The sequence below is a fragment of the Bidens hawaiensis genome, unplaced genomic scaffold, assembly GCF_021521415.1.
Source record: "Bidens hawaiensis isolate Kalapana, Puna unplaced genomic scaffold, B.hawaiensis_p1.1 tig00039897_1, whole genome shotgun sequence".
Taxonomy (NCBI): domain Eukaryota; kingdom Viridiplantae; phylum Streptophyta; class Magnoliopsida; order Asterales; family Asteraceae; genus Bidens; species Bidens hawaiensis.
Window position 1 is genome coordinate 49,288 of NW_027497016.1, and position 136,744 is coordinate 186,031.

The 136,744-nt window shown below is 33.5% G+C and overlaps 13 protein-coding genes, 1 long non-coding RNA gene and 1 pseudogene across 20 annotated transcripts; 6 read left to right on the forward strand and 9 right to left on the reverse strand.

The window, feature by feature from the left end:
- Positions 1-5,244: 5,244 nt before the first annotated feature.
- On the forward strand, positions 5,245-6,881 carry LOC143591540 (cationic peroxidase SPC4-like). Its single transcript, XM_077071720.1, has 4 exons — positions 5,245-5,429; positions 5,839-5,890; positions 6,205-6,402; positions 6,804-6,881. Exons 1-4 carry the CDS (start codon positions 5,245-5,247, stop codon positions 6,879-6,881), a joined length of 513 nt encoding a protein of 170 aa, XP_076927835.1.
- Positions 6,882-13,754: 6,873 nt separating this feature from the next.
- Positions 13,755-17,375, forward strand: LOC143591542 (peroxidase 12-like). Its single transcript, XM_077071721.1, has 3 exons — positions 13,755-14,021; positions 15,992-16,188; positions 16,645-17,375. The coding sequence occupies exons 1-3, from the start codon at positions 13,770-13,772 to the stop codon at positions 17,255-17,257; spliced, it is 1,062 nt and encodes a 353-aa protein (XP_076927836.1). The 5' UTR covers positions 13,755-13,769; the 3' UTR covers positions 17,258-17,375.
- Positions 17,376-18,625: 1,250 nt separating this feature from the next.
- Positions 18,626-22,104, forward strand: LOC143591549 (phosphopantothenate--cysteine ligase 2-like). Of its 3 annotated transcripts, none has more exons than XM_077071732.1 (10): positions 18,626-18,714; positions 19,543-19,680; positions 19,769-19,892; positions 20,748-20,792; positions 20,912-20,997; positions 21,077-21,129; positions 21,229-21,288; positions 21,379-21,480; positions 21,582-21,701; positions 21,782-22,104. In XM_077071732.1, exons 2-10 carry the CDS (start codon positions 19,554-19,556, stop codon positions 22,013-22,015), a joined length of 951 nt encoding a protein of 316 aa, XP_076927847.1. In that variant the 5' UTR covers positions 18,626-18,714; positions 19,543-19,553; the 3' UTR covers positions 22,016-22,104. The 3 variants fall into 3 exon arrangements, with proteins under 3 accessions (XP_076927847.1, XP_076927849.1, XP_076927848.1); XM_077071734.1 differs by having other exon boundaries at positions 20,912-20,988; XM_077071733.1 differs by lacking the exon at positions 18,626-18,714 and adding an exon at positions 19,094-19,311.
- Positions 22,105-22,440: 336 nt separating this feature from the next.
- On the reverse strand, positions 22,441-25,594 carry LOC143591544 (uncharacterized). Its single transcript, XM_077071723.1, has 5 exons — positions 25,195-25,594; positions 23,525-23,599; positions 23,278-23,417; positions 23,052-23,189; positions 22,441-22,749 (listed from the first exon to the last, which is right to left on the reverse strand). Exons 1-5 carry the CDS (start codon positions 25,466-25,468, stop codon positions 22,534-22,536), a joined length of 843 nt encoding a protein of 280 aa, XP_076927838.1. The 5' UTR covers positions 25,469-25,594; the 3' UTR covers positions 22,441-22,533.
- A 571-nt stretch (positions 25,595-26,165) lies between these two features.
- LOC143591548 (transcription factor TGA7-like) lies at positions 26,166-29,996 on the reverse strand. Its single transcript, XM_077071731.1, has 9 exons — positions 29,976-29,996; positions 28,638-28,739; positions 28,484-28,549; positions 28,326-28,385; positions 28,171-28,248; positions 27,586-27,631; positions 27,227-27,498; positions 26,905-27,132; positions 26,166-26,544 (listed from the first exon to the last, which is right to left on the reverse strand). Exons 1-9 carry the CDS (start codon positions 29,994-29,996, stop codon positions 26,431-26,433), a joined length of 987 nt encoding a protein of 328 aa, XP_076927846.1. The 3' UTR covers positions 26,166-26,430.
- Positions 29,997-32,282: 2,286 nt separating this feature from the next.
- LOC143591543 (uncharacterized) lies at positions 32,283-38,150 on the reverse strand. Its single transcript, XM_077071722.1, has 13 exons — positions 38,022-38,150; positions 36,751-36,838; positions 36,448-36,547; positions 36,277-36,350; positions 36,124-36,195; positions 35,928-36,005; positions 35,628-35,752; positions 34,998-35,070; positions 34,640-34,701; positions 34,186-34,566; positions 33,544-33,646; positions 33,134-33,327; positions 32,283-32,436 (listed from the first exon to the last, which is right to left on the reverse strand). The coding sequence occupies exons 1-13, from the start codon at positions 38,105-38,107 to the stop codon at positions 32,433-32,435; spliced, it is 1,440 nt and encodes a 479-aa protein (XP_076927837.1). The 5' UTR covers positions 38,108-38,150; the 3' UTR covers positions 32,283-32,432.
- Positions 38,151-47,190: 9,040 nt separating this feature from the next.
- On the reverse strand, positions 47,191-49,241 carry LOC143591545 (membrane-anchored ubiquitin-fold protein 6-like). The gene is made up of 3 exons (XM_077071725.1): positions 48,965-49,241; positions 47,567-47,737; positions 47,191-47,428 (listed from the first exon to the last, which is right to left on the reverse strand). Exons 1-3 carry the CDS (start codon positions 49,092-49,094, stop codon positions 47,373-47,375), a joined length of 357 nt encoding a protein of 118 aa, XP_076927840.1. The 5' UTR covers positions 49,095-49,241; the 3' UTR covers positions 47,191-47,372.
- Positions 49,242-59,916: 10,675 nt separating this feature from the next.
- LOC143591546 (eukaryotic peptide chain release factor subunit 1-3) lies at positions 59,917-63,998 on the reverse strand. 3 transcript variants are annotated; one of them, XM_077071727.1, is made up of 3 exons: positions 63,870-63,998; positions 60,333-61,766; positions 59,917-60,165 (listed from the first exon to the last, which is right to left on the reverse strand). In XM_077071727.1, the coding sequence occupies exon 2, from the start codon at positions 61,751-61,753 to the stop codon at positions 60,443-60,445; it is 1,311 nt and encodes a 436-aa protein (XP_076927842.1). In that variant the 5' UTR covers positions 61,754-61,766; positions 63,870-63,998; the 3' UTR covers positions 59,917-60,165; positions 60,333-60,442. The 3 variants fall into 3 exon arrangements, with proteins under 3 accessions (XP_076927842.1, XP_076927841.1, XP_076927843.1); XM_077071726.1 differs by having other exon boundaries at positions 59,917-60,178; XM_077071728.1 differs by lacking the exon at positions 63,870-63,998 and having other exon boundaries at positions 59,917-60,178; positions 60,333-61,842.
- Positions 63,999-70,910: 6,912 nt separating this feature from the next.
- On the reverse strand, positions 70,911-72,472 carry LOC143591551 (FCS-Like Zinc finger 6-like). Its single transcript, XM_077071735.1, has 2 exons — positions 72,103-72,472; positions 70,911-71,138 (listed from the first exon to the last, which is right to left on the reverse strand). The coding sequence occupies exons 1-2, from the start codon at positions 72,399-72,401 to the stop codon at positions 70,997-70,999; spliced, it is 441 nt and encodes a 146-aa protein (XP_076927850.1). The 5' UTR covers positions 72,402-72,472; the 3' UTR covers positions 70,911-70,996.
- Positions 72,473-73,517: 1,045 nt separating this feature from the next.
- LOC143591552 (2,3-bisphosphoglycerate-dependent phosphoglycerate mutase 1-like) lies at positions 73,518-80,496 on the forward strand. 2 transcript variants are annotated; one of them, XM_077071738.1, is made up of 8 exons: positions 73,518-73,566; positions 77,884-77,976; positions 78,689-78,912; positions 79,106-79,224; positions 79,384-79,540; positions 79,931-80,032; positions 80,112-80,231; positions 80,301-80,485. In XM_077071738.1, the coding sequence occupies exons 3-8, from the start codon at positions 78,838-78,840 to the stop codon at positions 80,343-80,345; spliced, it is 618 nt and encodes a 205-aa protein (XP_076927853.1). In that variant the 5' UTR covers positions 73,518-73,566; positions 77,884-77,976; positions 78,689-78,837; the 3' UTR covers positions 80,346-80,485. The 2 variants fall into 2 exon arrangements, with proteins under 2 accessions (XP_076927853.1, XP_076927852.1); XM_077071737.1 differs by lacking the exon at positions 73,518-73,566 and adding an exon at positions 76,605-76,750 and having other exon boundaries at positions 77,720-77,976; positions 80,301-80,496.
- Positions 80,497-80,987: 491 nt separating this feature from the next.
- On the reverse strand, positions 80,988-85,837 carry LOC143591547 (putative helicase MAGATAMA 3). Of its 2 annotated transcripts, XM_077071730.1 has the most exons (7): positions 84,809-85,837; positions 84,528-84,716; positions 84,354-84,449; positions 84,131-84,275; positions 83,900-84,032; positions 82,043-83,809; positions 80,988-81,970 (listed from the first exon to the last, which is right to left on the reverse strand). In XM_077071730.1, exons 1-7 carry the CDS (start codon positions 85,785-85,787, stop codon positions 81,353-81,355), a joined length of 3,927 nt encoding a protein of 1,308 aa, XP_076927845.1. In that variant the 5' UTR covers positions 85,788-85,837; the 3' UTR covers positions 80,988-81,352. The 2 variants fall into 2 exon arrangements, with proteins under 2 accessions (XP_076927845.1, XP_076927844.1); XM_077071729.1 differs by having other exon boundaries at positions 82,043-84,032.
- A 4,434-nt stretch (positions 85,838-90,271) lies between these two features.
- On the reverse strand, positions 90,272-91,048 carry LOC143591555 (uncharacterized). Its single transcript, XM_077071739.1, has one exon. The coding sequence runs from the start codon at positions 91,046-91,048 to the stop codon at positions 90,272-90,274; it is 777 nt and encodes a 258-aa protein (XP_076927854.1).
- Positions 91,049-91,151: 103 nt separating this feature from the next.
- LOC143591556 (uncharacterized) lies at positions 91,152-94,813 on the reverse strand. The gene is made up of 4 exons (XM_077071740.1): positions 93,806-94,813; positions 93,481-93,721; positions 92,082-93,388; positions 91,152-91,997 (listed from the first exon to the last, which is right to left on the reverse strand). Exons 1-4 carry the CDS (start codon positions 94,811-94,813, stop codon positions 91,152-91,154), a joined length of 3,402 nt encoding a protein of 1,133 aa, XP_076927855.1.
- A 5,658-nt stretch (positions 94,814-100,471) lies between these two features.
- On the forward strand, positions 100,472-105,628 carry LOC143591553 (uncharacterized). Its single transcript, XR_013145703.1, has 3 exons — positions 100,472-100,560; positions 101,247-101,427; positions 105,024-105,628. It is a non-coding gene; the product is annotated as an uncharacterized LOC143591553 (long non-coding RNA).
- Positions 105,629-124,698: 19,070 nt separating this feature from the next.
- Positions 124,699-126,499, forward strand: LOC143591554 (ethylene-responsive transcription factor RAP2-4 pseudogene; annotated as a pseudogene).
- The last annotated feature ends 10,245 nt before the right edge of the window (positions 126,500-136,744 follow it).

Consider the following 136,744-nt stretch of genomic DNA (forward strand, 5'->3'; position numbering starts at 1 on the left):
ACAAATATATATTATTGTTTTAATTAGAAAGATTATGAGTTTAAAAGTGAAACAATAATGGTGTCACTTGGCACAAAAGTAGACCGATTAGGTGTCGTGTGACACAACTATTGTTTTTGTTTATTATGCGGGTTTGAAAAACGTAAATTTCATTTGCGTCCATCTTCGTTTACCTGATAATTATATATAACATTTTTTTTAATGACAATTTCTTTTGATCGTGGTGGTCTATTAGATTTGTACCATAACACTTATTTAAATGAGAGCGGCATTTTCAATATACTATATTTATATATTTATAAAGTATTGTTTAAGAAAGACTAGATCAGAGCCGCCATAAAGCAAACAAAAAAAAAACCTCTTTTAATATCTACAAAGTTACTAAAAAAAAGACCTCAAGAGTAAAGGAGATGGGGTTCATTAAACACATATGTTATGTAAATTAACATGGTATTATAATATAACAATACAGGCGAACTTGGGCATCATTGTGTTGTACTTTAAACCGTTTTATTTGTAACTTTTCCTTGTAATGTTGGCTTCTTTTTTTGCTGGCATATTAGGGAGGACAAGGCACTCACAGAAACTATCTATACATCGTTCAATCTTGTATTGTTACCTTATTTCTATCCTCAATTACCCACAATGCACAAAATCATTGACAACATATACCCACAAGTATCCTAGAACTTTTATTTGTTTTTTAGTTTGCCAAGTACAATAAATGTCAAACATGAATCAATTTTATGTGGCAAACATTTGCCATGGAATGGAGTCATGCATCCTACCTACATAAAGTGGTGGTGGTGTTGTAATGTGGTTTGAAAGCCATACACCCTATCTATGTTGGTGTCCCGTCCTCTCTGTGCTACCCACATTTAGGGCATCTCTAATGGGTGATTTGTAAGGAGTTTGAAACCTATACGAAGGAGAGAGTGTGGCACATGGAGGGGAGATACATGACAAGTTTATATTTACAAACCCTGTTTTGTGAGACAAAAGTAAGAGAGATAATTAAGAAAAATAAGAAAGAGGAGAGAGAGAGAGAGGAGAAAAGTGATGAGATGGTGATGATGTTGAGATGTATTTAATTAAACACTCTTACCAATAGAAATATTTTAAAACCAAGTGTCGTTCCCCGTTAACGAAGGTCCTCATTATCCTCAGCAGTTTGACTTTGTGCTAAATTAAACGGGGCTTTTATTTTTATCCTCAATAGTTTTGCATTACTCATCAACATTCGTGTTGACTAGATATCTACTTTAACCATACTACATGTTTAAACGTGTGAAGATCGAAACATGAAATGGGACGGCGGGTAGACTTTAGGTTATTAGAAAATAAATGTTTATTTATCAGGTAATTGTTATCTTTGTTTGTAACCTTGTATTTGAGTTTTTATTTTTTTTTTTTTTTTTTTTTTTTTAATAATAATACCTTTTATTTCTACTGATGAAACATAGATATTACATCAATATAGCAGGTAGGCGGGCAACAAGCTGCGCCGCCACCCCTTTCTGAATTGCAAACCCTAACCTGCTAAAGACATACCCCTGCCCCTTTGGAGTCGACACATTGCTATGCACAACCTTTTGGACCCTGGTTAGAAAACGGATAGCTTCCGGTGCCAAGGAGCCAAATGTATCAAAAGCCAGAGGGACAAAAACATGTTGGTTCTCTTCGCAGGCTTTAGCATGTTTCTCCACCTTCTTCGTTTCAGCCCTTTTTATTGCTTGCCCAGCTACAAACCCATTATCCCTCAAACCAGCTAAGGGAGATACCCCTGTGAGGTCAACACAAGCGTGTTTTCCCCCGGCCCAACCAAAGACGAGCAAATCTGCCGGTCGTAGAGTGGATCTCCCTTCCGTGGGGTCTGTAAGGAAGTTTACGGGGGCTTCCTTTTTAGCTGATATCCCAGCTCGCCTTAAGATGTCCCAAAGAACGTCCCGCACCCAATCATGTCGGTATTTGAACCCAGGCATCTCCTTGCAATGAACCGCATGCTCTCCGAATTTATCCAGGCAGGCCTTACGGCAGATCGGACATGTTTCGTCTTCGGGGTACATTGGGACCATCAAACGGTACTTAAGAATGGCCCTATACTCGACCGCAGACATGCTTTGGCCCAAGCCATCAATCGGGATAACGGTCAGAAAATCTTGGGCATGAGGACCTTGTAAGCATTCAAAAACCGCCTTCTGTCGGGGGGACAATCCAAAAACTTCTCCCAGGCTCTGAGCGATTTTTCCAAAAAGGGCATTCGCCAAAGTTTTTTGAGGCTTTGGTGGGGCGGTGTCCATATTAGAGAAACCGCCAATGTCAAAGTCTGGGAGAGCGCCATTTAGGCGTTCCAGGGCCTGCACATAGTCTGGGTCCAGGTCGACAACTCCGCTGTTCCTTAAGATGTGATTCTGTAGCTTCCAAGACTGAGCCCTCGACGCTACAAAAGCGTAAACCCCGACATCATGAGCCGAAAGAAGGCCTAAACCCCCTAAGCGCATCGGTAAAGATGCAAGTCGCCACTGAAGATCACCAAAGAACGGGCCTCCACATACAACTATGTCTTCAATGGCTTCTCGTAGCCCCTTATCAAAACAGGATACCGCATCATCCATCATATGGGGGTGGCAGGTTCGTAACCCAAAATAATCACGTTGTGCCACGACATTAATCCGTCGCCGTTCAGGTATATATGACATATTATGCTAGTTAAAGTACCTTTGTGCACTTGGTTTTACAGGTTCAAAGACGAATCCTTCGCTTGTTATATATTCATATGCATACATTGATACTATCAACAAGGTAGTAACACATGCAACTAGGCACTACATTGGCACTTAATATATCATCGACCTCCTTAATTACTTTTTGGGTGTTAAGGTTGTTAACTTGTTTCCCATGGCTCTAATTAACATCGTACTATCTCAAGTGAAATACATTTTGGAGCTTCTACAACGAGTTGTCTTTTCAGATTAATCCAAGCCCATATCACCACACTTCTAAGTTCAAACAACTATGCAAACGTGTATGCTATATATTCTAGCAATTATTTACTTATAATTAGTATTGTATTGGATACCCTTCGTAAAGTATCGTATTTCCTCATCTGCATCTATATAATCGCCACAAAATGAACTTTTGGTCAACCCGTGTATCTTTTTCGGCTACAACCCTATTTATCACAACCTTGATTTATTAAAAGACCGACTATGCATTGCTCGTCATGTTTTTTTCGATGAAATTAACACAATGCATGTCTCTTTGCTATAACCTCTACATCTCTTTCGCACAACCTAATGTGGTAAAATCAAAATACCAAGCATCTGATTACATAATCATTAGATCACATATCATGATTCGTGAGAGAACAAGAACGATGAATCTGTTAAAATGTGAAATAATCTCCAAAGTCCAAACTAAACAAGTAATATAATAACTTTATTATAAACACCATAAACCCTAACTAAATCAAATATTCTAAAATCTAAGCTTCAATTATATATATATATAAGTTATACCTGTTGAAACTGTTGTTCAAGCAATGAGACATATATACACACTTAAACGGGACCTGAGCCAAGATGCAAAAGCGCATAAATTTACGTATGCGAATAAACTTATACATGTTTGAATATAAAAATAAACTATTATACAACGTTTTTATAGGCAAAATATAATGTATACAAGCATATATATATTAAGTACCTCAGTGTTAGTTTTAGTTGTTTCAGTTCAATTATCTAAAGATATCTTTACTTTGTTGAAACAAAATTATGGTAAAAGTACTATAAATGAGAAAATAAGATTAAATCAATAACAGTGTATAGTAAACTAATTAAACAATTAAAATTAAACAGAAATTTATACAGTGTATAATAAACTATTCCCATTAAACTATTAAACAAAAAAAAAAGTAAAATACAGGAAATAAATTGAATAGTAAGTTTGGATGACACATGCACCACTCTTTTATAACTCAATAATGCCGCTACCTAAAAGATATATAATTAAATATTAGACCATACGTAATGGCTGCGTAACTACGTTGTGAGCCAAACGCCGGAACCTCCTCCCCTTCCAGGCATTTTCAGTTGAGTTTTGGGATGAACGTTGTGTACACTGTACACAACGTTGGATGGGAGAAGGTTCGGTCAATCAAGTTTTTAATTAATGTTAAAGAACTAAAAAGACAATAATTGGGTAATAATTGATGAGTTTTGGGTAGAGTTTTGAATATATATATATAGGGTAAGGATCCTAAGAGAACCCTTTGCAAATTGAGAACTTTGAGAACCATTTTGGACTGCTAAAAACACATTTAAAAAAATATTTAAAAAAAATCATAAAACAAAAAATAACAAAAATTTTAAAAAAGTAAAAAAACCAAAATTCTTATATTTCTGTCCGGTTTCAATAAAAAAATAAAAAATAAAATTAAAAAAAACAAAAAAAACGTTGTATTATACACATATATGTATAATTCTATTTAATCTTTAGTTACGTAATATACACATATGTACAATATCATTTATCTTAAATTATACACATGTGTATAAAAAAATCATGTAAATGTACATATATGTATATATTATACATATGTGTATATAATTTGCTAAACCGAATTTTTTTTAATGAAACCAAGATGTTAAAATAAGAATTTTGGTTTTTTTACTTTTTTTCATTTTTGTGTTTTTTTTATTTTATGACTTTTTTTATTTTGGGGGTTTTTTGTGGTCCAAAATGGTTTTCATAGTTCTCAATTTCAAAAAAGTTCTCTCATGATCCTGATCATATATATATATTATATATATATATATATATATTACAAAACTCTAAAAAACTGATTGGACGACACATGACGCAAAACAATCATTTGTGTAGAGTTTTGAGTACGCGTGGTATTAGAATTATGTTATCTTCATCATCTCCTCTTCTTTTAATGTTGTCGAAGATGAATTAGTTTTCTTTCTTCTTTCTTTAGTATTTTACAGGGGTCGGTATAGATAAAGATTTTAACACATATATACAGCTAATTTTTTTTCTTTTATAGAGCACGGACGACCCGTGCGCATGAACCAGGTTTGTCCATGCATGGACCACACCTTTGTAAACTTTAGGGGACCAAAAAAACCAATCTTAAAAACATGAGAGGCTTTGTAGTAACACCTCACTACCTATAAATAATCCATGCTTTTGTACATAAGACACAAATAAAAGCTAGTAATGGCTTGTAAAGTTACAAAAATGGCCTTTCCCACAGTTGAAATGAGTGTGGGTGTGTTGGTAGTAATGATAATGCATTTGCATGGTTTAGAGGCACAACAGCAGCCAATAGTGGAAGGGCTTTCTTGGAATTTTTATGAAAGCAGTTGTCCAAATTTGGAATCAGTAATTAGAACAGAAATGGAGAGAGTGATCACTGAGGATGTGACTCTTGCTCACGGCCGGCTCCGAGAAGGCAAAAATTTTTTTGGACCAAACGCGAAATTTTTTTCGGACCTTAAGTAAAATAAACATTTTGTTGGGTGTAAACAATTTAATTTTAAGTGGGCTTACTTGATTATGATTTGAGTTGTGTAAAAAAATTTGTATAAAAATAAGTTTAAAATTGTTTAAAATAAGATTAGAATCCACAAACTTTTGGTTAGATGTCAAACTCATTTACCACTAAACCAAACTAGTGGTTATATAATTGTGTTGAAATATTGATTATACATATATGTATACTTTTTTTTGATAAAAATACATATAATTATTTTTAAAAAAAGTATATTTCGGGCCTAGCGGAATGTCGGGCCTATGGCCGTCGACTACCCCGCCATGCCTCAAAGACGGCCCTGCTCTTGCTGCTGCTTTGTTAAGAGTCCATTTCCATGATTGTTTTGTTCAGGTATAAATACATATCTCCAATCAACCATAAATTCATTTGTAACATTGTTTTTATAAGCTCGAAACAAATTAAGCTTAAACGAGATCAAACACAATTAAAGTTGAGTGCCTATTGTTTAGATATATATATATATATATATATATATATATATATATATATATCTAATAAACGAATGAAAAGCGACGCAAGTTTGATGTTTAAATATCTTCTTCTTAGAAGTGTATATATAATATATATGCATATCTTGCTTTGCAACTAAAGTTTACTGTATATTATTTCCATATATTTGATGATAGTTTTATTAATTGTTATAGGGATGTGATGGTTCGGTTTTGTTGGATGGTTCAGCAAGCGGGCCGGTTGATAGCGGGCAAACTGCACCGCCAAACCTAAGTTTAAGGGGGTTCAATGTCATTGAGAGTATTCGTAGTAGGGTTCACGATGAATGCGGTGCGGGAAGTGTCTCTTGTGCTGATATCACTGCATTGCTTGCACGCGACGCTGTTGCCTTGGTAAAATTTTCACATACGTCTTTCCATAATGTTTTTATGATCGGGCCAGTGGCGAACCGGTCCACTGGCCTCACCATTTAACATATAATTAATGAGGTTATAAATAATTTAAAACTTAATATATATATATATACACACACTAATCCACTTTGTATTTTGTTGTGATTTAAAATGTTAACAAAAGTGTTTAAAATAAATATAATATGAAGTCTGAAATAGTAAATGAAACGATGATAAATGAGATTCTTTAATTTTTTTTATTTTTTATTTTTTGAAATTTGGTATATTTCCTCATTTCAACCTATTCAAATAGACTCAACCAAATCAGTTATGTGGTCCGTCCATCTTCAATCTAGTTGCATGGGTTTATGTATATAGTTGTGTTTTTGTACATGTTTTAGACTGGCGGTCCAGAATATTGCGTTCCTTTGGGTCGAAGAGATGGACTCACATTCGCCACAATAAACGAAACACTCTAATTCGCCACAATCTGTTGTTTTCAAATGAGTTTTAGTAAAATTCCAGTTTGTCCCACAACTCCATAGATCGAAACCAACTGGTTTAACAAAATGATTTGTTAGAAAATTAAAGAAAGAGTCAAGGATAGGTAACGGGTTTGGGGTGAACACCTCGAACCCTTTTATTTTAAAACACCCTATTTAGAATTTAGACCCTGAAGTAATAAAAGGGTCACAATATGGCACATTTACTTGTTTTATATAAAAAAAATAGTTTCGATAATTGTAAAACAACCCTTGACCATAATGGAAAGACAAATATGGCTCAAACTTTTAATGGAAAACAAAATAAATCATGGATTTTCGATACCGACACCATGACTTATGAACTATCAGATCTTATCTCACCATCCAAACCCGCAAAATATTATATACAAACGACGGGATAATCGATGTTGAAAAGGGGTGTATAATTGACATTTCATCAACCATAAAACTCTCAAAATTGTCTTATGTTCCACATCGCCACTGTAACATCCTACTTTCGGTTATATTAATAAAATAAAGTTCGTTTATTTTATAGCGGGTCGTTATCGGTTTAGTTGAATAGAATACGAGATGGACTTGTGTTGGGTAAATGGATATGGGTTATGGACTTGGGTTATGGAGGAATGAAGGAAAGACCATGGGCTTAAGCCCATGATCAAAAATATATATACCCTTAATCCTCCATTTAATTCATTTACACATATCCTTTATACCATCCAAAACACACACTTAAGATTCTCTCTCTAGTTTCTCTCTCACTCTAGCCGAAATATAGAAGAAGAAACGGATCCCGACCCAAGGTATGATAGTATTTTGTTGTAGGAGCTTAAATCCGTTAGATATAATCATGAAACGACGAGCCGACACCGTTAAACCGTTTAAGTCACGAGATCCGGGTGGAATCGGGTATAAACCGAACCTATGATGAGCTTAAGGGTCACCCTAGCTCAGATCCGGATCGAACGGGACGAAAAACGGTGAAAAACGAGCTAAAACTCGTTTTTCCGACGTGTTCGCGGTTTTCCGGCGGCTTTCCGGCAAAGGCGGCGCCGGAATAGTAGTACGAGAATAAGGAATGTCAGGGAATGTTCCGACATTCCCTGACCTAACCCTAGTTCGCTATGGGGACTTAACGAACTGAGGGTGATTCGCTAGTTGATTCGCATAAGGAGGCACAGCGAACTAGCTCTAGTTCGCCTATGATTCGCCTCTGATTCGTTAAGGGAAAAGGGTAACGAATTACCCTTGATTCGTTATGATTAGTTCGTTAAAGAAATAACGAATTAGAAGGTCTAATTCGTTATATGGACTAATTCGTTATGTGGACTGATTCGCTAAGAGTTCAATTCATCCTAGGGTACGATTCGCTAAACAGACCAAACGAATAAGGCCCGATTCGTTATAAGGTAACGAATGGGTTCATTCGTTATGAACCCCATTCGCTAAAGGGCTGGGACGAATTAGAAGTTTAACAGAATGACAGAATGGTCCCTGGACTTAGAAAATAATGATTTAATTACAAATAAGCCCTTGAACTTTTAAGTAGCATATTATTAAATGATTCAAAATGCTAATGGAAAATGTGTTAAGACAGTTAATGAAAATAAAATTTTTCCAAGCTGACCTGGCAGCTTAACCCCAGCCAGGGGCTCTGCCCCTTGGACCCCGCTAGGGGCTGCCGCCCCTAGAACCCCGCTGCCAGGGGCGCTGCCCCCGGACCCCCGTTCGTTGAGGGTAATAATTAAACTAGAAAGACGATATGTGTAGTGATAATTATTGATACGTATAATTATTATACAGTTAGTCGCGCACAGCTAAAGAAGGGGATAACCGTAAACGGTGAACGCAACCGCCTTGAGGTGAGTTTCTAGCCCCACTTCCTTGTTATGTTTTCGGGGCTGTGTGCATACTCGATGTGATAGTGAATACACTTATCTTAAGTGATAAGTGTATGCCTTGTATGATTTACGTATGATGATTGCTTGACGGTGCGTGAACGATCTTCGGATATTGCATGAACCGTCAGGTGGTAGTTAAGACATGATTGATAAGTATGATGAGAGATATGATGTATGTATGAATATATGATGTATGCATAATGTATGTATGTATGTTATGATGATGGTACGTGAACGCTCTTCGGAGATTACACGTATTGTCAAGGAAAGCATGTATGAACAGGTATGGTGCAGTTACACAAAACAAAGGGACCAGACCCTTATAATATCTGTGATGTTAGGGACCAGACCCTTATAATATCTGTGATGTTAGGGACCAGACCCTTATAATATCTGTGAGGTTATAGGGCGAAAGGCTCTTTAAAACATATGATTATGTATGTATAGAAAGTATGAAAGTAAGAATGAAAGTATATGCACTTATGTGTGTATGAAAGAAAGTTAAGAGGTTAAGTATGAAATGTAAGAAGGTATTGTATGATTATGTGATTAACTAGAACTTACTCAGCGTAGCTGACTTTTAGTATGCACGCATGTGAGTAGAATGAGGCAGGTAGCTTGAGGAGGACACATGGCAGAGTTGGACGAAGCTGGCATCTGAAGATTTTGCTATGATGTTTTATTTTAAAAGACTATGTTTTGTTTTTAAATGACTATGAATGCTCGATAAGACCAGAATTATGGTTATGGAATGTAATGGTTTGAATGTTTTTAATGTTCCGCGAATGTTTTAATTAACTCTGATATTTAGAACTGCGTTTATGAGTAAATCCAACATGAAAGTAGGGCTACCGATAACGGGGCCTTACAATCACGTAAATTATTATCAATCAGCCATGTAACAAAAGAATTAAATTGTACAATTCTAATGCACCATACCTTTTGTATCTTACAAGACATCATGACGAGAGTTATTATTGGTCATGGCACCAAGCGCCAAGTATTGTACTATGTGAACGAAATGACTTAAGGAGGTATTGTGATGCTTGCTCACGAGACTACTATTAGGGAAACTTGGTTGTGACATAGATGTTAGGGACATCTATCACACCCCACCTTAGGGTCTAGGCATGTGACCAACAGTTGGTACCGTTTTTGTAAATATACCAGAGTTTATTTTAGCGGAATACTTTTTATTATATAAGATAAAATACTTATATATTTTGAAACCATTATAAATAAAATATAAATTCTTTTGTTTGAAAAGCTTTTCGGGTAATAAATACCAAAGTATTTTGTTTCATAAATCTTTGTTTAATTTAGGTTGTTATTTTAATAATTTAAACAATGAGCCATCTATACCTTGCGAACATCCACTTCATGAATGACTCTAATTCTTGATACTGTATTTTTCCTGAAATGTTAGAAAAATACGTCAGCGATATGCTGGTGAAAATGAGCATAAGTTAAGCATGGTTAGTATGTATCAACAAGTTATATAAGTGTGTGTGTGTATATATATATATATCTAGAACACGAAGTTCTCCATGAAGCCTTGCCTTACGAGGTCCGAAACCTCACCGACCAGAGCCGGAGAAGCAACTACCAAAGGTAACAAGGGGTATAATATTATATATATGTTGTGCCACCATAAACAAGTATTATTAAGACTATATATGTTAATTAGAATGAAAGATTAAACTCAGTTTGACTTTTAGAAGTCAAACATTTAAGAACACATAAAAAAACAACCTTGAATCTATGGAGTTTTGAGAGAGAATTGAGAGATGTAGCAGGGGAAAATGAAGTGAAATGAGGGTGTATATATAGGGTAATGTTGGTGGTCAAATATGGGTATTAAACACAAAAGTTTGCATGAAAAATGGATCAAACAAAACACAAAACAACAAAAATCCTGTAGCCTGCAGACCCTGAGGTCGCGCTACGCGATGGTGTAAGGGTCTCCCCCATCGCGTATCGCGATGGGGTGGTGACTGATAATTTCCAAGTTTCAAAAATGAAAGTTTTGGTCCCTGTAGTTCGTTTTAGATGATTTTAACGCGTTTTAAAGACCGAAATGAATGTTTTCAAGACCCAACAAGTGTAAAACAATATTGTAACATAAAATCCATCATTTTGATTATTTCCAAAGTTTTGGTTTACAAAAAAGGTCGGTTTACAAGATAAAAGTTTACAAAACAAATACGAACCGAGACCCGAAATTGACGAATGTCACAATACTCATGAAAATTTAACTAGCAACCATGAGATAGAATGAGTATAAACAGTGCAGGTGGAACAAGAATAACCAATACAAGAAGATAATATGCAAGAATCAATATAAGAAGAGAATAGACACAAAGAAACCACCCAAAGATATGTTCTTCCACCAAGAGTCAACATGGGTATTCCCGCAAAGCGGTACGCTCCAGAAAAACAATCTAAATCTTCTATGTATCCCATAGCAAACATAACCGAAGGGAAATTGCAGGACCACATCTTACGAAACGCTGGTGTTATGGAGGTAGATCCTGACTATTTCCTTGCACTTGGTAATATTGGAACAACTTTCCCGGACCTTGATCTAGGCAGTTTTACTGATAAGGAAACCGCCCCCCAAGAAACCTCAACAAACTTTGGCAAATGCTTTTTATGGTAAACACACACATGATTTGGAGGAACGATTCGATATGACCCCGAGACAAAAGGCAATTTTTGCTTGTCTCAAGGGGCTCATGCCCAAGATTTTTTTACTGTTGTGCCCATTGAAGGTCTTGGGCAACGGATGTCGGCAGTTGAATACAGAGCCATCCTTAAATACCGGCTTATGATTCCTCTTTTCCGTCCAGACGAATCATGCCCCATTTGTAAAAAAAATCTTGTTTGGATAGATTTGGTGAGCATGACCTCCACTATAAGGAATTGTCGGGGTTCAATTATCGTCACGACTGGGTTAGAGATGTCTTATGGGATGTGCTTAGGCGTGCCGGGATCTCAGCCAAGAAAGAGGCACCTGTTAACTTTCTAAATGATCCCCGAGAAGGAAGATCTACACTGCGTCATGCGGACGTTCTTGTGTTTGGCTAGGCAGGGGTAAGCATGTGTGTGTCGACCTCACGGGGGTGTCCCCATTGGTGGGGCTGAGAGACAGCGGCTTCGTTCCGGGACAAGCGGTTTTGAGAGCGGAATCTAGGAAGGTTTCTAAGCATGAGGCAGCGTATTTGGAGAGTTAGCACATGTTCATTCCGTGTGCCTTCGATACATTTGGATCCCTAGCTCCCGAGGCGGTTCGTTTTTTGAAGCGGATGCAGAAGGTGGTCCAGGGTGACTCGCAGAGTCCGAGGAACCAATGATTGATATTAGTAGAATAGGCTTTGTGATCCAGAAAGGGATAGCGACGCTGCTTGATGCTTGTTTACACATTATCCAGATGTAGCTTGGTTTGTGTTAAATATTAATAAAAAGTATATTCCTCGTAGACAAATATGTAATACCAAATTATTAATTCATCCTGGGAGATCGGCACGTCAACTTTGACCAATTGACCATTGTTATATTAAACGTTTTGAAAGTAGTACTAATTGGTTACTTTAATATTAAAGAATCTAATTGCCTTTTTATTTGGAATTTCTTGTACTAAAATACATCAATGCTTTGCTTTTAGTTAGTGCTCGTAATTTTTTAAACTATTAAAAGATTATCCACTTGCTTTTAATAAGTGATGTAAAATATGACTCTCATATCACTAATATTCTTTGTTTATCTATTAAAAAACTTATAAATTTGTTTTTGATTGTCTAAGTAAAAACTACACCGAAGGTCATTCGTCATGATACTATGTTACGGGCATCGGGTCACTTTTGCATGCTAAGGCACTGGTTATCAGGACATTTTATATAACGTTTTTATGCTCGTGTTAAATAAAGAAGTAACGGGGGATGCCACATACTTCACGTATGTTTTCATACTTTTAGATTATTTCTCATGTTCTATGTTAACTGCTTGTAGATGTATGCCAACTGAATGCGGTTTCTATTATCGATTTCTTCAAGTATTCAAGCTACTTTTCTGGCCATTTGATACGCTCGATAGGTACTTATCATACTACTCTCTCATGTCTAATGTCTACATGTATTACAGGTATAGTATTAATTTAGTTCGTTATAATACTAAACCCGCTATAGCAATTGAAAGAGAGAACTCCAAAACTGAAGTGGTGATATTACAAAAGGATATCAACACGTATTTTATATCAACCGAAAATCATAAAAACAAATATTGGCATTGGTTCTAAGAATATCAATGTCAGTACTAATGTTGTTCAGATGGAATATATATGTTCGGTTCGTCGCGGTACTAGTACGATAACGATGCTCATATAACTTACGATGACAAAAATATCTATTTTGAAAATCATAAGAATGAATACCAGTAAAGATTCTAATAAATCAAATTAAATGATTAATATATATAATAAGGACACTTATTCTATTCTATTAAGACATGCTCATGAACTTTTAACAAAGATTAAGATATAAATTAAGTTTAGAACGAATGTAAAGTTGTAAACCATTTGTTAAGTGGCAGTGTAATATGTTTATCTTATAAAATATTAAAAATAGAATTACAAAAATACTATTTTAAAGGTTCTAGAATAAAATATAAAAATGCATAATTATTCTTAAAATATAAAAAAACATATTTATTGTACACAACACAGACTTCATGTTTCAAAGATGACCAAAGGGTACAAGACCCTAGATGTCTGCATGGGAAACCCCACATGGACCACATTACTAAACACTTGTCCTATAAATGTACTTCCAACACATTACTTGACTTTTAGGGACTAAAAATGTTATATTTCAAACATGAGGGGTTTTATAGAAATACCTCAGTTATAAATAATCCATCTCTTTTGTAGTTGAACATTTACAAGAAAAGGTTAGCTTAGTAACCAACAATGGGTTGTAAAATTACTAAAATGCCCTTAGTTGCAGTGAGTGTGTGTGTGTTGGTAGTGATGGTAATGCATTTGCAAGGTTTAGAGGCACAACAACAGCCAATAGTGAAGGGGCTTTCATGGAAATACTATGAAAGTAGTTGTCCAAAATTGGAATCAATAATTAGGAAGCAAATGGAGAAGGTGATCAAGAAGGATGTTGGTCTTGCTGCTGCTTTGTTAAGACTTCATTTTCATGACTGCTTTGTTCAGGTATGAAATTATGAGTAATATGAATATATTTTGTAAAGGAATAATAACAAAAAAAAAAATACTAAAGCAATATTTGTATATGATAATTTTGGTTTCCTAGTGCTTGAGGCCATGTAGATACAAAGTCGTGTCCAACAGGTTATGAACAGTGGTGTAATGACCCCACGATTAATTTTTAAACGACTTAGGAGCTGTTTGATAGCATCGTTTGGAGGTAGAATGTGTTTCGTTAACTTAAAAGACACATATTAATAGTTTACAAAGGCTAGGCGACATCTTAATTCGTCGGTAACCGGTTAATGGCTCAGTACAAGGTACACAACTCTTTAGTTTTCTTATCTAAAAATGGCTAGTGACGCAACTTGTTGGATGTGTGTCTTCTATAATGTAAACACTACTTGTTAGTGAGTGAAAAGAGACAATCAATCAATCATACTCAGTAAAGTCCCACCAACAGCAAAGCTATAGGTAGGGTCTGGGGATGGTTAGATGTAGGCACTAGGCATACCGTACCTCTATCAAACGGGATAAAGAGGTGGCTTCCAGAGAGACCCTCAGCTCTAAAATACATATGTATGAGGTAATATAAAGTAAATAAAATAGTAGTAATAATAATAATATTAATACAAATTAATAATAATATTAATAAAAACAATAATAGTAATAATAAAATAATAATAATACTATATGGTGTGTGACCAAAATAAGGTAAATAGAAGCCATAAGGTGCTCTTTGTCCCTAAAAATCTTTAACTAATTTATATATCTAGTTCTGAAAAAAATAATTTATATATCTAGATCTAGAACATCAACTTAGAAACAAAAAAAAATAATTTCAATAAATTCGACGTGTATAAGTTTGAAATGAAAAGATACAAGTTCTGAAAAAAATAATTTAGAAACAAAAAAATAATTTCAATAAGTTTGAAGTGTATCTAATTTATATATCTAGATCTAGAACATTAACTTATTTTTAGTAAAGTTGTCAAATGTATTCTTTCACATGATATAACTTATAAGAGTGTGTGTAATGCTTTCATTTAAAAAATTAAAACATACAACTAATAACTGCATACTTAGTAAAAAAAAATTAATTTATCACACCCTTGAGTATAGTTTTTAACACATAAATTAAGTTAGTTCATGTTAGGGAATAGGGATAAAGATAACTGGTGAAGAAAAGCTGGTCACACAATATTTTTTATAAAGTTGAAATAATAATTAGGAAAATTGATTGATATGTGACTCATTACACACGTTCATCTATGCTTTTTTTAAAAACCTTTTTAATAACTAATCAATGATATGTGCCTTTTAGAGGGTGTGACTGAGTCGAGTCATTCCTTAGCTACTCAAGATCAGCTTGTATATAAAATTGAAAAGAACAAAGCTTAATAGATCACTTACATATAATGATAAAGATCAAGAAAATAATATATAAATATTAAACTATAATCATATATAAGGTAATTATTTTTTAATAAACAGTAAACGAGCTAAGTTTAAATTGTAAACTTTTAACAAGACAAACTCGAGCTTTGGTCATAGAGCTTGACACAAGCCTAGTTTTCATATAACCACTGAGTATGACTTGATAGTTTAAGCTTAGACGAACTTGAAGTCGATTATATTCGACTCGCTTACAACCCTAGGCTCGGTTCCATTTTCGTGCTTGTAACGGAGTGTGTTTTTCTTTGGATTATTAACTTAAATATTTAAAAGACATAAACTGCTTTTAATTAATAAATTGTCCACCCTAATTTTTTTTAACTTAAAGTTTTATTCTTAAAGACAACTCACAGAATATAATCATTTGTATATATAAAGTTATGCCTATTGATGTTACTATCTTGCTTTATATATTTTATTATACCTTTGTAACTAAAGTTTGTACTTGGGGTTTTATATTTGTACAAAGTTCTAATTTTTATTTATTTCCATATATTTGATGATAGTTTTATTGTTAATAGGGTTGTGAAGGTTCGGTGTTGTTGGATGGATCAGCAAGCGGGCCGGTTGATAGTGAGAAAGCGGCACCACCAAACCTAAGTTTAAGGGGTTTCGATGTCATTGAGGATCTTCGTCGTAGGGTTCACAAACAATGTGGTGCGGGTAGTGTCTCTTGTTCTGATATCACTGCCATAGTTGCACGGGACGCTGTTGTCTTGGTAAATCCTCACATACACCTTTTTTCGTAGTTTTCATAACCGGATTAATCACCGAACCGTCTGCTTGTCCAAACGAGTGGACTAGTAACGTATAACGTTAACTAATTAAAAAATTAACACATGTAAATATATATATATATATATATATATATATATATATATATATAACTATTTTAAAATAAAGTATTTAACTTGGTATAGATTTAAAATGTTAACAAAATATGAAACCTATAAAATAATCAAAACACGGAATTTGAAATAAACAAAATTCGTCCAACCATCCGGTCTAGACCCGTTCCCCGGTTTAAATGGACATAACTGAATCTGTTATGTAGTCAGTTTTTGGTCAGTCCAGTTTTAAAAATAATGGTTTTCTTTTTTACACATGTTTATGAGTTGCATATGGTTTTTGTAACATTACAATGTTTTTTTTTTGTCATGTTGTATGTGTTTTAAACCGGTGGTCCAGAATATAGCGTTCCTCTAGGGCGAAGAGATGGATTCACATTCGCCACAAGAAACTCAACACTTGCCAATCTTCCACCACCATTTGTACCGACCGACACACTACTAAGCACCCTTGGCGCTAGAAACTTTGACGCCATGGCCCTCTCAGGGGCCGCCCACACTCTAGGTGTCGCCCATTGCTCGTCGTTCGGACAACGACTTTACCCTACACAAGACACAACCTTGGATAAAACCTTCGCTAACACCCTCAAAGGCGTCTGCCCAACCCAAAACACCAATGCCACTGCTTTCCTAGACCTTCGCTCTCCAAACGTGTTTGATAACAAATACTTCGTCGACTTAATGAACAAACAAGGCGTCCTAACGTCTGACCAAGATCTGTACACTGACAAAAGGACCCGAGACATTGTCAAGAACTTTGCGGTTAACCAAACGTTGTTTTTTGAGAAATTTGTCGACGTTATGGTGAAGATGAGTCAAATGGAGGTGTTGACCGGCACACAAGGCGAAATCCGCAATACTTGCAATAAGCGAAACTCAAATGACTTGGTTATATCGAATGTTGCCGAGGACAATATGGACAAGGTCGAGAGTTTCTAAGGTAGTTAGGATGTTATCGTTTTGCGTCTACGTTTATCTTTTCATGTTTTGTAATGTATTATATGTGTGCACTTTTGCTTTATGTTGTTGATCAATGAAGATGAATTTGAAAACAATAAATATAAAACACGTTTAAAATTAAAAAACCTATGAACCTACCAAACTGACATCAACCAGACCATTTTAACTAAACGTGTTTATAGGTTCGACTCAGAACTGATCTAAGCCCGTTTAAATTAAACTTAACATTTACATATCTCGTATTAAATTTTTTTTCTTGGTCATTTTCAGAAATTCAAATTTTAAAACTCAAGATTTGTCAGTATGTGTATAAGTGAAACTTGAATGAATATATGGGAGTAATATATACTTTCACAAATATCAAAGCTCATCAATAGGAATTGTATTCGAGTCTTATACAAGACATGAAGTACATTTAGGTTGGAGTAGAGTCGGCTTACATTAGGACCGTTAAAAGAAAAAGAAAGTATCTTCCCCGTTCTCCAAATATCTAGTCGAATCTGAACCTACAACTTAGAGCTTTCGTTAGTCGCCCAACCATTTCTTTTCGGCCTTGAATGTAAGCTCTTTTAATCTAATTTCTCACTATTTAAAATTTTTTCATTGTTTATGATTTTATGCTAAACTGATTGTTCAAGTTAATTTAACTCATTAGGTTATTTTTTGTTCTTGTTTACTTATTTTAATTTTTAATTAGTTAGTTAACCGATGTGAATTCGATAAGTATCATATTATGGCACCAAAAATAAAAAAGAATTAATTCTTCAACGTTCAAATACAAGAAACTAACATTTTAAGAAAAATCATGGTAAACCAGGAAAAAACAAAAACCGCACATCTCAACGACGAACCGGCGCAAATTTGATCTTTGATCGATGCCATCAGTGAATCGTTGTAAACATAAATAAAAAAAAACAAAAAACAAAAACAAAAAAAACAATTACGTGACACAACCGTTTAGAGGTGGGCAAATAAACCGGTTAACCGAATCAATACCGAACCAGTTTGAAACCGATTATGTAGAAACCGGTTAATCGAACGGAAACCGGTCCACCGGTTGAACCCGAAACTGAAACCGATCAAAACTCAAACCAAAACTGACCATAACTTGGTTGAAAAACCGGTTTTGATTTTTATTAACCAAACAAAACCGATTTTAACTTAGAACAGTTTTGAATTTTAAACCGATTTGTGCACCTGAAGATTCAACCGTGTAGCAGCAAACTAAAAAGTCAAATACATTTGGTAAGTATTAAAAGTGTAGGGTGTATATGTGAAACTAAAAATAATAAATAATAAATATCTTTTAGTTAGTTCATCAACTTCTCAATTCCCCCAAAATCAAATCAAATTAGAACCCATCAAATTAGGGTTTTTATTTTTGAGATCGTGATTACAATAATTAACATTTGCATTGTGAAATTGGAATTGAAAAGGTACGGTTTTATAACTCAATGAATGAGGCTTGGGGCTCAAGCTCGAAAACGCTCGGCTTGTTTTAACTTACGAGAGTTCGAGGTCAAGTTTTTTTTAAAGCTCGAGCTTAGCTCATGTGTCCTTTTCTCGAGCTCGACACGGGCTCAGTTTGCTTATTATTTATTAATTAGTTTTTTTACTTTTTTATGTATTTATATATTCTGATAAAAACCTTAAACGAGCCTAAGCTCGGCCTGTGCAGTGTAAAATTGATACATAGAAGTCCAAAAGCAGTAAAAGTAAAACTTATATATACACAACGCTCGAGTTCGGGCTCGATAACTAAATAACTAAATGAGCTTTTTTTTAGGTTCGGGCCGGGGGTAACTAAACACGGGCTTTGTTTGAGGTTTGGGCTCGAAGTAAACGCGAAAAAGCTTGAAGCTTTTTTGAGCTGTTTATCAAACCGAGCTCAGGTTGCTCGCGAGCGGCTCAGCTCGGTTCATTTGCTTACGAGATTGTGATAATTATGCATCTTCACAATCCATCATAAGTATAGAGATTTAGTGTTTAACAACCTCCATTCGATCGTATCTTGCGATATCGACGATCCGCAAGTAGGTTTTCTGTGAGTTAAAGTTGTTATTAATATATGGTTATCTGTTATAGTTCTTGTTCTAATATGCTACTGTCCAAATGAAGGTTTTTTGTTTGTTAATGTTAGTTTTTTATTTATTATTTGACTCCCAATAATTAGATGGAAACTTTTAAAATGCATAAAATTTGATCTACAGTTTCATTTGTTTTAATTTTTAATTTATTATTTGTGATTTTCTCTACCAATTTAGTTTATCATATCATGGAAGTGGTCAACAACTTAGATGATATGGTCAAATCCTTCTTTGACTCTGCACCTGTTCTGAAAGATGCAGACAACATAAGTAATAAATTATCCAAATTTATTAATCAGAATGCTTCTTTACCAGGTATGTTAACTTGATCTGAATCATATTTTTTGTTACATTTTTTTTTGTCAATTGTTTGTGTGGAAATTATATTGGATTGTGTTGTTAGGAAGTGAGGGACTTAGACGGGTTGTATGCGTGACATCTGGTGGTACAACTGTTCCGTTAGAGCAACGGTGTGTGCGGTACATCGATAACTTTAGCTCGGGGCATAGAGGAGCAACTTCTACCGAGTATATTTTCTAACAATTTATTTAAAGTTTTGTTCTTTATAATTCTTTTATTAGGTGGCGAATTATGGATAGTTTGGGCGAGTTGGATAACATGTCAAAAAGGACAAATATTTTGATACGGGCCGGGTTGACCCGTAACAATTTTTGTGCAAGTTTTTTGATTTTTTCATTATAAACATTCTGGTACGGGCCAGGTTGACCCATAACAAGTTTTCTACAAAATTTTTGATTTTTTTCATTATAAGCATTCTGGTGACCCGTAACAGTTTTTGTGCAAAATTTTCACTTTTTTATATTTTAAACATTCTGATACGGGCTGGGTTGACCCGTAACGCGTCAAATGCTTTTTTGTTGTTGTATGCAAGTAACCTTCTATGCAGGTAAAATGGTGACATGGCGCACCGCCGTGTCATAAAAAAGCTGGTACCACCATTTTATGTGTTATAAAATTACTTGCATACACTGGTTAAACTTGAAACTTTATAAGTATGTTTGTTATATTACTTATATACAATGGAAAAAATAGCATTTTAAAACTTTGAAAGTATGTGATTAACTGTAACTAATTAGTGTACGAAAACTATATTGTTACAATCATACAGTATTAATCTATTTTTTTTAAATACAACAGTTTAGAACGTTGTACGCATTGAAAACACAATTAGGTGCCTTTCGACCCATGTAATCCTTTTGACCCGTTACGCGTTTAGCATTTCATTAATTTACCATTTTACCCTTTAAAGACAAGACAATATCAAAATCGACTAAATCATAAGTAAACGGGTCAGAATCGCCACATCTAAATTCTATACATGCATAACATAGATTTTTTTTATTTTTTTTAATGATACGCAGATACTTTTTGAAAGCTGGATATTCAGTCATCTTTCTCTATAGGAGGTGAATATTGTGTCTATATACATATTACATAATTATATATGTTTCTTGTTTGCTAATAATTAATTGTTTTTACAAGTTTACAGTTACTAATGATTTAATTATTTATACACTTTTTGCAGGGGTACCTGCCAGCCATATTGTAGATCACTTCCAGATGATCCGTTACTCGAATGTTTCAAGCTCACCAATGATTCAAGTATACAAGGTAAAATAAATGAGTAAAAATATAAAATTACTTTTATTTATAGTTCATTTTATATAATAATATTCGAACCATTTTACAGTGCACGAGTCACACGCTGAAGCAGTTAAGAGTGCAATTAGCGGTCATCACGATGTACGTATCATCCTCATTTTTAAACTTTTAACAGATCTTTATTTTATCAATCGTATAATTTAAATATTGGAATCCAATTCATTTTATTTCATTTTTCAGGCGGTTTCGGGAGGCTACTTGTTGAAACTTCCCTTTACAACCATATTCGAATATCTTCAGGTTAGCACCGAGAGTTGTACATTATGTCATTATGCATTAACTTCATTACTTTTATCAAGTTCAAAATTTTTATTAATTTATTATTTGCAGATTTTAAGGTTAATTGCAACATCACTGAAGATCCTTGGACCAAATGCTATGTTTTATCTTGCAGCTGCGGTATCCGACTTTTATGTTCCATGGGAGAGCATGGTAACCTTAATCACTAATCGACTCCGATTTATGTTTTTGTATTATCTCTGGAATTATCTAATACGTAACAAAAAGTTTAAATTTTCGGCTTTGTTTTATAGGCAGTACATAAAATCCAGTCAGCATCTGGTCCGTTAGATATGCGACTCGCACAAGTCCCGAAAATGCTCTCAGTTTTGCGGAAAGAGTGGGCCCCTACAGCATTCTGTGTATCATTTAAGGTATATTTATTTTTATTAAATTATATTGAAATTAAAATATTTGGCAAATGTGTGATTATAAGTTTGTTGGTTATATGCAGTTAGAGACAGACACAGAGATTCTTTTGGAAAAGGCGGATACCGCTCTTAAAAAGTACAAAATGCACGTGGTGGTTGCAAACGAGCTTTCGACTCGTAAAGAGGTGGTTATATTGGTTACTGAAAGTGGAAAAGTATCGGTGTATCGTGAAAACAGCCAATCGGATGTTGAATCTCCCTTGATTAAGTTACTCGTGGAGAAACATTCGTCTTACGTTACCGACATCAATGCATGAATACCATAAGTTTCAGAAATACTGAAGAAATTATATATATGTTGTACTTATGCAAAGATTACTTTAAATAATTTGGTGGTTTTTCTTCATGTTTTCTTAAGTGTAAAATGAGGATATGTGTTTTTGTTTTTATTAAATATACAAATTTATGTTTTTAATAATATTATTCTCTCTAAAGTATACATATAAGCTTGGGTGTAAAAATCCCGACTAGACATCAGTTAATCTTAGTTAATCCCGATTAACACTAGTCTCCATCCCACTGTCCGACTAGCGATTACAGATTACTAAAACACTGCAAATAAGTACTCTCAATACAACTACATATAACAAAGTTTGTTATGTATGAATCAAAGAAAATTATACCATAATGTATCATTTTATCTAAAGTCATATATACATAAAAGTTTCTTGTATTGTATCTTTATAGGCATAAATACAACAAACTATACAATTAACAAATATACATCCTATAAATATCATATTAAACATCGAAAAAAAACATTGCAGAATACAACTTAAGACGGTTTATCATCTTCATCGGATGCAAGCTCGAGACCCTCGGCTGCTAGAAGCTGAGTGATTATAAGTTTTTTCTTCTCTTCGTCTGCTTTCTTTCTCAATAAATCCCTTTTCCGCAACACAAGCGTATGCCTTTTTAAAGTGTTGGTGTAATTCTCAATCGATGCTTTTTTCTCTTTTGCAAGAATCTTTCTTTCCTCATCTGGGTCAACCTAAACATTTCACAACAAACGAAATCAACTAAAAGTAAACCAAAAGTACAGAACTGTGAGAACCACATGAACACTTGCACACGTATTTGTCAGATAAAGTGGGAGAGAGAGAAAGTGGTTATGCGGTTACATAAGTGTGTTATGCATCCTAGATAATCAAAATTGTAATTAGAAATCGATATTTAAAAAATAAATAAAAACTTGCAATAATATATAACACCTTTGAACGTGAAAATTGTATAAAACTTTATTGGAAATTGATATTTAAAAAATACATATAAACTTGCAATCATATATGATACCTTTGAACGTGAAAGACGCCGTACACGTATATTCAACTCGCGTTGCTGTTGTTCGGCCCACGCCGCAATCGCCATGTCACCCCTTTGATCGAAAGCCTTGCGTTTTTTCATTAACCACTCCATCCATGCTTGAGATGCCTGCCAACACAAACAAGCAACAATCAATAAAAAATATCCATCTTTAATAATAATAATAATAAGATTCAATTAAATCATTAAATATTACCTTCATTGGATTGACTCGGTTTTCCATATCATATTTCCTCCTTTCGTCACTATCTATCAACAATTCATAAGCTGCTTGAATTTTAATAAACCGAGCTTCGGCTGTTTCTCCTTCTTCTAGAGTCCCTCTGCCATCATAAACTACAAACATAAAAACAGATACATGATATTAAAAACACAATTTAAGTATCGGACACGTAAGCATTTGAGAAACTATGAAACTATAAGAAAAGTAGTTAAGAACAAACCATCAGGGTGATAAAACTTTGCTAAACGTCTATACGCCAACTTTATTTCCTCGTCATCAGCATCTCCCTCGAGTTCTGCATAATTACATTTCAAATAAATTAAACATGTTATCAACGGGAAGAGTGAAATTACTCAAATACCCTTATTATATCTTTTACACCCTTAAAAATCATAACTTGCCAAGTGCCGACCAACCAAACATAATCAACAAGAATTATTACAACTGATCATCTAATTAAGATTATTTCATTTGATTTTTTTTACTAACTTAAAAGTGATTATGATTCTGACATGACACAAAAACTAGGTTTTAGATTGGCATATCTAACCCAATTAACAAACGGGTCATGTTCAAGGTAACCTGCTAACCCGTTTGCTTAACTCATACTTTTACAACCCACCAACCCGGTTAATGTGTTTACAACTTGATTATTACCCATCAACCCATTTGACGAGTTTATATAAAAAGGTTAAAACGGGCTGTGTTCGGATTACACGAATTTTAGCGTATGTGGTTAGTGTTGATGTTTATCAAGAATAAAATATATGGGTCACCAACCCAACACAATTGACACCCCTAGACTCACTTAACAAAAAAACACACATCCAAACACACCATTATTGGCATTTGGTAAGAACAAACACTAAAAAGTTAAAACTGGCCAAGCCGGCTCATGAGCTACTCGAGATCAGCTCACTAAAAGCTCAAATCGATTCAAGCTTAAATGAGCTCAAGCGTTAAACTAAACGCGTTCAACTAACGACCCCGAGCCCAAGCTTCACTCTTTTTTTTATTTATGAAAACGGCTTCTACATGTGTTTATATGTAAAAACTCTTAAAAAATTATGTAAAAATGAAATTTTTACTATCTTTTTGTATGTAAAAATGAAAATTTTATTATTTTTAAATATGAAAAAGACATGTTCCCAGTTCCCACTTTTTGTGAGTTCCCTTTTGAACCTACCTCAATTAAGGGGGTGTTTGGCCTAGCTTTTTTATTTTTTAGCTTATGCTTATATTTTAAAGTAGCTTATAGCTTATTTTCTATTATTTGATAAGCTCTTTTTAAGTGTTTGGATTAGCTTATATTCTACAAGTTGATTATACGTCTTAATAAGTTGTTAAATCTATCATTCTTTAACTTGTTACAGTAATAAGTTGCTTCAATATTATTAATCCATCACCATTTGAAGGCAAATGAGTAATTTACCCCCTTAAACAAATAAGCTTCTTCAAATAAGCTAAAAAACCATATTCAAATAAACTTCTTCAAATTAGCTTATATAAGCTTATAAGCATAAGCTAAAAAAGCTAAACCAAATACCAAGTTGAGCTTATTTTGTAAAAAAAGCTAAAAAAAGCTATAAGCTTTGCTAAAAAAGCTAGGCCAAGCACCCCCTAAAAATGTATATAAATTAAACAATAAACCATCCGAGCTCGAGATTTAAGAAAAAAAACTCAAAATAAGTCTAGCTCGAGCTCTCCTAAGTCAAACCGAGCTAACCTCGGGATCATTTGCACCCGTAGTAGCAAATTCTCATTTCTATTCATGTGTTTAGACTACATCAAATAAACACTAACTTAATCATCCATCAGTATCCAATTAATACAAAAATGAAATAATAATAATAATAATAATAATAATAATAATAATAATAAACATATTACCAAGTGTATCATACGGAGACTTGTCATCAGTCCAATTAGCAGCCTTAACCACCATCGTCATCCTCTGTTCACGGTTCTTCAATCCACCCCATAAAGCTTCAACCTTTACACCATTTGACGCTTCAATTCTTCTGGGTCTTAACGAATCAGTCTTTCGTAACGTATTCGAACCAGTAACTATCGATCTTGGTCTGCATCTTGTTCGATTGTAGCAAATTGTGATCGATGAGTATACCGCGTGATGCGGCCTGCAAATTGACCTCAAATTGCTCATTTTATTAGCAATTTGGTTCGATTCGTTAAACCCCTAGGTCCAATTTTGGTAGTGAATTTGGGGGTTTTGATTATTATTATTATTAGGGTTTGGTTCAAGATTATTGAAGAAGAGGCGTAAAAGGAAAAGGAAAAGGAAGAGGAAAACACATGCGTTAATTTCAGCCTTTTGATCAAATGGATATGCCACTTGTAAACTTATGGGTCTGAGACGAGCCCGAGCTTGACATGGACTTGATTTGTTTTAAGTTCATTTTTAAAGCTCGGTCTCAATTTATTTATTATATTATTATTATTATAATATTATTGTTTAACTTTTATACTTAATTTGGCGTAGCCGGGACCAGACACTTCACCCATTTGCCATCAATCCCCCCCCCCCCCTCTCTCACTTGAGCCTGTTGTGGTGAGTTAGCTGTTAGCGCCCCAATCCATCCCCTCCCACTACTTTGGGCCGCGAGTGAGTGGACTCGCGCTTATCCAATCGGTCCCCCACTCACTTGGACTCGTTGTGGTTCGCGTGAACTAAGAGCATTCACAATGCATAAAGAAACTGAATGAGTCTAGTCAGCATTCAAATGCTTCTTCTGTCTTCTCTCTCCTCTCTTCTAATCATCTTTCACAATCTTTATATATCTCAATAAGAAGTGAACACTTGCATTGGAGATGCTCTAGGTGGAAACGCCACCCTAGGTAGCGCCCCACACCCATCGGCCTGAGAATGAATATGATATAAATCGACCAACACAAATTATTTTTCCTATTTATCCTAAAGTCATATTTTATTTAGCTTTTGTCACAACATACAACGATCATACACAGTAAATCTCATAAATAGTAAAAGCTATTAGAATACACAATGAAGTTATAGACGGGCAAAATTAGTGACAAGTGATACACACGCTTTGATAATTTCTTTAAACTAGCTACTAACAACACGAGGACGAGATGCCTAAAGTGAGTTTAATACACGAAGACGTTGGAAGTATCTCCCAATGCAAGGAACCCTCTTGAAGCTTGACGAACTGTTAAGATCCGAGACATTTGTTGTAGAGTTTGATGTCGAAGGTGATCCGCCTACGGATTTTAAATTCAAGATGTTACATTTGAATCTTGAAATTCAATAGTAAATGTTTGAATTGCAACTTATTAATTTATATTTTATTTAAAACCGGTCTATACAGTGAACCGATCCACTGATCAACTGTCACTCATAAAAAACCGCCGTGTTTAACCGGTGTCAGTTCCATTCATACTAACTGAAACAAGACGGGTCGGTTTCAAAAAACATTGATTTAAAGGTTTAGTAAGTGTTCACATTACTTATTTTAAAAAATATTAAATAAAATGACAACTAAGTTTTAAATGTAACCCAACACTCTTTTGACTCAATTAATTCATGACTATAAACCCTAAACCCGAACCCGAATATCTTACCTGGTTCAAGAAGTTCTCAAGTGATTCGAGCACCTCTATCATCGAACTCATAAGTGTATCGTAGTTTCCACCTTCAATTACGTTAATAGCAACACTTTGAGCCAAAGTTTGCTCGAGTTTATCAAGCCCTTGAGTCAACGCATCTTCCGCTTGTCGACAAGTGTGTCTTAGCCTCGACAAATTCACAACTTGTGTATCCGTTAACGGCTCAAACCGTGGCATTAACATCTACCAAGACCAAAACCAAAATGTACATTAAACCACAAAGTGTCACATTTTTGCTACATTTAATTATTGTAACAACTAATAATATTAAGCTTACATAAAGAATTTCTGATGGTCTAAATCCGCCTAGCCATTGGAATAACCGCTCAATCGGAGACTTCCATGACCCGTGTAATAAGTTAAACGTGTCGGTTTTTGCAGCCTCGGCTTTCATTTGAAAAAGAACTTGGTAGTGGTTTACTATATCGTCTACAAATACTCGAAGCTCCATATCGGTTACATCAGTTTGTAAAATAGTTGCAAGTTCAGACTCCTTTTTTTGTTGTTCAATAACCCATTGATCATAATTCTTCTCAAATGCAACAATTCCTAACACAAGAGTTATATTGAAATATATTGTTTATATATGTTAAATATATTAAGAGTAACATATTATGTATTTGAGTTTAATGTTACCAGGTAATAAACCATTAACAGTATTTGATAGGTCCATGTATGTAGCCTGTAACAATATATGAACAAGGGTTACATTTTTTTGTGACCAAAAAATATAGTAACATGTGAATCGTAATCGGTAAGAGTAAAATATACCGATCGGTTGTGTTCGTTCATGAGAAAACCACAAACTTACGAGAAAACCAATAAAACTACTTCCAACCAACCAACTTTTTTTTTTGAAAAAAAATTATTTATTTTAATTATAAGGATAGAAATGTAAAAAAGATTAATAAATAAATAAAATATATGTAGCTTACAAAGTTACAAGTTACAATATGTATACGTGTAGTATACTAGTTACATATATTTAACTTTGTGAGCTACGCATTTTTTTTTTATTTTTATTCACATTTCTAATCTTATAATTGAAAGAAAAAAAAATTGTTTGGTTTTTAGTAATTTACTCTAGTTTTCTCATTATCCATTCTCATATATGATATTTGACAAGTTTATAAGATTAAATAAAATTATCCCTTAACTAAATTGTGTTGGTCGTTGGTGACAAATATGTTTTTTTAGATACCAAGTTTCTCTTAAATTAACCTGTTTTCGAGTCATCTCGATCTCATGCTCCAGTTTGGCTAACTTTAGACGTCCCGATTCTAGTTCTTGAACATATGCCTATACGATTAATAATAAGAGAATAAGATCACGGTAAGTTCAAACGTATACATTGCTTGAAACTTGATCTTGTATACCTTTTTCTTCAAACGGCTTTTTCGTGCAGCTTCACGATTTTGTGCTAGTCGTCTTTGTAACTAAAACATGTACAAGTTCCCAAAGTATTATGTGTGTTCACGTTAGGAACGATATTTTGACACAAAATAGTGCGTAAATAAGTGAAACAATCAATCACCTTATACGATACACTTTTCTCCTGATCTTGTGACGATATTAATGATTCTTTAGGATTGTAGTCAGGCTAAAGAACACATAAGTAAATGATAATTAGACCGGCATAATATAATAAGACACGATACATATGATCAAATTTTGATGTGTTTTCTCACGTTGTCTGTTAGCATTGTGTCGGGTTGAGATGCTGGTGAATTATGGAACACGTCATATGTGTTGTCCCACATGCTACTATGTTGTTGTTCTCCAATGGGTTCCTAGTACATCTCAAAAAACATTAGTATGTATCAATGTATGAGTTAGTGTGAGAGAGAGACATGTTGATGCATGAGTTAGTAAGAATTGAAAAATCTTTGAAGTACAAAAGGATGGAATATTGTTGGGGTTTTATAAGCATGGAATTAACTCCATTAAAATAATAGTTATATAAATTAATATAAATGGGTTTGTGTCATCAAACAATCTTAAGCTATTTCCAGCTTTTAAAAAGTTAACTATTTTCTTTATGTTAAATCGTTTTAGAAAGATGTATTTAAAAGAAAAATATATGAAAGTCATATCAAATTGAAATTAAAAAGATAATTACATTAGCCTTTTGTTATGTTTAATTATTCATTTTACTTTACATTTACTTATAGTTTAAGATTCCAACATTAGTTTTAGCAATGGTTGTTTTTATTATCAAGCAGTAAAATAAATAATTTTAATTGCATAAATTTAGTATTTAAATTATTTTACTTAGGCATTAAATAATTAAATCATGCTTAAGCTTTAAAATATTCAAATAAAGTGAAATGTTATTCCATCAAATTTTGCAACAAAAATAATTAAAAAAAAACATATGAAGCGATCAGTTGAATATTCAAATTTTTACCGTCTGCACATTGAAACTACTTTATATCATATATATTACACGGTTTGAAGACCCCATGTATTACATTACATGGGTTAAATAAATATATAATGTAATCTGTTAACACCTACAACGTTCATGATATGTCTTTAAAAAATAAAAACGTGATAATTATAGATTTTGTTAAGTTAAAATTGTTTTTTCAATTCTCATAAAAAACAGTTATTATCATTATTTTAAAACTTGATATTTAAAGCTTTAATAAAGTAAAAAAAAATAAGTTTATTTAGAAAAATGTCATTTAACATATAACAATATGACCCAACCATACAATATGTCACATCTATATATAATTGTCTTGTCCCAAAACACTTTTCTTTAGAAAAGATAACTTTTATATACTTGTTCTTCTCTACTTCATAACCTTTGTAAAGCAACACCATTTGCAACAAAAGCAAGGCCACTAACAATAAAGATATTAATAAATGGACGGTAACTATGTTACCTTTTTAAACTAAAACCAACAAAATTTATAAGTTCCCATATCATAAAGCTTAGTGTATAAGTGTCATTTTGTTAGATTACAACTCCTGATGCATCAAGTACAGCTGTTTAAAGAAAGAACATATATGCAACTTACCAACAAAATATATGCATCCATTTACTTCATATAGAAGGAATCGTAAAACCTTTATTTAGCAACCTTAACAAAGTTGCATAAAGGTAGCACTAACTAGTTCCCTGTCCCAGATACAATCATGTCAGTTTCGAGTTGAGACATTGAATTAAATGTATTCGTGTCAAAGCCATCAACCCAAAGCCAGGCGCAGTTAAATTGTAAACGAGTTAAATGGGTTTGCAGATTATGACAAGTGGGTTAAACGAGGCGTATATGGGTTGGCGCCTTGGAGGGTTGACATAATAAAATATATTTTTTCTCTAATTATAATAATAAACTGACCAACCAGATGGAACTAGTTAAACAAGTATATGTTAAACACACTTACTAGACACAACTTGTTTATTAAAAACGTGAGTAAGGTTTGTACATTGCAAACATTTATGATCATATGTTAACGTAGAATACTAGAATGGACACAAAAAAGAATTGTCGTATTTCACAATTGTAGACGTAAAACATCTTATACATGGTTTTATACCTTTATAATATCGAACCATGGTTTTACTTCTCACTCTAACCTTTTCCAAAATTTTTGTTGAGTATCTACTTTCATGAATCTATTTCATATTCACGTATGTAATTTACTTCATTAAAGAAAAATAGTCAGATTTGTACATTACAAGACATTATTGATGCATGCAAACAAAAAATGGATCCGAACATGTGTTCTCCTATTTCATAACTATGTAGGTAAACCATTGATTACAATATCGAACCATAAAATTATTAGGATTGAATAGTGATAAACATGACTTGCTTTTACAATATCTATTTTACAAATTATTATTATAACCTTAAGTAAGTTGACACGTAAAAATGTGGCTCACTTGTACTTTTCTTTTTCTCTTTTTATATACCCACTTTTACTTTTCCTAAAACTTTTATTGAGTATTTACTTTCATGAATCTGTTTCATTTTCAAGTATATTCTTTATTGTTTTAAAAGATTTAGTTTCATGAACAAGTATATTATTCAATGTCTTAAAAAAACTGTGTAAAGTTTGTACATTACAAGACATTTCTTGATGATATTCTAATATAAAACAGATAAAAAAACATATACTCGTATCTCATAACTATAAAGGTAAAACAATGCATTTCGCAAATATATATTTTACCTTATACAAGTTTTTACCTTTATAAACAATGAAGCATGAAATTATCATAAACAAATAGGGAGTGCATAAGAACTGTTTTTTCATCTTTTTCATAAATATTATTTCAATTTTAAATACTTGGAATGTACGAACTTGACTCATTTGTACTTTACTTTTTTCTTTATTTTACACTTCTACTTTTCATGCACTTTTTGTTTCGAGTATATACTTTTATGAATCCGTTTCATTTTTACATTTTCTTAGAAAAGTAAGTCAGGTTTGCACATTACAAGACATTCTTGATGATACACGAACATAAAATGCATCTTCAGATATTTCTGTTAAAACATTACATGTATAGATTCATACCTTCTACATGTTTTTACCTTGTAGTATTGAAACGAGAAATTATTAGTAATCACTAATCGACTAACGAGTGCGTGAAATATGACTTGCTTTTTCATCTTTATTTTTCACAAGAATCTCTAGCATCTCATGTATATTCTTTATTTTCTGTAATAGCAAAATCAGGTTTGTACAATCCAAAACATTTAGACTGCCCATTGTAGAGGGTGGGGACTGGTGAGGCACCATTAGCTACCTCACCCCACCCCGCCAAACCACAACACCCTCCGACAGTCATCCTCTTCCGAATTCCGACACTATCACAATAACGCCCATGAGGGCTTAAAAGCTGGGGTCCACCCCCACTAACAAACAATTACACTTTTTTTTTCTGTTTTATAAAAATATAGTTGAATCTAGTTAACCACAACACACTTGTTAAAATGTGAATTAGTTAAAACTCATTGTCTATGTGACAATGATATGACGTTAATGTGGCACTATAACTAGCCTTTGCTAGTTATACCACAAGTCCACAACACACGGCCTTATTAATATGTGGGCATATGTAAAGATAAAACGCATTATTATATCCAAGATATTATTTAAGAGGTGTTTGGGAATCCTTATTTTACCTCCTTATAACTTTTCATTAAGTTAATAAGTTACAAAAGTGTAACTTATGGAACTTTTCCTCTCACAATATAAGCAATGTCAAACACCTTATTACTTTTCAAAAAGTTAATAAGTTATAAGTAGGTAAAAATAAGCAAATCCCAAACACCCCGTTAATCTCCTGATTTTGTAGGTAACCACTATTTGCAACCACAATAAAAACAAGAAAACATCCCATATATACAAACTTATGATTGTTTCTATATACATGCCTGTTTTTTACAAACACCAATGTTTAATTGTAAATCCTCCCAAAAGCATTAAGCAAGCACCAAATGACCAACTAGTTTACCACAATATCACCTGTATTGTACAACAAACAAACTTTGTTAAATATTATTGTATGCAGTCTTGCCAATGTGCAAACGAGGCGAGCTGCTCGTGAGCTACTCGAGCTAGGATCGATAAAAAGCTCGAAACGAGCCAAGCCTGAGCCTAAAATAACGCTCGTTTGATTGTCGAGCCCGAGGTCGAGCGTTGTATAGGAAGCTCGTTTAGGATCGTTGAGCCTTAACGAGCATTGTGTATTTTTAAGATTTACCTCTTTTGAACTAATATGTATTAATTTCACACTTCGCAGTCGAGCTCGAGCCGTGCTATAAGGCTATTGCTCGTTTTAATTACTACAGGAGCTCGAGCCGAGCTTTGGCTCGTTTAAGGTACTACATTAGCTCGAGCCGAGCTTAGGTTCGATTTAGGTTTTTCTCAAAATGTATGGAAATTTTTAAAAACGTATATAAACTTAACTATTAAATTATAAACGAGCTGAGCTCGAACTCTAAAAAAGGAGCTTGACACGAGCCGAGCTCGAACTCAAAAAAGGAGCTTGAAACGAGTCAAGCTCGGGCTCAACTCAGCTCATTTACTCCCCTATGTGCAAGTCAACCTTAACCTTAGGGGTAAACTTGTAATTTCCATCCACCAAGAAAAATCAATTTAAAATATGCAATAACCCCAAATACCTTTCGTAAATATAAACCAAATAAAATAAAGTAATTACTTTTTTGTTGCATCGATAAACATGGCTCGAGTCCAATGTTCTACATCCTCGGTTTGTGATGGAGGAGGTGGCAAAGTCGGTTCCACTAGATCCCAGCCATCAGTAAGCGTTTCATTTTTCAAGGTGTCTGACACGTCAGCAGCATAAAGATAACTAGCAGCAGAGCTTGAAAGACATTTGTCCCGTGTACTTCTCTATGTTTGAAAAACAAAATAGAAATCATTTGCAACTCGAAAGTTTTACTTCATACACAATGACTATACATGTTTGGACAGTTTTACCGTTGATCCAGCTTTACATTTTTATTAAGTGGTGTGAGGGTAAAAATGTCCGAAACATGTATGATTCTTGCATATGAAGCAAAATAAGCTGCAAATATGTTCTTGGATGTGTGTGTATTAAAATTTTACCATTGAAGCTGAAGTATGTGTACTTTCGACTAAAGTACTTGATGACATAGGCGAGTTCACATTCCAGACAGAATAGTTTAACTGCTGAACTTGCTTGGATGACCTATATGTTTAAAAAATTTAATAATATTTAGTATGATTTAACAAATGTGTTATAAAGGTTTAGAGGTGGCACTTTTGAACCATCGACTTATGAACGGGTCAACTTGGGCTATGTTTTATCCCTAACAGATTAAAAAACATAGCTTAGAGAGAAAAAAGTCAAACGGGTACATCATTTAGTATGGGGCAATATCATGTATATACTCTTTTAGATCACAAATATACTATACTTAACGATTTCATAGTAAAGAAAATAAAACTGTTATAAGTTAAGAAAACCAGTTTCACTAAATAAATTAAAAGAATATTACGCCTCGAGATAATTCACAGTAACAAAAAACTGTTATCAAATTAGTTTCTTCTGTAAATATGATATTTTTAGTGTTCTAAAATGGTGTGTATATATGATATATACACATTAAAGTAACCCATTAAATAAATATATTTTAAAAACTTAAAACAAAAGGTGATCCTGTCAACCCGACACATTTTGAGTTTTGACCCAATAAGCAACCTGAGATCGAAAGACCAAAAACGTACCTTGAACAAGCCATTTTCAAAGAAACAGCTGTTCTAACTTCCTTAGAAGACGAAAGCATTGCCAACAATTTTGCAAATGCTTCAAATGTAGATGATTCGGGAGGCACTTCAAGGCACAATGAGTTGTAACAATAAGCGGTTACATTGGCAACACTTTTTTTCAAAAGTGAGATTCCTTTTTGTAAATCCATGTGTGTCTCTATAGAATGAGGGGAAGCTGATGTGTAATTGAAACTGTTGCTATTTGAAGAATCTAATCGATGTTTTCTCTCGGATTCCATTGAAGCAACACCAAAGTTACTAGAACTTTTATCTGACCATGAAGTTTCAACTCCCGTTGTGCAAAAGTTTTGGCGAGGTATAAAAAGTGGATATTCATTGCTGCATTTTGCATAAAAATGAATTAATTGTAAAAAAAAATGATTTACTTTCCTACTATTAGAACATTAGGTACCTTCTAGAAGAAGGGCGTGCATCCCAGTAAGAATCACGCTGCCATATTCGGGAGCATGAACCCTGCATCAAAAAAGCAACTTAAAGTTACATAATTTCTGTAACAAGATGGAATATCCTAGATTGTAATGCAGGTTTTATATAACTAACATAAACGGTTATTCACTTCTTCAAACAATAACATCAATATACTTGTGGCTGATAATTCTGATATTACGTGACCAACTCACGACTAGTAGCATACAAATTTAATGTACTATAGCAATATATATTAATACACTACTAAAAACTGCAGAAATGATTAGCAATATGATGCACAAGGAAAACCTTATGCAGTATAAAGGGTGATAAGAAAATACCGCAAAACCCGAGTTGTGAAGGGCAGGAGCACCGACATTGTGAACAATAAGATTTAGAAGTTGCACCATATATCTGTTGCATAAATTTTGGCAATCAATCTTTCAGAATATAGGAAAAAACTACAGAGTTGATGATTTATGCATTTACTATGAGCACAAAAGCAATATTATTATGTGAATAAACTAAGGAAGCATGTGGGAACTGATTAGATCAGTTTATCAACAAACTAAACAAGAAGAAACAAAAAAGTAACCTACATTAAGAATTAAAAAGCATAACAAATCTTTAAAGACTAATTCACAACTGAACAAGCTAAAGTATATACAATTTATAATCTGAACCATCATACGAATAAAACTGATATTTTAAATTCTATGCACCCAATCGATTGAAAAATCATTGCATTGTGGAGATATAAAAACCTCAACTACATCTATGCGCCCGAAAAGAAAGACTTTTTTTTCTCTTTCAAAAATTAGACCCAGATTCTAATAGAATTGAGTTGGGGCTTTCACGTTTATGCATTTTTTATTATTACTGCAACACATAACGTAAGACCAACATTTGGCATTATGGTAAAGACATATGTATGTGTATTATAAAACTAATCAGAATTATATAGACGTTACCCTAAGGAAGCAGCAAGTTCATCAGAAGGAACCGAGTGTGGATCAAGTCCTCTTGGTAATCGTGCATTACAGATTTGATCATATTGACCACTTGACCCATCTTTCCTAACTCCCTCTACGTGCACCTGCAACCAAAATTTGTAAACTTCATCATATTTGGAGTTTAGTTTACATATAACAGAGTCATATTGTTATAATGTTTTCTATATAAGTATTAGTGTTAGTCTTATGATTAAACTATTATTTTGAGATACAACAGTTGGTATTAATTACAGTAATAGTCAGATATGAAATGATTACCTTGCGCTGTGGAAACAACTTGCATATCTGTTTGATAACAACTGATTGTTTATGTAGGCGTTCTGATGTAATTGCCATCTGCATGTTATAAATGTCAAATACGATAAACATTAACAACAATATTCAAATACAGAAAATTCAGGCAAATTGAAAAACCCAGAACGCTAAAAGTCTTTCATGACAAAAGAATTCTCACATGCCCAAGGCTCTGAGTACAAATGAGATTAGGATAATACTTTTCCAGTTGCTCTTTACGGTTCTTCTCCAACTGCAAATGAAAACATGTAACAAAATCTTATATTTATATCTATAAAAATCTCTTCAGAATATTAGAAGGAAATTTGCATACCACATTCATGGCTGATTCAACCAATTCATATCTGACTTTCAACTCAGAAGACAGTTTTTCAACTTTGGCTTTATCTAAAAACCAAAACTTTAGTACAAGATGATATAAAAGATAATCTAATGATATCACTTGCATATAATATATATTAGCTGCATGCATAAAACAACCAACCTTTAGCAAGTTGTTCTTTACGAAAATGGAGCTTCTCCCTTAACGCGGCAAGTTTTTCATGTTGAAGGACCCTCCAACTAAGTTGATCATCTGCCTTACTCTGAAAAACAAAACAAAATTGGTTATAAAACTGAGAAAAAAACTATTTTAACAAACAGAAGAAATAACAAGCTTATGGCATATGCAAACAGCTATGTCTAAAGTATTATATTCTAAATTTCACTTGCAAACAATTACAAAAAACATAATAATTATGTCCAATAAAAAAATCACAAAGAAGACAAGTTTTGTGGTTGATCAAACCTTAGCAACAAGCACTTCACTCAACTTCGAGTATAAAGAATCGCGACGACTCTTTAATAATGTTAAATTGGTCCCATATGAATTCAACCTGCATAATGAAGCAATTAGCCACAACTACACAAACATGAAATGAAACATAGCAAATTCAAGCTTGGAAAGCCAATTGTTTCCATATCGAAACCCAAAATCAGATGTGTAGATCTGTAAACGAACTAAACGTTTGGCAAACTGTTCATGAACTGTTCAGCGTAAGTTCGTTTATGTTTGTTCATTTAATAAATGAACGAACATGAACAAGGAATTCAGTTCGATTAACCACATAAGTGAACACGAAAACAGAGGCCATGTCCGTTCAATTGTAGGGCTGTAAACGAACTGAACAGTTTGGTGGGAGTTTTTGTTTACGTTCGTTCATTTAATAAATGAACTGACAAAATATTTTGTTCGTTTAGGTAAATGAACGAGCATGAACAGATGCTGCGTTCATTCATTTGTGTTCATGAACATTCGATATTGCGTTCGTTTATGTTTGTTAGTTAAAGGCTTGTTTCATATTTTTATAATACTTTTTATTTGTAAAAACCGATCAAACATCTAAAATTTGATAACTTTATTGTTTATGTTCAGTTCGTTTCGTTAATGGTTTGCTTTATAAAGTCTTGTTTTAACTAACAACAAATCTAACTTGTACATCATTGGCATTATCAAAATAAAACCGCTAATTGGGGGATTATTATGTCTATTATTATTAATACTATTATTATTATTATCTCAAGTGCTTAGCTTTATATTTAGTTAAGGTGATTGTGTCTAATGTTTTGGATTAATAATGCTGCTTTTTTTTCCCTATTATTTTTTAAATAGTACATGTTCATGAACCGTTCAATTCCTTAACAGACAAACACGAACAAGAATTTCCATTCAGTTAGCGTTCACAAACCGTTAGTGAACAAGTTTAACACTAAACGAATAATTCAGTTACCTATTCAATTGTGTTCGTGTACGTTCAATAACATGTTTGTTTATGTTCTTTCTCATTAAAGGTTAGCTATTAAAAATTTAAAACAAAACATTGCTCGTGTTCATGTTCGTGAACCGTTCGCAAGCAAGTTCATTTCCTTAATGAACGAACAAGAACAATAACCCTCTCCAATTAAAGCTTAACGAACAAACGTAAACAGCCGTATAAAAAATTCCTACCTACTTTAAAAATTGAATTGAACAAATTAAGCATTTAAACATACTAAGTGTAATGTAATGTAAGGTTTTACCTGTAATTAACACAAAGCGTGCAAATAGAAGCGAGATTGGAGTTATCGCAAATAGCACAACTAGTAGTATTCGATTTCCTAGTCATTATACTCTTCCGAAACCCTAAATAATATCATCACCTGATCAATTCAATTCAATTCAGATATTATTATCAATTCAATATGAATATGATACAATCAAACGATTATAATAATAATAATAATAATATTAATAATTTCGAACAGAAGAAATCTAAGATATATACATACATATATATATATACCTTTAATATCCTGGAGAATTCAATTCAATTCAATTCAATTCAATTGATGATGTTATTGTTACGTTAGGGTTTTGATAAATGATATCGAACGGGATTTACTTACGTGCTCAAGAATCAAGGTAACACATTATTATTATTATTATTATTATACGGGTTGGTTATCGTATAATAATGGTTTATCATACATTATGTACGCTACTTTCTAGAGTGTTGGATTACAAAATACACGGTGGTAGTTTCATAAATAACCCAAACTAATTCATGATCAAATTCATCGATTATAAATCCAAAATTCATCCTGATCCAAATTCTAAACTCCTCACTCTATCTCATCAAATTTCTAAACTCTAATAAGAGCTTAAAGTATAAAATCTCTAACGTCAAAAACCAAAATCAAAATAGAACGTCGTTGAACATCAAGAGTCTTCAAAATTGATGATTTAATCAATTGAATTGATGCGTAGAAGGATTTAGATTTATCAATCGATTATAAAATTGCAGTTTAAGACACTCAATTGAGCTCTGAATATGATTTAAAATATCATGTTTAAACGTTCTGAACAATACTGAAGACATTATGTACATTTAAACGTTCTGGCCAAAACGAGCACCTTTAAACGTTCAAGTTTAGAAGTTAAGAACAAAAATCCATGAACTTCATAACAAATATATAAGAAGTTCTTAACAAAAAGTTTAGAAGTTCAACTCAAAAGGTTTAGAAGTTCATGTGAAAAGTTTAGAAGTTCTATTCAAAATGTTCAGAAGTTTAGAAGTTCTATTCAAAAAGTTTACAAGTTCAGACAAAAAACTTAAACGTTCAGGCAAAAAATCTTAAACGTTCAAGCTTAAATTCTGATACATTCATGGTTAAAACCCATCACTCAAAACTCAAAACTCAAAACTGATCGATTGAAGCTTTAAATTGATGATTAATTGGATCAATTTCAAGGTTAATTGAACAATTAAGTTCAACAATTTTAATTTCATTTGGTCAATTTGATCAACTGACCTATGAACATGATTGATGGTCGTGACGGCAGAAGATGGTTTTCACGACAGTAGACGATGGTCGCGACGGTGGATGGAATTGTTGGACGTGACGTATTGATAAATAGTGATGGTGAAGGTGAATGGAATCGATGGGAGCAGAGGTGAACGAAGAGCAGCTCGCGTAGCGTGAATTTAAGGTTAGCGTGGTATTGAAAATCGGCGTTTCAGATTGTCGCGTGTCTATTGTGCGATAAAGAATTATTGTATCGGATCCTTTATCATTATTATACATTGTCCTTCTCCGATGTAATATAATGAAAAAATATTAGAATATTTGTAATCTTCGGTTTGATTTTGAGGACGTCTGGGTTTTACCACCAGTGAGCATTTGGGCGGGTGAGTTTTTCCTTGAAATGGAGATGACTTGGAGACGCTTAAGGCTTCGTACGGCTGGGTTCGGCCAATTGGCGATGACCTTTTGCTATTGAGTCACCCCGTACAAAGTACCTAGGCAACTCTCAGTTTGTTGATATATTAAATACTTTTACCCCCTACAATTGATGCCAGTACACATAAACACGCCATATCAGAAGTTAGGCACTGACTGTTGTAAATGTGTTTAAAGCACCATTGCTCATATATCTTATACAATGTTTCACTTGCCTTTTAGTTACGGAATAATATTTTGTTATTAATGAGTTTGTGATAATCTATCTAACTGATAGGTGTTCGTCGGAACTCGGGTGTGTGCAGTCGATCTTACCGTTACATAATGCGGTTGTTGCTGCGAGATTGACATCCTGTTTGAGCACTACTTCAAGGAGTTGCAAATCTCTTTCACAAGGTACACACTGTGGTATCTTTCTAGGCGTCTAATATGCAAATATGTTGCTCTTTCACAATTTATCTGACTTTTTTGCTTTTATGTCAAGGAGTTGCTTTTTGTTATATATAGAATATCTACTCTTTTAATGGACAGGTTTGACCGATTGAGTAGTTTTTAAAGGGAAAATTATCAAATTGTATATTTATAACTGGTTAATGACTAAAAGGAAAAAAATGTGTTTATTTGGGTTCTCAATCTTGTCGCCCCGTGCATTTTTTAATCATTCATCGAAGAGATTTTCAACTGGCAATATTGTCATGAGTCATAAAACTATCTGGTCGAGGGTTTTATTTGTTCTTTTTTTTCTTAATTCTTTGAGCCGACCGGATTTTATAGGTGCTTGACGAGATTACTTTGGTTTCCAGTGAGACATTTTTTTTGTCTTCTCACGATATTTTTGACTTCCGATATTTTTATGACTTCCAATGAGATTTTTTGGCTTTCGACGGGGTTTTTTGAACAATGGCGCAGTGCCAGCCATTTTAAGGATAGACCCTTGCTGCAGTCTGCCATAATTTCACACTTTTTTTTATAAGGAAGAACATACCTAATAAAACTTTGAATACCGAATCTTGCAAACTTGATGAAACTGGTAATTACTTACAGTGGCCTCACGTGGAACTCATAATCCATATGGTGAAAAAGGTCATTAAAAGTTGTAAGTTTTTTTTTTTTCAAATTATTAATCTTAATGATTTTTTTTTATTTTATTCAAATTTTTTGTTACTCGATGTTTTGTAAAACTATAGTAATAAAAATCCATTCACAAAATATTTTGTCCAATAATATAGCAAGTAACACGCTTTCATTTGCCGTTTGAATTTTAAGCGATCAATAGTCAAATTTGATCAAGATTGTTTAAAATCTTTCCACTAATTTTGTCAATCCTTATAAATTTTCCTTATTTATCTCAATTTTATTAACTAATTTTCTTTGTTGCTAATTTGAATTAAATAACAAGATTTTAACCAGGTTGAAAATGCACGGTCAAGATACGTTATCTTATTAAGAGTTACACGTAAACATGGACTAATGATTTTGATTTTTGATAAATAATGTATCCTGACCATTACAATCACAAATGTAGTATACAAAATACTTTACTTATTTGTAATATATTTGTGTATTATGATTTTGTAATTTCTGTAATTTCAATATAAATTGTAATTGTATTAACGATATATGATCATTTTCTTGATTGTATTTCACTTAATGGTTAAGGTTTAAATGTTCATCAATTACCGTGTAATACACGGGCCTCAAACTAGTATTAAATAAATATGTTTGTTTATGATTTCGATTCGGGGCAGGTTTGAAATGTGGATATGATGAGTCGATTTTGAGTTTGATGGCTTTTTGGCTCTTGAATTAATTTTTTTGGTTTTAAAGAGTAGTGCTTATATCAAAATAGAGGACACATGGGCGATAAATTACGATAAAGTTTAGCTTGTAGCGAGTCTAATTTGAACAACGTTTAAATGAAAAGGTAGATGAAAATAAAAATTAAATAATTTTGAAGTTATTTATTTGTTAGAAAAATTAAAATGTTTTAAAAGTTTCTATTTAGTAAGGAAAACTAAATAGACCTTGCTTGTAACGTCTTCTTTTCTAGTTATAAAATTTGATTCAGTTGACCATTCAAAAAAAAGTAAGGAAAACTAAAAAAGAATTAAGAGTTAAGTGCCATTTTAGTACCTGTAGTTTGGCCAACTACGCAACTTTAGTATCTATTCTTTATTTTGTGCAAATGGCTGTCTCAGTTTCAAAAAAACTTGCATTTTTAGTACTTTTTTCTAACACCGTCTATTTTTATTGTTAAGTTAGCGATAATTTGATAACTTCGTTATTTTCTTTCTTTTTTTCCTTTCTTCTAAACACCTATATCTTGTAAACACGAAATCCACAAATCATAACATCAAAATCCAAATCCTAAATCCCCAAACCCTTTCTCCATATCATCATAGGGTTTGAATTTTTACGATATTTGGGGATTTAGGATTCGAATTTTGATGTTATGATTTGGGGATTTAGGGTTTACAAGATATAAGCGTTAAAAATAAAAGAAAAAAACAAAGAAAATAACGAAGTTATCAAATTATCCCTAACTTAACGGAATAAATAGACGGGGTTAGAAAAAAAGTATTAAAAATGCAAGTGTTTTAAAACTAAGGTAGTCATTTGCACAAAATAAAGAATATGTACTAAAGTTGCGTAGTTGGTCAAACCACATGTACTAAAATGACACTTAACTCAAGAATTAAGAAAAACACCTAAAAACGCTTTGATGAGTTTTTCGTCATATGTTTTAATTACTTGTATATTATCACACAAAGCTATATTTTACACAGAACTTATATTGAAACATTGATTAAAAAAATGTCGCAGTGGTTTATAATTAGTTTCATATAAAAAAACTCAATGAGTAAAAAAGGTGGTTAGATAAATCAAATGGCTGAGCAAATAACGAAATTAATCAAACCAACCAGTTAACCAAATCAAACAATACTGATGATTTGGTTAAGCTATAATTGGTAATCATAAATTGTGGGTCGATTTTGTTGTGATGTATATTATAATCGAATCGAACCCAATGTCATCCATGTAAAATAAATATGAAATACCACCCATCATATCTTGGTGTCAAAATATCACTATTAATAAAGTCATGTAATGTTCCATAAGAGCTCTAAATGGAATATACTCCATATTTAAACAAAGCTTTCTATTTTGGCTCAAACCCGAACTGAATCATGCTTATATATAACCGAAGTTCTTGGATTTGATACAAAAACAAACCGAATCAAGTTCTTGGATTTGACACAAAAACAAACCGAATCATGAACATCCCCAGACAACCCCTTTTGATACTAACGAAGCTCTCAAATTCGACAAGATTAGGGTGGAAGCGCTCACGTTGCATCTAGGCCAAAAGGTATAAATAGGTGGTATATATGTGAGTTTGAGTTTGCCAAATAGAAGGTGCTTATATTAATCCAACATTAAAAACTTATTATTGCACAACATCATTAGATATTGAGATAGAATATGTTATAAAATTTCTTGATATTTATCTTAGTGACAATCATTTCCATTTTCCAAGTAAACATTATTATAAAAATGTGTATCAAATCAAACTACAAACAAACAAGCCCTATGAGCTAATGTTACATTTCAAATAATGATTACTAGGATAATAATATAATTATTTTAGAAAAGACTTTAATTGAGAAGATTATATGTATTTTAATACAATATAATTTTGAGTTAGAGATAAAAGGATAACTTAATTAGTTTGCTTATAATGAGTCTTGCCATCTTTCAAAAATATCAAGGAAAAATATTGTAACCACATAAAATTTAGTAGACTTTGACTTGGTCACTTGGCATGTAAATGCCTATTTGACTTGTTCATTTAATGGTTTCAATTTGTTCTAGCTAAGATAAGGTATACTTATTGCTAGTTCTTTCCTTGATGTTTCAAAACATAAGTTCATATATCAAATCAAGAATAAAAAAGCGTAAAGATAATTCGATCAAACTCGAGCACGAGTGACTGTTGTTCTCTTCATCATCAATCAATATGAGTGATGGTTTCTCATTTTCTCGTTTCTCATCGTTCTGTATTTGTCTGCTTCTTTTTATCGTCTTATTTCATTTGTGTTTCTCCAATGCATATTCTGATGCCATGCTATGCATGGATGATGAAAGACAAGCACTTCTTCAGTTCAAGCATGGACTCGTAGATGATGCACATCGACTAGCATCTTGGGACCGAGAGGACAATAGTGATTGTTGCAAATGGGAGGGAATTGTTTGTGATAACGTAACAGGTCATGTTCACACGATTCATCTTCCAAGTAATTGTCTTTTTGATTATTATAGTCCACTAACGGTATATGAAGAATGCTTGAAGCAAAAACTAAGAGAAGATTTAAGTCGATCCATACTAAATTTAAAGCAACTAAAGCATTTAGACTTGAGCTACAACGATTTTGGAGGAAAAAATATTCCTATATTTATGGGTTCTTTAAGAAACTTGAGATATCTTAACCTCTCACGTTCTAAATTTGGTGGAACAGTCCCTCCTCAGCTTGGAAATCTGTCAGAATTGGGCACTCTCAGTCTTGGAAGCTTTTATGAAAGTTATATTGATGATAAATTTGAGTCAACTAGCATGATAAATATGCAATGGTTGTCGGGACTTCGATTATTGCATCACTTAGATTTAAGTGGGCTCAACCTTAGCAAAGCAGTCGACTGGCTTCAGGTGATTAACATCCTTCCTTCTTTGGTTGAATTGCATTTGTCTAATAGTCAACTCATGCATGTACATCCGCATGTTGCTTGTGTTAACCTCACATCCCTTTCCCTGCTTGATCTTTCGAGAAACGAGTTTGATGTTATTTTAGTGCCACGGTGGATATTCAGTATAACTAGTCTAGTCTCGGTAGATTTAAGTGGGTGTGATTTTCGCGTACTTATTCCTGGTAGTAGTGAAGGCTTCCATAATATGACCTCTCTCAAGTTGCTTCATGTGTCTGGGAATGATTTTATGAATTCTTCGTTAGTATTAAAAGGGTTGTCTAATAGTAATATAATCTCGCTAGATATTAGACAATGTGGTGTTTCAAGTTCAGTTCTCGACTCCCTTCACAACCTGACGTCTCTTATTAGCCTTGATTTGTCATTTAATCAACTCACGGAGATTACGCCAAAAGCATTGGGTAACCTATGTAATTTGAGAGATATTAGTTTGTCAGGTAACCCTTTTGGTAATATTCGTTTCTTCTTGAAAGTTTTCTCGAATGCAAATCACCTAGTTTGGAGTCATTGTTCCTTTACTTCTCAAGACTTTCTGGTCATCTACCGGATCAACTTGGGAAATTGATACATTTGATGTACCTTGAACTTCAACACAACAGTATTATTGGTACAATTCCAGATTCCATAGGACGGCTATCTTTTCTTAAACGTATTAATCTTGGTGGGAATCTTATTTCGGGTCAAATTCCGTTCTCAATCAAAGGATTATCATCATTGGAGGTGTTAATTGTTTCAAATAACCATCTGAGTGGCAGCCTTCCAGAGAGCCTCGGTCTACTTTCAAATTTGGAATATTTAGATATTTCGTATAATTTGTTGACAGGTGTTGTGACAGATGCTCACTTTGCCAGCCTAAACAAATTGAAATACCTAGATGGGGCAGGCAATAACTTGATACTTAGACCGCGCCTAGCAAATTGGCATCCCCATTTCTAGCTGGAGCTCTTGTATTTAAGTTCTTGGGATATAGGGCCTCAATTTCCATTGTGGTTGCCTCAACAGAACGATTTAATGCTATTGGAGATAAGCAACACAAGGATTTCATCAACCATGCCTCTTTCGTTCGGGAGATTCTTCTCCAATCTACGATATCTCGATATGTCACAAAATTCTATTCAAGGAAGGTTGCTCAGTATCCCTAGTACCCTTATTGTACTCGACTTGAGTTATAACAAGTTTAGTGGACAGTTACCTAAACTCTCAAATAGTTCATCAGCGGTTTTCCTAGACCCATATAATTCTTTTGTTGGATTGTTACAACATCTGATATGTCCTTATGGTGGAAAACAACTCGAGGTTGTTAATCTTGCAAACAATCATTTATCGGGTCCAATTCCTAATCGGTGTTGGGAGAAGTACCCGAATTTGAGGCTCTTAAACTTGGAGAACAACAATTTGTCAGGTGGGATTCCAAGAACTATGGGGTCTTTATCTTCCTTAACATCATTAAGCATGTGTAACAACAAGCTTTCCGAAAGACTACCAACTTCTCTGAAGAACTTGACGAATTTATCGACCCTCCAACTGGCTAGAAACAAATTTGTTGGTAGAATTCCAACATGGTTCGGGACAGAACTCTCAGTTTTAAGAATTCTCAACCTCAGATCAAACAATTTTCACAAAAATATAACTCCTAAACTTTGTTATCTTACTAGAATTCAGATCCTGGACCTTTCTCATAATAATCTATCAGGAGATATACCAAGATGCTTTAACAATTTCACTGTCCTTTCTGGAAAAGAAGTTTCAGCTAAAATTAGTTTTATACCATACAACGTAAGAGTCATTCGTGACAGTGCTTCATTGGTGATAAAAGGACGAGAAGACATATATAGCACTATCCTTGAACTCGTGATGATCGTGGATCTCTCAACTCAAGTAACAACTTATCCGGGAGTATCCCAAGTGAGCTAATGGTTCTCGAAGCGTTACAGTCTTTGAACTTATCAAGAAATCAACTAATAGGGAGTATCCCAGAGCAGATAGGAGATCTAAAGTCACTTGTAGCATTTGACGTGTCGTTTAATCAGCTTTCATGCAAGCTTCCCGTAAGCTTGTCAAGCTTGACTTTCTTGAGCAGTTTCAACCTGTCCTACAACAGTTTTACAGGAAGAATCCCAACAAGCACGCAACTTCAGAGCTTCGACGAGTCTAGCTTCTTTGGCAATAGTCTTTGTGGAGATCCAATGATTGAAAGTTGTGCGGTTGCATTACCGAACGTTGGCCAAGAAAAAGCGGAAAAGGATGGATCACATGGAGCAGACTGGGGTTTTATTATTAGCATGATGACCGGATTCATTGTTGGTTTTTGGGTTGTGATAGCTCCTTTGATAGTCAACACCACATGGAGGATTCCATATTTCGGTTTTTGGAGAAAATTAAGGTATACGGTATGTGATGTCGTTCGTAAGTAATGGTGTAACATGTTTTAAAATTGTTAAAGAATGTTGTAACTTGTAAGGTTGTCATATATATGTTTGGTTTTACACTTTTTATGTCATATGTTCGTAAGTACTTTGAAAGGTTTTACTTTAATGTGTAATAATATACCTTTGATATTGCTGAATGAATAATGTTAATAGTGTTGATTTTGTAGAACTATTTTTCAAAGAATTGGTTGATTATGTACAGAATTTGATTTAACAGGCAAATAAAGGTATCTATAATTATAATTGTAATGAATATATATATAGAGATAATATGTTCATAATGAATAATAGGCTAGCTTCAACAAACAAAGGTATCCAAAATATTTGTAACAAATAAATCAACCTATGAATTTTCTTGTATCTTTAACACCTTTTTGATCTACAAAGCTTCTATATTGATTCATATACCAACACAAAATCATATTTGCCTGAAATGTGGTTTAAAATGGGTGTATAAACTTCAAAGGATCGTGCAAGAACAACCGCTCTTTTTCGGTGAGCCTTCCTGCAATCTTTCTGTAGCAAATTCAGAGAGCAAAAATTAGCAATCTTGGAGTTAAAATTACTAAAAGCCCAAAAGTACTATATATATTATATGTACATAACGTAAGATAACGTAAATCTAAAGTTTAATTAATTTGTAAACAAACTTACCACTTTTTTTATCAGCGATTGGAGGGCGCAAGACAACAAGCATAGTAATGACACCCCCGGGAATTTCACTGACCGGAGATCTTGATTCCGCAAGAGTTTTATCATTTTCCAATATTTTTCCCGCGTTTATCAGCTTCACATCATTTATTGTTTTACGCCCATTTTCTTTGTCTGTCACCAAAAGTTAAAAAGATTATCAGAAAGAGACTTTATAATATCCTAATAAAACACATAAACATATGTATAAGTATTGTTAAAACATGCAAATAAAGTTTAAAATTTCGGTTTCTTATGATATTGGTGTGTATGTAAATATTATTAAACCTAACATGATAAAGATTTGATTAATATTCAAACATTCTTAATAACCATATAGTAATAGATTGTTACAAATTAAAATAACCTAAAGTAAGTATAGAAAACCTTGCACAAATTAATTAACACTATAATAATTAGTTTATTGATCAATTCATAAATCTTTTTTTTGTTTTTCGCTTCAAGTTTAAGACTAGCGGTGCAATTGTGCAAACAAGCCAAGCCGCTCGTGAGCTACAAGATATCAGGCCGATAAGAAGCTCGAAACGAGCCAATCCTTATCGAGCCCAGGCCTTAAATAAAGCTCATTTAGGTATCAAGTTCGAGCATTATATGTGAAGATCGTTTAGGATTGCCGACCCTTAACAAGCCTAGCATACTTTTAACTTTTTAACTCTTTTGAACTTCTATGTATTAATTCTACACTACATAGCTGCGCTCAAGCCGAACTTTGGCTCGTTTAAGGTCAAAGGTCCTGCACATGAGCTCAAAGGCTCAGTGGCAATGTTTTCATAACCGGATCGGGCATCGAACCGCACGGCCAACCGGTGCAACCGATCGAACCGGCTGAACAACTTTGGTCAAAAAATGACGAGTCGAGCTGGAAAAATGATTTTTCAAAAAAATATCTTTTCATAAAAAACTGGTTCAACCGGTCGGGTTTTCTGGTTCTACCGGTTGAACCGGTTCGGACTGGCCGGTTCTTAGGAGCCAGGCAAACTGTATAGAACCGGACCAATCGGTGGACCGAATCCCGATCAGACCGGTTCGACCGGCCAGTCCGGTTCAGTTTCAACAACATTGCTCAGTGGCTTCCTCAAATATATAAAAATAATTAAATATGTATTAAATTCACAAATAAATAAAAAAACTAGCTAAGCTCGAGCTTTTGTAAGTCAAAACGATCGAGCTCCGGCTCGGCTCGGCTCATTTACTAATAAGACTTTTTACCACAAGAAATGTCAAGATCAAAGTCTTAACATATAGACAACAAAGAACCAAACTTTTACTACATACATCATAAAAATCTAATAATAATAATAATAATAATAATAATAATAATAAAGATGATATTGAATTAACCTTTGGGCCATTGTGAAATAACCTTTTCTTTCAAAGATCCAACAGTTGTTACAGAACTGTATTTGCCAGGTCCAATATCAGTGCCATCAGCTAACCTAAACTTGACTTGTATTAATTCTTCATCTGCCATTAAAGCACACCTTCAAGAACCAACTTCAGATTACCATAACCCAGTTGGGTCCCTTCAAAAAAGATTAAAAAGATTCAATCATTTTCAAGATTTAAAGAAAACCCAAGATTTTAAAGAAAGAAAATTGATGAAATGAAGCAAGAAATTAAAGGGAGGAGCAAGGTTTAAATGGGGGAAGAATAAAACCTTTGGTGTCTAATATTTTAGAAATTTAATATTTAAGATATTATTTTTTTGTCATGATTATTTGTTTTTAATTTTTTTTTTCAATGTGAGTATATGAGACACTGGTGGAGTGGTAAAGGAGAAAACTGTGTTTCATATGAATCAGGTTCGAATTTTGCCTCGGGCATATAGTTTCAATGGTTTTAGAGTAATAATGAAAGACTAGGCGGGTAGGTGGCGTTCACTAGTAGGATATTTGAACTGGACAGGTTTTATTTCGTCGGATTGTCGTGTCTTCGGGCGAGTGTTTACGGGCTTTGGCCTTAGGTGAGGGTTTTTCCCGGATCGAAAAGCAAATGTGTCCAAATATTGTGAATTTAGTCATTAGCCCATTTAGAGGATACGTTGATCATTAAGAAAAATAAATATTTTTGTTTTGTTTATTTAGAATTTTGTCGTTTTAAGGAAAATATCATTTTGAAAGAAAATAATACATTGTATTTTCTAAAATCCTTACTTCAAATAGTCAAAGATTATTATTATTATTATTATTATTATTATTATTATTTCCTTTTCTTTTTGCTAATTACATGCATCTTCTCCTAAAATTTACAAAATATTATATCTTCTCAAAACCATGTTTGAAAATCATTACACATTATAATTATACATTAGAAAATTGTATTTTAAGAAAATATAATATTTTACAAGTTTAGAAAAGAGTATGAAATTCTTCATAAAGTTTTTACTCTCAATCACCAAAAAATATATAACAACATACCAAATATACGCTCTTGTTTTATTGAAAGTTGAAACCACTATAAATGACGGTATGTTTGACAAATTAGTTATTAATTTAAAATTAAATAAAATTATAAGACTTGGTAAAAAATGGGATAATGTGTCTTTAAGAATTATTAAATCCAATGGTAGTTCATATTTGGTGGACTTCCTTATTCATACATTTTATTATATACATTTACCAATATTTAATCTTTCCTTAAAAACATTTATTATTAAAAAAGTAAGTAAATGTATCAAGTCACGATGTTTGCATATAACCAAACGACATTTCAACACAAAAGTAAATATATTTATAAAAACTTAAATTTATAGTTTACTTTGTACTTTTGTAGCATCTTACATGGTCAAGATGTTGAAAAATGAAATTATAACTTTCGGTTTGTAACATGACTATTATTATTATTATTATTATTATTATTATTATTATTATTTAGTGAATTCATGGGGTGTGATGAACATAGCATAAGAAGACAATTAATCAAACATTTTTGAAAAAATACCTTAATCATGCCAAGTTGCCGACTTAAGTTGTTAATTGTGATTATATTATACTATACAGTATTTATACCCCACAAAATATTGCATTCTTGTTGGATTAGTAAGATTCTATGCAATTTCTTAGTTTTAAATCAATAAAGGAAAAATCTAGGTTTGAAGTATTATCTTTTCAAATAATGTTTTGTTTGCAACTCATTCTTCGACTTGTATTAGTTCGGCTAACTTGAGCTCACTTAACTCGAGCTTGTTGCCTCGTACAAATGCATTAACTCAAGTGAGTCTTAAAACAACTTTGTGATAAACGCATGAGCCAAATTTGAGGCTAGGATAGTTGGCACACATTAAAACTCGAATTGATTCGACTCTAAAGCTAATTTGATTAAACTCAATTGCTTATTGGCTCGCATAAATTTGATGTAGTCAAATTGTTAAATGAAACCTTTCTAATAAACTGTTGGGTTTTTATACAAGATTATCAAAGTTCAAGTTAACCATATTTAACAAGAAAACGCAACGGAAGCTTAGATTTTAAAACTTGTTATGAACATACCATTATGTTAAAACTAAAACCCGAAGAACAAGGATCAATATTACAAGAACAAAATGCTCACATAATGTAAGTTGTACCTTCTTATACCTTATAATAAGATGTAGGTGGATGAAGAAGATGATGTCTTCAAATGGCAAGGTTGCAAAGGAGAAACCCTCAAGCTTTGTATACCCCAAGCTTTTGTAGCAACAACACCAATTTGTGCTAGGATTTGAACACCAATTTTAGACTCACAAAACTCCCAATTTGAGGCCAATATGGCCGTGAGTTTTGAGAGAGAAGAGAGAGTTTAGAAAACTTCAAAATTACTTGAGAATTCAAAAGGGACAAGACCAAAATGCATGTAATGTGAATGGAGATAAATAAGATGGTCAACACAAGAAGACAAAACTTTTGATTGGACCAAAACCTCCACCCACATGGGGTGGCCGGTTATATTTTTATATATATATTTTTTTTTTTTTTTTGTTTTGTTTTAACCATTTAAAACATCTCCATTCATTTTATAAAACTCATTTTTATAAAATGTACATACATTTATATAATTATTTAACCAATTAAATAATTAATTTATATAAACAAATTATCCAGATAATTTATTTAAATCCTCAAGTGTGTTTGTTTAGAAAACCAATTTTCTAAACATGTAGTGTTCGGTATTCGTTTAATTGATCAAATCATTAAAAGAATACATTTGGTGTTGTCTAGCTTGTTATTGGGTATGACCCGACTTGGATCAAACACATTTAGCCACATTAGTATAAGTATGTGTCTCGGGCATACGTAATTCCAACAATCTCCCACTTGCACGAGATACATAGAAAATTAATGCAAGTGGTGAATACCGCCTAACAACAGTTCACCACCCCTAATGTGTTTGACGAAGTGCCATTCAATAACATCATTCCTTCAAGTCCCTTACTTGATATGATTTAGGTGAATCTATCATTATATCCCTTTGTTACTAGATGTCATGTTGGATCTAAGAGACATAGGCGATCATTCTCTTTACAATTCAACTTTATCAGGCCTTAGACATCTAAACTCTCAACACATAAGAGGAACAAATTCCATCTTGACTGTATACGCCTCTCACTATCACTTTATACTCCACCTGAGCTCATCCTTATGTACCATCTTTTACGAATAGCGAAGGGGAGAGTCAAAGTGTAATACTTGGTGAAAATCAAGACCCAGTATACATCTCAGGTCTAAGGATAATATGAAATTCTCCTTTACTCAAAATTACTAATGATCAGGTCCATTGACTCCATGTAGTAATATTGAGAGCGGGTCAGTCCAATATTCGTATCCCACAAATATCTATGAACCTTGGCAGCAAACCTATGCTCCATATTCATTCCTTATGAATATCCACCAATCCTAGTTCATAATAGTCTTGCTTCATATTTGTTCCCACAAATGTGATCGACTACGGACTTTTAGAATAAGATAACTTATTCATGGATTAAACATGCAAAATTAGAATTTAACTCAAGATTCCATAATCATATAAAAGAGTTAAATTACAAAAGTCTTTTAAACGTAAATACAAAATAGATCAAATCCAATTACTAGAATATCGAAGTCCTAAGCCACTCGCATGACGCTCATGTTTCGGTCTTTCTAGGAGCTTCGTGAATGGATCCGCAAGATTTTGATCAGTTCCAACTTTGCGAATACATATCTTTCCTTTTTCAACTTCATCCCTTATGTAGTTGAATCTCCGCTCTATGTGCCTTGTCTTTTGGTGCGAACGAGGTTCCTTGATTTGAGCAATCGCACCCTCGTTGTCACAAAAGATTTCTAGGGGGTCTTGAATGGTAGGGACCACCCCTAGATCAGAAATAAATTTCTTCAACCATGCAGCTTCCTGAGCTGCCAATGAAGCGGCGATGTATTCTGATTCTGTAGTGGACAATGCTACCACTTCCTGTTTTGAGCTCTTCCAAGAGACAGCTCCTCCATTAAGAGTGAACACATACCCAGATTGTGATCGAGAATCATCTCGATCAGTTTGGAAGCTCGCATCCGTGTAACCTTTTATAGCGAGTTCCTCCTCACCAGATCCATATATCAGAAACATATCCTTAGTTCTCCTAAGGAATTTCAATATGTTCTTAACAGCCATCCAATGACTGTTTCCTGGATTCTGTTGGTATCTGCTTGTCATGCTCAAAGCGCATGACACATCCGGTCTAGTACATATCATCGCATACATGATGGATCCTATAGCAGAAGCATATGGGATTTGTTTCATCATCTCTTGCTCACCCTTTGAGCTTGGACATTGAGCTGAACTCAATATGGTCCCTCTTTGAATAGGTACAAAACCTTTCTTGGAGTTTTCCATCTTGAACCTTTTCAAGATCTTATCAATGTATGTACTTTGGTTCAAACCTATCAAGCGCCTTGACCTATCCCTATAGATCTTTATTCCCAAAATATAGGCAGCTTCACCAAGATCCTTGATGGAAAATCTACTTCCAAGCCAAGCCTTAACGCTTTCCATGGTTGGAATGTCATTTCCAAATAGTAGAATGTCATCGACATACAATACTAAGAAGGTAATTATACTCCCACTAGCTTTCTTATACACACAAGCCTCATCAGCGTTTTTGATGAACCCAAAACTTTTGATTTCTTCATCAAAACGATGATTCCAAGTTCTAGATGCTTGTTTCAATCCATAGATTGATTTCTTTAACTTGCATACTTTATTAGGATGTTTTGGATCGACAAAACCTTCAGGCTGAACCATATAGACATCTTCCTCAAGATATCCATTTAGGAAAGCGGTCTTGACATCCATTTGCCAAATTTCATAATCATAATGTGCAGCTATGGCAAATAATATCCTAATAGACTTTAGCATTGCCACAGGCGAAAAAGTTTCATCATAATCAACCCCTTGAGTTTGAGTGAAACCCTTAGCTACAAGTCTTGCTTTATAAGTATCCAAGTTTCCATGCATATCAGTTTTTCTTTTGAAAACCCACTTACTTCCAACAGCTTTGGAGTTGAGTGGTGGTTCAACCAATTCCCAAACTTGGTTGTCATACATGGATTGCATCTCAACGTTCATGGCTTCAAGCCATTTGTCACAATCATTCTTGGACATTGCATCACGGTATGTGGTTGGTTCATCCGAATCTACCACGTAGCAACCTTCTACAAAAAATCCATATCTTTCAGGTGGATTGCTAACTCTACCAGATCTGCGAACGTTTTGTGTGTTTTGATCAACCACTTGATCACTTTCAACAACCTCTTGTTGAGTGCTAGTATCAACCAATTGTGTATCATCTTGTGGTTCTTGATCCTCATCAAGTTTCACTGTTCTACTATTAGTTCCTTCCTTAAGGAACTTAGTTTCCAAGAACTTACCCTTTCGAGCAATAATAACATTTTGCTCACTAGGATCGTAAAAGTAATATCCTAAATCATCTTTAGGATAACCTATAAAGATACACTTAGTGGATCGGACTTCTAATTTGTTTGGGGTGTATTGCTTTACATAAGCTTCACAACCCCAAACTCTTAAGAATGATAGCGATGGAGCCTTTCCATGCCATATTTCAAAAGGTGTCTTCTCCACTTTCTTGGTTGGAGCCATATTCAATATGCGAACAGCGGAAAGTAAAGCATAGCCCCAAAATGATAGAGGTAAAGTGCTTCTAGCCATCATCGATCGAACCATATCTAATAGGGTACGATTTCTCCTTTCAGACACACCATTATGTTGTGGTGTTCCAGGTGGAGTAAGTTGTGAAATAATTCCACAACTCTTAAGATGATCTTGAAAAACACCACTTAGGTATTCACCTCCTCTATCACTACGAAGTACTTTGATTGTGGTCTTGAGTTGTCTTTCTACTTCAGTTTTGAAGTCTTTGAACATTTCAAAAGCTTCATCTTTGTGTTTCAATAAGTACACATAACCATATCGACTATAATCGTCAATAAAGGTAATGAAGTATCTTTCACCATTCCTAGTCATTGGTCTAAAAGGACCACATACATCCGAATGTATGATACCCAATAATTCTTTTGACCTTTCAAAAGTTTTATTAAAGGGTTGCTTTGTCATTTTGCCTTGTAAACAAGATTCACATACATCAAATGAATCATACTCATTTGTTTCTAGAATACCACTCTTGCGAAGAGTTTGCATGCGATTCTTGCTTATATGTCCAAGGCGACAATGCCAAAGATAGGAATCACCCAAGTCCTTCTTGAGTTTCTTGGTGTTGACATTGTACATTGAACTACTATGTGACGTACCAATTTGATCTATTTCATATATACCATTCATGGGTATAGCTTTAAAATAAAATATGCCATTCATCAAAACATGAATATCATAATCTATAAATTTAAGATCAAAGCCACATTGTTTTAAAAGGGACACGGAAATAATGTTTCTCCTTAACTTAGGAGCATACAAAACATTCTTCAAAATTACTTCCAAACCACTTGGAAGATTTAATATGTAGTCTCCTTGGGCTTGGACTTCAACTCTTGCTCCATTGCCCATAAAGAGACTAATGTCCCCTTTGTTGAGTTGTTTACTTCTTTTGAACCCCTGCAACAAATTGCAAATGTGAGTTCCACATCCGGTATCAAGTACCCATGTATTTGAAGAAATAACATTTAGTTCAATATGTATAGTAAAGATAATACCTGAGGTATGCCCCGCATCCCTCTTATCTTTTAACGCTTTGAGATAGGTCGGACAATTCCTTTTCCAATGACCTATCTCTCCACACTCAAAGCATGGATCTTGCGCCGCAACCTTTTGCTTCTTTTCCTTCGGTTTGAGGGGCGTGATGGCTTTCCTCTTTCCCTTTCCTCGGACGTGGCCCTTGCCCTTAGCAACACTTGCTTTGGGGTTGGAGTTATGTCCCCTTTTTCCTTCATCGATTGTTAGAACGGGTAAAGCCTTTTTACCCATTCCCGCTTCGGCCGTTCTTAGCATTGCGTGAAGCTCACCAATGCTTTTGTCCCACCCATTCATGTTATAATTCATGACAAAGGTTTCAAACCTTTTGGTCAAAGAGTTGAGGATCAAATCCGTAGCCAACTCATTAGACACGGGACAATTCAACCTACGAAGCTTTTCGATGTAGCTTTTCATCTTTAGGACATAAGATGAGACGGTTTGGGTTTCCTCCATACGACATGCATGAAACGCTCGAACCGTTTCGAAACGTTCCGCTCTAGCTTGTTGAAGGAACATTTCCTTCAATTGAGTTATCATGTCGTATGCCCCATGATGCTCGAAATCCTTTTGGATTTCGGGAATCATAGTCCCCAACATGAGGCAAGAGGCTTGCACCGAATCTTTGGTGTAATTGACCCAATCGTTATAAGCCTCCTCATCTTCCACGTTAGGCTCATCGGGAATGGGATCGTCTAAGACATATGATATCTCTTCTTGTTTGAGAACTATTCTCAAGTTGCGATACCAATCCATAAAGTTATTATGGTTTAGACGATCCTTTTCAAGGATGGTTCTTAAGGATAGGTTACGGGTGTTATGGGTAGAGGTGTTTGCATTGTTAGTGGCCATCTACAAAATTTAACAAAGTTCTATTTAGTATTATAATCAATTTAATTATTAATACCCTTTTATTTCAGATTTTAAAATAATAATTAAATTCTAGAATCCAACGATAAATCAAATTTCGGTTAGGTGACCTTTATCCCGTTATTTGATTTAACAAGGTAGTCAACCTTGACAATTGCAACCCTTTGCAACTTCTAGAGGTATGGGACCATTCGAAATCCTTATTTCGTGTTGGCATGTTTATCCCATCAACACCATTGGATCCCATGCTTAGGTGACCTTTATCACATGGTTTCCAATTCAAGTCGTCCTACTTGTATAAACATGTAAGATTAACATACAAGTGGTTAGGTGACCTTTATCCCACAAATATGTTAATATTACCCTAAGTATATTAGTTTGCTCAAAATGGTTAGGTGACCTTTATCCCATTTAAAGTTCCCTAATACGTTAAGTGTCATACAAAAGGATGGTGTTAGACTTGTTTCCTTGGTAATTTGAAAAAGGGATTTTAAATTTTCAAATATTCTAGTTGAAAAACATTATGCCATATCCTAACATGCATTTAGAAATATGGCTATTTTGAAAACCAATTTTCAAAGTTCTAGTCATAATAAAACCAATTTTATTATAGGTGAGTGATCGCTTAGTTTTAATAAACCCATTTAATTAAACTAATTGACGCGATATTACCAAATATATATTAGAACCCGTTTTATGCTTGTTGTCGTTCCTATGTGACGGTTTGGATATCCTAATATCTATCAACCACACATTACATTAAGTAAAACAAACAACCAAGCATACACATGCAAAATATAGTCATAACCGAAAACCGCTAAATTTGACCATACTTGTTAGCCGAAACAAGTATAGGTCATAAGTCACACCTAAGGGACAAAACATGACACAAGGATGGAATGTTGACTCCCACTTGATCTTGCATCCAAATGCTTCAAGTATCCTTTCCAAGTTGTTGTGTTCTTGTTGGGCTTGTTAATGGGCTCCAAACTTCCAAAAGTCTTCTTGGGCCCAAGAGTGAAATTTATGGGCCTAATGGGCTTGAATCCCATGATGGGCCGGTGAGGCCCAACAAGCCCAAAATTTCGGCCCAAGGCCCAAATCCACCAATTCTTGCATCTTCAATTTTTACAACATGTATCCTAATACATATTTTTTCTAAAATGAAGAAAATGCAACTAATCTAGTTATTACATACCATTTATGAACAAATAAATTACACAAGCCTAAAATTATGAATTATTACAACCATATTGAATAATAAACATAATCAACATACACAAAACAACAATCAACACATCCAAGGTCTAGGTTTCGGTTATGACACATCCAAACATACCAAATGTTCTAAGCATGCATCCTAAGCAACCAATGCCCAAAATATCACAAAGACAAAAGGTGCCCCCCCCCCCCCCCAAGAGGCTACGGCCACCCCCCCAAAATATTTACAATTTTGATATTTCAACATCCAAATGTTAAATGGTTTCCTAAGATCTTTCCATGCATGTCAAGATCTTACAAAACCATGAGGGGTAAAATCCACCAAATTTTCGGACCCCTTTTTCACCCATGAAAAAACCCGAAATTTAGGAACATGTAAGGAGCATAAGTCCTTGTAACCGGCTCTTGATGCCATTGTTGGGTTTTTATACAAGATTATCAAAGTTCAAGTTAACCATATTTAACAAGAAAACGCAACGGAAGCTTAGATTTTAAAACTTGTTATGAACATACCATTATGTTAAAACTAAAACCCGAAGAACAAGGATCAATATTACAAGAACAAAATGCTCACATAATGTAAGTTGTACCTTCTTATACCTTATAATAAGATGTAGGTGGATGAAGAAGATGATGTCTTCAAATGGCAAGGTTGCAAAGGAGAAACCCTCAAGCTTTGTATACCCCAAGCTTTTGTAGCAACAACACCAATTTGTGCTAGGATTTGAACACCAATTTTAGACTCACAAAACTCCCAATTTGAGGCCAATATGGCCGTGAGTTTTGAGAGAGAAGAGAGAGTTTAGAAAACTTCAAAATTACTTGAGAATTCAAAAGGGACAAGACCAAAATGCATGTAATGTGAATGGAGATAAATAAGATGGTCAACACAAGAAGACAAAACTTTTGATTGGACCAAAACCTCCACCCACATGGGGTGGCCGGTTATATTTTTATATATATTTTTTTTTTTTTTTGTTTTGTTTTAACCATTTAAAACATCTCCATTCATTTTATAAAACTCATTTTTATAAAATGTACATACATTTATATAATTATTTAACCAATTAAATAATTAATTTATATAAACAAATTATCCAGATAATTTATTTAAATCCTCAAGTGTGTTTGTTTAGAAAACCAATTTTCTAAACATGTAGTGTTCGGTATTCGTTTAATTGATCAAATCATTAAAAGAATACATTTGGTGTTGTCTAGCTTGTTATTGGGTATGACCCGACTTGGATCAAACACATTTAGCCACATTAGTATAAGTATGTGTCTCGGGCATACGTAATTCCAACATAAACGCATAAATTGTCAAAGTTAGAGTCCGACAATGAGCATAGATTTTGGCTTTGATTGGACATATCAAGTTGAGCTAGCTCGGCTCGTGTTATTGTTAGCTCAACCCCGAGTTAATGCAAGCTGGGATCAAACCCGTTCATGTTAACGCATAGCATATCACACAAAGACGGTTTAACTATTAACAAATTCAAAAAATATTGGAAATTGCATACTCTGTTCACCTCTATAACCAATGTTCAGGGAAAAAAGCAGAAATGTGTTTTCGTGTTAATGTAATTGGACAAATCAGGCCGTATACACTTAATACTATACTCGTATACACCAACCCGCATACATATTTTAATAATCACACCTGGTTCTATAGCCAGATATCCACCTCATTACCCAATCCCAAATGTCTTATTCAAACATCAGTTTAAAGTATGACAAGTTCCAAAAGATATTAGTTTACGTATGCAACGTATCAAACTCGTGTAAGCAGTTTTGTTTGATTACTGGGTTTAGGTATAACTAAAATAGTTTCTATAATACCAACCACCTTTATAAATAAATAAGGTGAATCTGTCAAACTTTATATAACTAGATATTAATTTAAAAGTTAAAACAAACAAAACCAAACTTGTTCAATACCATCGTCATCGACTCGATTCTCCAAAGACTAGGCAAATAACCAAAATTTCGATAGAAAATCAACCAACCAACCATAAAAAAGTCGTTAAACAAAACCGGTTCATATAAATCTATAAGTCAAGAACAAACAAAAACTAAAAGAATCCCAAATCATCAAAAGACCATATAACGTAAGTCAAACTATGTTATTCAAAAACAACGCACAAAACGCACTGCAAATCCAATATTAACCATATTTGTAACCGCTTAAACCGCTTCAAGTTGGGGGAGGGGGTGTAGCTTGCTTCCTTGATTTACCATCCATACTATTTATTCCGACTGAGTCAACACAGAAATATATTATAATTATTATTTCGCGTTTAGTTCAACTAACACTTTTTAGTAACTTCAACCCGTTTGAATTGTGTGAGACTTATATTTAACGGGTCAAACAGGTTATAATAAAAAGATAAGTAAAGAAGAAACTACTAACCTTCATAAGAACTTCTTAAAAATGGAACAAAGGTAGGAACCTTAATGAGTGCCGCGGTTCTGATTCTGGGCCTCACCCCCCTGCGCGGGCCCGTCACAAGTTGCTGATTGCTAATCCGACTCATAAACTTCTCCGTCGTCAGATAGCTCGTCAAAAGACCTGATGTCCAGCTGGTACCTTAATATTCCACCAATTCCACCAAATCCCCTACAAAACTGGGAACCCTCTTGCGACTTGTTTGTAACGAACTCGAGTGTGCATCCAAATTTTTTGTACTCGTTAGCAAACCACTCGAGTAATGACATCTTTTCTTGAACTTCCAGCTCGGCATTAGTTTCAGAATCTCTAAAATTACTCTGATCAGCTTCTTGATCCTTGTTTAAATGCTTGATAATGATTTCACCAGTAGTGCTGTTTTTAAGCACGTAACGGTTGATATCAAGATTCTCCCACACGATTAGAATCTCAATCGCGCCCATTTCCAACGCTTTTAACGTGTCGTCAACACCAAACACGTATTTCCCGGTATCCTGACTGATTTCCTCAAAATACTTCCCGATTAAACGTTTTTCTTGAATAAACTTCACGTTTGCAAGAATTTCAGCAGATAATTCGATAGCTTGATTGAAACCATTCTCACCACCGTAAGAAACGTCGACCACATTCAGAATTTTAGCTTGAAGTCGAGGGTCAAACATATCGGACTGACTCAGCTCTGTTTTAAAATCAGCAGATCCAGCCAAGATCAGTCCAGATACGTTCGGTTGACTGGTAGCGGGATTGATGAAAAACTGCGTCGCCAACTCAGCGGTTTTTCGCACGTAATTGTGACGTTTCTCCATTCGAAGACGCGCAAAACGAAGTGCAGATTGACCTCCACGTCCGTGCTTTTTCGGTAAATCAACTGTAAACTTGTGTAAAACTTCCCTTGTGTTGCCACTTAATGTCCCGAAAAGGGTCCCGTTTCCATCCATGACAATGAAACCGAACTTGTCATCGGATTCTAACAACTCGTTTAAAGCTTCTGTGTGAAACTTATTGTCACAAAGATAAAGTGAAGCGTTAATCGGCTTGAATGGTTCAAAGTCGATAGTGACCTTTTTCTCTTTTCCATCATCGGTTACAATGGTTCCAGTGTAGAGCACAAGCCCGTTTGGTGGGACCTTGTTGTAAAGCTTGAGTCTTTGTTGGGCTGAAGTTATGGCACCTAGCACAGATTGGCGATTAACTCTACTCTTAATGTTTGAAGCAGTTCCAAATTCATCACCAAGCATTTTTGTAACACGAGAGATTTGATCACGAGGTGGCATGATAAGAGAAATCATGCTTGTACCATTGCCTCTTGCAGCTTCTAACGCTTTGATAAGTTTCTTGATTTTCCATATTTCAATGTTCTTATCGGTTTCTTGACCCTCTGACATTGTGACAAATTAACTGCCGTAAAGAAGCATAAAAAACTTTATTATTACTATTTAATGATACAGATGTCACCCAAACTGTTAATAAATCTGAGCACAACAAACAACCATCATTGCTAATTTGTGAGCACAACATAACGTTAGAATTAAAAGAATAAACTAGACGAGCTAATCATAAACGATATTGATAATTTGTGACACACACGTCAGCCAAACAGCATTAAAAGCAATCATTATTGCTAAACTGTAAGCACAATATCACGTTAACATTCTTCTTACACAATTAACAAAACAAACTAGCAAATAAATTTAAAGCTACAAAAAAGCATGAATGAGACAATGTGAGCATAAGAGATGCATAGCATAATCATCAAACCCTAGTTAATAAAGTCCTATTACTCAAGATCTAACTCGTTACCCTGCTACTTCAACTTTTCCAAATCAATACTTTATATCTTATCAATATAAAGAAACTGACATATAATCAACAACACAACACGATATCAAAACTTCACAAATTTCATCAACTACATATTAACAATCGTGAATCGTTTCGAATTACGTTACAAAAACCTAATCAGAAGCCTAAACTGACATATAATCAACAACACAACAACTCAATATTATAACATGGTATCGTAACTAATGCAACGAAAACGCCTAAATCTCACGAAACTCAACTCAAAACTTCACAAACTACATATTAACAATCATGAATCGATTCAAATTACATTAACAGGACCTAATCAGAAGCTTAAACAATCGCATCAACAATCGCAACAAAAAACACCTAAATCTAACGAATTTGAACTCAAAACTTAAAACAGATTTCATCAGCGTTACAGCAAAGTACATGAATCTTAATCAAATATTCAACTAATTAATTAATTCTTAAACAAATTACATTAACAGGACCTAACCAAAAGCCTAAACTAACTTATCAAAAATTGCAACAAAAAAAACCCAAAATCTAACGAAACTGAACTCAAAACTTCATAAATTCAGCATCGTTACAGCAACTTACATGAATCTTAAACAAATATGCAATTAATTGTTTAATTATTCATCAACTACATATTAACAATTGTGAACAGATTTGAATTACGTTAACAACCCCTAATCAGAGGCCTAAACTAGCCTATGAAACTATATATCAACAACCGCAACAAAAAACGCCTAAATCTAACGAAACTCAACTCAAAACTTCACAAAATTCATCATCAAGTATATCAACTTTAAACAAATACGCAACTAAACAGATGCAACAAAACCTGGTCATAAACTACAAATTAGCAGCCACGAATCGATTCAAATTAGGTTACAGCAACCTAATCAGAAGCCTAAACTGACATATAATCAAGAACAAAACACTCCGATGCGAAGAACACAATATCATACCTAACGCAGCCAAATTCAACTTAATACTTCACAAATTTCATCAAAATTAAAGCAAAGTACATGAACCTCAATCAAACATGTAAATAAACAGATGAAAAAACAATAAGTGATCAACTACATATTAACAAGCACGAATCGATTCGAATTAGGTTAAAAGCACGATATAGTTACCAAAACAACAAAAAACGCCTAAATCTGACAGAACTCAACTCAAAACTTCACAAACTACATATTAACAATCACAAATCGATACAAATTACATCAGTATCACCTAAACAGATGCCTAAACTGACACATAATCAACAACACAACTGTCCGATGTAAATAACACGGAATTGTAACTAAAGCAACTAAAAACGCCTAAATCTAACGAAACTGAACTCAAAAAGATCACAAACTGCATCATCTGTATGAATATTAATCAAATATATGCAACTAAACAGATGAAACAACAATCTGTCACCAACTACATATTAACATCCACAAATCAATTCAAATTAGGTTAAAACAGACCTAATCAGAAGCCAAAACTATCATATAATCATCAACACAACAGTTCAACATGAACAGCACGGTATCGTAACTACCACAGCTAAAAAACGCCTAAATCTAACGAAACTGAACTCAAAACATCACGAAATGCATCATATGTATGAATACTAATCAAATATATGCGATTAAAGAGATTAATTGAGTAGATCTGGTGCGATTGAAGACTTACAGTAGGTTTGTCTGCGGCAGGTTGGACTGGAGTCGGCGTATGGATGATTATTATTGAAACCCTAGAGAACGAATAATAATAATAATAATATTAATATTGGTGGATGAGGATATTTTATAAAACGGAAGTTGCGGAACATCCGTTACAGATATTGCAAACGAGTCAAGCCCGAGCTTGACTGGGCTCGTTAAATTTATAAAAAGCTCGAGCTTGACTCGTGGATAGATTTTCAAACTCGAGTTTGACTCGTTTACTGTGTTAGTTACCTCAAAATAAGGCATATAATTTGTTTTTATTGTATTTTGTCTTCCACTTATTATTAATAAAAAGAGTTTATGTAAGTTTTATGCAACATTGTGTTTGATTTCGTGATTTACTTGATAAAATAAGTTCAACTACAACTGTCCTAATATCTGATATATATTTCTTATAAATCTGTTTTTTAAACTACGCTAACTATTACCTTCGAATCTTATATACTCCTTGTTCGGATGAGTATCATTACAGAACCCTTAAATTATTTAAGAACTTGAATGAATCCTTGAAAACTAACGTTTTTATCAAAAATTTTGTATGTTAATGTTATTTGAGTGTATTTTAATCATTTTTTTATATCTATATTTACGATTACAATTTTGAAAATGTTTTTATACATATTTATGTTTTTTTAACACATGTATATTTGTTAGTACATAGATTTTACACATATGTAAACTTGTGATTAATATATGTAATAGAAAATTTATATATAAAAGATGATAAGACTATTCTAAAATAACGTTAATATATAAAAAGGTTAAAAAAACATTTGGTTGTTATGAGTTCCTAAGAGTTCTTAACTTTTTTAGAATTCTTAAAGGATACCAACCACTCCTTGTTTTTCACAAGTTCACATTAAGATTTTTGCTTTTCTTTTTCAATGAATCATATTTATTGCTTTTCTTTGTGTATATCTTTTTACTATTTTATTAATTGCTTCTCTTTGTCAATTTACCCTCTACAATGTAAGGTAGCAATCCACTATTTACAATTTGGTCATTGACAAACATTTTTAATCTCTTTACTTGTTAATGTGTCAATTTCCGTGTTTTATTGCATAAAACATTAAACCATTCATAAATTATATATTGTACAACAAATAATGGTTTTTCACCTACAAGATGTTCAAAAAAAAATTTCAAAAGTTATACCGAGTTGTTTCTTATTTATCGGACCCAATCCAACGCATAACAATAATAACTTATTTTGACTCGTTACCCGACTTATTCGACACATTAATTTTGCCATCTAGTAATATAACATGTATGTAACAAATCAATAATGAAAATTAGCATTCTGACATGACTATAGGAGTATAAGACAATCAATTATGAACTCTTTTATGATAACTTATTAGGTTCAGGCCTTATGAAATGGGCTACATCCAAATAAATGCATCTAAAACTAAAGCCCAAAAGGTTGAATCCCTAAATGAACGGGGCTTGCAACCGACTCGTGGTCTTTCTTCTTCACTCAACAGGGATATTATAGTCTCGTGGGATGATTAAGGGGTTGAGTTCCCCATTCAAGTCTTCATTTACTCGTCGTGATCATCATTTGTTCGTTACGGCGCTCATTTGTTCGTTAGAAAAGTGTTTTCACTCAACAGGGCTCGAAACGACTCGTGGGCCTTTGTAATCACTGAACGGGGATATTATGGTCCCGTGGGATAATTAAGGGTTGATTTCCCCATTAAAGTCTTCATTTACTCACCCTAGTCATCATTTGTTCGTTAGGGAGCTAATTTGTTTGCTATAAAAGTGGCGCTTCTGTTTTCACTAAACGAGGCTCGCAACGACTGGTGGGCCTTGGTTTTCATTGAACGGGGTTATTATGGTCCCCTGGGATGAATAAGGGGTTGAGTTCCCCGTTCAAGTCTTCATTTACTCGCACTGGTCATCATTTGTGCGTTAGGGCGCTCATGTGTTCGCTGGAAAAGTGTCGCTTCTGTTTTCACTGAACGAGTCTCGCAACGACTCGCGGGCCTTTGTTTTCACTGAACGGGGATATTATGGTTCCGTGGGATGATTAAGGGGTTTATTTCCCCGTTCAAGTCTTCATTTACTCGTTGTGGTCATCATTTGTTCGTTAGGGCGTTCATATGTTCGCTATAAAAGTGTCGCTTCTGTTTTCACTGAATGGGGCTCGCAACGACTCGTGGGCCTTTGTTTTCACTGATCGGGGGTCATTAAATTTTCTTAGTTTGGACTAGCTGGTGCTTTAGGATGTTCGTTTATCGCTATAATATCAGTAAATGCTATGATGACGCACCGCTATTTAGTGAGGCAACCAATGTTGCAGCCATATCCGAGATATGTGCCTCGATTAATTTTGGTCACGTTTCGATTTGTTTTGAAGTTCGGTTATATGTTATTTGGTGCACTTGCGTTTTAACTCGCTTTATTATTTTTAGATGTTTACAGGTTTTTCTTGCTTACAAATCCTAAACGATATTCATAATGAAAAGGTTATGGTTATCGAATCAGGTGTAATTATTAAGATAAGACATCAAGACTAAATGAAATAAAAAATCCATTGTTCATGTTTGTAAATACATTGTTTGAATTGATAATGTTTGTCTTAATAGTATTAATTGCAAAATAAAAAACAACACATAAATAATTGAACACCTTAACACGTCATAATTGTTAAAATACCCTACCAAAACATAGATAATTGTCAATAAAAAAAAATAATAAAACAACCTTAACTACTAATTTTATAAATTATATCAATTAATAAATATAGTTTAATAAAATTTTACTTGCTATGATCTTATAACTTTTAATTCTATTGATTTTACTCTTAGTTTAGTCCAATAATGATAAACACTTTTTTTCATACCATAAATTTAATGGCATTGCAGAATTTGAACTCGGGATTTTTAGGTGGTCAAGAGGTCTTGATTCTGTCATTTGTACACCAACCCCAAGACCTAATTGGATGCCAAGTTACGAGGAAAATTTGTGGATCAACTAGAAACATATTCATCTTCATCACAGCTAACAAAGTTTATTCTATAACCTTAAATTAAAATGATTCGTCTTATGTTCTTGAATATCATTCATTGGATCTTGGTGTATTTAAAGGACAACCACCTCCCATCACCATTTATTTTCTCCAATCATCACATATTGCTGATCAATCACCATCACCATTAACATTAACGACCCTCATAAAAAACATACTTTGTATGTTTTCATGGTAAGCTATAGGCACTCAGTATGGCTATACTGATTACTCACGTGGCAGTGACACGACATGTTTCAATAATCAAATTCTAGGGGTCTAAACTGTCATGTGATAGCAGGTGTTTAAAATCCAAAACTCATGACTATGTTAAAACTTTCGAACCAATTTTGTTTGTTTGTAACGATAAAAACGATGATTATATGAACATGTTATTAAGGGCCTAATGTGGTCACTAGTTGAAAGAGTTGCAATGGTCAAACGGGGACATGGAGGGTAACGACACGATTAGTATGGGAATAAATGAGAGGCCGTGGATGGCCAAATAATTCATGCAAAACATTGATGACATTAAAATCACCAACAAAATTTACTAAATGCGTTTGTTACATATGATACAAAACAATGTATGATATGTAAAAGTTGAAATGGATGTTTACAAAACCTTAAAAAGAGAAACAAATGCTTATCATGTTCTTATTCTATTTTGTAATGATATTTGTATGTTTAAAATAACAAAATACAGTTGATATTGGGCTTGATATGTATGGTCACAAGCAACAATTAGTTGTCACGGTTTAGGATAATAAGAGTAATATATATTTTTTATGGTTGAATTTTAGTTTTTGGTTTATTAAGTATATTAAAAATTAATTTTATCATATTTTGCATATTATTCATTTTAAACAATGTCACTTGTGCCTTGTGCCATATATGTTGTATTTTCAGAAATTCGTTTTATAAAGTGCGATTTAATACAGCATTATTTTCAGAAATATATAGAAGAATAAACTATATATGCATGTTATTCATAATTGATAATCCTGGTCAATACATATAACTACAACAACAACAAACATACCGATTAAAAATCCACATGTAGCAAAGTTATTGTCGAGATTTGAAGGATGGGTGGAATGGTGGATGTAGGCAAACTATAAATTTTGCTTTATATGTTATAGAAGTTATAATAGCACTCACACACTCAGTAGGTATATAATATATCACGAGAAAGCTTGTTTAAAGAATCAACATGTCTTTCTCTGTTTTGCTTTTGATACATTTGGTTTTCTGGCCCTAGAGGCTGTGAATTTTTTAAGTAGGGTTCAGCGTGTCATTCACGGAACCTCTTCAGCTCCTGGGTCTCAAAGCTTCGTTTTTAGTAGGATTGGCTTTGCTATTCAAAAGGGGTTGCGGCAAGCTGTCTAAATGAACAATACTGAATGTGATTGATGTGGATAATAAGAGGGGCTTGGTTGTAAAGTTAAAAATACTGGTTATGAAAGTTTGACATGTGAGACCCTCAATACCCTACACATATCATTCATGTCCATTTCCATCATTTTCTTTTTAATAATAATAAATAATATCACTTGACAATTATTTATTTTATTAAAAAAGAAAGAAATAAAAGGAGACACGGCAAGACACCATTATATATTAATGCTTCATCCTTCTAGTAGCCTTTTATTTTCCTCTCTAGTACAAGTTGTAACATTTATAAAACAATAATAATAATAATAATAACAATAATAATAAGTAAAATAGTTTGCACAAAAATGAAAAAAGTAACAAAAACTAAAAGCTAATGATAAATATGTATCAATGTGTATAAAGACCTTAGGAGATGTAAAAAATGATGACGCGTTATTGAGACACATTTCGACAAGTAGGCAAGTATTCTATTGATTTAGTCCATATGTATAAAGTACCATCATGATCATACTTTCGACTATTGTGACACGATACTGTGACATATTCCCACCACCATCTTTCAAGCATGGTTATTTTTATTATCATGAAATGTGTTTATTTATGTTTATGCGGGTAAGAGTGCCCCCACTTTTGATTTTGAGAGAGAATTACTTGAAGTGGTCCAAAATTGAAATAAGAATCGATGAGGATGGAAGGGACGTGAAAAGATGACGACGAGTGAGGGGAAGGGTGTAGCAGTCGTAAGTTTGAAATATTTTAAAAATAATGTGTACACATGTAATATAAAATGTCACAATATCCAACGATGTTAAGTAAGAAGGTAAAAAATAATGAGTCAATCGACTTTATATGAGCTTAATTTGATAGTACTTGAAGCTAGGTCCTACAAAAATGGTTCATTTAATCTTTATTTGGAAAGATATAAACGTACTAAAATAAAAATAAATAGTTAATTGTAAAAACAAATGCAATATATATATATATATATATATATGTGTGTTTTTTTGTTAAAAAGAACAAGATAGACATATATAATTTATAAAAGGAATATGAGTTAGAAAATAACTATTTTTTTTAACTTACGTCACCTCATCAATAACCTACTAACAAATGAAATCGGTTAAAAACATATTCACATCAAATATTTAAAACCGAAAACTATTATAATCTAAGAGGGGGCAGTGTCACAACTTTGCCTATGAAGAAGGGGGTGGTGTTATCGTTTCTAACGACTTCTCTCACATCCTCTCTCGAACACATCACTCTCCCGATTCACTGCCCTATGCAAACCGTAACCGCACCAGCAACCCTAAAGTAATCAAACGCTCATAGTTGGTTCAACTCGTGGACGTTAAAAATATTATTATTATATAACAATTTCCAAAAAAATGTTTTTTTTAGTTAAAAATGGAATTGCGTTACAATCAATCAAGCTTGCATAAGACATTTTTGTTTTCGTCGTTTAGTAATTATTTGATTGGTACATGAACTTCATTATGAATTTTTGACTCTTTATAACTCGTCCATCATTTTTATTTCAATATTTATTTCTCTCATTTATACTTTAGTTCATAACTTCATACAATATTTGAAGAGAATTGCAGTTTTTGTTTGTCTGATTTGTTCAAATTTGTTAATTCGATCCAAAAATTTAAAACTTGTTTCATCCTTATGGATTCCTTTACGTTGCAATTTTCGTCCACAAGGTTTTGTTTTCATTGTGATTTTCGTACATTTTGTTTGTTAAAATCTACTATTGCAATCCAAAATATGTTAAAGAAAAGGACGAAAGTGTAATGAAAATGAAACTTTAGAGACGAAAATAGCAAACTTTAACTTTGAACAGAAATGACAAATTTAAACAAACCACATGAATAAAAATCGCATTTTTCACTCTAAATATGGAATTTGGAAATGATGGCAAAAACTTTTTAGCATTCACCATTAAAGATTTATATGTGTAAACCTAATTTCTATGCTCGTAATCAGAAAGCTGCATATAATAAATGACAAAACTAACCTCAAAACTATCGTTACCTTATTTCTTTATAGAAAATGTATAATGTCAATAAAAATACTAGTAGTCAATGTAGTTTACGATTCAGAGTTCTCAACGTATTCTTGATTTGTATATAAACGTCAAAATATATATAAGTAAATTTGACTAGTTGTCACGATAAGTGAAAATTATCACCCTATTAATACCCAAAATAACAAAATTAGCTCATTACACTATCTACGTCACAAAATAGCTCATTAAACATAAACAAACATAGCTCAATCAATACTTAGTCCATTATCCGGTTATTGGGTACTAGGAATCGAAATGTAGTACTAGTAACGGGTGAACAATTGAACATCTGAACATAACAATGCTTCGATCACGACCACATGGCCATTTAGCAAAGGGATTGCTTAAATTGTAGCATATGTAGAATCATATAAAAGGAGATCAATCTATTTTTGGTTCTTAGAATTTATGGACACCAATAAAAATATAAATTCAACACAAACTAATAAATAGTTAAAAAATTATTTTATTTTCTTATTTTTTATACATATAATGGGATACATCATACATGCATATAGATACATATGAAGCACAATTAAGCAATACAACATTGATTTAACTTCCCAAACCCAATTATCTATATTAAATGGAGAATCATTTTTCTTAATAATATTTAATCTACTTTAGAAGGGTTTGATGAATATTCTGAATCAATAGAAACTGGTTTCTTGGGTGTCAATGAATGTTTATCTTTCTTTTCATCTTCCTTCATCTTTTCTTGCCTGCATTCCAAGCTACAAAACGCGCTATCGCCTCTGCAAATCAATAATTATAATCAAATTAACTTTACAGTGTGTCTAAACGTATCCCTCTCTAGTTAACGTTTCTCATGTGAGAGGGGTGATAACTTTTTTTTACAGAGGAAAATGAAAAAAATGTCCATTTGACCGGTCAATGTCAATAAAATGTGCATTTGACTAACCAATTTCCAAAATATTCACCTCTAAAACTCGTCGATCCGATCACTTTTCAATATTAATCAACTGGATTTTTGACGACCAGATTCCGTCACTTGTCCAAAAGGTTATCGTTGGAAGACAACAAAATCTCATCGGAAGCCAAAAAATTTTAGTTGCAAGCCAAAAAATATTGCCAGAAGCAAAAATAATCTCGTTGAATACCAAAACATATATCTCGAAAGCCAAAAAAAATCTCGTCAAGATAATATCCACATGACGCCAAGATAACCTTGTCGGGCACCGAAATAATCTTGACGCCAAACACCAAAATTATTTTTTTAGGACAAGTACTGAAAGAATCTGGTTGGTTAAATATTATTTCAAACTCGTCAACCCGGCCACTTTTTAATATTACTCATTTGAATTTTTAACAACCAGATTCAGTCACTTGTCCAGAAAATCTCGTTGGTAGCAAAAACAATCTCACGGAAAACCAAAAAAATTTAGTCGCAAGCCAAAAATCTCGTCGGAAGAAAAAATAATCTCGTTGAATACCATAACAAATCTCGTCAAAAGCCAAAAGAATCTCGTCAAGATAATCTCCACTGACTCCAAGATAACTTCGTCGGACGCCAGAATAATCTTGACGCCAAACACCAAAATAATTTTTTTAAAGCACCGGAAGAATCTGGTTGGCTAAATATCTCATCAAGTTAATAATTAAAAAGTCAACAGATCGACAAACTTTTATCATAAACATTAGTTGAATGCATAATAATAATAATAATAATAATAATAATAATAACAACAACATATATACCTATACATGAAGATATCTTTTCCAGTGATCAACCTCCGGTTGCATAGGCGACAAATGGTCATAAAATGCGGTGTTTCCATACAATCAGCCGAGTTCATACGGTGGTTTCTAGGCGAAACGGTGGCTGCCAAGAACCCATGATCATTAATAATATTATTGGCATCAGCTAAAGGTGATGGAATATTATTATTATTATTGCAAGTAGGAACCATGGTGGGAGTATGGGTAATATCCAACGTGAACTCGGTCATGCTCGTGGTTCGTTTGATCGGCGGGCGGGTTCTTTTGCCCAATATCATGTTGGTTTGGTTTGTTTTCCGGTGGGTGGTTTGGATTGAGAGAGTTGAGTGAGTGAGTGAGGAGTGAAGGAGATGGTGAGAAGGTAATATATATGTGGGGTGAAAGAATATAAGCCCTTGGTTTTTATTTTTTGATTTTTTTTTATTTTCATTATAAGAAAAGTCATATTCTTAAAAGAAACACAAACCGAGCTACATCTGAATAATGGGTAACCTGACTCAGAAACATTCTAAGTCAGGTTTCTATATTTATGTGAGTGAGTTTTTAGTGTAATTGTTTAGGTATGATTGGGAATGGGTTGTGAATGCTCTCGTTTAGGCTATGATGAGTTTAAGTAAAATGTTTAGTGGGTTAGAATGAGTTAAACTAAAAAAAGAAAAATTTTGAAATGTGCCAGGAAGGTTTCAAGTCAAAAATGGGTCAATCCGGACCCATCCGGACCCATTCCAACATTATCTTTTGGACCCATCCTGACTGGAGGTTTATAAACTGGGCATTTTGTAGGGACCGGAATCGGGTAGAAACCAGTTTCGGGTATAGTCAGGTTTTAAAACCGGTTATATATTTTGCATCTTTACAATTCTAATTATTTGAACGTTTTGGAATCTTGGTTGAGTCTTACTGGATCCTAGTTTGTGGGCTTGAATCATAGCTTGTAAACTGGTTAAAGAGGTGATGGGCTCGCTAGTGGGCTTGTTGTTGGTAATTTTGCACTTCTTCAAGATTATGGGAGTATCGGGTTTTTTTCACCTCTAGTTAGAGGTGCAGACAGAAACCGGTTTCTAACCGGTTTTATAACAGCTTACTAACCGATCTTAAGCGTCGGTTAGTAACCGGTTTGTATCATTTGATTTCAAAACCGGTTATAAACCGTTTAACCAGTTTTTTTAATTATTGATTTATTAAAAACCGGTTAACCGGTCCGGTCTAACCGGTCAAAACCGATTCTCTAACAGATCAAAACCGGTTACTACCTACCCGAAAAACCAGTCTAACCAGTTATTCCCCCCTCCCCCCCCAAAAAAAAAAAAAAACGGTTGCCAAATTAATCGGTTAACCGATTTGTGCACCTCTACCTCTAGTTCTTTCTACACTTAACCATACAATGTTTCAATATCGATCTAGGAGTATCGGGAAAGAAACATTATTGGTCAAGAAAACGAAGTTTGGGTTCAATTCAAACATCTATTTCTCGGGCTACTATTGTTCACACCCCGGCTAATAGCACCAAAGTGGATACCATTAACATGTTTGCGTTATGATGGTTGAGTAATTGGTCAAAACGTATGTTGGGTTGAAACGGGTCATTTTCTATCCATTCATTAACACTTTTCTTCAATATTTATATTAAATTATGCATGCATTAATAATCATTGAAAAGGCAATACCTTTACAAGAATGATCTATATATTTGACTAATAAAGCAAATCTTTGCTTGTTTTTCTTGGTAAAATTTTGATATTTATATTGTAAAATTGGTAAATAAATATACAAATTAATTATTGATATTGAAAAAAAAATACTAGTGAATTGTGCATATGATGTTTGATAAACTTCACTATTTTAAGCTATATGTATTCACACAACTTCATTGTTTTTTTAGATTATTAAAAAGTATCAAAGTAAATACAATAATTGATACGTGCATAATTGATAGAGAGAATTAGAGAGGAGAAACTAAGAAAGAATTTTCATTCAATCCGATTGATATTTCTTTCATTATCTTCTTGTTCGTCTATATAACGAACTGTATTACGATGAGCATTTACGATTACAACCCTCACATTTTCTAACAACTGACTATAACCCTCTATATCATTTATCACGTAACAATAATCTAAAATTTTAAGTATTTTAAAGTTGTGTATTGTATACGTTTTATTTGTAGATGCTATAGTAATTTGTTGTATAAAGTGGTTTTTCCAAAGTATGTTTTTGATACCCAAGTAAGTTTAATGGGTATGTCTACTTAACTTTTTGTGACCCGATTGAAGTGTTTTATTAAATTCGACTGTATATTAATTTGTCCGTTTCATATTGATGCACTTTATTTTCATTTTTGGCATGTTTCATCGCACTTTTCTTCACATTTCACCCATACGAACCTTGATATGATAATAGTCCAGTCGTGTTGACCCGAATCTCTTCAAAATGGTGTAACGAAGTAGCATATTCAGTTTAAAATGTCTTTTGAATTACAAACAATTGTTATGCTATATACTTGAAACCACTTACCTCCCCCCTGGTAGCGACCGAAGCGTGGTACTTCCTAGTTTCTTTTTACGCTTTTCACAAATTTTTTTACTATCATAGTTACTCCTAGAGAAATAATTTCAATTCCCATAAAAAAAATTTAACAATAAATTTTATTTCCACCTAAAATCATCCAAACCTTGCATTTGTAAGGATTTGAACCCACCACATCCAATTTAAAAGGGTATACACAATATCGTTAGACCATTAGATCATAGGTCCTATAAAGTTATAAGTTATAACCACAAAATCCTTTGTTAAACTTACATACTTAATAAGGTTTAAATTTATTATCAATACAGTTAAAGTGAAGAAAAAAGGTTGATATATAATTTATGTAATATATTTATATTAATTTAGTTACCATTAATAAAAGTACAACATACATCATGTTTTGTTTGTTTAGTGGGCTCCACTAAAGAGTCAAATGGCTTTTCAGAATGGGCCATGGGCATGGACCATTATATTGTACCAAGATTAGGCCTTATGCCCAGTGAAGGGTTGTCCCTTGTTTTATACTAAATATAAATATGTTTACATTTGTCTTAATTTATGAACAAAAATATAACTAAACTGAAATGACAACTTAAACTTTTTAATGCATAAATAGTGTTTCTCAATATGTATGGTTAAAAAGATGATAAAGTAAAAGCTTTAAGATATCATGACAAAATATGATATATTTATTACATATTTTTATATAAAGGTGTATTGGTTTTTATTTAATCCGACTATTATCTTTTGGTCGTTGCCGGTTTCAACTAAGGAATTAACTGATAATGATTCCACTTTTATCATATTGTTTCCAACGGTCTGTTACTAACAGGATTCTAATGTCATTAGTTACAAGTCGTTAGAAAACGTTTTTGACCAGAAAACTCACTTTTCTTCGGAAAACTCGACAAGGGTGAAGGATTTTGGCCTCCGCCTTTTGTCTCTCTCCCTCTCTGCAATAATTTGATCGATCAAATTTTTAATTTTTAATTTTTATTTTTGTTTTTCAATTACCTTTAACCCTAGTTTGCTCAAATAACAAGTTTGATCCTTATAACTTTTAATTTACGCTATAACACATTTGGTAGTAAGTTTGAGGAAATTCCTAAAACATTTAGTTTGTCATATGCATTAACTAAATACTCAAACCCTCTTTAAAATCGTTAAGCTCTAGTATCTCATTAAATAATATCTTAGTTCATGGTACATATATTTTATAGAATAAAAAAATTACATATTTTAAATCTCATAAAAATAGATAAAAATAGGATGTTACAGTAACCTGAGCTAGAGGTGCATATATCGGGGTTTTCTAATACCTGTTTCCGAGTATGAAACCGGATTCATGTATGATCAGGTATTGAAAAACAGGAATTAGCAATACTCGGGTCAGGTACGGGTTTGTGTATTGTCTCTAAAAACATACCCTATGCACGAGTTCGGGTCGGGTATAGAACCGAATATTCTAAACCGGTATTTGAATAATCTATTTTTGGGTATTGAAAAAAACCCTATATTTGGGTTTTTTTGGGGTATAGATTGGGTTTTCTAAGATGCTACACTTTTTTGGGGTATTTTTAAGGTATTTTACGAGTATAGATTGGGTATCTGAAATAGGTATCGGAAAAACCCGGTTCCGGTTACGGGTTTTGGAACTGAATTGCATACTGCATCCGTCCCCTACGAGTAGGGTCAGGTAGTAAAAAACCGGTTATAAAAAAAAAGGTTCCAAGTTCGGGGTTTTTTTCCACATCTAGCCTGAGCCAGAGCCCAAGTCGGATATGTCCCGACTCGACTCGACTCGACTCAACTCAACTCGTTTACAACCTATTAGCTACATACCTACCAACCTACATGCAAGAATACTGTTAATTTAAATAAAACACATGTTTGCCTCTTAGGTACAAAAATCAAATAAAATAAAAAAATATATATATAATTTGCCTTCAAGATTTCATACCATGTCTTCTTTTGAACACCTAACCCATCGATTTATTCTAAGCATTTAAATCCATTTATTTTCTTGTAATAAACCCACAAATCTTTATCAGTTTCATCGCCAATTTCTCCAAATAATCCACCAATTTGGGTTATAAATAATGTAAGATTATTATTATTCTTGATTACCCACATTTGATTAAGCAAGATTATTTGGTATGCATTTGAATTGTTTAAATTTATGTTAAATTTTGATTGAATTTAATGATTTAAGATTGTATTTTGATATGAATTTGGTTATCATTTATTAATTAGTCTGTTTTTTTTTTCAGATTTGACTTTTTATGGTCAATAAAAATTTTGCAAATTGTAATGTTTATACATATGTTGTTGCATTTTTAATACCAGCTTTGTTGTAATTTACTAGAAAATATTATTAAAAAAGTTTAAATTTTTATGAATTTTGAAGCTGAAAAGAAACTAGTTTGACCTTTAAAGTCAAAATGTCACTTTTTTGTGTTGATGCATTTGTTTGATTAATAGTATATGCTATATGATAAGTCTGATGCATATGATAAAAAGGTTATTAGTAAAAAAGTTTAAATCTTTGTCAATTTTGAAGCTGACAATTTGACCTCAAAAGTCAAAATGTAACTCTTCTTGTGTTGATGCATTTGTTAGATTAAATAGCATATGCTATAATGTTATACATCTCAATAAGTTGACTTTTGTTGGTAAACTTAATATTTACCAATTGCATCTTGTTGCAGTTTTAAGACTAGCATTGTTATAAATGTGGTACATATCAATGAATTTAATGATTTTGATAAATTAACTATTAGTAAAAAAGTTTAAATCTTTATCAGTTGTGAAGCTGAAGGGAAACCAGTTTGACCTTAAAAGTCAAAATGTAACTTTTTATGTGTTGATGATGCATTTGTTTGATTAAATAGTACATGCTATAATTTTATACTTCTCAATAAGTTTGATGTATTTGCTAAAAATATTAGTAAAAGAAGGTTAAATCTTTATCAATTTTGAAGCTAAATGTAACTCTTGTATTGATGCATTTGTTTGATAAATATGTCCTTTAATTTGATGTATGTTATATGCTAATCTATTTAACTTACAGAATGGCTGCAACAACATTTAATGGAAGTGTTGCTACCATCAAGACTCAAGGGTACATTGGTAATTTTGCACATCATCAAGATTTTGGAAGTACTTCTCTACCGTTGACCACAAAAGGTTTCAAGATTGATCTTGGTTTATCGGGAAATTGGTCTAGAAAACGAGGTTTTTGTTCGATTCAAGCATCGATATCTCGGGCTACAACGGTTTCGGACACTCCCGTTAAAAGCACTAGTGTGGACCCAACTAATAAAACAAGTATGGTAACTATGATCTATCTTTTTTAGGTTGGGTGGGTCGGGCGGGTTAGGTTGCGGGTCAAAACATGTTGGGGTTGACCCGTTAACAGTTTTTGCTCATTATTTAAATAAATTTAAGCATGCATTAATAATGGTTAAAAAGGCAATACCTTTACAATATAATCTAAATCTGTGACTAAAAGTTTTAACCTTTGCATGTTTTTCTTGGTGAAATTTTCTTGGCCATTTTTTAGTACATGCAAGGTCAGTTTGGGTTGACCCGTTAACGCTTTTTGTCCATTTTCTAAAAAAATCTTGAAACAAGTGTTTTTAAAACCATAATACTAAAGATGTAACCTTTGTTTGTTTATGTTGGTAAGTTTTTTGAAATTTGTGTTTTTTCATAATTATTTAGGACAAGCCGGGTCGGTTTGGGTTGACCCGTTGACACCTTTGTCATTATTTAAATATAATTATGCATGCAGTAAAAATGTTTAAAAAAGCAATACCTTTACAATAATAATCTAAATCTTTGATTAAAACGATTTAGAAAGTTTTACACCTTAAAATTGGACTTTTGGTGACTTTCAAACCGTTTGGCCCGTTTGATATGACTTTTTTGACGTGTTACGCACTATGAAGTTGAATCTTTCATCCAAAAGTTTCAATCTTTGCATGTTTTTCTGGTGAAAGTTTAGAAATTTATGTTCTTTTTTATATAATTTTGTTAGGGGAGGCTGCATTGATATTGATTAGGCACGGTGAGTCGTTATGGAACGAGAAGAACTTGTTCACGGGCTGTGTTGATGTGCCATTAACTAAAAAGGGTGTGGAAGAAGCAATTGAAGCCGGTAAAAGAATAAGCAATATACCAGTTGATATGATATATACGTCTGCACTTATTCGGGCTCAAATGACCGCTATGCTTGCCATAACTCAGCACCGACGTAAGAAGGTATTCACACTCCCTCTTTTCATGTATTAGTGGTGGTAAGATGGGGGGGGGGGTGACGGGCCAAAACTTGTAAGCGAGCTGAACGTTCAGTAAACAACGAACGAACATGAATACATGTATCGTTCGTTCATTTATGTTTGTGAAAATTGGATTCAAATTTTGATAAATATTTAACATTGTCAACCTATTATAGGTGCCTATTGTCTTGCATAATGAAAGTCAACAAGCAGAATCTTGGAGTCAAATTTTTAGTCAAGAAACCGAAAAACAATGCATCCCGGTTGTTACCGCTTGGCAACTAAATGAACGAATGTAAGCACCATATCTAATCTTTTTCATTTAGAGGATACAAAGGTGATTATTTTGATCCCAAATAATAATAATAATAATAATAATAATAATAGAAAAAAAAAACTTTACAACTTTTTTTTATATTTATTTTCTTTTAAACTTTTTATTTATGGTTTTCAGGTATGGAGAATTGCAGGGTCTAAACAAGCAGGAAACCGCTGATAAATATGGGAAAGAACAAGTGCATGAGTGGAGGCGAAGTTACGATGTACCGCCACCAAACGGGGAGAGTTTGGAAATGTGTGCTGAGCGAGCCGTTGCATACTTTAAAGAACATGTGAGTATAGTTATTTATTTATTTATTTATTTAATCTTTAATAATCTCTACGTTCTAAGAGTTATAATAAAAATAAAACGCACGCGTGTGCATAATAATAGTGGCAAGAACAAGAAATCAAGGGTACAATTGTTACATGTAGAGGTAGAAAATGGGCGGGTCAGGAAGGTTGGGTAACGGGTCCGGGTCAAAATCGGTAATTTCTAAACGAGTCGGGTTGGGTTGACCGGAAAACAATTTACTGTCCATTTTCTTTATAAAAATCAGTGTTCAAAATGATTACATTAATAATAATAGCAATACCTCAATAATAATTTAATTTTGAATAAAATGATTTAGAAGGTTTTCATGTTACTAATTTTTATTAAAATTTATCTAAAAATTGTTTAGATCGAACCTCAGCTACAAGCGGGAAAGAACGTAATGATAGCAGCACACGGTAACTCTTTGAGGTCCATCATAATGTATCTTGACAAATTAACTTCTCAAGAGGTAAATACTTATTTTATATGATATTTTTATTTAATACGTTTGCGTAATCTTGAATACCGAATGTTCTATAATTTTTCAGGTTATAAGCTTAGAACTATCAACGGGAATACCGATGCTTTACATTGTAAAAGAAGAGAAATATATTAGAAGAGGAAGTCCAGCTGCACCAAGTGAGCCAAGTGTTTATGCTTATACCAAGGTGAATATTATTTTAACGCGTTGATAGCGGGTCAAACTTAAAACAACATTTTTCGCTTTGTTGTTGCAGAATTTGGCTCGATACAGGCAGAGGTTAGATGAGATGGTTCATTGACGACGTTGCAGCCTCGAAACTATCTCAGTTTACGATCGTGTTTTGAGTTGGTGGGTCCCATTCAAATGTGTTGATTTTTGGATTTCAGTAAAGTGTTGTTTAAGTATAAGTTTTGTGCAGTGGAAAGTAAAATTATGTGATGTTTCTAGTGTAATTGTTTCTCTTGTTTTAGAGGGATGTATGATTGTATGATATGATAGAGAATAATTGAAAAATAATGCATGGATTATTAAAATATGCTCGTTAGAACGTTTGATTGGTTGTTCAAAAAGCTTGTGTCTTGCCCAATAAAAGCTCGAATAAAACTAACTAAAAAAGCTTGTTTTGAAACAACCTGAGCTGAGTTGCCTCATCTTTGTAACCGATCCAAACTCGTCCCAAGCTCGGCTCGTATAACTTCAAAATCAAGCTCGGACCTAGCTAAACTGCCTAGCTTTATGCTTACAATGATCAATGTTTGAATGCTAAACTTGTTTAGTTGTTTATATGATTACATCTACACAATTAGTGCTTAAAGTGCTCATTATTATTTTGGTTCTGTTGTTTCTTGAATATTATTTAAATTTATATACTCTTCTATAGACCAATACAATAATATATTAATATATTTCTTGTCTATTAAAAACTTTATAAAAATCTAACACTAGTCATTTTCAAATAACCCATCACATATAATATATAAAAAAATATAAAAAATTAAAAACCATCTGAAAAAGCACCATCCTTTGTATTGTATATAAAATCCATTTCTATTCCTGGTGTTGTATAAAAACTACAACCACCATCACAACTTGTGTGCCCCACCAAAACATTAAATATTATAGTTTTACTAATTTACACTTATACCCTTTTAAGTCCTTTTTCCAGTTTCAAATAGGGGGTTCGCTAAAGGCTTGGGGTTCAGGTCGTAGCCCGACCATGAACCCCAAACCCATTCTACACCGTTCAGGGTGTAGTCTCCATGAACCCCAAGTTCACGTTAGGGTTCTCGCAATGATTAATAAAAATCATTGGCTTCTATATTGCAAGGTGTACCGGGACCGATCAACATCATCATCCGAATCCTCTAACGGTGGCTTGTTAAACGGTAGATACCCCCCGTTTCTTGATGTTGAAGACGAGTTTGTTTTGTCTACAACCCCTAACGACGCCCCCGCCCTAGGGTCATGCGGTCTCCCGTTTCTTGATGCTGAAGACGAGTTTGTTTTATCTGCATCCCCTAACGACGCCCCCACCCTAGGGTCATGTGGTCTCCCGTTTCTCGATGTTGAAGACGAGTTTGTTTTGTCTATGTCTCCTAACGACGCCCCCACCCTAGGGTCATACGGTCTCCCGTTTCTTGATGTTGAAGACGAGTTTGTTTTGTCTACATCCCCTAATGACGCCCCCACCCTAGGGTCATACGGTCTTTGTCTAAACCCAGGTCTCGTATGACCCCTTGTGTTAGAATAATTGGTCGGTGGCGGACCATAGGGTGGCGGGAGTGGGGCCACTGCCGCCTTGGGTGCCGCCAGGAAGTCTTTAGGAATCGAATCCATATCCATGTAGCATTTTCTAGCCTTCGCATCAGCAATTAGAGCCGCCCAATCGTCCGATTGAACCAGTGAACTCGCGTTCCCCATCACCTACATAAAAATATAAACAATTCAATACCAAATGAAAAACAGGACCAAAAACCGAAAAAAAATAATTTATACCCAAAGTGCCCTTCTAGCCCGAGTAAGAGCAACATTCATCCGACGAATATCAGCAACAAAACCGACACCATGGCCAGAAGCCCGCACACAGGACATAATGATGACATCACGTTCTTGCCCTTGGAACGCATCAACCGTATTAATATAAATATCTTTCCCTTCTTCACTATTCAACACTTCTTCAAACTCGCGTTGTATGCATTTCAACTGTAACTTATACGGTGTAATAATCCCAACCGACACTTTTGGTATACCCAAATGCTTAACAGCTTTCTGTAAATGTTCATATATCCGTAAACAAAACTGAGCTTCGTGTACATTCTGGTAAGACACCGACCCGCCCCGGTGTGATTCCCGCCCGTGTGTAATATCATAAAAAACATACGGTCTGAGTAACGGGTCTTTGTAGTACAACTCGTCTGGTAAATTGGTAACACTTTCACTATCGGTAAGCCGTCCTTGGTAAAAATGCCGCGAAGGAAAATCGCGTATCTGAGGGTGCATTCGGTATTGAACAGATAATAATATTGCCGGGCAGCCCGCTTGTTGAAACCTTTCGAAAAGACTTCTACTATATAATAAAGTACCGGCGGCTTTACTGATAACGGTTGCAGGAAGTTGCTGCGGGTCCCCAACCAGAACACACCGGGCTGCTCCGAGGGCTAGCGGTGGTAGCACCCCGACCTCACTAGCTTGAGCCGCTTCGTCTATAACAACCATATCAAACCCATGGGTTAACCGTGAAAATAGCTTACGACCGCTGCTTGACACGGTTGTGAAAACGATTTCAGCTTCATTTGCAAAACTCGCCTCGAGACTAGCCCGGGCTTCCTCCAGGTTAAAATTACCGGGCTTGAATTTTCCCTCCAAAATTAGAAGACGGGACATCTCAACCAACACTTTATCACGGTTCTCGACAACGGCTGCAAGGTTTTGTAATAAAGAGTCACGGTTTTGGTCACGGGCCATGAGGACATCTGGATCGACCCCCACAGAACCTTGAACACGGCCTGCATGGGCTGCAACATTAAGCTGCCTTTGAAGGGCTGATATTTGTTGAGACAATTGAGCTTCACGAGATTTTAACTGGTGCAACCACCCATATACTTCTTCACGGCTTTTAACCAAAAGCTGCTCCGTTCTACGTTCGACCGACACCGCTTGAGCGGCCCGCGTTTGAGAATCGACCCCGACCCGAGCTACATCAGGCCGGTAAACTTTCATCTCACCATCAATGAACCCACGGTCAAGAACACGGGTCAAGAGCTCATCCGTGGCAGCGTTCGAAGGTGCACAAACGAGCATTCGTGGTTTTGGGCAGAGTTTATGAAGGGTTCGAAAGAGGTTCTCGTCCATGTTTTGGAGAACCTGGTCAATGGATCCATCTGGGACAGTTCCAGAAGACAGGGTTTCGGTTGCTTGTTTGTAGCTTTCGGGTGCAAGTTTTTTAAGTAAGGCGGTATAATAGTGCTGATATTGTACAAGATGAATCACGTTTAGCATTCCCCATACGGTATGGGTTTTTCCAGTTCCAGGTGGGCCTTGGACTAAAGTAAACGGCCATGGATCTTGTTTTTTTGTTAAATTATTGTTTGTACCAGCAGCAGTATGCATTGCGGCCCAGTGTATTGCTGATAACTGGGGCCCGTTGAAGCTTCTATAAAGATGATCTACAAAATTTGTTGTGAAACACTCAGGCATTGTGGGAGTTTGTTCTTCATATTTAGGGAAATGATCAGGACTCGGTTGAAGAATCGCGGTTTGCATCTGTATAAAAGTAATATTTAACCATATCAGTTGTTTGTAGTTTTGTACAACTTTGACCCATTTAGTAATATAGACCCGTTTAAAATTCACCTGTGAATTGAGTCTGCGAAATGCATGCAAAGCAATATACTCTCTTTGGGTTGTAGCAAGTGCACCAAGAATGGTTAAAAACCAGACTCCCTTATGTTGAAATTTATCTAAAATGTGTTCATCATCCGCCTTACTGTATATGTTAAAAACAAAAAAAGAATCTTTATTAGCATATACCTACCATATAACAGGATTCCATATAAATTATATAACATAAATAAGTAAATAAACCTGTAAGAATCATAGGAATCTCCAACATAAAAATGAAGAACGGCCCCTAATGGATCACGGGTATCTATCGGTATGTGACGCCTTACAGTACCAGCTACACGTCCACTAACCTCGGTTTCGTCTCTAACCGTTCTCTTAGATTTAACTGCTTAACAAAAAAATGTTTTCGTTTATCATTTGACCCATTTGACCTGATTTATAAATTTGAGAATAAAAAACAAACCTGTCCCGGGTCTAGGGGTTGAAAGCACTGCCACATCACCCTCCTTGAAATTCCATCTGTATTCGTTTGTAGGTAGAAGTGTCACATCATACCATCCTGCAACCACATATAAACTTAAGAACATTACTTAAAAAGAAATAGAAATACATAATATATGATGTAATCATATGATACCTCGTTCTCGCCTCTCGACATTCTTTATCCGAACCATTGTATGCGAGTCTCTAGATACTGTTTCGGTCAATTCCTCCCATGTACTGTAAAGTTGGGCCCGGCATTCTTCAAAAAGCAAAGGCTCAAAAACCCGAACATATTCTTCAACTGATTCAAAGCTTCCTGGAACACACTGAAGCTCTGTTTCCCCTGTATTTTCAAAATAATATATGTATATATAACACGATAAATTTAAACAGATAACAAGAATTTTAATAAAAAGAAGTAAAAAAATATCATACCCGGATGCCGCCAGAACTTTTCATTGGTCACCTCCCGCAGAAGACGTTCTACCGATGAATCTTGATATTGAGTGTTGGCAGTGATTGGTTTTCTAGAAGGAAGCCTAAGACGTTCTACTGATGAATCTTGATATTGAGTGTTGACAGTAACTGGTTTTCTTGAAGGAAGCTTTTTAACTCCTGTTTTAGTGTCGCTTTGACCTTGACCAGTAAAAGGCGGTCGTTTATGCGGACTTTTTATCTGTCTTGAATCGGTTGACTGCTTTATTTGTCTCTGTTTATTATCTAAAAGAAGTTTATCCTCTGTAACAAGATTTGTTCCACTATTTGACCTTTTGGACTGAGTGACAGATCCTGAATTCATATCACTGTCACTACATTCAGATTTGATAGCACTAGACTCTTCATTGTTTGACTGGTCAGGCTGTTCAGTATCATTCATGTTCGACTGGTCAAACACCATTTCTCCACTGACCTCAGAAGACTCAAAAACAGGACGTGGTTCTTTCACGAGACGCATGGTGGGAGGCAAAAAATTTGGCTTTCTTGGAGTCGGGACTTTAACGGGTCCAGCTTGCTTAACATCTTCTAAGTTAAGAAACATGGTTTGCCTACTTCGCTTTTTACCCAACGTCTCCTTGTGTTGGTCAACTTTAGGCCGTTTTCGAGGGTCAGTTGCGAGTTTCAAAGCATGAGCTGCTTCGTTTCCTCTAATCTCTCTACGTTTTGGACTACCGTTACCATTTATATCATATAAGGCAGAATCACCCTTCGAATTTTTATTAACATCAGAAGACATGTTAACATCATTCAAGCCACTATCATCAGATTCACCTTCTTCCTTTTCAACACGCGAGTTAGAAGATGCCTGAGGAAATGTACGGGTTTTTACTGGTTTATGAGAAGTGCTAGATTTTGTAGATAATTTAGAAGTGTTTACTGTTGCCGGGACCGCCCGTTTGTTCTCCCCATCCACCATAGCAAGTTCATTAAGATTTAATCTTTCACTAATAGAATTATAAATCTTCCCCGCAAACCTTTGAATTAAATTCTTTGAAATAATGCAAATAATTAGGCTCTGCAAACAAATTTACAATTATTATTATATAACTAAAAGCATTCACATCAGCTTCTCTATCTCTATAATTAAATTAAAACAAACCATTATCCCTAAATTTTGTTCATTTTCAAAAAACATTCTACATTCTCTATCTCTGCTAGAATATTTCATTAACTGTCCACAGAACAATTAGTTACTTTAAATGGCAGTGAAGTTCATAAATTCGAGCATCAATTTTGTTGCCAGTTTAGTTACCATAACTAGAATAAAAGTTGATGCTCAATCAAGAAAAATCTAATTTCATTCTGATCCCAATCTACTGAAAATACAAAATGATACTTTATCAGGCATTTCATCGAGCAAGTGGCACAAAATGTCAAATTTCATTAATCACACTTATCAGGCATTTCATCAAGCAAGTGGCATGCATATACTTAAGTAACTTAACACAATGTAAAATGTCAAATGTTATTAATAGTATGCTGCCAAAGACAGATGTATGAACACACTTTTAATTGAAGTTTAAAACAAGAGTAATACAAATGCATACTTAACTGATCATTAAAATGATATTAATAGATATTCAACTCTGTAACAACGAACTCAACCCTAACATGCTCAACTGGCTGCATAAAAACGATATAAACTGGAGCAAATTAAACTAGATAGTGGCCTACTTACATTCAATAAACCCTGGGTAAAAACAAAAAGGTAAACAGAAACATAAAGAACTGAAACTGAAGATGAAATTTGGCTGTATATTGCAGATAATTAGTAGATATAACTACATAGCTCTTTTTTATAATAGCTGTGTATCGATTGGAATTCGTACTCGCTCAATGAATTGGGGCACGCCCAAAAATTTTGTAGGCCTAAACTGAATTTCAATACACAATAAATTCAATCCGGCACGCCAAAAAATTGATCCGGAATTCGTACTCCATTACGATCGATTTGAATTTCAATTTCAACTGGGACCTACCAGTTGATTGGAATCAGATTAAATGGCAAGTTAGATCGATGCACCGGCCAATTGAATTCACAATTTCAGTGGCGGTTGGTAGGTCTGCAATTTCGTTTCAGTACAAATCGTGTCAATACAAAATTCGCGGCTCATATAGCTATTTCAGTAACTATGATTCACATCAGCTTCTCTATCTCTAAAACAAAACCAAAAAACGCCATTATCTCTATATGTTCATTTTGAAACTACATTTCATTCTCTATCTCTATTAGTCTATTTATTTCTCTCTATATTTTGATTATTTCTTTCTGTTTCTTCTATTTACAAATTTAACTACCAAAATAATCCGAGCTGCCAAAATTGGATAAAACAAAGCAGTCCACAAAACAACTAGTTACTTTAACTGGCATTGAAGTTCATAATTCAAGATACGATTAGTTACCTTAACCAGTATAAGCGTTCATTCTCATCCAAGTAACATCTAATTTCATTCTGATATCAATGACTCAGTTTACTTAAAATACAAAATCTTACTTTATCAGGCATTTCATCGAGCAAGCGGCACAAAATGGCAAATTCATTAATCATAAATTATCACGCATTTCTCAAGCAAGTAGCATGTGTATACCAAACACAATGTAATAATGTCAAATTATATAAATTACATTTATCAGGCATTTCATAGAGCAAGTGGCACATATATACCATAGTTATCAAATGTGCTAGGCGCAAAAAAAGCAAGGCCTTTAAGAGAGTAAAACTCGCACTTAAATAAAAAAAAAAATAGAAAATATATTATGTATAAGAAAAATAACACTATTCTTCAAATAAAATAAACAAAAGCTATTATATAACACATGATATTATCTATAACTAGTACCAAAAGTTCTAAAATAGTCAAGATTCAAATGTAATTCCAAAACTTGAATAACAAAATGTTCAATGTAATTCCTTCGACCTCTCCTAAATCTAAGTTTCAATCGCACTCCTTGCATCTCTGTCCTAGACAACGTTGAAACGCTCGCCTAAGAACTAGAAGCGCATTTATTGAGCCTCGCCTGAAAAGTGGCACTAGGTGCAAGAAGCGAAGGCTTTTAACAACTATATGGGATATGCTAAACACAACGTAAAAATGTCAAATTTCATTAATTATACTTCATCAAGCATTTCATCGAGCACGTGGCACGCATACACTAACCACACAGTAAAAAAAAACGCCAACTTACATTAATCAAACTTCATCGGGCATTTCGTCAAGCAAGTGGCGCGCAAATGTCAAATTATACTAATCATACTTTATCAGGCATTTCATCGAGCACGTGGCACGCGTACACTAAACACAAAGTAAAACGCCAAATTATACTAATACTTTATCAAGCATTTCATTGAGCAAGTGGCACGTAGGGGTGCAAACGAGCCGAGCCGAGCCCGAGCTCGACCAGGCTCGAGCTCGGCTCGTTTAACTTACACAAAGCTCGAGCTCGAGCTCGGCTCGTTTCGAGCTCTATTTCCAAAGCTCGAGCTCGGCTCGTTAGTAGATTTTCAAGCTCGAGCTCGGCTCGGGCTTGGCTCGTTTACCATTTATTTGTTATTTTTTAAATAATATAATTATTTTTATATATTATTTTCTATTATAATTTTCTGTATAAAATGATATATATATATATATATATATATATTATTATTTAGTTATTTTTATTTATTTTTTATAAAAATATATATTAACAATATATATATATTAATTAATAATTATTAAATATATAATTTAAAAAATTATATAAATGGCAGGCTCGTTTAGGCTTGCGAGCCGGCTCGAGCTCGATAGGTGAAGCTCGGGCTCGGGCTCGTTTATTAAACGAGCTTACTTTTAGGCTTGAGCTCGGGCTCGGGCTCGATTAAGCTCGGCTCGTTCGAGCTTTTTAACGAGCCGATCCCGAGTAGCTCGCGAGCAGCTCGGCTCGTTTGCACCCCTAGTGGCACGCAAATGTCAAATTATACAAATCATACTTTACCAGGCGTTTCATCGAGCACATGGCGCGCGTATACTAAACAAAATGTAATAATGTCAAATGATATATTATTAATAGTACTAACAGACTTTCACATGAAGTTTACAACAACACTAATACAACAATAGCATATTAATCATCAAAGTATCATAAACCTAAACCCTAACATACTCAATTGGATGCATAAACTACTAATAATTGTGGCCTAATTATACATTCAGTAAACTATAAACAACTAATAATACGCACCTGTTGAAATCGATAATCAAAACTGTGAATCTGATGGAATTGAGCGATGAATTAGCTTTTATAGACGAAGATGACGGTAGTAACTAACGGGTTGATTTAGGGTTTAGTAAACAGATCCGACCCGACCCGGTTAGGTTTCACTGACCTCTCTAATATTGTATATATGGTCCCTCACATTTTAGAAAGTGCGTGTACGGCCCGATAGATTGATCGGTGTCGTAACACGAATTATAGGTTACTGAGTCTGACTCTGGATAGACGTTAAACTTTACTGTTAAGTGAATGTGAAATGGAATGTGACCAAAATGGATCTTATGTTAAAAGGTTCCGTATTATACTTTATTAATTTTGTTGGTTGTTTCAGACGGTAAAGTTTAACGTTCATTCAAGTCAAGGACTGTTGATATTACGGTTGGTCAAACTATTGGACCATATATGTAATTTCCAAAATGTTGAGATCATAGATGCACTATCAATAAACTAGTAGAGTACCTGCGCGATGCTGGAGTGACATTTTGCAACAACATGCTCGTTTATGTTGCTTCATAAATGAAATTATGATATATTATAAAATAGTACATGAGTTAGCTTTGTTATTCATATAATATTTTTACAAAACTTTATTATATAATTCTTTTTTATGTTACATTTATTATAGTTAAGTTGGTAGCATCAATGTGGCATATCTATTTCCTAAGAACTTATTAAGAAAATTTACGTTAATGCATATATTAAGAAAATGTTAAAATACAAGTATTTAAGTTATGAATTGCATAATGTTTTAACTTGTACAAATAATTATTGAGTCAAAGTATATAATACTTAATAGGATTATGTTTATTTGAACCAATTGTTATGCAGACACTCGTTGTTTATTGAGGGATAAGATAAATAACATCAACATGTATTCAAAAAAAAATTAAGAATATAAAAACCAAAGGCACAAAACAAATAAAAAGGAATATCTTTACATTTTGATAGATCATTCTTCGCGTAACACTTCCCGAAAGACAACATTTGAGGTGTATACCCCGTCTCTTCCGAAATCTTTAGCGGGATGTACTAACACCTTTGTATTTTCGCGTGATATCCCTCTAGATAACGCCACATAAAGTTGCACATGTGAAAATACAGAATCTGGTAAATAAACACCAATGTGTGGAATTGTTTGGCCTTGAGATTTATTTATTGTCATCGAAAAGCAAAGACGAACGGGAAACTGCTTTCTTGTAATCGAATGGGAACTTGTCGTCTTCAGAGAGACTTAGAGGGATTCTTATCAAAAATACTCTCTCCCCACTATGTTGCCCGGCAGCTATTTCTGCGTCAATAGCATTACGGTAGAAACCTTTGCATATCAATCTTGTGCCATTACATAGACCACGTGAAGGATCCATATTCCGTAATAATATTATTGGACATCCAATTTTTAATCGAAGTTTATGAGGTGGCAAACCACTGACATTTAGTGCATTTAAGAACTCGATTGGATAGAAGTGGTGCTTATCGTCCTCGACTTTGTCAAAACTATAATAAACATGTTCCTCCCCTTGAAAATTGTCCAACATTTGATCGTTAATCTCATCAACACTTTCATTCCTTGTGGATAATATTGCTCTAGATGCTATATAATCTGAAGTGCAAACGTTGTTTTCGATTGATGGAAAGATTGCATTGAACAATTCCTTTATAGAATTTTCTTTGGTAGTGAATGGAATTGTCATGTCATCGGGGATGCGGATAAAGTTTCCTTCGATAGCTTCTTCATATCCATCACCGACTCTTAAAAGAAAATCAGAAAACCACGAATCATTTAATGCTCTCATATTTATAGTCAACTGCATCTTTTTAGTAACGGACCATAGAGGAGACATTCGAAAACTTGAGTCTGCAATCTGTGCTCGAGTGCCACGTTTAACAACCGGCAACACCTGTCTGAAATCACCTCCCATAACCATTATCTTTCCACCAAATGGAGTCTAACGCCAATGATGTCTTGAAATGTGCGATCGACTGCCTCTATCGCCTGTCGTTTGGCCATGGATGCTTCATCCCATATTATTAGTTGGCTAACCTAATTAGTTCAGCGGTCCCACTTTGATGGTTGATCTTGCACATCGAATTATTATTAAGATTGATGGGTATTTTGAACCTGGAGTGAGATGTTCTCCCTCCTGGCATATTATTAGCTGCAGCACCTGATGAAGCTGTTGCAAGAGCAATAATACCACGTGAACGAACTTGAGCAAGCAAGTTTTTGTAAACAAATGTTTTCCCTGTTCCATCTGGACCATCTATAAAGAATAAACCCGGACGATCATTATCCACGTGCGTTATGATCTCATCATACACGACTTTTTGGTCAAAATTAAGTGAATATCTGGCAGATAAGTGTTCAGGTTCCACAACTATCATGTACTCATCTTGTACCTCACGATGCATTGCATATTGCAAGTTAACATCTTTTGTAATCTTCGGAAGATCAAATTGATTTATACTTGTACCCCTGGATTGTAAAAAGCCCCTAATGTCAGCAATAACCATATCTTGAACTCGATGAATATTTTCACAATGTAACCGATAATCTTCAGACAATGAATGAAAGTGGTCATTCCATAACTTGCGGACATCTCCAGGTTTACAAAAAATCAATATTGTTGCGAATAACCCTCTAAGAGCTTTAGGAAATTGAAATAGAGAGGCTTCTGTGAGACATTGTGATAAACAATCATCGTTCTCAATTAGGCCTATCTCAAGGGCTGCTCTTCGAAATGTCGGATACTTTACACCATTAACTGTGCAAAGATCTTCAAAAGAGGTAGGCCCTTTGACATTTGACAAAAGTAGGTGTAAGTAGTACCTTTCTCCTTCAGCTGGATTAGCCGAAACAAGACGACCTCTTTGTGGCTTTAATACACGACGATTCCAACAACGTGATCCTGCATTCTATGTGAAGTGTTTTGGAAAATCTTTATACAAGTATTCCCTTGCCATTTCATCCAATCTATTTGTCTCAAAAAATGCAGTCAGCATGGTTTTCTTATTTCTTTCCCTATCAACAGCTTCAGACATTATATCATCATCTCTGAACCTGACCATCTGCTTATTAGGTAGATGAACTTGCAACGTCAATACAGCGGGAACGATTTGAGAAAGGGGGAAGGAAAAAATACGCCACATAGCCTCCGGGGGAGATACGTAACGTGCATATTGAAATCTCTTGATCTCGTTAATAACAACCTCTTGTTCATCTGGATCGATTTGAATAACCTGTTTGTCACGTCCTTTGTAAACATATTTGAATATAAACTTCACAGATTTTATACTTGAGCAAGCCTCAAGATTCATGTGGCAGTTGAACATCATCAAAAGCATTGGGTTATACGGGACAACCCATCTGTTATCAAGAAATTCTCCTCGTACGTCCACCATTATTCCATTGTTTCTTTTTCGATATAATGGATATGCGTCCTCTCCTTGTGTTGTTTGGTCATTAAACTGTCTTGGATAGCAAAAACGACAAGATTTTGGGTTCCCTTGCATCTCTTGCATACAAGAGCAGTCTAGTCGTAGATTTCCGCAATGACCATGCATCATGTGCTTGACAACAAGATCATGCATTTTAGGATGTCTTCGCACATCAGGAATTTCAGCACACACGACCTTATCATAATGGTCTGGATTATTAATTTTGTCTTGCGGGTACATGATAATGAGGAAATGTGCATGTGGCAAACCACGTTTTTGAAACTCGATAACATAAATGTATGCCTTAACTTCTCCGAGGAGATGTTTTTTCAAGATTTGTTCCTTAAGATCCTCAAGTTTAGCACGAAAAACTCTTGAAACAAGATCTGGACGATCTTGTGCGGTTTGACCAGATTTTAAGTTATCACGTATCTCAGGCCATTGATGATTACACGTCATCGTAAGGAATAAATCAGGCTTACCGTCATCTTGTACTAAAGACATAGCATCTAGAAACCGATGTCGCATGTCGGGAGGCCCTCCGATGAAACTTGCAGGCAACACGATCCGTTGTCCGGCTCTAGTCGGACGAACCTCACCAGCGTGAACACAATCCACAATACCTTGGTACAAATCAGCTCTTATCTTATCCTGGTTTCGTTCACAAAATTGTAAGCGTGACGTCTCAAGCTTTATATAAACATCTACACCAAACTGTTGTAGCAATCTACCACCAAACAGAAGTACATTTTCAGCTGATCGAATTTGGAACTTGTAACAGTAATACTCTCGCATAGTTACAGTTGTTCTACTACCTTGTCTGTTAACATCTGAATAGATTAGAAAGGAAATAATTAATTAATTACACGTTAGGGTACTATTTATGATATTCACTTTGAAAACAGAGTTAGATTATTGGTACCTTCTGTCTCTTCGTCGATGTTGTCGTGATCATTGAGGACTTCACTGATTAATACACCTTGGCGTGGTATGTTAGGATGCCAACCCGACTCACCATTAGGGAAAAATAGAGGATAAGATAATGGATCATAACAACCATAGTACGGCTGAATATTTTGACTATATTCAGACCTCCCGTACACAACAATGCTTCTTTTGTATGCAGTGATATTGTCATTCCCTTCAACCCCAATACCAGCAACCTATATAATGTTGTATTATAAATAAGTAAACAGGTTATTATAAGTTTATTTTAAATACATGAAATAATATAATGTTATTTAAACCTCGGATGTGGTTGGTCGGTTGTACACCCTTTGGTCAAGCTCCACTGAAGCATTCAAAGTGACGTTGTAGTTGTCAAGAGGTCTAAGTTCAGCAAGACGTCGAAATGTCTTGACATATGGGTTTGTAGAAAGAACACGTGTCAAGATCTTCGTAATATCTCGATCAAGATTTGGCCATTGGAGTCTAAGATTTAACTCGGTATCGGGATCATAAAAATACAACTGTAAGTACCGAGGTGTTCCATCCCTCGAAACCAACTGGTTGACTCTGTGATATATTCCTTTATGTGCACGAAACGTATATACACCGTCTCTCATATTTGCCAATGTACGATCCAGTGTCACACCCATTGAGGCGAAAGAAAAATTCGTGTTATAAGCACGTATGTTTTTCCTAAATATTTCTCCAATTTCATCTTGCGACGTGAAAAGTTGGTATAATTCAATGGGAATTTCTGAATTTGCTAATTTTGTTTTCCCATTCATACAACAAAACGTAGAGAATTCAAATTTAAATCGTTTCGCTCCACAATGAGGGCATGGACTCCGTTCTTTTAAGATGAGATGCTCTCTCGGAATACCATCATAAACAAAATTATATGGATCTTGTCCTATGTTCTCATCTTGGATGGATGGTTGATCATCGGTTGGAGTTTGTGTAGAAGGACCAGCATTTGATAGACGGTTTCTATTCGCTCTACGTCTATCATAATATCGTATATTGCGTTGTCTCCGTTTTTCAGCCGAACTATTTGACACAGTATCATGTCTCATTTGAGTACCATTACTTTGTAAAGTTCCTAATGGAATCCTCTCTAGTGATGTAGTACCCGTTGAAGATAATAACGATTCTATTTGACTGACATCGCCATTACAAACTTTAGATGCTTTGATATTCTCTTTACGCGAAGCATAATATTGCTTATTATACTCCTTTCGTTTTGCGGCGGAAGTAGATGCAGTTGAGGTAGACGCATCATTCTGATCTTTTGGTTCTTCATTGGTCATTGTAAATTTATGAAATACCTTGCAAATTAAATAATAACATTCACACTCGATTTTGAAATTATTAAGTTGTGTTAACAACATAAACCAACATTTCTAAAAAAACACGTTAATAATATATATCATACATTTGCGTAAATATGAAAAAGCCTGTTGAGATGGGACAAAGATAAAACTCGAGATAACCCGCCTATAAATAATAACAAACCAAAATACAAATGTGAATACATATTAAATACATGAATATTATATATATATATACATATATATATATATATGCAAGAATTTCATATATATATATATAAAAATATACATAGCACATTTATAATTGAATAGTTTAGATAGAGAACAATATAACTGTAAAAACTATATAACCGTAACAAACAAAAAAAGGTCATCCACATTAGAATAAGTTTAAGATTATGTGTCTAGAGAATTATAGATTGTGCTAAAATTTAGTTATATGCAATTATTTTAGTTACAATAAAATTAGTGATTTATATTAATATATATATATATATAGAGAGAGAGAGAGAGAGAGAAAACCTTTCTTTGAATAATTAATTTTTTATGGGTAAATATCATGCTATACAAGTCTAATATTAATAAAAAAATCTATATGATAATACTTTGGATAATTATGATTAACCAAAATTAATATGATTTATTATAAAAACTTATTAGAACCATACCAAGAGTCCAGAATATTAGGCTTAATTTGCGATGTATTAGTTAATAAGTTTCACATGTAAATGCACATATTAAGTAACAATAGAAAATACATGTATTTAATTTTATGGAATGCAATGTCCTTTTAGTTTATAGAGATGATTGTTTGAGTTACAATATATCAGTTGAAAGTGTTTGGATATGTCGAATTATTTGTAACCACCAACTAACAACTTATATATACATGTGTTCTTGATAAAGGAAAAGATATGCAAATAAATCAACGTCTCTAATATAGTTAAATGGCTTGTCTTATGGATGAAGAGTAATCAGAGTTTAACTTTTATGGCTTAGCATAACCTAAATATGCTTGTTAACACCAATTGGATGTGTGTATTTTGTTGAAATTTGATAAGTAATAAGGTACTGTAAATCAAATCTTATTATTCATGCAAATTGGATTTTTTTGAAAGTATATCACTTAATGTTGTTCATATTTAAATTTTGACACATTACGAGTAACCTTGTTTCCAAAAAACATTTCTTTTGTTCTCATTGTGTATAGATATTGTCTTTAGACACTTTAGTTATTGTAGTTAATAAACATTACACTTACTTTGCAAAAAAAAAAATTAATTATGAAGTATCAAATAATTTTAAATACCAGATAACTTTGTATGTTGGTATGTTTCAGGTTAGTATTTGGTGATTCAATTGCAATTGAAAAATTTATCAATCAAAACTAACTCACTAACTCACTAACATTGTAATTATATACAATAATTCATGAAGAAAAAGGTTTGGTTGAATCAAAGGAAAATTCCGTCGTCGTCGATAATTGGTACATTTACACTTTCATTATTTCATTTTATTAAAGGAAATTCATTCATTCAGTAATTGTTTTTACATTTTTTTAGGTACTTGAACAACAAATAGAAGTAAATATAATACTTGTTTATTGATCCTAACCAACTATTGGTTGTTATTAATAAAAATGAAACAAAAAGCTTTAAATTAAGCACACAAGTAGAGAAAACCAAAAGCACAATATCCAAGGTGTAGTAAACTAAATTGTGAAGTCAGCAAAGAAAAATAAACAACAAATATAACACAAAGATAATAAGGTCTTAATTAAAAGAAAATGGGAAGTAAGCAAAAGAGAACAAATGTTTGTTCAACACGAACACGGACTATAAGAAAAACCCATCATCTTAATATCACGCGCCTCAGTGTAACATCCTAAAATGATTCTAGTATTAAATAAAGAAAGTTGTGTTTAGTTATTGAGTGTTAATAATTAATTTATGCTAAATAAAGAAAAGATCATGGATTGGGATTAAATAAAATGGATTAAAGGGTAATGGGCTTTAGGTCCATGGGCTTTAAGGGATATAAATATCCCCTTAAACCATCCTAAAACCCTAACTATCATTTCCATCTTTCATAAATCTCTACACACTCAAAAACACACACATACACTACACCTCTTACGGCCGAGAGAGAGAGAGCGGATTCGAGTCCAAAAATCAAGCCGACCATTATTAGATCTTCAATATACGAGATAACCAAGCAAACCGCGACCACACCGAACGTATAAAAGGTATGTTTTGATCCTAAAGATTTCGTTTTTTATAAACGTTTAGTCTTGAAACTTAGAACGAAAGTAGATCGGGTATAAACAAAACATAAAGTTGTAAACTTGATGATAAATACGAGTATAATGAACCCGAAAATGGAAACGGCTCGATTAATGAACCCTTAACATTAGTATTGAACGTTTTCACCATAAAGGTCCAAACTTTATGTCTTTCCGGGCTAAGTTTTACCCGAACTAGGCCATGGGAATGATCGCGGAGTTAGTTAACGTAATATCCAAGAAATTCTCGATGAAATAAGGGTGATTTTGGTGATTTAGTTTGAACAGAGAAGGCAGCTGGGCAACTTCGCCTGCAAGCCATAACTTCGCCTTCATGCAAGTTCGCTTGCAAGCAAGTTCGCCTAGTTGATAACTTCGCCTAAGGCCAAGTTCGCCTAACTGATAACTTCGCCTAAGGCCAAGTTCGCCTAACTGATAACTTCTCCTGGTGACAAGTTCGCCTAACTGATAACTTCGCCTGGTGATAAGTTCGCCCATGATAACTTCGCCTGGCATATGTTCGCCTAGGGTTAACTTCGCCTATGCCAGGGGCTCTGCCCCTTGGACCCTGCTAGGGGCTGCCGCCCCTAGACCCCGCTGCCAGGGGCGCTGCCCCCGGACCCCCGTTCGTTGTGGGTTATATAAAGATAGAAATACAACATGAGTAGTAGTAGTTAATTGATACATGCAAATATTATACAGTTAGCCGTGCACAGCTCAAGAAGGGAATAACGATTAACGGAGAGCGTAACAGGATTCAGGTGAGTTTCTAGCCCCATTTATGTGTTATGTTTTCGGGGCTGTGTGCATACTCAATATGTTTGTTAATACGCTTAATCTAAGAGATAAGTGTATGCCTTATGTGAATAATGTGAAATGTATGAATGATTGCTTGATGGTACGTGAACGATATTCGGATATTGCACGTACTGTCAGGATGTAACGCTATGTATAAGGTAAGTATGATATGTATGCTTATATGTATGAACGTGATAAAATTTATAAAAGAAGTAAAGGAAGGTTGTATGGTTGTATGGTTACGAAAAGGGTACCGAGCCCTAATAATACTCGAGGTATGAAGTATGGTTGTATGGTAACGAAGAGGGAATCGAACCCTACTAATATTCGAGAACTAGGGAACCGAACCCTACTAATATTCGAGGAAAGAGGGTACCGAGCCTAATAATACTCGAGGAAAGAGGGTACCGAGCCCTAATAATACTCGAGGAATGAGGGTACCGAGCCCTAATAATACTCGAGGAAGGAGGGTACCGAGCCCTAATAATACTCGAGGAATGTAGGGCGTAATGCTCTTTATAACGTAAGATATGAAAGCAAGTTAGTACAAAAGAAAGTATGAAAGTATGAATGAAAGAGTATAAGTTTGTGTGTATTGTATAATGTATGATTAGCTAGAACTCACTCAGCGTAGCTGACTTTTAGTATGCACGCAGGTGAGTAGGATGAGGCAGCTCGCTTGAGGAGACACGTGGCACTGAATAAGAGGTTGGCATCGGAAGGCTCAAGACGTTTAAGTTTAATGTTTGTTTATTTTGAAAGACGAGATGTTGTTTTAAGACAAGATGTGTTTTGTTATGAAATGTTTTATGAAAGCTTTTATATTCCGCGAATGTTTTAATTAACTCTGATATTTAGAACTGCGTTTATGAGTAAATCTAACACGAAAGTAGAGCTACCGGTAACGGGGTCTTACACTCAGGCATGTTTGGTTCATAATCGACCGTAGTTAAATTCGTTGACCTTAAAATATTTCCTACAAGTAATAAAAAAATAAAACGTATCACATTACAAATAAAAATGGCACAATTAACATAGGTAATTAAAAAAATTAAAATGCATAACTTACTATCTTGCAAACGAATCAGCTTGACCCGTGACACGTACACAATAATCTTAAACCTGAACCCGACAAGAAAATCTGAAACATTTGGGACTTGAGACTGGGTTGGGATAGGCTTTAAGATTATTTTCATCGACAATCCAACTCAACTAACATTTTTTAATAAATATATATTACATTATCTTTAGCTTTCATTATATTAGAAAATAATATAAATTAAAAACACACACACATATATATATATATATAATACACTATAGAAGAGAAACCATGATATGAATTGGTAAGAAACCGAAAGAACTTAGAAGGCATCATAAATAAGTGATATGGAAATATGATTTATTTATGAGAAAAAAACTAATAATAGGATTTAAAAAAATAATAATAATGGGAAAAAAATGAATTTTCGTATTTAAAAAGATATAAAAAAATAATAATGGAATAAGATTAAATAATAATAATAATAATGAGAAAAAAATAATGAACTTTTTATTTAAAAAATAAAAAAATAATAATGGGATAAGATTAGTTTTTCTATATTCATATGTTTTTTAAAAAAGAGAAACAATATTATGAAACATTAGAAATTTTAATTTGGCAATATAAATGAGAAAATGGGTTTAGATGTGTTAGACTACAACTGACTTATCGTCACTTCAAACAGGTTGCTCCTAATATTTAAGTTTTCAGTTTTTTAATTCTTTTAATGCAATACACTCAACCGACTAAACAAACACATCCCATCATGAATAGTCTAATAATTGGGTATGTGGTTGAGAATACCTAAACCAGTCTCAAACCTGACACATAACATCCATGGATGAAATGTAGATAAAGATTCGAATAAAGAAGAAAATACAATAAATCTTTGAATTTGAAAATAAAGAAAGAAATATATAGTTTTTCTAAATCAATTTCTTAATATCAATAACAGAAAATATAAATTACTTGCTTAATTTAGTTAATTAACACTAACCTTATAATTTTCTGGTTTTTGGAAATTAACATATTTTTTATTAATTCTTTTTTTAACTAATATAGATAAGGTAATTTTTAAATTCAAATCAAACAAAAAAGTTAATTTATCTAAATTGGTCAAACATCTGGTAAATTATTTTTCAAACCACTTTAATCTTCTCAAACCCTTGTTCTAAGTTCCAACTCCAGAAAACTCAACGTCCACACACAACCAAGGGCACATCTAACAATCATTCCAAACAAATCAGACATCAGCCGTCCGGCGTCTTTTGGCCACCACGCAATCGCCGGTGAAACCCCCAATTTGATTCCTTTATAGGTACGGGTTCTTTTTAATTGTTTTGATTTAGTTTTTATCTTTTCTTGATTTTTTGGGGTTTGATGATTAAAAAGTTGATAGATTTAATATTTTCATCACTTATAGTCAAATTGTTTATGTGATTAGTATTGATAAAATATTGTTAATGTGGTTACTTAGTTGTTGTTAATTGTTAAAATTGATAGGCACAAGACAAGATTACATTCTGGTCAGTTGGTTAAGTACCTAAGGATACTCAAGAGAAACAAAAGAAATATAGCGAAGCCGATCATTGTGCGGAAGTTAGTGTAAGTGATTTCTATTTACATATTTTTATGGTCAATTGTTTTATATTGGTGTGTGAGATTAGTTAAATTAGGTTATTGTGCAGGCTAGCGGAAAGATCACAAATACAAAAGTTGCAAAAAATTTCAAACTTCAAAAGGTAGGGGTGTTTTATATTTAGTGTAAACTTTAAAACGTAAAATAAGTTCGAGTCAAAAAGTTTGTTTTATATGAGTGCGGATTTGGTCCGGGTAAAAATTTGGCTTTGAAACACTTTTTTTTCCTGTTTTAGTTTTCATTCAGTTCTTATCTCATAAAATGATAATTTAGGCAATTGGTTTCACTTCATATGTTAGTTGAACCTGAAATGACCCGTTTCAACCCGCTACTTAATTTCAGTTATTGATTACTTGATATTTTAACACTATTTATATGGTTAGTATTTTAACTGAACCCGGATTGGCCCGTTTCAACATGTTAGTTAAAGTTATTATATGTGTTCCAGCTATTACTTTAATAAGATCAAGTTATTATGGCAACCCATGTTGCAGCAATGGCGGGGATGTAACTCTCGAGTTGATTTCTTTTCATTTGTTTTTATTATGCTTTTAGTGTTTTGATGTTCGGATATTGACGTTATCTTCTTCAAAACCTAGCGCAAAGCGCGGGTACTAAATTCTAGTTGGTTACTAATTTTGAACTTATATAGGTGAAGATTCGGAAAATGAGATAAAGATTTGAGGAGAAAATGATGAACAATATGCCAGGTGTTCAAGAAAAGCTTAAGAACTGAGAGTTGCAGCCCAATACGAGCAATATGCAACTTTTGACGAAAGGCGTTCAATGACTATAATTTGCAGCCGCCACATATCAGAAACACTACACTACTGGTAAGCTTGTTATAAAAATTATTGTTTTTGTTGTCTTTTAGTGTGTATTTCATACTGCCTTATTACATTATGTTTGAAAAAAAAGGTTTCATTAACTATAAAATGACAAAACTATAAAAAAAGCATTTAATAAATAATCTATCAAACTGTGCGAAACACATAAACAAGTATAAGTAACAAATTAAACATCTAAAACACATACCAAACTAAAACATATAACACACAATAATGTAGCACATATTTTTAGAATGTATACAAACAGTAAGAACAATTATAAAACAAATAAAGCACATACCTTTAAGGAATTTTAAGAGTAGATACAAAAGTGTTCAAGCTTTCAATTCACGGAGAGACCTTAAAATAATCTGAGAATGTAATCACAAAAAAACAGATAAGGAACTGTATAAGTAAAATACTAAAAGAGTCTAAACATAACATACCTACGAAGGGAAGAACTTGCTGAAAACTGTTGAAATAGAATGATAGTTCAGATTGTGAGTGTTGAAGCACATATGAGATTTAATTGAAGCAACACACCCACAAAAAATAGGAACCCACGTTTAATAACTGTTAACACATCTGAGATTTAATTTAATTTAATATTTAAAATTCAAGTAACAATGGTTTCATAAAAAGTGAGTAATAAACACAGGAAATCGTTTATGAAATAACTTTATTATTAAAATATAATTAAAAACTGAATATAATAAATACTCTATTTTGGTTATTTTTTCATGTAAAAATACTCTATTTTGGTTAGTTTTTCATGTAAAAGAACGTTACCTGATTATTCTAGTGTTTGTGACGGCTAATTAAAATATACAAGGATGCATTATCCAAACAACAAAAGTAATATACATCAAAGAAATGAGATTCTAACTTTGAACCAATTAAAAGTATAAAAATAAATAAATCAAAAACCCAAAAAAAATGCAAAATTAAAAAAATACAAAATGTTTATCTAACATACCTCGTTTAGTTTAGCTTAGATGTTTTTTAATGGTTTGGGGGGGGGGGGGTGTTTGTTTGAAAATGCACCAAATGGTAGAATAGTCATTACATAATATAGTTTTAATTAAAATAAATCAGATAGATAGATTTGCCAATTTTATAAGTGATATTTTTAAAAAACAAAGTATACGTTTTTTTTTTCATAATTCCCATCTAAAGTATACGTTTTTTATTGTTTAAAAATTACCTTGTGCAAAACTTTGTTAACATGAGAATATAGGAAAAGATATCAACCACTAATTTAGGCTGATCGATGGTTTATAAAATCTCAGTGGCATATATGTAAATAGAAGGTTAATTTCAAGTGATTAAAGGGTATTTTGGGAATGTTTTAAAACAATTGTTCCCCTTTATTCTCCTTCAATGGTCCCCCTAGCGAATTTCGGGGAAATCAAATAAAAAAACATATAATACTATTGTCAAAAAGTATATACTCAACACACAAATATTTTTTTATTGACTATGTCAACACAAAGTTATTAGCAAAAACTTAAAACAACAAATTAGAATAACAATATAGTATATTAACACATAAAAAAATTAAAAAAAAAGCATATTAATATTAAATTTATATAAGCATAATAATAGTAACGCAATGTTGTCAACAAAACAAATTAATATTAAATTTGTACCAGCATATAACACTAATAAGTAATAACAACATGATGTCAACAAAAAAAATTAATATTAAATTATTCAACATAACAATATAACAACAGAGAAAAATAGTTTACGGATAATATAAACAATAATTATTCATAAATTTTGTTTGTAGTATCTTCATAAATTGAAAATTAAAACAACAATATATCATTCATATCTTCATCATTTTCTTCATTAAAACAGTAGTATAATAATTATGATTATGAACGATAATTAAGTTGTGAACATTAAACTAAATATCTCCATAATAAAGCAAATATGTCCACGTCCTATATAACTACCATATAGTTATCGATATTTAAGGGATTGTCAAGTGACCATTATGCCCTTTATAATTAATTTATTTCCTACTTTTTGATTGGTCCCTTCATTTCTTATGTAAAAAAAGTTTTTTATTCGATCCTACATCTGTATAAACATAAATAACATACATAAATAACATCAACCTTAGAATATATATATATACTAGTTCATAACAAAGCAAATTAAAATAAAGTAACTCAACACAAGGCAACTCAAAACAAAGTAATAACGTCATAAGCTTGCTAAAAAACATAAGGAAACAAAGCAAGGAATAAAATTAAATCAGATGGAATCTATTCCGCTTCTGAACGGAGACTCGTGGTATCTTGATTTCAAAGTTTGTCTTTGGGCCAGAATTTGATGCATCACGTAACTTATGTTGATCCTCATTTTCATCAGAGCTGCTAACCTCAATCGCATCATTCCAGTTCCATTCTTCAAGATTTTTTAACCTTTTGGCCTTCATTGCAAATTGATGATCCTTAGCAGCAAATTCACGATCCTTAAAAATAGTAGATCGTCAATTAAGAAAATAGGTAAAATATATGAAAACAATAGTATTACCTCGTCACTAAATTCACGTTGAAGTTGAGACTTGTAGGGACTAAATTCAGACCCATAAGAAATTATCTCAACACTGTCAGAATCATCCTCATCCCGTAAAGGGTGGAAAATTTGAGTATGACGTAAATATATGTTGTATATTTATGTACTAAAAGAAGTTATAATTTAAAATGTGTCACCTTTATAAGAGAATCATTGAAAATTATTGGCTGAAGCACCTGAGTTTATACAAAGTAGACATTAGATAATAGAATATTTTAAAAATAAATTGATCAAAGAAGTTACCTTATCGGATTGGAGATTTGACTTGCCTTCAAGCTTGTAATAGGTGAGATGTAAGGAATCATCTTTGAGCCTAGCTTGTTCGATGTTTTTTTTTTTTTTTTTTTTTTTTTTTTTTTTTGAATGTTCAAGCTTTCCTCCTACTATTTACATTATACCGCCAATGCCAGGAATCAAACCCTGGACCTCTCACCCAAAGGCCAAAGCCTTTACCATCCCACCAAAGTGGTGTAGTCGGATGATCCATGAGTGAAACAAGATTTTGTGTATAATTTAATGTTTATATAGAAGATTAAATTAAAAAAAAACTGCATTACCCCACTTTCTTTATAATCATGTAATATAGGAGCAATTATAGATGAAATTAAATTTTCAAATTACATACTTGAGGAATGTTTATTTGTTTCCCGCTGAGTTATTATATAATATTTTATTTTTATTAATTCTAAATAGTAGGATTTTAAACATATATGATAAATGTAATTAACTATATATTCTTATTATATCAACAACATTACCTATAAAACTTGAAAATATAAGTTATGTATCCCTTGTTAATATATTTTTTGGTCCTTTATAAAATTTAGATATGTAGATATAAAAAAAATTATTGAATCATATATCATTATTATTTGCATAATTGTCTACAAAACATGTAACTTAAAGTTTGATCAGTTATATCTTTCTCGTTAATTTATTTTTTGTCTCTTTAAAAAAAATAGACATGTCATTATAAAACTGAATGCTATTGTTTTTCTTTTTTATTGGTGCAGCCTTCTTCGATTAAGCAAAAGTGGGCTACCAATGATGCTGTAGTGATTGGCGGTTTGAATGGTGCCAAAATCATCAACGAGCCAACGGGTGCCGCTATTGCATATGGTGTTGACAGGTTAGTATTGTTATATAAAAAAGGTGTTAAATTGATATTGATAATTTATTTATGAGATTTTTGCTTCATGGATAATTTTTTTGCATTTATTGACAAATGTTAGGCTTTATATTAACACAACTTATTTTTAGTTGACCAAACACCACTTATTTTTAGTTACCAAACCATATACGTATGATGTGGAGTGTGCTATATTTTAGTTTGACTTTCAAAATTTTAGTGAAGTTGTTACCATTTTGTATATCAGTTGTAGTGATTTTATTCTATTTATTCTGGAATGTTACTTGTATAAATGGGAGGGTTGGTTTTGTAAATTCATAATTGATAAACTATTATAGAACGTGGGTGGGTTGCACATTAATAAATGTTTATGTATTTGAACATTGTATAGGTTTACATATTGTTGCATATTTGAGTTGTACGTTAATTCTTTATTGACTTGTACGTTTTAAAAAACACATCGGTTTTGAAAGTTTTTTATATTGAAACGTCGACAAAAATGAGCTCGTTATAACGGTATGTTTGTCTCTTTTTTTTAAAGCATACTATATTAAAAATATTATAAAGTTAAAACATTAAATATAATTGTCAAGTTGAGAGTTAAAGATGAGGGGGGCAATGTTGTATACATTTTTAAAATTTTCATAAGATAGTTAAAGATAAAGAGTAAAAATTGTAAAATATATTTAAATTGACACGTGATGTTTACAATGAGATGGGAGGACTTGTTTTGTAATTTCATATATGTTTAAGTATTTATAGGTTTATTTATACTTGCATAGTGGTGTTGTACCTTGATGCTTTATTGACTTGTAAGTTTTAAAAAACACATCGGTTTTGAAATTTTTTTATATCAGTGCGTAGACAAAAAATGAGCTCGTTGCAATGGTATGTTTTTTTCTTTTTTTTAAGCATATTATATTAAAAATATTAGAAAGTTAAAAAATTAAATAGAATTGTCTAGTTGAGGGTTAAAGATGAGGGAGGTAGTTTTGCATAAATGTTTAAAATTTTCATATGATAGTTAAAGTTAAAGGGTAAAAATTATAAATATATTAAGAAAGAATGAATAAAACGTGATATTTAGTGTGTTAATGACTCTTTTACCCTTGATATAGGTTGTACAACATGCATTAAAACTTGTAATTTACTTAAAAATTGTCGTCTTAACTTACCCTTGTTTGTTACATTATATATAGTAAAGATTGCATAGACTATTTGTGTTATTAGCTTATAAAACTGTGTGTATAAAATGTGTGAAAACAATTATATGGATTAATTAACTAATTATTATTATTATTATTAATTGATTATTATAAATAAGAAGTTTGGTATTGTTATACCTGCCATGTATAGATTGGGCTACATAATTTATATTGTTTTTTTAATATCGATAACTAGGTTAGTTACCCATATAACACACATGATAGAATAAGTAATTTTTTTTAAATAATAATATAATGTGAAATACAAAAAATAAATGTATCACATATAGAAAGATATATTACACGGTAAAAAAATTACACATTGAACATAATTTGGAAATAAAAAGTTGTTAGAAAATTCATAAATTATAAATTATTTCTTTGTTATTTTCTATATCAAAACTTAGTTGTAAATGGCTACTTTTTTAAATCAACTCGTGGACCAAAACTCATTATAATCTTAAACTGTTTTGGCTATGAACAATGTTTGAAACTTTAACCGGTTAAAGAAACACACCTGTTTCGTATTGGTTACTTATAAAAATCCAATATTAATAACTAATGCAATATATCTTGTCTTAAACAAATTAACATATTTATTATGGTATTAATTCTTTTAAATTATGGTGAAATTATTAAAAATTCAAATTGAAATATTAAAAAAAGAAATGTAATTAATATGAGAGAGATGAGGGAAAATTTTGTAAGGATCAACATAGTAATGACATGTGCCATTTAGAAAGATTTATTTATTAAATAGTATAGATTAAAAGGCTATCCGCGTCGTCTCACCATTTGGGATCGACAACGTTCGAGTTTTATTAACAACCGGGTTTACAGACATGTTTGTTTTAGTTCCGTTACCTTAATGAACGTAGCTAAAACCGACCGAATTTGAGTCGCCTCACCGCCGCAACGCCCACGACCGACAATGCTCAAGTTTTACCAACGTACGGGTTTTATCGATTCACCGCCCCGACATACGACACCGACAACGGTCGGGTTTTACCGACCGAACAAACGCCGTATTAAACATTTTATTTGTTTATTAATTTGTAGAACTTTGTTCTTAGGTTTTAACGCTTGGGTTTTATCAACAATGCTTACATCGTAACAAACGTAATTGATATTGGTTGAATTCGCGTTGACTCATTATCGTAGCGCAACTGGTACAAAAACTAGTTAAATATAAATAAAAAATGGTATGCGATGTAAAATTGTAAGTGATTTTTTTGTTTTTGACTAAATCGTTCTTCAATCATGATCATTTATCTTATTATTATTGTTAAGTAAATACGATGATGAACTATTAGCCTTTAAACTTAAAAGGCCTTGGATTCTCATATGATTCATGGAACCCTATTGAAAGACAAGCCCACTGGACTCACATAATTGGTCTCATTATATACCTGTCTTGTCATGGTTAATCATTTTGGGCTAAAAGCCTAACATCTTACAAGTTACAACATTAATATATTGTAAGTAGAGATGACCCAAATAAAAAAAGGTTTGGGCCCGGTATATCGGTTTCTAAACCGGCCCACTTCACTAAACAAATCGGCTTGGACCCGACCCAACCCTCATGTTGTATACCAGTTTGTAGTCGTATTCACTCCGCTTTGGACACGAACCGAATTGAAAGACATACAAGAAAAGGGCGGGTTTTTTCCCCAAAACCAGTTTATCTTAATTGGTTTGATCCGTTTGAACATTTTTGCCTCCTAAGCCGGTTTATAACTCGAACCGTTTTTTTACAAATAGATTTTCTAACATGTTGACCAACCGGGTTCGGTTAATTGCCTGAACCAGTTTTGCAATTAAACCGGCTTTGTACGGCTCTAGTTATAAGTTCACTAGCTTAGACGAGCTTCTAACTTTTATTCGAAGTTTTTGGTTAGACACGTGCAGACCGACATATGCTATAAGATATTTCTATATGGGCTAAAGCTTACTTATCTCGGCTACAAATTTATACGCCTTAGATCGCTCGACTCAAAAACTATATGACTATATTTTAATGAACATTATAAAGTTTGGAATTTCTACTTTTGAATTATATTCTTTGAAATTTCTACTTTTGAATTATATTGTTAACTTTGTTCATCATTTATTCTAAACCTTAAACCATCTATTTCTCAAGTAAAATGATTTATGCCTCTACTTCAAACCAACTATGGACGTGATTTTTGTAACAAAAGTTAATTGGTTCAAAATTAACCAGGAACCGGGAAGTAGGACAAAAGTAACCGGGAAATTATTCCAACACTAATAACGGGAGTTTTTTTATTCTTCGAAAAATTACTGAAAACTTGATAAGATATAATCACACTAACACTAATAACGGGAGTTATCATCTCTATCCGTTGTATAACATAAAACAAGTTAATGGTAGTCCGTGTTCAACGTAAGGCTCCCTCCTTCTTCAGCCGCCTCATGTATTCCAGACGAAGACTCGCACATCAGTCCACTGAAGTTTCAAAAGATAACAAAACTTCTTCTCAAGTTTTCAAGGTAAGATTCTGATGTTGAGAGAACTATTCTAACGAATTGTCATATACAGACATTTACTTAATAAGTTTATATACATCTCCACAATTAAAAGTTTGCTCTTTCGTACATATTTTAAGCAGGCAAGCAAAATATAGTTTTTTTTTAACAGTCATTTGAATCACTAGCGGGCCACTGATCCACCCAATCATCTCTATTCCCCAAGTAGAAAACTGTAAAGTGCTAGGCTGACACGTTCTCGAAAGAAAACTCGCACATCAGCCCATTCCATCAAGTTAACCCGAATGAGCGAATACCAACCAAAAACCAACCACTTGCCCAACAACCAAAATACAGTTGGAAACATATATGATTAAATACATAAAAATAAAAACTCAATCCATGAGTTGTGTTTGCAAATGAGATTGCTAGTTGACCTTATAATTTTTAATTTTAACTTTTAGATGATTAAAATAATATAAATTCAGATATGTGAATCACTTCATATTTTATATTAGTTTAGATAGTTGACTTGATATATAGAGTAAGCTTATATATCATTTTATGCTTAGATTATTGTTAAACATCATTACAAGTAAAAGATAATATATCATTAGCCGTCAGGATTATATATTTCGTTACAACAAAATATTTTTTTTAGATATTTAACAAATAATTAAATATTTTCAAACCTTAGCATTCCTCTTCTTCTCATAGCCATATATAGTTTTTATTTTTTTATTTTTTTTAACGGTAATGGTTATCGAAGATGTTTATTTAAGGAAGACGCTTTAAACACGTATATGTGTTGTAGAATTACGAATCTGGGCGGCTTATCTCTTTTCGAGACTGAATTTTAATTTTGACAAACATTTTTTTAAAATTAGATATTTTCTAAACAAACTTCTTTAATTAGCGGGTGTGCATAGTTTGGTTTGAACTAAAACCGAATAAAAAACCAAAACTTCAGTTTTGAAAACTGTTGGGTTTTGGTTTTCGATTTGGGTTCATTCGGTTTCAGTGTTACCATTTGAGTTGGAAAAAATTTTACATGATTTTTTTTACTTAAAATAATGAATTTGGACCTAAATCATTTTGTTATTTAGTAGCCAACTGATTGTTAAACGTTTGAGTTACACAATTGAGCTATTTATTAAATTTTATAAATTACTAAAAATAAAAGACAGAAAAATGAGAATCTTTAAATTCGTTTCAGTTCGATTTTACAAAATAAAAACCCAACTGTCGATTTTTGTTTCAGATCAGTTTTTCGGGATAACACAATGACAAAAGACACCCCATACGCCCGTGAGGCGCAATCACAGACATCACTAGGTGGCACAAGCCCACCATTTCCTATTTCGTGGATTTTCCGTTGTCTAAAGGTCCACCGCGGTAAAACCCAATATTTTAAAATAGACAAATAAATTAGTTTAATGCTCACATGCTATTTGTGTTACAATTTACAAACGACACGTTAAACATTTTCTTTTATGAGAAAATAAAAATAACGTCTGAATTTGGAATTCTTAACTTTCACATCAAAGACAGTTTCTTGTGTGTCACTAATGAAACTAATATATATATATATATATATATATATATATATATATATATATATATATATATTAGTTTTTTATCCCCCGTATTACGGTGGTTGTTTTATATTGTTTGTTCTAATATTTATTTATTTTTTTAATTTATATATTTTTATTGTATGAAAGTTAATAATATACGTATGGTTTGATGATAAATTGTTTCACAAATAAATGAGATGTTATAACCCGGTTTAAAAGCTATATGGTTTTGATAAGACCCAAGACCCGTTTATTTTTTTTTTACTATGAAATTGGTTTTTTAATTATAAATAATATTTATGAAAGTTAATAATATACTTATAGTTTGATGATGCCCAAGACCCGTTTATTTTTTTTACTATCAAATTGGTTTTTTAATTTAAATAATATATATATCTTTTTAAAATAAATAAGATATTATTTTTTATTATATTCTATTTTATAGGATTTTTACATAAATAATTTGGTGAGAACAATTTTAAATTTAATGAGATGTTATAACCCGTTTAAGGAATATCTGGGTTTGGTAAGACTCATACCCATGAATTCGGGTCAAATGCATGAGAAACCTCCATTTAAAAATCAAGCAAATCTGGTGACTCCAAAAAAAGAGGGAGCGACCACATCGCGACACATAAGATTTTTATGTCTTCGTTTATATATATATATATATTATATATATATATAGGGTAAGGTTAACGTAAAAAACAATAGTTTTGTGAGAAGCATAAGAATAGATGTAGACCCTTGGATCTAGGATCTAGTGGTTGAGATTTGTAGTTTCTAAAAGTTGTATAGTTTTCCATTTACATGATATAGTGTCCTATTTAGATGGTGTACTTTATTTTAAAGCATTCTCACACTTCTCATAAAATAATTGTTTTTTATTTGAACACTTTTCTATATATATATATATATATATATATATATATATATATATATATATATATATATATATATCCTTATAATGTATGCTTGCAAAACTAACAAGCAACTATTAATTATTGCTAAGTGTTTACGTTTGTGTTTATAACGTTGTTAATTGAACAAAACATCATTTTATTAACTATAAGTTGTATTTTCTTGCTACAAATATGCTAAAAGGCGTTCGTCATCGCCATTCCCACACATTTCTTCTGTCTTTTAGAAACCGGACAGGCTTTTTCAGTTTGGTATTAAGCAATCTGAGAAACTGAAGGAAAGAGGAGACTCGCAAATCCAAAATCCTCCAAATAGAAATATTATCTTCACCATTTCCAACTTTCCTCCTCATACACTGAGACGGACCTAACCTTGTGGCATAGGGATGGGTCGTTCTTTGTGAAAAGAATATGGTAGTATTATAGTGTACAATTCTAATCCGATTAGCCGACTCATGTGAATATATAGCGATAATAGACTAAAAAAATTTCTGACACCGATGAAAAAAATTATTGAATTCGCTATTGCTCGTGTATGATCTATTTAGGTCAGATCATACCTTATAGCTCTTACCCAAACTGCATTACACGTTTGCATAATAGACCCCTCCATCATTCCATTTTTAGGGCCATAGATCAACTTCACAATCTAAACCTAGAGATCATCTAACACATGAACAGACCTTCATTGGACCATCTCCACTATCAGGGGCGGGTTTACATAGTTAGTACCAGTTTTACGGGAACCTGTTGAGTTTCGAATTTTTAGTAAAACGACTATAAAAAAACTAGAGCGAACCCATAAAAAATTGTAGAGTGAACTCATACATGAAGTGAACATTAGCATGTTGGTGAAGGAAACATCGAACCGACCCAAAAACTTTATGTCTGGTCCTATGGAACTGGAGTATCTAAAAACAGTGAACTCACTGTAAAAATCCCTGGAGCTGTCAATGTCCATTATCATCGAACCCCCGTTTAATCCCATTTAAATATATATTTTATGGATTTATTATATATAGTAAAATAGAATGTCGGGGGTAGCAATAATGATATTTTTAAGTTTTATTTTCACCCATTCTACTATAAATAATATACGTTTTTAACTCATTGTTTATCATTCAATTTATTTTCATTAATAATAACTTACACCAGTATTTCGACCCCTCGAAGTGAAACCATTGCCGATTACAAAAACAAAAATGAATGACATTTCATTGAGCACAACAAACCATAGCTACAAACATACTACTCTCATAACAAAGAGTACAACCACCAATATAGAGGGTCACAAACAGTCATCGACGCATGTCAACAATATCCAACAAACAACCAAAAGACCCACACATGTTTGAACAGGAGTGGTTAAAGAAGTTATCATAGCCACCCCCACCAAATACGGCCTAAAACAGCTGCCGACAAAGATGGTTAAAAAGCTTTTTTAAATGCATGCATAGAAGACGTGTAAAGGAAGATAAGTTAGGCACAACAGGCGTAAGCCAAAGAAGGCAAACAAATAAGTAAAAAGTACAACATTTCAAGCGGTAATGAAAAAAAGCAATAGCAAATCCTCCTCAGCTTGAATCAATACACCTCCAATAGAAAACCCTGCAACACATTAATCTTAAGATCCACATGCTAAAACTTTCAATATAATCTCTATTCTAAACATCAACAATATAGGCAAAACGTAGAAGCTTTCAAATAAAAAAGTAACCCCGAAACCCCCACCCCAATTTTGCACAACTGTGACTCGAAACAATAGACATCAACCAACAACACACAAAGGAGACAAACAAAACAATAAACGCCAACTGACAACACAAAGAATAAAATTAATACACGCTTATGACAAACTGAAAATTTTTTCTTACTTTTTCAGGCTCTCATCACGACTTGACTCAAATTTTCGGGACGAAAATTCTTTAACATGGGAATGATGTGACAATCGTCAATTTCAGGTTAACCCCGTTAAATCAACTCCGTCAATTCAAACTTTAAGATCGTTGAATCTATAACGCACACTTCATTACATTTAAACTAGGGTTTAAATGACGCTTAACACTTACTACTTGTGTAGTCTTTCGGGATTTGCACCGAAACGCAAACGAGTTGACGCGAACGATTGATAAATAAACGACAAACGTCAAAACACCAATTATGTGATTATTATGTGTTAGATATATGTGTGTTACTTGATTGTTATGTGGAATGTTAAACAAGAAACAAGAACCAACTAGTTTAGGTTAGAGATGTAACACTTGAAAGATTAGGGACTTGAGTGTAACATAGATTATTATAAATATATCCTTAACTAAACCCTAACTTATTATTATCCTAAACCTACAAGACCCGATCGGCCTCTCTCTCCTTGTTCTCCACGGCTGCCGTCCACAAACACACCCATATACACATCAAATCAAGAGATTAATCCAAGAACTAGGTGCTAGGAAGGTATACTTGATCACCTCTTACCTCTTTGTTGTTTAATTTTGATGTTTAATGGGTTGTGTATAAACCCTAATCGGCCGATCATGTGTATGTATGTGATTAATATGATTGTTGTTAGTTGGATAATGGATTGATAACTAGATTGATGTTGTTGCTTGATTGATTGTTGTCTTTGATTTGAGTTAAAACACAAACCCTAATCTTGTATGTATGGTGTAATTGATATGCATGGATAGTAGTTATAGTGTCTAGAGGGTTATATGGATGCATGATAGTTCATAGATTGTTATTTTGTTGAGTTTTGATGTGAACAGATTCTGGACAGAATGTATATACGATGTTTAACTGACTGTAACGAAGTGTAAACGTGAAAATTGATTGAGATTGTGGGTACTGCAGTAAACTAGGTTGAGTCTAGTTTCTATAAAGTATAAATTCGTAATTTTTGGATAAGTGGAAGTATACTTTTATGATTTTACAAAAACGTGATGCAAAGCTGAGCTGTTAGACCTGCTGTTAGGTTATGTTGTAAATGTTATATCTCATGAACTACGAGACCAATTGGGTTGGTTCCACTTCTGGAAGTTGACTCATTGAGTTAGGAACCAAACCCAAGTGGTCTTGCATTTATTGGATTTTTCGTTTAATGGGAATTGCAAATAACATTCTGTTGCACATGAATCTGACTGATATGAGTTAGCTGTAATGTTTTGGTCATTATAAGAAAAATATGTGGAATAAAAATAAGATAAAATATGTTCTGGAAACCTAAGATATGTATGCTTCTGTGGTAATTTTTGGTGAATTAATTGAGACGTTATAATCGGTGAACTAGTGCAATCTTTCAAGTAGAAATTCTGTCATAACGAAACTAGCTGCTGAGTTGTATAGGAATGCATGAAATATGATAGTTTTTATATAATTGTTGTATTTTGACCAAAATACCCTTACGGGGAATAGTTGTTAGTTGATTGCCATGAATTGACCAAATTGCCCTTTATGGGGAATAATGGTTAGTTAGTCTTTGTTTGTTGACCAAAATGCCCTTACGGGAATAATTGCTAGTTAATTGTTGTGTGTGACCAAATTGCCCTTACGGGGAGAAATTGCTAGTGATATACATTATTAGTACGTGACACGAAAGTAATTGCTCACTCATGTATCGTATCACAATTGTACTTGTGTAAGTCACACACGACTCACAAACGAAACACGAAATCTGTTACGTGCATAGGAATTATGTGCCGAGTCTAGAGACTCGTTAAACGTACCGATACTTAGAAAATCTCTTTATTATTTAGAACGCTAGAGAGTTTCTACGACGCGCATCACTTGGTGATCTAGATCGGGATAATCTTCGCAAACAGTGAGTTTCACTTACCCCGCTCTTTGAACTGTTTTCAAACGTTTTTCACTTGGGGGAGATAACATACTCCGATAAACATATTTTCTGAGATAAACGCATATTTAAGATTTTGTTATAAATTATATATCACTTGTAAAGGGCTAAGCGGCAAACGTAACATTTGAAGTCCCACACATCGGACCGGTTAATATTTGGAATAGCGAGTCACTGTTGAGTAGTACTACTGGGTTTGACAAACCCCACCCGACGTTAAGCTCAACTGGAGGTTGAGTGGGTGTAATTTTGGCTAACACTTACCATGGTCTGGATTGACCTGGTGACGGGCACTTGATAAACAGTCAGCTTCGGTCGCGAACCACTTAGCGATACTTGTTGTATAGATTAGCTACCTATCGATATATAATTTGACATAACACTATCTGGTAATGCAAAACACTTAAACGTCGTAACGAGGTTACGCAACACTGAAACGCCGTAACGAGGTTACGCAACACTGAAACGCCGTAACGAGGTTACGCAAAACGCTAAACGATTTATCTTATTTAACTTGTGAACTCACCAACCTTGTGTTGACACTTTTAGTATGTTATTCTCAGGTAGCCGAGGCGGGCGCGCGGTTTAGGAGCATGCATTAAATGAAAACACTTTTATTTTGCAAACATACTTTTAACAGTTATCCTTGGTTTTAAGTCGTCCTGCGTGACGCAGCTTTTGAATTAAGGTTTTTACGCTTCCGCACTTATTTGCATTTAAACGTTTTTATGGTTTGATTATAACTGATGATTCCGATCCTGCCAGTTCACACCCTCTGACGGTAAAACTCCGTTAGTGGATTTTGAGGGTGTGACAACGCTAAACACAAAGAATAAAATTAAATACACGCTAAACACAATGAATTAGCAAATTAAATATACACTAAATTTTGTAGAAATCGTGACTCAAAATCGAACATTATGACCTAAACTCATTCATGAATCTGACAACTAAACTAAGATAACCCAAATTCAAAATATTCACGCGGGTTGTTAACCAAGGCTCAGGTCTGACACACGACTACAACATAGATTTCCACGCCCAAGACCAGAACATCATCACAACCATAAACAACAAAGAAGATGACAGATTCATCAACCAACAGTCCTCCATAAAAACAATCCGAATTACAGAGTAATCATCACCAAAAATGCGAGTATAACTGATAAAAGAGAGTTCAGGAGGGGTTAAGCTGTACTGCCGTTACGTGTAAAGGTCTAACCACGTGTAAACCTCACATAAAAAAAGGTATATAATAATATCAAGGTACAACATTAGATGCTCAAGATACAATAAAGTAAAGCGATTGGAACAATGAACAGGAGAATTGTGAGTGAAGAGAAGTTTCAAAATTAATATATATAATAATTTATAACTTTTCTTAAACTTGCTAAATGTATATCTCCGTTTACTTTTCTTACCACATTCCAACATGAATTTAATTGAAAACGGAGTTTTGTACAAGACATGTAGAGAATTATAAGAATCACATAACCACTTATGTTCATCGTATTAAACATAATAAATAAATTGGTTATGTAGCGGTTAAACTACTTCTTTATCTCTTTCACATCTTTTTAGCTAATATATGAGTGATTATTATAATATCAAATATTAATATCTAAAATTTATATTATATTAAACATCTAGCTTTGGTCTATTTGATACAATTTTTGTTTGAAAATATGTATTTAGTTGCCTTGCTAAAACCCCTGTTTGATATAAGCAAGAAACAATACGTGAAACAAAAGGTGACCTTTTAATTATATTAAAATTTAAAATGTATGAAATACTTTAACTTGGTATCGTGAGAAAGAGGAATGATATAATGTCAAATAGTTAATGCAGAATATGTCATAAGATTTTATTTATATTTTTTATATTATATTTTATTCACGAAATGACAATTTGGCCATGTGATGGCTCATCAACTTTTGATCCTATCGGAATTATAAAGTTAATTCGACGATGAGCACCATCTCTTTTAAACAGTGGTGTGCACGGTTTTGTTTGGTTTAATTCAGTTCGATTAATTTTAGTTAATAACCAATACTAAATTTGGACTTAAAGAAAATGTCAAGTTTTATTTTAATTATTTATATGTTAAGTCATGAGATGTACCGTATACATATCATTCTTTGTTATGTCATTTGTGTCAACCCAACGTCAGATCATCACCCATTCTATGCTATACATTCTTCAACCAAGATGTATATAATTTATTCTTTATTCAACTTTATTTAAATACAAATAATAGCAATAATTTTAAAACAAGAAAACAAAGATAAGTTTAATATATATGTTAGTAAAACAATTACTAGCTTGGTCAAGTGGCAAATGGATAACATAACGTGTATGATTGAAATGCGTAGTTTAGTTACGTAATTCACGAATACTAGCCTTCTTTTGTTTAACATCAATTTCTTCTACACTAGCAAATGTTAGAACTTAGAATATCATTTTCATAATAATTATAAAACGTCATTCGTCTTCTAAAACATGTTATGTAATTTGACACATAGGTATATTTCATTGATCATCATCCTGTGGACGCATGAAGGGTTAGACAATTATGAAATTTTCAACATATATTTCATCAGTAAGATAATACGTGTGCTTATACTGTACTTCTCGAACTTGAAACGAATAGTCAGTGCCGTGTCCAACTTTCGAGTTATCGCCACTTGCATCGATGATCATTCTCAAGCTTGATCTAGCACCGTTGGATGAACGAACGTCGTGTGACATGGGGTATTTGCAAAGACTATATTATATATATTATCCACGTGGCATGCACATGGAATTAATTAGCTAATGGAAGCCGTAAATTACGCTTAAATCTAATTGATGTTGACTTTTTACTATTTACTTATTACTTTAACTGTGGTTCAATGAATCCAATTGAGACATTCACCTTTACACTTATATCCCTTAAATTTAACACAACTACCGGTTTTAACCCTCAAATAGTTTTCAAAAGAAAAAAAATATAATCTTTGTTGGATTATATTAAAAATAAGGTCTATTGGTTTATAATACTCCCAACTTTCTCTCGTTGGTAGATAATATTCCTAACTTTCATTTTGTCTCCCACTACTTCCAACTTTCAACCTATTTGTTTTTATCACTCCCCCATTAAGTTAAGGTTAACGCCGTTAACTGAGACGCTGACGTGGCTTTGTTTATAATATTCGTTATTTTACTCAGCTGATGTGTCAACTTACGTGGCGTGCCAACATGGATTTTTATTTTTTAGCAAACATCAATTAAAACACAATACTTATTAAGTGGATGGTGGTGACGGACGGTAGGTGGTGGTTGGTGGACGATGGTGGTGGCGGTCCGATGGACAATGGTGGAGGTTGGTGGACGATGGTGGCGGCGGACAGTGGTGGTGGCGAACAGAGGGTGATGGTGGTGGTGGTTGGTGGACGATGGTGGTGGCGGTTCGACGGACAATGGTGGAGGTTGGTGGACGATGATGGCGGCGGACATTGGTGGTGGAGGTGGCGAACGGCGGGTGGTGGTGGTGGTGGATGGTGGTGGCGGACGGTAGGTGGTGGTGGTAAAAGGCAGTGGTGGATAGCGGTGGCGGACGATGGTGGTTGGTGGTTAGCTTTGTCTACCAACTAGAGTAGGTTGGGAGTAGTATAAACCAATAGACCTAAAAATAACCTATGCCGGATTAGTTTGGCGGTAGCCCATGACTTTCCTTATAAAGGGTTGTGGGTTCGAGTTTCGCCTAAAACATTTCTTTTCAGTTGTAGGTTTCTACCCTGTTAGGTGGGCCTGGTAATCACACTATATTCTTCGAACATAAGGTGATCTATTTGTTAGTGTTATTTAGGTTGTCTTGTGTAAGAAAAAAAAAAGGATTATTAAAAGTTACTATAAACAAATGAATTTTCTTAACTTGACATTAAACAACGTCTCGGCAATCAAACTATAAGAACGTGACGAGATTGATGCGCGTTTTAGTAATTACTTGATTGAAGGGTTAAAGGGACCCACAAAACCATGTGATTTCTCACGTAAATAAACTGAATAGTTATAGTAAAGTTGGCAATGAATACAATGAGATCAAACTACAAAAACGTGACAGGGTTAAATGCGCGTTTTAGTAAATACTTTATTGATTGAAGGGTTAACCCCCACCCCACTAAACCATGTGATTTCTCACGTATATAAAGCAAACAGTTAAAGCAAACTCTTGGCAATGAATACAAAGAGATCAAACTACAAAAACGTGACGAGGCTAAATGCGCGTTATAGTAAATACTTTATTGATTGAAGGGTTAACGGGCCCACAATACCATGTGATCTCACGTAAATAAACTAAATAGTTGTAGGAAAAGACCCCACGAGAGACTATTAGTAGAAATTTTAATTTTTAAAGCTCTAGCTACAAACTTAATTCATTATAATAGTTTCATATATTATACTGACACAATTTTAACATACCCTTGTATCACACTATATTTTTATTATTAATTAGATTAATGTATGATAATTTAAAATCATTAAAATCAGTTGTCTTACTAAATTACAAATGAAAATTTAAACGGAACAAAATACATTAATAACATGATTGAAGACGATAAGTGATAAGACATGTTGCATGTTAATTTTGTTTCAAAAATTGTCTTGTTCTGTATACATTTATATGGTATTATGACATGACATCCACTAATAAATCTAGATTAAAACGGTTGGAACTATATGAACACAAAGTAATCTAATGGTTTCGGGGATGTTATGCAAAATTTTGGTTCTTGTAATATTTAATCGTCTCATGTCAGACTAACAAATTTATTACTTCTTAGGTAACGTTACAGCGAACAAAACGCCACACTGGTTAAACCCAAGGCCGGCTTTTCAATGAAATGGAGAAACTATAGCTTTGGGCCTACAAAATATATAATATGGTTATGATCTCGTGCAAAATCTTGGTAAGCATCAAGAATCGAAATTTATATATGTTCTTGCATGCATAAATTGTCAACGAAATTTGATACGTGCATTGAGATCAATTTCTTTCAGGGTTTATGTCTACCCCGATTTCATCAAACAAGGCTTATTGGGAGTAACCGATGCTCTTAAGACCTTTGTTGTTTTTGCATGTTAAAGGCATATTTTCTTTCTTACATGATATTTTTCATTATGTTTTTACATTACTAAAACGATTGAGATGACTATGTCTGATTGACTGGACCCGCCATTTGACCATACGCATAAAACATGATTTTTCTTATTTTGCAAAAATAAGAATCGGAGTTGAACTGATTAATTATTTATTATTACGAGCAACTTATTCATTTGTCTTCCAACTGAAAATGAAGTGAAGACCAACTGACGTGCCATTTCTTGTACAACTGATAAGTATCTTCAATCGGTTCACCCTACTACTCTCAACTGAAGACTCACATATGGTATCTACTGAAATCACCATCAATAACATTATAACATGTTCCAATGTTCGTTTACAACGTACACACGTTGTAACAGAAAGTGCACGTAGACATTCAGTCAGTATTCAGTTAATCGTGCAAGAGCAATATCTATTCCAACAAAATTCATACCAAAAAAATAAAAGAATAATTCTTATTATTATTATTTTTTTATTTTTTTTCTTTCTTTCAGAAGATATGTTGTGTTACAACTTACACAATTATATGTTTCTCATATATGTTATATAAAAAAGTTAACAAAGAAAGAAGTCAACCCTCAAGAACGACCAGAAAATTGCTGCTATGTGGAGCCCACATGAGAATGAATATGAATATTTTGCAGGGGTATCTTAGGAATACACAAAAACCACGTGGCTTGTCTCATATTAAACAGCCCCCTTGTACCAAAATACAATTTCCAAGACAATATACAAATATTAATCCATTTTAGCAATGTCATAGATTGCTTAAATAAGATTCTACACAACTGTAATTGGGTAATTTTGTACAATTTATATAATCATATTAAAATATTTAAAATTTAAAATGTATCTAATGAAATAATATAACACATTATTCAAGAATCTTAAATCATATTTGTTATATTTTTTGAAAATTGAAATAATATAACACTTAGGTAATTTGAGAAGAGAATACAGATTTTCACTGATTTTTATAAACTATGAACATTTTTTTTATTTAACAATTTGTTTTATGAAATACATGTCATATGCTAGTTATCATTAAGTACCTCATAAAAGCTTGTAAGTCGGATAAGTCGGACTTGATAATTAGTTGAAATGAGTTTAAAGCAAAACAAATTCATGTTATAAATTATGAATCTGATTAAAGATAAAATTGATTATGAGTGTCATACATCAATGGTTGCGAGTAGTGTTACTGTGTTAGTCTATTTCGACTTGTTTTATGTTAGGTTTTTTTATAATTATAAGATTAATTGTTTTTACTTGTTATATAATTTGAGTATGGTTATATTAATTCATTCTATGATTTAAGTTGACAAAATGAATGATATGTTAATTTTTTAGCTAATCATATAATTTGAGTTGACCAGATGTATCATGTGTAATTCTTTTTAGCTAGTCAAATTATTTTTTATATGATGAGATATGATGTCATAGCCAGCTAAAACACATTCATATACTTTTTTGGTACATTAAAGGTTATGGTTACAAAAGTACACAGATACATTTAAGAAAAGAAGAAATGTTTATTTATTTATTATTATTTTATTTCAATATTAACTTTTTTATTTGATCAATTGATGTAAAAACGTTTCTCTCTCACACACTTCTTTCTCTTATTTTTATCTTAAAATAATTTTAAAATATCTTCACTTATAATTTATGGTACAAACAAGCTAAGCCATTCACAAGCTACCCGAGATCATATTAATTAAAAGTTTGAAACAAGCGTGAGTTGAGCCTAAGCCTCAAATAAAGCCCGTTTAGCTTCGAGCATTGTATGAGACATTCATTTAGACTCGTCAAGCCTTAATAAGTCTTGTGTTTTATTAAATTTTAACTCTTTTATACTTCTATGTATTACTTTACACTGCACAACCAAGCTTAAGACGAGTTTTGGCTCGTTCAAAATTTATAAAAATATATAAATATAACTAAAAATGTATGTAAATAATAAATGGTTAGAACCCGAGCTTGAAAAAACACCTCATGAGCCAATCTCGAGTTTTAAAAAACAACTCAAACAAACTAAGCTCAAACTCTTTTAAGTCAAAATCAGTCTTGCCTTTTATCGACTCGACTCGTTTACACCAATAGTCATAATCAAAACCTTTTTTAAAACTCACTTGTTTAAGAATCTTAATTTATATAAAAGTAGCTAAAAATGTGCATAAATAACAAATTACTAGAGCCCGGGCTTAAAAAAAACTATCGAGTCAAACTCGATTATAGATAAATAACTCAAACAAACCAAGCTCAAGCTCTTTTAAATCAAATCAAACTCGTTTACAATTATATTCAAAACTTATAAAAAAAACTTTAAAACAAATATAATCTTCTCACATGTTTTTCAACACACATAATTTATGAATCTTATAAGACTGAGGGGTGTGGGGGCTTCAACGGGGGCGCTAGAGCCCCTCCGCTCGCGCCCCCAGGCGCTAACACCACACCACCAGGGGCGCTAGCGGGCAAATAAAGGCAGGCGTGAGCTGGTTAGCGGGAGAAGAGAGAGAGGAGGCACACCTTTTGATGTTTTTGGGACCATTGGGGAGCCGAAAAAAAACAAAAAAAAATTATATTTTCTATATAATTATTCTCCATTTCACCCATTTTTATACCAAAACTTCAAACCTTCACTCAAAATCAATTCATCTTCTCAACTTTTTTTAAAAAAAATGGCTGGAAATTGGTTCCCAAACCTTGATTCAGATTATCTTGACGACGACTTATGGTCGTCACCGCACCAACCGATGTTTTATTCGGAGCCGCAAGAATCATCCGGCTTTCAACCATCCAACACACAACCGTCTCCTAACTTTGTTGTTCCGGAGACACAAGAATCACAAGGTGAAGCTACGGGACCAAAAAGACGCGTCCACCGGAAAAAACCAGTTGCAACGGACGGGTCGGAATCGGCTTCGACTCCGAGGACGAAACGGAAAACCACTCCGTGGTCATCGGATGAGAAGGAAGCCTTGTGTCGGGCTTGGATAGTCATTTATGAGGATCGGCGTTGCGGTAATTGTTTTAACGTTTTTAAAAAAGATTTTTAATAAAAAAGTTAAATAAAAAAGTTAAATGAAAATCTAATTTATTTATTCATTTTGCAGCCGACTGCCAATAGAGAAAGATTTTTTAGACAAAGGTTAGGGAGACGTTCTACATGCTCGTTGGGAGTACAGAGCGGAAAGCCGATATGATTTCGGGTCAGTGGTCCGAAATCAGAAAATTTGTCGGCTTGTTTACTAATCTTTTCAACAGGAACAACGGTCGTATGAGACCAAGTGGCAGTGATGATTTGGCGGTTTACAATTTCACGGTCGAATAGTGGAAGCAGGAGTGTTTGCGGAGGTATGGGATGGTGAAGACGTGGGACGATTTAAAGTTGTGGGACAGGTTGAAAAGGTGTTCCAAGTGGGTTGAGCTGGTGGCGCCGGACTTTGATGCGGAAGTAGGGCCGAAACGGACTAAAACTAGTTCGTCTGGAGCGTATAGCACTTCAACCGGGTCGGATTGCCGCGTTAGATTCGACCTAAACATTGCGGAGGAGGAAACGTCTTCACCACCGAGGAGGCGGCCATTGGGAAGGGACACAAAGGGGAAAAAAACCGGCTAAGGGGGAAGCCGTAAACATCGCCAATCTTGTTGAATTACTCAATAAATTCAACAAAACCATGGAGGTGGTCTCTTATGACAAAAAGGAAAAAACTCGAATGAGAGATTTGGACTTTCTTATTAGAGACTTCAGTAACCTAAATCCGGTCGATCAAATGCTAATGGAAAAGCAAAAGGAACGTATCCGAAAGAGGTTGATCGAAGAAGACCAAGCCGAAGAATAAGAAGAATGTTTCTTTTTAGTACTTTAATTTTTATTTTATTTTTAGATATTAATATGTTTTTTTATTAATGTGTGTTTTTTTTAATAATTTATGAGTTTTTTTAATAATACATTGTTTGAATATATTTATAAAAAAATAAAAATAAAAATTTCGCTGGAGCCCCTCTACACCAGGGGCCAGGGGCTCCAACACCCCCCTTATCCAGTTTCTCTCTATGCTACACGTCATAATATTATTGGTTCTTGGCTCTGCTGGAGCCCCATTGAAGCCCCCACACCCCTCGGTCTAAAACACAACTCAAATTCTGCTTCTAGTAAACCCAGTGTGAACACAGTTGGCAGTCAATGCCATACTTTACAATGTAGGGCCCACCTACACTCACTTTAACCGACACGTGTCCATTTTTACCGGCACTTGTTGAACCCACTAGACGCGTTTTTACCTGCCACGTCATCACCTGATGACCTGTTACCTGCCATCACTCCTATTTCCCAAACTAATATGTTAACCTAACCATGGTTAACTTTTAACCATCTACACCACTATAAGTACACCACTTCTCCAAACCCAATGACTCAAACACAAAAGTGAGGTCTTGAGAGCTTTTGCACACACTAAAACACATACTTCAAAGTTTTATTTTTTTCTTTTTTAAAAAAATATTTCTTCTAATTTTTATTTTTATTTTTACTTTTTTTAATATTTTAAATATCCCCCCTTCTTATACTCCCAGCTTCTTTGTATCCCTTTCTGTAAATCATCTGGTCTTTCAATTAAAAAAAAGATTTTAAAAATGTTTTGGGTTTGTTTTTATGATTTTCAAGATTATTAATATTATTATGAACTAAAAACAAACTTAATTTTATTTTTTTTTAAAAGAGATCTGGTGTTTTTCAGAATAGAGATCCATCTTTTTTAATTGGGTTCTATTTTTCTTTTTATTTTTATTAAAATCACCTTTTCAGGGTTGTTTTTGGTTCCCTAAAGGTTGATTGAAAAAGGGTTTTTTAATTTTTTATAAAAAAACCCATCTTTTTTTATTTTTTTATTTTTTATAAAAATTTATGAAAAAAATGATGTCAGCAGCTATGAATTTTTGGAATGAATGTGGGTTTCAGCAACCAACCGCTGGTGATGAATTAATGGATGCACTTGAACCTTTTTTCAAAAGTGCATCAGAGTCGTCAAATTACCAAAATACCCTTACCTTTTCGAACCCTCCTCTCTCTTACCCATACCCTTCTTCGTCTTTTCCTGACTACTCATCCACCGTTCAACAAGAACCTGTTTCATACCCGAATTACTCTTTTCAGAACCAATTGGGGTACGACCAACCCGGATCATCTCTATCCGGGTTCCACCAATTCACCGAACCCTCAACCTACCCATACCCGACCCAAAACCCAATTGAATTACAATTACCCACCCAATGGCCTCAAAATAATAATTTCAATAACTTTATGCCTGTGGACCAGGTTACCGAGGTAACCTCAGTACCCACCTCGATAACCGGGTCACCTCCTAAACCTGTAAAACTTTACAGGGGAGTGAGGCAGAGGCACTGGGGTAAATGGGTCGCAGAGATCCGTTTACCCAAAAGCCGTACGCGGCTTTGGCTCGGCACATTCGAATCCGCCGAGGAAGCCGCGCTGGCTTACGACAAAGCTGCGTACAAACTCCGTGGAGATTACGCGCGGCTCAATTTCCCGCACCTCCGTCACAACGGCGGGGCCGAGCTCGCGGACTACAAGCCGCTACACTCCTCCGTCGTCGCCAAATTGCAAACTATTTGTCAAAATTTAGCGGAAGGGAAACCGGTTGATGGCGGCAAAAAGTCCGGTAGCCGGAAGTCAAAAACTCCGGCGCCGGCGGAGTCACCGAAAAATGTGAAAATGGAGGGGTTTGAGAGTGAATCAGGAAACTCGTCAACGTCGTAGGATTTAACTTTTTTGGAGTTCGGCGGAGACGACGGCGGTTGGCCGGAAACTTCTCACTGGAAAAACTGTCATCATATGAAATTGATTGGGGTGCAATTTAGTTTAATCAAGGGTATTATTGTAATTTCATAGGATAATTAAGGGTAGTTTGGTAAATTTGTGTTTTGTAATTTTGAGCTTTCTGTGATGGAGTTTTTGGTAATTGCAGAGCTCAGTTAGGGGTATTTTGGTAAATTTGTATTTTCCTTTTTTTTTTCTTTTTTTTTTTGGTTTGTTTAGTGGACTTTGGGATAATTTTATAAATCCTGTTTATGTCCTTTTAATATCTATTAAATGGTGTTCTATTGGCCATTGATCCTGTTCTAGTATTTAATGAAATTTATTTATTTATATCATATTGTTGTAATTTAAATAGTTGATATTATTTTATTTAATGCATCTTAGTTGTAAATTAAAAATACTCAAAAATCAATTTTTGACACCAAGTATAGAAAAGATGAAAAGATTATGTGAAGGAGTTAGTGGTTTATTGGTAAAGACAAAACTTTAAATATTTAGTTAATTTTTGTTTAAAAAAAGATTAAAAGATTATTGTACAAATGGAATAAATAACATTAAAAGATGTAAGTGTGGTTACTTAAAGAACAATTTTATAATAATAAATGAACACTTTTTTTAGTTATGGGATGAGACAATTTATGATGAATAAATTATGATTCTATTTAACCGTTTTTATTTATGATAAAGTTGATGTAAAAGGAATGGTTTTGTAAAAAGAACTAATTTGTTTCAAATAGAATAAGTATAAAGTGCTTTAATATTCTTGTTATAAAGCTTCTGTGATACTTTAACCTAAGTTTCATCTTAACCGGTTTCAGATCGGTTCAGTTTGAATCCGCTTTGATTGTGCATCTCAACCCCTAGTTATCACGAAATCCTTATATTGTGTGAGCTATACAAGCATCAAACAAAATACACCATTATGTTTTGACTCAATAACTATATAAAATTTGGTTCTAATTTTGGTTTTTATGTGTTAGACGTACAACACATAAATGTTGGGTAAATGTATCCCGTGTATGTCAAACACATCCTCTGTGAGTGAAATAACAGAGATAATGTGACATATTCATTACATGGAGATGGTACATTGAGTAAAAATGTATCCACTTAGTGAAATTGACGTGACAATGAAATTCAGTAGAGAAAGAAGACCAGGCCCATGGTTTCACACACATACCTTTTCTTTCTTATATCTCTTTTTTTCACTCACTCTATCTTATAGAGTCCGATATATGTACCCTTATTGATTTTCTAAAGTACGACGTGATAATGAACCTTTTTAGGCATTTGAGGGACAATGTTTAGTGCTTTAATCTAATATGCACACTATAAGTTTTTTATTTTTTTTATCAGCGTGACTTAATCTCAATAAGTTTTGACACTAATCCCACAAAATTATTGAAACCGACTCCATTATTGAAATATTGATATGCCTACTGCCACCGGTTATAAGGGTGTGCTTGAGCGATTTTTTTAATGACAATTTTCATTATAAAAATAAAGCAAAAACCCCTCCTAACGAGTAGCTAGCAAGTAGGGGTGGCACACAAAAGCAAACACATTTACATTGCGAAACAATATATTCCATCTAGATCAATCTAAATCCACACACTTAACTTATTTTTTATCATAAATAACTTAACACCTTAATATCATTAAGAATATTGCTTATCCTAATGGGCTCGTTTTTAAATATCACTTTGTTCTGAGCTCTCCAAATACACCAACGAGTCATCATAACTATTGAACGCGCCATTTGCCTCTTGTTCTCCATCTCTAGTACATGTTTGACAAAGCTGAAATTATCTTGAACCAAGAAAACTTCCATTGTAATGTTATACCACGTACAAATACTATTCCACACTATCGAAACAACATAACCGATGTACATGAGTCAGTTTTGAGCTCAAAACAAGTTTTTAAGTTTTTAAAAACTGTTCGAAAAAGTGAATTTAAACAATCGAGTCATAATATTACAATGAGTCATTTTTACAATTTTTTATACCTTTGATAAATATTTAATTAAATCCAAATTCTGATGACATCTACAAAAGTGGGTCCTCCTCATCTTGATGGATATGGAATTGTGTAGATGTGGAAATTGGCCTAACTCATGAATCTTTATTTTTTACGATCGTTAATAAAAAAAAGAAAATTCTACACAAAAACATGAAGTTACTAGACGATATCGACTCGATTGACCGGGAAGATGCGAGTACTCAACCTTTGTAATTGAATACTCGGGATAGGGGTGCACAAGCTAACTGGTTAACCGGTTTATACCCGATTTTCTAACCGGTTAGTACCTGATCTAATGAAAATCGGTTTATACCCGATTCAACACCCCGACAATCAGAATCCAGTTTGTAGTATTGAGCTTCGAAACTGGTTAACGGAAGCCGGTTTTTAGGTTTTCTTATTATTTATTTTTAAAACTTGTTTTTTTTCCGGTTAACCGGTTCAGTTATTCACAAAACTGTTTTGAGTACGTACCAGTTATATCGGGTAGGATTTTTTATTTTTTTAAACTCAAAACATGGTAGTACCCGACCCGATTAACTAGTCTAACCGGTTCCTTGACTCTAAGCGGTTTTAGAATTGACCGGTTTTGGCATCTTTGCTCAGGGATGACTCGTTGAGTAATCGGCGTCTAAACGATTTTTAGACGATGGATAAGAAGTACTTTTGTTTAAATAGTTTAAAAAGGTGTGGTCCGAGCCACAATTCATTTTCGATTATTTATTACCTAATTGTTTTTGTTTTAGATATTTTGTTTTAATATAATAATTTAACGAAATTGATATTTACGTGTATTTAGGTATTGTAACGAATTTAACCGATACCTATTAAATCCGCATCACGTCACCTCATTTTTTCGTTTCGACGGGTTTGGTCTTCCGAATTATCTAACTCAATTCCTAGTTCTAGTAGTACATCGTGATGTACACAGTTCAATCTATATCATACTATCATTCGCCTATTTAATTACCTAATCATGAGGGTAGTCTTTTTTCTTTTGAGTTCGTACCAAAATTCTAACATTTGAATTTCTCTTACATACAACACCCATGTTTTACGACCTAATTAACGTCTTTTTAAACATGTTGTCTTTTATCATAATCTTTGAAAGTGTCGCTATTAATCCGGACGTTAACTAAGAATTTTTTCAGGTTTCATGCCAATACGTAAAGAATCTATCATATAATGACCGAATTCACGGTGCTTTTATCTTAAGTTGTACGTCTTCCGATACTGTATTGGACATTTACAAATTTATCCTTTTGATTTAGTGTGAGTGTCGTAACGAACTTAACCGATATTAATCGATTATCAATTGTTAGCTAGTTTTTATTAAAATAGAAGCTGGTAGGTGACAGAAGATAAAACACACATAACCAAACTTTGGATAAACCGGTTTAATTTTTTTTTTTATTATTTTTTATAATAAAAAGAGTATGTGAGGTTTTGTTTTTGAGTGATGACACATTCTAGAATGGCATGCGCATTGCAAGATGCCAATATTTCTAGACCCATCATCACACAATCTAATCCTTGGCCCACACAAAGAATTTGATTCTAAAAACCTTTATACATCTTTTAAATGATTTAAACATGTAAGTATATGTATATATCAATATATGAACAATGGTTAACAATAAAACGTAACAAAATTATGTCCCTTATTTCCTGTTTCAGTATATGCCACAACTTCATGGTCAAACTACAGAAAAAACTGTTATGTATCAAGTAGACATGCGTTTTTAAACCAGTTAATCGGGTCGGGTACTAACCAGTTTCGAGAACAAAAACCGTTTTCAAGCACAAAAACCTTAACCGGTATAACTGGTTCTGGGTTTAATCGAACCAGTTAACCGGAAAAATAACCACTTTAAAAAAATATATTTAAGACTTAAAACCAGTTTCGGTTAGCCTGTTTCTTGGCCAAAATGTATAACCAGTTACTAACTGGCGGTTTTTTCCGGTTACGGATAGATCAGTTAGAAACCGTCATGGTAACCTACACCCACGACTACAATTACGGTTTATTTTTATTGGCTTAGACAAATATTACATTTATATTTGAGAGTATTTATAGATTCGTAACTCTGGCTAATATTTTGGTTTACAAGAAACATAATTAGGCCTATATATATTAATTAGGACCGGGTGTGGTGGGTTTTAAAAGAGGACAAATGTGAGAAATCCGCCAAGGGTTTAACGAGGGTGAAGAGTGTGTGAGGTGGCGTTCATCCCCCGATCAACCAATCATACATTTTTTTATTAGTTTTTTTTTAAATTTAATTTTAGTTAAAACCTCTATATCATAATAAAGTGAAGGACAAGGTAATTAAAGTCTCACACCTTACGTGGTAATAACTTCGACACCTTAGCCTCCACTATATGTAAAAACCACTACACATAATCCTAAAACCAGTTAAACACCCACCTCTAGTAAGTGACGTAGCTTAGTTGGGGCCAGGGTGGCCCTGGCCTCCTCCGTTATCGGTGGTGTAAATTTATCTTTTTTTTCGGTCGAAAATTTTTACACATAGTGTAAATTTCCCCATTTCCGACCGAAATTTTGTGCTCGCCCCCTATGTTTTTCGCTCGGTAGGGTAAAGTTATCATTTTTCGACCGAAAATTTTTTATACAGAATGTAAATTTACCATTTCTGACCGAAATTTTAAGCCCGGCCCTCCGTTTTATGCTCGGTAGTGTAAATGTATCCTTTTTAGCCATTTTTTATACATAGTGTAAATTTACCCGTTTCCGACCAAATTTTGAGCCCACCCCCCTCTAGTTTATGATTTTTTTATACATATTGAGTCTGACCCCCTCGACGTGTACGTCCAAGTTTCGTTACAGTAGTTAAGGTCATATATAAAATCATTTTTAAGACTTATGTAGATACACCAAATCATAACAGAATCTTCATATTCCATTCATTTACTCATCACACACACATTATCATTCTTTGTTTTCGGCTTGAATGAACCATGTTCACACTCAAAAGGAGTATACTTCCAAAAAGAACAAGCTATATTGAATCAATATCTCTTTCCACTTGTGATCACTTAATGGATGGAAGATAAGGATTCAATCAAATTCTTGAATTGGATTTATATTAAGCTTCAAGCAAAGTAGATACCCCACCACAACCACCACCTACCAAAAGAACAAATGTTGTGTTATATTATTTTATGAACAATATGAGAAAAAAAATGAAGAATCACTACATTTGAATACATGGGAATAACATGTGTAACATAACATGAATTTGTATAACATCAAGTGGGATGCATAATCTTTTTATAAAATAACAAAAGAAAGTAAGAGTATGAACTCAACAAATTTTCCCTTCTAGTACATAAATCTTTTGGGATATTAGATTTGCTGAGCAACACTCCAACTTTCAACGTATTTTCCTCCACGATCTTTTCACTAACGTGGTTAGACTCCTATAGTTTTTGCTAACGTGGACCATGATGTGGACGCTTTTGTGATAAAAAACAATGACGTGGACTGATTATCTGGCTGTTTATTAACAGTGGTGAATCTTGGACATACACGTCGACGGGGTCAAACTCAATATGTATAAAAAATTCATAAACTAGAGGGGCGGGCTCAAAATTTCGATCGGAAACGGGTAAATTTATACTATATATAAAATTTCAGCCGAGAAAAGATAAATTTACACTACCGAACAAAAAAACGGAGGGGCCGTGCTCAAAAATTCGATCGGAAATGGGTAAAAATTTTCGGCAAAAAAGTATATATTTACTCTACCGAGCGAAAAAACAGAGGGGGCCAGCTCAAAATTTAGGTCGGAAACGGGTAAAATTACACTATGTATAAATTTTTTTTGGCCGTAAACGATAAATTTACACTACCAATCGAAAAATCGGAGGGGGACGGGGCCACCCCTAGGGTCCCAACTAAGCTGCGCCACTATTTATTAATACATGGGAATAACATGTGTAACATGAATTTTTTAACATAAACTGGGGTGCATAATCTTAATAAAATGTTAACAGAAAGGAAGAGTGGGATCAGAACAAAATTTCTCTCTAGTACATAGATTTGTTTAGTCTTTGGAAGATGTCAAATGAAAGAAATATGTTTGATACATGGGTGGTTGGCTCCTAGATTAAGTTAGTGGATATAGATAGAATATCTTGACATTGTCACAAAAGATGGTTGTAACTTAAAAGAAAAAATAGCAATTCAAGAAAAATATAACAAACTCAAATAAATTTAACCAGATTTACACCCATATATTATTTAGGATGTTTAAAAAACATATCCTTAAGGCTATGTGTTATTAGAGGTTGTGAGTTATGAGATGTTAAGCATGAGAGGTGTGAGTTGTGAGATAAGTAAAAAAAATAGTATGACAGTTTATAAAATCAAGCGAGTCTCAAAATCTAAACTCACAATTCGAATATTCATATTCTTGGACAGGCGCGAGTAATATGTTAAAAACTTTATCTTGAAACGATTTAAAAGAAAGCTGAAAGAGCTAAAGCACAAGTTGCATCTAAATAGTTTTAGATTAATTATTTTGAATGTTTATTTGAGTTATTATCCAATTAGGAGTCATGGTCTAGTTGGGATAGGCTTTGATAACTTGTGGTCAAGTTGTGTCCGGTATACACAGTGTTCATTTGCTTTGTTTCTTGGTGTGGCTTTCGATTTTAATAAATATTGAAAGAGTCGTGGTGGGTTACCGTCAATTATCATTTTGTTCGTAATGCTCGATCCAATTAATTCCAACAAATTATAATTCTCGATTTTAATAATTTTCTCAACAAAGTACCCTATTATCTTAACATGGGCTTTCAATCTACCTAAATTAAAATAAAAAAAACCTTGGGCAACAAGATGGGCTTTAGAGCACTCAAGTTTTTCTGTACCTATAACACCTTAGCGACAACCCAAAACAAATATTGTATCAGCCCAATATGCCCAGCCCGATATTTGAATCTAAAAAGATTTGGGCTAATCCCTTTATAAAAGAATTTGGGCCAGTCAGCCTTCGATATGAACTTGATTTGGGCCAGTCAGAATTTGAACATCAAAAAACTTATATTAATTTGTAAGTTTTTTTATATTATTGGTCCCAAATAACGTTTTTACATGTGTTCATGGTTGTTCGTGTTTGTAGCAAAAAAATATACATTAACAGATAAAATATACTAAAACAATGTAGAAACTTAAATATATTATATTATTATTATTAAGAAAATAATTATACACAAACATATAGCACACTTGTTAGACAAATCTATAGATTTGTTGCCATAAAATTGAAATTTATTATTATATCGTGTTCAAAGCGATTTGTTTGTTTTTTTGATTTTTTTATATTGATACCGTTGATATAAATTTGGGTACATATATACTTATATTACGTAATTATTCACATGTTGATTATTACGCTACATCATTATATACATACTTGTGTAACTATACATGTATATAACAATCTCCAAAGGTACACGTTTCCCATTCTGAGGGCTTCGTACACTTCACATGAAAAATCAATTTCGTATGAAAGCAATTGTACACATGCATATACATATAGGTTTTTGTACAAGCCACTTTAGCGTGCGAAGCGTAATAAACCAGAAGGATACAACACGTGTCTTTGAGACGTAGGGTACACGCCTCAATAATTACACAAATTATGTAAATAACTACATACATTATCATACAACATGTACAAATGATTACACAACATATATAAATAATCCCACACAAATATTACACAACATATGTAACTATTTAAATAACAACAACATTTACATCAAAACTGAAGGCACACGAGCAATAAGTTGCGTTGCTAATCCTTTTTGAATATAAAAACCAAGTTGTATATAATGGAATTGGTACTAGGTATTGAACACGAAACTCAAAACCCATACACGTTAATTTGGCTAAGCACCCAAACACGTATGCTATATTATTGAGAAACTTCACAAAACTCAATTACCCAATTACAATATCTAAATCCCAAAGCACGGGTATTTATAATCTAACCTATCACGTTTAGACTACAACTAGGATTGCTAAATAATAGGACATAATAATTATACTAACAATTAAATCTAAGCACATTTAATTGTTTATAATTATTCACTCCATATTTAAATCATGTTACTTAACCTTGCACGCCAAGTAACGGCCTTTAACCGAAATTCCCAACAGTATATTAATGAGCCGTCGTCATGACTAAGTTGTTCCACAGTCTTAGGTGCAAGAAAACAAAACTATCAAACGAGAAAGGTATCTAACCAGGACGGAAATGAAATCGTGACAGAGTGAGATTTGAGGTTATGATAAGTCATTATCAAGTCATTATAAAAAAATGACCCCTTATTGTAGTGTACAACTGTTGCTGGGATACGATGGTATCAAATCATATCAAAATCCTTAGGTCCAATCAAGATAGTTTATGATACTCATTTTTTATAAATAGTGAAAGAATATTCACCACTATAATAATATTAACTAGTTTAGTAAATCCTTAAAGTATATGAGCATAAGTATTATTTAAAAGAAATCATTCTAGACAATATGTATATATATACTATATAAAGTTAAAATGCTCTTAAGCCTTTTAGTGATTCTAAGTGTGTATGTATGTATATATATACTATATATAAATTAAAATGTGAATTAGCATTAGTTCATATATGACTATACACTATATACTATATAGTTCAACCATGTTTTTGTATATTTGTATGTGACTTTCATATCTTTTGAATGTTGTAACACAAGTTAAGAGTATATGGCCAACGGTGGTGTTTTAACGAGAGAGTAAACGTGTTCACGTAGCACATGTGACATTTTTTCAAACGACGGTATTTCATTGAAAATGCAAAACTGGCAAGATGCTATCTGACTATCTCAAATGACACCAAGTTACATAAGTGAATTTTGACAAGTTTAACGATAATAAGATTACCTTATTTTATTCTCTATTTTTTATTTATATTTATTATTCTTCAAATAGTAATCTCTATATTTATATTTATATATAGTTGCATCGGATGCTCATGATTGTTGGTTAGGGCTATGAAAAGGATATAATCTTATCAAATCATATCAAGTCTTGTTTAGATTGGATCAGTTTAGATATTTAAGGATGTCCAAATGGTGGAGGAATATCCAGCATATAAGATTTATCAAATTGGCAACTGGCAAGGTGTTTAATTTATTGTTAATTTTAAGGTAAATTTCTGTGTACTCCGTGGGCTCGAATTCAAGATTATTGGGGCGTTTAAGAGACAACAAAGTATAAATTTGCACTATACATTTTTATTTAATTTTATAATATGATATAATTGTCAAGTAATTCAACTTCAAATGCAATTAGTATGTAACAAAAAGTTTATTTTCAAATACAAAGTTTAATTACAAAAATTTGATACACCAACTAGTAAGTTTTGTAGCAGAAAAAAAAACGGACTAGAATATATACAACTAATACAATTAATCACTTCGTTTCACAAAAGTGGACGTCTAATTCAAAACAACGGGATAATATCATGGTCAAATTAAGTACATACCTTTTGACCATCGATAAAGCATACTTAATGATGTATAAACGATCAGATAACTTCTTATATTATGACAGACGAAACTACGGACATTTAGTATTTATCAAACCAGCTCATAATATCATATTAAAAAGCATGATTGTATTCTTTTCAACACTTTGTGTATGTGGAGATGAGTCCAATCCATCCATCCTAAACTTTTCTCACTTACAAGTGGACATTGTGAATGAAGCCTACAACATTAACAGTTACAAATGTTGATTGACAATGAAATAAATTAGACCCATTTGTTATAAATGGTTTATTGTCACTTTCCTAGAAATAGAAAAAAATATATATCAAATGGTCCTTGGCAATTGGGAGAACTATGTTATCAGTGGATCCACCTAGCATTACTAGTGCCCACACTTTATTTTAATAAAAGAAAAATCAAAGGGGGTGGGGGGGGGGGGGGGGGGTTAACCAGACCCATCCTACTCGATTACATACTTGACTCGACGTACCCGGTTCCCGCCGAGTTCCAATTTTTCGAAGAAACCCTACCAGGACCCGGAACCGGCTCCACCTCTACTTGGTCAAAATCCGCACATGAACCAGCAAAATCCAATAGAAAACCTACTAAACCGTTCAAAACCCAGACATATCCTATCCGATTCTTGACTTTGATGATCAAAAACCGGGCCCGATTCTCTACCTGAAACCGGTCTTAAAAAACCCATTTGGTGCACCTCTATGTGCAAAAAGTAGATTTGTTTGGGGTGATGGAGAAAGTGGGCATAGCACTTTGGGCTTTAGTGGGCCCAGATGAATCATATCCAGGCAAACATTATGTGTGTATACTTTAGTTTTTTCAAATTTCAATCATAAGTTAAAGTCTTTATTTAAAATATTAGAGGGTGCATATGATGGGCCCATCTATAGCTTTATAACCAAAGAGAGAGCTTATTTAATTATTATTGGTGGTAGTTTTTCAAGTTAGGTGGTTGTTGGAACCCTTTTTTTGTT

What these genes read in the sequence shown, in the direction of transcription:
- LOC143591551 (XM_077071735.1), bottom strand. Translation starts at nt 72,401, where the DNA reads ATGATATTGGGCAAAAGAACCCGCCCGCCGATCAAACGAACCACGAGC. An exon ending in AAAGATATCTTCATGTATAG is followed by an intron (nt 71,139 to 72,102) that starts GTATATATGTTG and finishes ATTGATTTGCAG; the next exon opens with AGGCGATAGCGCGTTTTGTA.
- LOC143591548 (XM_077071731.1), bottom strand. Translation starts at nt 29,996, where the DNA reads ATGGATGCATATATTTTGTTG. An exon ending in TGGATGCATATATTTTGTTG is followed by an intron (nt 28,740 to 29,975) that starts GTAAGTTGCATA and finishes GAGATGTACTAG; the next exon opens with GAACCCATTGGAGAACAACA. An exon ending in AAAGCCGTTTGAAGAAAAAG is followed by an intron (nt 28,249 to 28,325) that starts GTATACAAGATC and finishes TTAATCGTATAG; the next exon opens with GCATATGTTCAAGAACTAGA.
- LOC143591544 (XM_077071723.1), bottom strand. Translation starts at nt 25,468, where the DNA reads ATGAGCAATTTGAGGTCAATTTGCAGGCCGCATCACGCGGTATACTCA. An exon ending in GTCTCCGTATGATACACTTG is followed by an intron (nt 23,600 to 25,194) that starts GTAATATGTTTA and finishes GTAATTATGCAG; the next exon opens with AACTCGAGGGAGATGCTGAT. An exon ending in AAAGTTTTATCACCCTGATG is followed by an intron (nt 23,418 to 23,524) that starts GTTTGTTCTTAA and finishes TTATGTTTGTAG; the next exon opens with TTTATGATGGCAGAGGGACT.
- LOC143591546 (XM_077071727.1), bottom strand. Translation starts at nt 61,753, where the DNA reads ATGTCAGAGGGTCAAGAAACCGATAAGAACATTGAAATATGGAAAATC.
- LOC143591547 (XM_077071729.1), bottom strand. Translation starts at nt 85,787, where the DNA reads ATGGTGGATGGGGAGAACAAACGGGCGGTCCCGGCAACAGTAAACACT. An exon ending in TGTCGAGAGGCGAGAACGAG is followed by an intron (nt 84,450 to 84,527) that starts GTATCATATGAT and finishes ATGTGGTTGCAG; the next exon opens with GATGGTATGATGTGACACTT. An exon ending in GATTCCTATGATTCTTACAG is followed by an intron (nt 84,033 to 84,130) that starts GTTTATTTACTT and finishes TAACATATACAG; the next exon opens with TAAGGCGGATGATGAACACA.
- LOC143591543 (XM_077071722.1), bottom strand. Translation starts at nt 38,107, where the DNA reads ATGACTAGGAAATCGAATACTACTAGTTGTGCTATTTGCGATAACTCC. An exon ending in TTGAATCAGCCATGAATGTG is followed by an intron (nt 36,196 to 36,276) that starts GTATGCAAATTT and finishes TTTCATTTGCAG; the next exon opens with TTGGAGAAGAACCGTAAAGA. An exon ending in CACATACTTCAGCTTCAATG is followed by an intron (nt 33,328 to 33,543) that starts GTAAAATTTTAA and finishes TTTCAAACATAG; the next exon opens with AGAAGTACACGGGACAAATG.
- LOC143591549 (XM_077071732.1), top strand. Translation starts at nt 19,554, where the DNA reads ATGGAAGTGGTCAACAACTTAGATGATATGGTCAAATCCTTCTTTGAC. An exon ending in CAATTAGCGGTCATCACGAT is followed by an intron (nt 21,130 to 21,228) that starts GTACGTATCATC and finishes TTCATTTTTCAG; the next exon opens with GCGGTTTCGGGAGGCTACTT. An exon ending in ATGTTCCATGGGAGAGCATG is followed by an intron (nt 21,481 to 21,581) that starts GTAACCTTAATC and finishes TTTGTTTTATAG; the next exon opens with GCAGTACATAAAATCCAGTC.
- LOC143591545 (XM_077071725.1), bottom strand. Translation starts at nt 49,094, where the DNA reads ATGGCAGATGAAGAATTAATACAAGTCAAGTTTAGGTTAGCTGATGGC. An exon ending in TATTTCACAATGGCCCAAAG is followed by an intron (nt 47,738 to 48,964) that starts GTTAATTCAATA and finishes TTTTGGTGACAG; the next exon opens with ACAAAGAAAATGGGCGTAAA. An exon ending in AATCGCTGATAAAAAAAGTG is followed by an intron (nt 47,429 to 47,566) that starts GTAAGTTTGTTT and finishes AATTTGCTACAG; the next exon opens with AAAGATTGCAGGAAGGCTCA.
- LOC143591542 (XM_077071721.1), top strand. Translation starts at nt 13,770, where the DNA reads ATGGGTTGTAAAATTACTAAAATGCCCTTAGTTGCAGTGAGTGTGTGT. An exon ending in TTCATGACTGCTTTGTTCAG is followed by an intron (nt 14,022 to 15,991) that starts GTATGAAATTAT and finishes TATTGTTAATAG; the next exon opens with GGTTGTGAAGGTTCGGTGTT. An exon ending in GCACGGGACGCTGTTGTCTT is followed by an intron (nt 16,189 to 16,644) that starts GGTAAATCCTCA and finishes GTATGTGTTTTA; the next exon opens with AACCGGTGGTCCAGAATATA.
- LOC143591552 (XM_077071737.1), top strand. Translation starts at nt 77,721, where the DNA reads ATGGCTGCAACAACATTTAATGGAAGTGTTGCTACCATCAAGACTCAA. An exon ending in CTCAGCACCGACGTAAGAAG is followed by an intron (nt 78,913 to 79,105) that starts GTATTCACACTC and finishes AACCTATTATAG; the next exon opens with GTGCCTATTGTCTTGCATAA. An exon ending in ACAAATTAACTTCTCAAGAG is followed by an intron (nt 80,033 to 80,111) that starts GTAAATACTTAT and finishes ATAATTTTTCAG; the next exon opens with GTTATAAGCTTAGAACTATC.
- LOC143591540 (XM_077071720.1), top strand. Translation starts at nt 5,245, where the DNA reads ATGGCCTTTCCCACAGTTGAAATGAGTGTGGGTGTGTTGGTAGTAATG. An exon ending in AGAGTGATCACTGAGGATGT is followed by an intron (nt 5,430 to 5,838) that starts GACTCTTGCTCA and finishes CAAAGACGGCCC; the next exon opens with TGCTCTTGCTGCTGCTTTGT. An exon ending in CACGCGACGCTGTTGCCTTG is followed by an intron (nt 6,403 to 6,803) that starts GTAAAATTTTCA and finishes TACATGTTTTAG; the next exon opens with ACTGGCGGTCCAGAATATTG.
- LOC143591556 (XM_077071740.1), bottom strand. Translation starts at nt 94,813, where the DNA reads ATGACCAATGAAGAACCAAAAGATCAGAATGATGCGTCTACCTCAACT. An exon ending in ACCGACCAACCACATCCGAG is followed by an intron (nt 93,722 to 93,805) that starts GTTTAAATAACA and finishes AACATTATATAG; the next exon opens with GTTGCTGGTATTGGGGTTGA. An exon ending in CATCGACGAAGAGACAGAAG is followed by an intron (nt 93,389 to 93,480) that starts GTACCAATAATC and finishes TAATCTATTCAG; the next exon opens with ATGTTAACAGACAAGGTAGT.
- LOC143591555 (XM_077071739.1), bottom strand. Translation starts at nt 91,048, where the DNA reads ATGGTTATGGGAGGTGATTTCAGACAGGTGTTGCCGGTTGTTAAACGT.